At 45.1% G+C, this 144,179-nt stretch overlaps 4 protein-coding genes across 8 annotated transcripts; 1 reads left to right on the forward strand and 3 right to left on the reverse strand.

Moving 5' to 3' along the window:
• Positions 1–1,233: 1,233 nt before the first annotated feature.
• Positions 1,234–52,565, reverse strand: LOC141087516 (uncharacterized). Of its 3 annotated transcripts, none has more exons than XM_073573066.1 (12): positions 52,409–52,565; positions 50,786–51,095; positions 38,915–39,162; positions 38,421–38,540; positions 34,896–35,015; positions 34,163–34,232; positions 33,672–33,816; positions 33,540–33,589; positions 23,611–23,745; positions 6,671–6,782; positions 1,601–1,667; positions 1,234–1,445 (listed from the first exon to the last, which is right to left on the reverse strand). In XM_073573066.1, exons 2-12 carry the CDS (start codon positions 51,085–51,087, stop codon positions 1,354–1,356), a joined length of 1,461 nt encoding a protein of 486 aa, XP_073429167.1. In that variant the 5' UTR covers positions 51,088–51,095; positions 52,409–52,565; the 3' UTR covers positions 1,234–1,353. The 3 variants fall into 3 exon arrangements, with proteins under 3 accessions (XP_073429167.1, XP_073429164.1, XP_073429163.1); XM_073573063.1 differs by lacking the exon at positions 52,409–52,565 and adding an exon at positions 52,226–52,371 and having other exon boundaries at positions 33,672–33,819; XM_073573062.1 differs by having other exon boundaries at positions 1,279–1,445; positions 33,672–33,819; positions 52,409–52,564.
• Positions 52,566–52,815: 250 nt separating this feature from the next.
• Positions 52,816–66,784, forward strand: DNAAF6 (dynein axonemal assembly factor 6). Of its 3 annotated transcripts, none has more exons than XM_073573068.1 (7): positions 52,816–52,840; positions 56,046–56,173; positions 60,127–60,199; positions 63,271–63,370; positions 63,443–63,539; positions 66,378–66,463; positions 66,548–66,784. In XM_073573068.1, the coding sequence occupies exons 2-7, from the start codon at positions 56,087–56,089 to the stop codon at positions 66,690–66,692; spliced, it is 588 nt and encodes a 195-aa protein (XP_073429169.1). In that variant the 5' UTR covers positions 52,816–52,840; positions 56,046–56,086; the 3' UTR covers positions 66,693–66,784. The 3 variants fall into 3 exon arrangements, with proteins under 3 accessions (XP_073429169.1, XP_073429168.1, XP_073429170.1); XM_073573067.1 differs by lacking the exon at positions 52,816–52,840 and adding an exon at positions 55,553–55,584; XM_073573069.1 differs by lacking the exon at positions 52,816–52,840 and adding an exon at positions 55,557–55,584 and having other exon boundaries at positions 66,563–66,784.
• Positions 66,785–69,751: 2,967 nt separating this feature from the next.
• On the reverse strand, positions 69,752–75,653 carry LOC141087518 (uncharacterized). Its single transcript, XM_073573070.1, has 5 exons — positions 75,049–75,653; positions 72,134–72,312; positions 71,835–72,061; positions 71,681–71,762; positions 69,752–71,602 (listed from the first exon to the last, which is right to left on the reverse strand). The coding sequence occupies exons 1-5, from the start codon at positions 75,368–75,370 to the stop codon at positions 71,390–71,392; spliced, it is 1,023 nt and encodes a 340-aa protein (XP_073429171.1). The 5' UTR covers positions 75,371–75,653; the 3' UTR covers positions 69,752–71,389.
• A 52,956-nt stretch (positions 75,654–128,609) lies between these two features.
• CNGA2 (cyclic nucleotide gated channel subunit alpha 2) lies at positions 128,610–141,991 on the reverse strand. Its single transcript, XM_073573182.1, has 7 exons — positions 141,843–141,991; positions 140,215–140,325; positions 139,717–139,896; positions 139,442–139,552; positions 134,890–134,996; positions 131,907–132,670; positions 128,610–129,294 (listed from the first exon to the last, which is right to left on the reverse strand). Exons 1-7 carry the CDS (start codon positions 141,953–141,955, stop codon positions 128,665–128,667), a joined length of 2,016 nt encoding a protein of 671 aa, XP_073429283.1. The 5' UTR covers positions 141,956–141,991; the 3' UTR covers positions 128,610–128,664.
• Positions 141,992–144,179: the final 2,188 nt, after the last annotated feature.

A 144,179-nucleotide genomic window follows, 5' to 3' on the forward strand; every position in this document is an offset into this window, starting at 1 on the left:
CGCACAGGAACATGTTTTTTCATAATTTTACACATTACTTTTTTTTGGCTTCCTCTCAGTATGGGATTTCAACTTGCATTTGCCCGATACCTTGTGATATTTTTGTATTGCAGGGTATTAAACTTGTCAGTTTATCATCGACAGGAGACCTGTTAGGACCTGCCATAGGCACTGTGGCTAATTGAGGCCATTACTTGGTTTGATGTAATCAGGGGAATAATCGGCATTGCGCAATTGTGATGTACCGATGGGGAGTTACCGCTGTCCCTATTCACACTGACATTGTAAGGGTAAACAGCCATGATTGATGCAGGCGCTGATCGCAGCTGTTGCCGCAGGGGGTCATCTATGATACAAAGTTGACGCCCCCTAATAATTTTGCTGGCTCTGCTTGTGAGTTTACAATCATGGCGCTGTGCATATAGAGCAGTTAGCGGGAACACATTGCCTGCTATGCTATATGTGTACAGCGGATGTCAGGAAGGAATTAAGGCACAAAACAAAATTCTGCCATGTAAAACTACTTGTCAACAAAAACTAGAAGATAAACAGGGAAAACCATATGCTTTAAAGTGGCAAAAAGAATTTATTACCTGTGCACAAGACATGATAAATCTGCTCCCTGCGCGTTATACCTTCACAGATCCCGATAATGGGAAGGTCAGTGGTGGGCATCTGTGACCACCATTCCTAAAGACAGCAGAGGTAGCACGGTCTTCCCCATTTCTCAACAGGTCGTCTTCACATCTGATTTTTTTTTTTTTTTACATATTAAAATATAGTAATCATCCTACGTAGTATGGCCTACGGCTACATCCAGAATTGTTTACCAGCACAAACTGATCAGTAAAACATGCAGATTTTGCTATGTATTTTGTATAGAAAATTTGCAACAAGTCAGAAACTCTGCAGCAGCGTGCCGTGGTCTCCCCACTAGGTGTGAATTAGGTTTTATTTTTTGGGTTAGCTTTAAGAAGTTTTTTTCTGAGTCTTAAGATTCTCAGTGTAAATTCCATCACACCTGAACATGGCCAGTTCTGAACATTGTAATCTGAAGTTATGCGACAAACAGTTTTCCATATCATGGACACATTAATGCCGGTTTGTCACTGACAAACATGATATTGAAGGGCCGTCACCCATCGAAGCAGAATTTAGACATTTCAGCAGATTAATTTGGATGTTATGAAATAGAGAATAAAAGAACAGCACAAGATTCACCGAGCCGGAGGATTAGAACAAGAATAACAGTTTGTATTATATATTTATAAACAATAATACGGGAAAAAAAAACATCAAAATTTTATTTAAAGAAAGCAGAAAATGTAACCAGCAAGTAAACTACACAACAACTTAGTCAAAGGTGATGGAGAATCCTCGCTCCTGCTCCTTCCTCCGAATCTCACATTCTTTTGCCACTTGCTCCACTTTCCTTTGAAGAAGCGCTACAAGAAAGAAAGGAGAATTAAATCACAGCAATGTTCAGTGCCATCTTATTTTTTAGTCAAAACTGATTGGGCCAATTAAAAAAAGCAGGCATCCAAATAATAGTGTGAATCGGGTCTAATTTAAGGTAAGTGAACAATTCTTCTAGACTCACCTGAATTCTGGTCGATCCACTGCAATGAATCCACATGGGCGTTCAGGATTTTACAGATCTGCTGCAGCTGCAAAATACATAGAGTGGCGAGAGGTTCATGGTAGAGATTTCTCATTTTATTGGGGGGAATTCTCTTCCATTTACTTGGCAATTTTTCACTCCAGGCTTTACCTATACAGTGGCTTGCGAAACTATTCACCCCCTTGGCTTTTTACCTATTGTAAGAATTATCTAAGCATACATTAAATTTATGGGATCAAATAACTAAAAAATTGGCATGTGCATGTATTCACCCCTTTTGCCATGAAGCCCCTAAACACTTCTGGTGCAAGCAATTCCCTTCATAAGTCCCATACTGGACGTCCCCCTGTGTGCAATCTAAGTGTCACATGTCTGTCAGTATATACACAACTTTTTCTGAAAGGCCACAGAGGCTGCAATGCCATTAACAAGAGGTACCAACAGGTACTACTAACCAATCACCACCATAAAGAACAAGGAGATCAGCAAACACCATGAAGACCAAGGATGTCTCCAAACACCACCATGAAGACCAAGGAGATCTCCAAACAACACCATGAAGACCAAGGAGATCTCCAAACACCATCATGAAGACCAAAGAGATCTCCAAACACCATCATGAAGATCAAGGAGATCTCCAAACACCATCATGAAGACCAAGGAGATCTCCAAACACCATCATGAAGACCAAGGAGATCTCCAAACACCACCATGAAGACCAAGGAGATCTCCAAACACCATCATGAAGACCAAGGAGATCTCCAAACACCACCATGAAGACCAAAGAGATCTCCAAACAAGTCAGTGACAAAATAGTTGAGAAGTACAGGGTTGGGTTATAAAAAAAAAATATTCCAACGGTCTGATGATTCCCTGGAGCACCATCAAATCCATTATCATCAAATGAAAACATGGTACCACAACAAAACTGCCAAGAGAGGGCACCCACCAACACTCTCAGCCCAGGCAAAGAGGGAATTAATAAGAGGCAGCACAGAAACCAAAGGTAACCCTGAAAGAGCTGCAGAGTTTTTTACATGGACTTATGCAAATCATAAAAAAAAAAAAACCTGAAAATCCAGGCTGTCTCATAGCAAAACACAAAAAAACGTTTGCAAACCACTGTATATGCAGTACATTAGAACACACATAGAATGACAGTGAATCGGTCCACAGTGTATATGGCGTCCTATGTGGAGGAGATTCAGAATAACTTGTATTTTATTTATTGCAATCCCTGGTGTCTGTATGTATAGAAGTCCAGTGGGCAGTGCTACTGGAGAGACACCTGTGCAGGCAGTCATACAGGGAAGAATGTCACTGAGTAGGACCGCCCATTGGACTCATCTGCATACAAATAATTACTGATTTTAACCCCTTTCCTACAATGGACGTAATATACCGTCCATGTGACCCTGGACCTAATTCCCATGGACGGAATATTACGCCATAGCGATCAGCGGCGCCCACGTGGTGAGCGCCGCAGATCGCGGCCGGGTGTCAGCTGATTATCACAGCTGACACCCGACACAATGTGTCAGGGGCGGTCACAGACCGCCCCCGACAAGTTAACCCCTTGCACACCGCGATCAAACACGATCGCGGTGTACCGGGGGTTAAAGGGAAGCATCGGCAGGGAGGGGGCTCCCTCCGTGCTTCCGAGTCCCCCACAGCAGCGCAATGTGCAGCACTGCTGCGGGGTGCTCCATCCCTGCAGGTCCCCGGATCCAAGATGGTGACGGGGGCCTGCAGGGAGCTGGCTTCCTCAGTGCCTGCAAAGCGTAGGCACAAGGAAGCCTTGTGCAGTGCCTGTGACAGATCGCTGATCTGTCACAGTGATCTGTGATGTGACAGATCAGCGATCTGTCACATGACAGTTATGTCCCCCCGGGACAATGTAAAAGTTAAAAAAAAAAAAAAAAAAGCAAAAATAATTTAAAAAAAAAATCGCCAAATAAAAAAAAAAAAAATATTCCTTAATAAAGTCATGTTTTGGAAACAAAAAAAAATAAATAAAAGTACACACATTTGGTATCGCCGCGTCCGTAACGACCCGCCCTATAAAACTGTCCCATTAGTTAACCCCTTTAGCGAACCCCTTAAAAAATAAAAAACGAAGCAAAAAATAATCATACTGCCGAACAAAAAGTGCAATAACGTGCGATCAAAAAGACGCATATAAATATGCATGGTAACGCTGAAAATGTCATCTTGTCCCGCAAAAAACGAGCTGCCATACAGCATCACCAGAGAAAAAATAAAAAAGTTATAGCTCGCAGAATAAAGCGATGCAAAAATAATTATTTTTTATATAAAATTGTTGTCATTGCATAAAAGCGCCAAAACATAAAAAAAGACCCAAATGAGGTATCGCTGTAACCGTACTGACCCGAACAATAAAAGCTCTTTATCAATTTTACCGCAGGCGGAACGGTGTAAACGCACCCCCCAAAAGAAATTCATGAAACGCTGGTTTATGTTCATTCTGCATCCCAAAAATCGGAATAAAAAAGCGATCAAAAGATGTCACGTGCCCGAAAATGATACCAATAAAAACGTCAACTCGTCCCGCAAAAAATAAGACCTCACATGACTCGGTGGGTCAAAATATGGAAAAATTATAGCTCTCAAAATGTGGTGATGCAAAAACTATTTTTACAATAAAAAGTGTCTTTTAGCGTGTGACAGCAGCCAAACATAAAAACCGCCATAAATAGTAAATCAAACCCCCCGTTATCACCCCCTTAGTTAGGGAAAAATAATAAAATTAAAAGAAAATGCATTTATTTCCATTTTCCCATTAGGGTTAGGGCTAGAGTTAGTGCTGATATTAGAATTAGGGGTGTGTTGGGTTTAGGGTTGGAGTTATAATTGGGGGGTTTCCACTGTTTGGGCACATCAGGTGCTCTCCAAACGCAACATGGCGTCTGATCTCAATTCCAGCCAATTCTGCGTTGAAAAAGTCAAATGGTGCTTCTTCCCTTCCAAGCTCTGCCATGCGCCCAAACAGTGGTTCCCCCCCACATATCAGGTATCAGCCTACTCAGGACAAATTGCAAAACAAGTTTTGGGGTCCAATTTCTCCTGTTACCCTTAGGAAAATAAAAAAATGGGGGCAAAAATATCATTTTTGTGGAAAAAAAATGATTTTTTATTTTCACGCTCGGGCGTTATAAATTTCTGTGAAGCACTTGGGGGTTCAAAGTGCTCAACACACATCTAGATAAGTTCCGTGGGGGGTCTAGTTTCCAAAATGGGGTCACTTGTGGGGGGGTTTCCACTGTTTAGGTAAATCAGGGGCTCTCCAAAAGCAACATGACACCCGCAGACCATTCCATCGTGTTTGATCGTGGTGTGCAAGGGGTTAACGTGTCGGGGGCGGTCCGTGACCGCCCCTGACACATTGTGCCGGGTGTCAGCTGTGATAATCAGCTGACACCCGGCCGCGATCAGCGGCGCTCACCATGTGGGCGCCGCTGATCGTTGTGACGTACTATCCCGTCCCTGGGAATTAAGTCCCAAGGCACATGGACGGGATAGTACGTCACATGACAGAAAGGGGTTAAAAAAAGTTTAAAAATATTAAAAAAATATATGAAAGCTCAAATCACCCCCCTTTCACTCCATTCAAAATAAAACAATAAAAAAAGGCAAGCATACACACATGTGGTATTGCCGCGTTCAGAATCACCCAATCTATCAATATAAAAAAAGAATTGACCCGATCGGTAAACGGTGTAGCGAGAAAAAAAGTCAAATCGCCAGAATTACGCTTTTTTTTTGTCACCGCAACACTGTATTAAAATGCAATAATGGGCGATCAAAAGATTGTATCTCTCACCAAAATGGTATCATTATAAACGGCAGCTCAGCGCGCAAAAAATAAGCCCTCACCCAACCTGAGATCACGAAAAAAAGAGACGCTACGGGTATCGGACAATGGTGCAATTTTGTTTTGTTTTTCAACCAACTTTGGAATTTTTCTTCACTACTTAAATAAAAGAGAACCTAGACATGTTTGAGATCTATGAACTTGTAATGACCCGGAGAATCATAATGGCAGGTCAGTTTTAGCATTTACATGAACATGATGGAAAAAAAAACAAAAACAAAATACAACTGTGGGATTGCACTTTTTTTGCAATTTCACTGCACTTGGAATTTTTTTCCCGTTTTCAAGAACACGACATGCTAAAACCAATGGTGTTGTTCATAAGTACAACAAAAAAACAAACCGTCACATGGCCACATTGACTGAAAAATAAAAAAAGGTATGGCTCTGGGAAGAAGGGGAGCAAAAAATGAAAATGCAAAACCAAAAATACCTCTGGTTGTTAAGGAGTTAAAGGGGTACTCTCATATCAGACAATTGTGGCATCTTCACAGGGTATGCCACAATCTTCTCAATGATGGGGATTCCACCTCTGGGCGGGCCCAGCACCTTGATAATGCCACTGTCAGCAGAGAGGTGGACGTGCGCAGCTCTCTCCTAGGATATCTATTAGTCCTGACAGTAGCAGAGCAGGTTTGCTTAGCTTTTTTTAAAATCTCCTATAGAAGTAACCTGAAAGACCCCAGGATGCTGGAGGTGGGACATCACAACTTATTAGTAATGTCTTTGGAGTTAAGCCCTCGTTACACATAGCGATATCGCTAGCAATATCGCTGTAACGTCACCGATTTTGTGACGTAGCAGCGATATTGCTAGCGATATCGCTATGTGTGATACTTACCTCCGACCAGCTCCCCCGCTGGTTATCGCTGATCGCGCGAGAACATCCTGGACCGTTTCTCGTTGTCAGCTTCCTGCTGGGCTTTCTGTGGCGCCGACGAGCGACACGTGGACGCGGGCAGGAGGACGTCAGGATCGCCCCGTCTGACAGGCAAGTCATGACCGCCGACCGCTGCTATGTCGCTGGTGAGATCTGCCTGTGTGGCAGCTCACTAGCGACCACTTAGCGATGCACCAGCGATCCATATCGTTGTCGGGATCGCTGGTGCATCGCTAAGTGTAACGGTACCCTAAGACTCCTGTATGTGGCTCCTCACCGGGGTGCTGGTGTCTCCAGGACCTGCCGTGGTGTTCAGATGATCTATCACGTCCTTCAGATCCTGGGCCATGCGCTTCAGTTGGGCGTCAATGTTCTCTGCTAGTTTGTATCTGTTGGAAAAAAAATTAAAAAATTAGGAGAATAATTCCCATGGTATGCTAGAATAAAACTCATTTTATTAACAAATTCACAACCAAAAATGTAAACTTTTCTAATGACATCCCAATAATTCATGTTTTTTAGTCATTTTTTTCTCTTTATGACAAGTAAAGATTTAAGAACTTGGAGTAGTGGCGTTTCTTTTTTGTTTTCCTCTTTGCTATCCAAGAGAGAAACTGATTTTTCTGTGGGTGTTGTAGAAAAACCTTGTGGAACACCTAAATCAAAGAAACATCTGATAACCTGCTCTTTTAGTCACCTGACCTGTGATTAGTAGTCTGACTTCTGGAATGAAGCAGTGATCACTTCCAGAGTCAGTGTAGACTTCTGCAGTGACTAGAGCCAGATTCGTGGGATCACTTGAAGGCAAGTCTGCAACGGTTTTCCCGTTTTTTTTTTACTTTGATGGTATTCACACCTTTAAAGAGGAATTTCAGTCTTCCTACTTCCTGACTGCTTGAGGTGCTGATGTTCCTCCTTGAGCGACCGTTCTAGACATTCACTGTATAGAGAAAACCCTTGAATTTGAACGAGCACACGGCTCAGGAAAGCGAGAAACGTTTTTAGAACTGCTGTGGAAACAGATGGTGCAATGCTGGTCGCCGGGGGGGGAGTGGTTTGGGGGGTGAGTGGATGGTGATTATGCAGGACTGATAAGAGCCAAGGGTTTGTGATTATGCAGGACTGATATGAGCCCTGAGAAGAGAGGGAGGGAGCTAAGCAGCTAACTGCTGTATAAAAATCAATCAGCTGGTGAGAGGTGCTTGGGATGAGTAGAGTTGACTCCTCCTGAAATGTAACTACGGCCAAGCTCCATGGAAACAAGCTGTACACTATAAAAGATAAAAGCTCCCACTGCAGGAGAATAACAGATAGAAAAGGACAGTCAAATGCAAGCTTGCTTTTTTTCATGGTGTGCTGTTTAATAACATGAGAATTTCCCTGTTAAAATAAAACTAATTTTATATATATGTAAATGCAAGTACTGTGGCGAACCTACATCCTACCTACAATGCTGGGACAAAGCTCTCAGAAAGCATCTGGAACACAATCTTTCACTGTAGGAAAAAACGAACATTTGCTGCTGGATGTGTGAAGAAATCCAATAGATAAAGGAGATGAGATACGTGCAGTTTATTTCTACGCGGTTCTGAATTGGACAGACTCCTTCAGGACAAAAACCACAATGACTTTCTTTTCCTGCTCATTGTGGCTTTTGTCCTGAAGGAGTCTGTCCGACTGGGAAACACGTTGAAATAAAATGCATGTATTTTATCTTCTTTATCGATTGGATTTCTTAATACATCCAGCAGCACATGACAATGGTCCCAATACAAGTAGAAGGCCTCTCTCATTCTGGTCCCAGTGCACGAATGCTGAGTAATGTGTCTTGTGACAGGAAGCCGATCAATTCAGGTAGATCGGGCCAAGACATGTTTAGCTGATTTTTTTTTTTTTTTTAACCCCTTTATCCCCCAGGGTGGTTTGAACATTCATGACTGGGCCAATTTTTACAATTCTGACCACTGTCACTTTATGAGGTAATAACTCTGGAACCATCCAATGGATCCCGGTGATTCTGAAAATGTTTTTTTTCTTGACAGATGGTACTTCATGATAGTGGTACAATTTGTTCAACATAACTGCGTTTATTTCTTAAAAAAAAAAAAAAAAAACACGGAAGTTTGGCAAAAATGTTGAAAATTTCACAATATTACAACTTTGAAATTCCATGCCCTTAAATCACAATCATATAGCACAAAACAGTAAATTAACATTTTCCCACATGTCTAATTTACCATGATAGTGGTAACATTTCTATGATATGACTTGCATTTGTGAAAAAAACAAATTTGGTGAAAATTTGTCACACAATACTTAATAAGTAACATTTTCCACATGTCTACTTTACATCAGCACAATTTTGGAACTAACTTTTTTTTGTTAGGAAGTTATAAGGGTGAAAAGTTGACCAGCGATTTCTCATTTTTTTCAACAAAATTTACAATACCATTTTTTTAGGGACCACCTCACATTTGCAGTCACTCTGAGGGGCCTATGGCAGAAAATACCCAAAGTGACACCATTCTAAAAACTGCTCCCCTCAAGATGCTCAAAACCACATTTAAGATGTTTATTAACCCTTTAGCTGCTTCACAGGAATTTTTGGAATGTGGGTGGGACATTTAATTTTTTCACAAAAAAAATTACTTCAGATCCATTTTTTTTAATTTTCACAAGGGTAACAGGAAAAAACAGACCCCAAAATTTGTTGTGTAATTTCTCCTGAGCATGCAGATACCCCATATCCTGGCAAAGCTCATAAGTGAAGGAGCGCAATTTTAGTTTTTTAATGCAAAATTTGATGGAACAATTGGTGGACGCCATGTCGCGTTTGAAGAGCCTCTGATGTCCCTAAACAGTTAAAATCCCACACAATTGACACCATTTGGAATCTAGACCCCTCAAGGAACATAGATGTGTGGTGAGCATATTGAACCTTCAGGTGCTTCACAAAAGTTTATAACGTTGAGCTGTACAAATAAAAAATCTAAATTTTCCACCCAACTTTTTTTTTTTACTACAATATATTGCCTTTTCAAAAGGAGAACAGCAGAAAACGTTCCATACAATTTGTTGTGCAATTTCTCCTGAGTATGCTGATACCCAATATGAGGGAGAAAACTACTGTTTGGGCGCACAGCAGAACTGGGAAAGGAAGGACCGCAATTTGACTTTTAGAATGTAAAATTTCCTGGAATCATTAGCAGATGTCATGTCCCATTTGGAGAGCCCCTGATATGCTTAAACAGTGGAAACCCCCCACAAGTGACCCCATTTTGGAAACTAGACTCCTCAAGGAATGTATTTAGATGCATGGTGAGAACTTTGAACACCCAGGTGCTTCAACGAAGTTTATAACGTTGAGCCGTGACAAAAAAAAGACAAAAAAAAAATCAAATTTTCCATTTTCATAAGGGTAACAGCAGAAATTACACCATACAGTTAGTTGTGCAATTTCTCCTGAGTACGTCGATACCCCATGTGTGGTGGAATACTACTTTTAATGCACAGTGCAAAGCTCAGAAGGGAAGAGGTGCCATATTGGAGTTCAGATTTTGCTGGAATGGTTTGAGGGTGCTATGTCACATTGCCAGAGAAGAATGGAGTTATCAAAAACCTGGTTTGTCCTGATGAAGAGGTCCTGCGTGACCTCAAAACACGTTGAATTTTAAACCTGTTCAAATAAATGTCTTAAATTTAAGGATTATTCCATTTCAGCAGCACATAAGTGATGACATAAGATGATGACATAAGGGTCATGGGATGCATTAGAAGAGGTCTGGGGACACGAGATGAAAACATAATTCTCCCTCTGTACAAATCACTCGTCAGACCACACTTGGAGTATTGTGTGCAATTTTGGACGCCGGTGCTCAAGAAAGACATTACTGAACTTGGGTTCAAAGGCGGGCTACTAAAATGATAAATGGAGTTGGTTCACTACAATACCCAGAAAGGTTATCAAAATTAGGTCTATTTACTCTAGAAAAGTGAAGACTTAGGGGAGACCTAATATATATGTACAAGTATATCAGAGGGCAATACAGAGATCTCTCCAATGAACTGTTTGTACCAAGGACTGTGACAAGAACAAGGGGGCATTCTCTGCGTTTGGAAGAAAGACAATTTCTGCACCGGCATAGAAGAGGGTTCTTCACTGTAAGAGCAGTGAGGCTCTGGAATTCTCTTCCTGAGGAAGTGGTGATGGCCAACTCACTGAATGAATGTAAGAAAGGAATGGATGCTTTTCTTGTGAGTAACAGTATAGAAGGTTACGAATAACAGAATATTATAGGTAGATGGTTGACCCAGCTTAGGGGAAGGAATTTTTTTCCCTATGGAGAAAATTGGCTTCTACTCTGTGGGTTTTTTGCCTTCCCCAGGATCAACAATGCAGAACAGCTGCACTAAAAATAGGCTGAACTAGATGGACATAAGGTCTTCCTTCAGCCTTCAAAACTATGTTACTATGTTACTTCCGTTCGTTTCCTTTGTATCTGTAGTCGTCCTCTCGACCGGTATCTGTGCAGTAGCTGTTACATGCGGTTTGTGTGTTGCCATTCAGCAACGTGAGTTTCTCCCCTTTTCCTGACATCCCTTTGTCATTGGATAAGACCCTATTGCGCTTTTTTCTTCCAAGACTCTTTTTCATATTATGTCATATTGGCAGAGCGCCTGAGGTGCCAAAACAGAAACCCCCTATATGTGAATTTATTTTACAAACCAGACTCCCCAATGAATTCATGAAGTGGTGCAGTGATCATATTACCAACACATGTGCCTCACAGAATTTTATACCACTGAGCGGTGAAGAAAGAATAAACTACATTTTTAACACTAAAACGTTTTAGCCCCAAGTTTTTAATTTTTCTAAGGTTTAATAGGAATTTTTTTTTCCAACAAACTGAGTGTGCCAATACCCTACATGTAATTGGGGAATATTTTTCAGGCATAGTACAAAGCTCAGAAGGCAATTTACTGTTTTGGTTTGCAGACACCATGACCCACTGGGAGAGCCCCTGAGGTGCCAGAACAGCAGAACCCCCATAAGTGACCCCATTTTACAAATTACACCTCAATGAATTCCATCTGGGGGTGCAGTGATCATATTGACACCACAGGTGTCACAGAATTTTATACCATTGGGCAGTGACGAAAAAATAACTACATTTTTACCACCTAACTTTTGTTTTAGCCCCAGATTTAACATTTTCACACAAGAAGTGGGTAAAAATAGAACCAACATTTGTCCCACAATTTCTACTGAATGTGGCTATATCCCATATGTGGTTGTACAGTACTACTTAGCCATACGGACTGACTCGGGAGTAACGGCGCACTATTTGCCTTCTGGAGCGCAGATTTTCCTAGAACAGTTTGCGTACTACTCCATATACAGACACCCTAATTGTTAGAAGAGCGGAATGCCCCCTTCAAGTGACCCCATTTTGGAAACTATTCCCCTTGGGGGTTTTATCTACAGGTGTAGTGACGATTTTGAGTCCATGGGTATTTTCCAAAAACAAGCACCAAGGAATGTTGCCAAGTGAAAATTACAAACTGCCTTCGCAATCACCAGTACGCTGCAGTCACCAATACGTTGAAGACACGCACCTAAAAAATTAGTCGAGCTCTCATGACTTCAGAAATGCCAAACATGGACGCTATATGTGGTTTAGGTACACTGTGGGGCTCAGAAGGGAAAGAGGTATTTGGATTGGAAGTGGAGAATTTGCTGAATTTCTTTTGAGGGGCGAGAAGCCATTTTGCTTTTCCAGAACCTTTGTGCCACCATTAACGTGGAAGCCCCTATATTTCCGTTAACAAATGACAGATCTGAGTGGGGGCTTGCTTTTTTGTGGATTGAGTTGAAGCTTTTATTGGGAACATTTTATATAACGTTTGGGATTACATTTATCCGGCGTTCTATGCTGAGCACGTACTTTGGGGTTTCCATCTAAATCTCTGAGTGACGTGATTCAGATGAAACCCCAGGGGATCCATTCACTGTAATGAGACAGCAGAGTTACTCTGAACTCCGTCTACCCTCTGTTCAGCGGTGTCCTTTTCAGAAGTGCACAAAACTGTGGCTGACGGCACTTTTGTTCAATCGTTTTTATTGAATTTTCAAACATAACAACCAGACATTTTACAAGAAACTTAAGAATCCCGGCCACACAGGGCCCTGAAAACTGGACTCTTATGCAATACTAAAAAGACTGACACCGCCGAATCACAGGTCAAACGGCGTCCACAGTGCCTCCATCTGCCTCATTATAGGGAATCTTCCTCCGGGGATTCAGTCTGATTCACATATTTCAGAGATTTACACGGAAACCCCCGGTGTAAGCGCTCAGCACAGGATAAATGTGTACCGCTTTTACACGAAAACTTTTATAGAAAAAATTATTTTTGTATTGCTTTATTCTGAGAGCTATAACTTATTTTTCCGCTGATGAAGCTGTATAGCAGCTTGTTTTTTGCGGGACAAGATGACGTTTTCAGCGGTACCAAGTTTATTTATCTGTCTTTTTGATCTCGTTTTATTCCACTTTTTGTTCGGCGGTATGATGATAAAAAAACAAGGCAAAAAACAATGCTTTTTTTAATCGTGTTCACTATGGGGTTATCTAGTGGGACAGTTTTATAGGTCGGGTAGTTGCGGACGCGGCGATACCAAAAATATATGTAGTTTTATTGTTTATATTTTTTTTTCATACAAATACTTATTTATAGATTATCTTATTTTTTTTAAATAATTTTTTGCTTTGAACTTTTTTTTTTACTTTGTCCCAATATGGGACAATCTTTTCTTGTAGACTGATCACTTGTACAGCATGGGGATGCAGCACTGCACTGACACAGAAACTTGCTCAAGATGCACTGGGCATGATCAGCAAGTTTTCTAGCGCTGGTGACCCGGATGTCGTTATGAGGACATCGGGTCACCATGGCAACGATCAGGACTGTCAGCCCTCTGCTGGCTCCCGGAATGCTCCAATCACTTCCGATCGCAGCATTTAGGGGGTTTAAGTGCTGTAAGCGGTGTGTGATCCCTGCTGGCACTTAGTGTCAGTTGTCAGCCCTTGCGCGCAGGCGATTGCGATGTCATAATAATACGTCCCTGGTCAGATAGGCCTAGGGCACAGGGACGTATTATCATGACAAATGTCAGAAGGGAGTTAAAAGGCGACCTGACACTTACTTAAAAAAAAAAATTAAATTCCTTTTAAAATCCATGAGCTCCCAATTACATCGCTTGTATCTGTTTTGCACTACATTGCTCAATTGCAGAGATATTCATACTTGTTTCTCCTGGAGCAGTAATAATAATAACTTTTATATATATAGCGCTAACATATTCCGCAGCACTTTACAATTAAGCGGGGACATGTACAGACAAATTCAATACAAGTTAAGACAATTTAAACAGTGACATTAGGAGTGAGGTCCTTGCTCACAAGCTTACAATCTACAAGGAAATGGGGGGGGGGCACAATAGGTGAAAAGTGCTTGTTATTTCAGGTCTGACAATTATAATACCATATATACTCGTGTATGAGCCCCCCCCCCTAATTTTGCCACAAAAAAACTGGGAAAACTTATTGACTCGTGTATAAGCCTAGGGTGGAAAATACAGCAGCTACTAGTAAATTTCAAAATTAAAAATAGATACCAATAAAAGTAAAATTAATTGAGACATCAGTAGGTTAAATGTTTTTGAATATTCATATTGAATCAGGAGCCCCATATAATGCTCCATACAAAATACACCCTTTATAATGCTGCACAAAGGTTAATAATGGCCCCATAAGATGCTCCATAAAGGTTATGGCCCCATATGCTGCCCCATAGAATATGCCCCCATATACAGCCCCATAGAATATGCCCCCATATGCTGCCCCATAGACTATGCCCCCCATATGCTGCTCCATAGAATATGCCCCCCATATGCTGCTCCATAGAATATGCCCCCATATGCTGCCCCATAGAATATGCCCCCATATGCTGCCCCATAGACTATGCCCCCATATGCTGCCCCATAGATTATGCCCCCATATGCTGCCCCATAGATTATGCCCCCATATGCTGCTCCATGGAATATGCCCCCATATGCTGCCCCATAGACTATGCCCCCATATGCTGTCCCATAGACTATGCCCCCATATGCTGTCCCATAGACTATGCCCCCATATGCTGTCCCATAGACTATGCCCCCATATGCTGTCCCATAGACTATGCCCCCATATGCTGTCCCATAGACTATGCCCCCATATGCTGCCCCATAGACTATGCCCCCATATGCTGCCCCATAGACTATGCCCCCATATGCTGTCCCATAGACTATGCCCCCATATGCTGCCCCATAGACTATGCCCCCATATGCTGCCCCATAGACTATGCCCCCATATGCTGTCCCATAGACTATGCCCCCATATGCTGCCCCATAGACTATGCCACCATATGCTGCCCCATAGACTATGCCCCCATATGCTGTCCCATAGACTATGCCCCCATATGCTGTCCCATAGACTATTGCCCCCATATGCTGCCCCATAGACTATTGCCCCCATATGCTGCCCATAGACTATTGCCCCCATATGCTGCCCCATAGACTATTGCCCCCATATGCTGCCCCATAGACTATTGCCCCCATATGCTGCTACATGGAATATGCCCCCATATGCTGCTCCATGGAATATGCCCCCATATGCTGCTCCATGGAATATGCCCCCATATGCTGCTCCATGGAATATGCCCCCATATGCTGCTCCATGGAATATGCCCCCATATGCTGCTCCATGGAATATGCCCCCATATGCTGCTCCATGGAATATGCCCCCATATGCTGCTCCATGGAATATGCCCCCATATGCTGCTCCATGGAATATGCCCCCATATGCTGCTCCATGGAATATGCCCCCATATGCTGTTCCATGGAATATGCCCCCATATGCTGCTCCATGGAATATGCCCCCATATGCTGCTCCATGGAATATGCCCCCATATGCTGCTCCATGGAATATGCCCCCATATGCTGCTCCATAGATTATGCCCCCCATATGCTGCTCCACAGAATATGCCCCCATATGCTGCTCCATAGACTATGCCCCCATATGCTGCCCCATAGACTATTGCCCCCATATGCTGCCCCATAGACTATTGCCCCCATATGCTGCCCCATAGACTATGCCCCCATAAGCTGCTCCATGGATTATGCCCCCATATGCTGCTCAATGGAATATGCCCCCATATGCTGCTCAATGGAATATGCCCCCATATGCTGCTCCACGGAATATGCCCCCATATGCTGCTCCATAGAATATGCCCCCATATGCTGCTCCACAGAATATGCCCCCATATGCTGCTCCACAGAATATGCCCCCATATGCTGCTCCATAGAATATGCACCCATATGCTGCTCCATACATTATGCCCCCATATGCTGCTGCTGGAAAAAAAAATGCCATACTCACCTCTCCTCCTCAGGACCCGGCACCTGTGATATTCACCTGTCCAGGGTCCATCGCTGCTCACCACTGTCTGCGTGTCCTCTGTCAGTGGCTGTTCAGCCAGCAGAGGGCGCGGCGCGCACTAACCACGTCATCACGCCCCCTGCTGGCTAAACATCACGGACACAGGAAGCAGCAGATGGCGGTGAGCAGCGTTGGAACGAGGACAGGTGAATATCGCTATACTCTCCCGTCCTAGAACGTCTCTGCAGCCTGGCTTCTCCACTGTCTCACTTCCTGCCTTCAGAGTTCATGTGATACCGCTCATTACCACTCATGAATATGCGCATATTCATGAGTTTAATGAATGGTACCACATGACTGCTGGAGACAGTGGAGAAGCGAGGGGGCTGCAGAGAGTGCTAGGACGGGTGAGTATGATATGTGACACCCCCACCCCCCGCTTGCTGACCCCCAGGTATATGACTCGTGTATAAGCCGAGAGGGGGGGACTTTCAGTCCAAAAAAATGGGCTGAAAATCTCAGCTTATACACGAGTATACAGTATATAGTAAATAGGGATTTTCATATAAAGCATGATCCGGTCATCAGCCCGTGTGTTTAAGTGCAATAGTCAAGTATCAAGTGCCGTTATCATGTGCATGGAGGGTGTGGAGACAGATGAATAGTAGGGTGCAGATTCAGAATAATATTTGGAAGGAGGGAACAGGGCAAAGTTAGTTTACTGAGTAGTTGATGTGGTAGGCTTGCTTGAAGAGATGGGTTTTGAAAGCGAGCTTGAATAGGTCGGGGCTAGGTATCAGTCTGATCGTCTGGGGAAGTGCATTCCAGAGAGCTGGCGCAGCACGAGAGAAGTCTTGGAGACGGAGGTGCGAGGTTCGGATTACAGGGGATGTTAGTCTTAGGTCATTTGTAGAACTGAGGGCACGTGTAGGGCGATAGACTGAAATGAGAGAGGAGATGTAAGGCGGTGCAGAACTGTGGAGAGCTTTGTGGGTGAGAGAGATGAGTTTATACTGGACCCTGTAGCGAATAGGCAGCCAGTGTAATGACTGGCACAAGATGGAGGCATCGGTGAAGCGGCTGGACAGAATTATGACCCTGGCTGCCGCATTCAAGATGGATTGGAGAAGAGAAAGTTTGCCAAGAGGGAGACCGATCAGAAGAGAGTTGCAGTAGTCCAGACGAGAATGAATAAGAGCGACAAAAAGTCTTAGCAGTTTCAAAGGTGAGAAAAAGTCGGATTCTGGAGATGTTTTTAAGATGCAGGTGACAAGAGCGAGTGAGTGATTGGATATAGGGAGTAAAAGAAAGTTCGGTGTCGAATATGACCCCAAGACAGCGGGCATGCTTCTTGGGAGTTATGGTTGAACCCTCCAGGGTTATTTCGATGTTAGGTAGCGTGAGATTAGTAGAGGGGAGAAACACAAGTAGTTCACTTTTGGAGAGATTTAGTTTCAGATAGAGGAAGGACATGATGTTGGAGACAGCAGACTGACAATCCTTGGTATTTTGAATTAGGGTAGGGGTGATATCAGGGGAAGAAGTGTATAATTGGGTGTCATCAGCATAGAGATGATACTGGAACCCAAATCTGCTGATTGTTTGTCCAATAGGTTCAGTGTATAGAGAGAAGAGGAGGGGGCCTAGGACTGAGCCCTGCGGGACCCCGATAGTAAGGAGATGAGGAGAGGAAGAGGAGCCGGCAAAAGTTACAGTGAAGGAGCGGTCAGAGAGGTAGGAGGAGAACCAGGAGAGGGCTGTGTCCTTGAAGCCTATAGAGCAGAGCATAGTGAGGAGGAGCTGGTGATCCACAGTGTCAAATGCTGCAGAGAGATGCAGGAGAATCAGCAAGGAGCAATGACCTTTCGATTTAGCTGTTATTAGATCATTAGAGACTTTAGTGAGGGCAGTTTCAGTGGAGTGTAAATAGCGGAAACAAGATTGTAAGGGGTCGAAAAGAGAGTTATCCGAGAGATAGCGGATTAGACGAGAGTGCACCAAGTGTACCAGGAGTTTAGAGATGAAGGAAAAGTTAGAGACAGGTCTGTAGTTAGTGCAGTTCTGGTCCAGGGATGGCTTTTTAAGTAAAGGGGTTATGATGGCATGTTTAAATGAGGAGGGAAATATACATGAAGAAAGAGAGGTTAAATATTTTAGTCAGGTGAGTGATGACCACTGGTGAGAGAGACTGCAGGAGATGTGAAGGAATGGGGTCACTGTTGCAGGTTGTAGGCCGAGCAGAAGCGGGGAGCTTGGAGACGGCTTCTTCTGAAACAGGCTCAAAGATGTCTAGTGAGCTTGAGGTGTGGCAGGGAAGGGGATCCAGGCACTGAGGAGATTGGGCTGAGATATCCTGATGGATGTGGTTGATTTTTTCTAGGAAATAAGTGGCCAGATCCTCACCGCTGAGGTTGGTGATGGGGGCCTGTACTTTAGGTTTCAGGAGGGAGTTTAATGTTTCAAAAAGTCGTTTTGGGTTGTTGGATAGTGAGGTGATGAGGGTGGTGAAGTAAGATTGTTTGGCCAGATAAAGGGCAGAGTTATAGGTTTTGAGCATGAACTTATAGTGGATGAAGTCTTCTGCATAAAAGAGATTTTCTCCACTGCCGCTCTGCACACCTTGAGCAGCGCTGAAGAAAGCGTGTTTGCATTGTGTGCCAGGGCTGCAGTTGTCTGTCGGGTCTTTCTGCGTGTAGGAGGTGCTGCTTCATCGAGGGCATTCTTCAGTGTATTATTGAAGTGTGACAATGCTGAATCTGGACAGGAGAGGGAGGAGATGTGTGGAGATTGTCCATAAGCTGCTGGGTATTAATGGTACGTGTATTCAGATAAGTGTGGTAAGTGGAGGTGTTCCGGGTGAGGAGACAATTCTTGACAGAGAAGGAAAGAAGGTTGTGGCTTGAGAGCGGGAGAGGGGAGTTAGTAAAGTCGTGCAGCGAGCCGGGACGGGAGAAAACTAGGTCCAGAGTATTCCCGTCCTCATGTGTAGGAGAATTAGTAAACTGTGAGAGGCCGAATGAAGAAGTTAAAGAAGATGAGAGGCAGATTGGGAGAGGGGATCATTGATGGGGATGTTAAAGTCTCCCATGATGAGGGTGGGGATGTCACAGGATAGAAAGTGAGTAAGCCAGGTGGCGAAGTGGTCTAGAAACTGGCGGGAGGAGCCTGGAGGGCGATAAACAACCGCCACTCGTAAGGAGAAGGGCTTAAAGAGTCTGACGGCTTGGACTTCAAAGGAAGGAAATGTAAGTGAGGGAACCGGGGGGATGACCTGGAAAGCACAATGTGATGAAAGGCGCAAACCAACACCTCCACCCTTACTGTTCTCAGGTCCGGCGGTATGTGAAAATTTCAGCCCTCCAAACGAGAGAGCGGCAGCAGCGGTGGTGTCTGAATGCTGGATCCAGGTTTCAGTAATAGCCAGAAGGTTAAGGGAATTAGAGAGGAAAAAATCATGAATTTAAGTTAGGTTGTTACACATAGACTGTGCATTCCAGAGAGCACATTGGAAAGCAATAGTAGAAGGCATGCACTGAAGGTTAATATGATTAGCAGGGTTTCTATATGCAGCTGGAGGAGAGTAATGCATGCTGGTGAAGGGAGGCCCAGGGTTGGGGGAGATGTCACCTGCAACTAGTAAAAGGAGAAAAAAAAACAGAAAGAGCAGGTGGTGGGATGATTTGTATGAACGTTTTGAGTGCTGCATGGAGGTATTGGATGGTTTGGAGTGGGTAAGACATGTCAGAGCCTCAGAGTTATACATGGGAGAAGGGAGGGGTGGATATGGAGAGAGTGCACAGAATGTGTTAAAGGGCAGGCAAATTGTGAGAAAGCAGAAGTAAAAACAATTAAGCAGCAGATTGATATGATCAATGCATAATATAGTATGACTGACCAAGAAACATGTTTGTATTAAAAACTTATGCACCTTACCTGTCCCTTGCCCTGTCCAACTGCCATTGTCTAACTGTCAAGCACTTTATCCTGTTGCACGCGTGACCCCGCAAATATATATGAAATGAAATGTCTGCTAGCATCAGGCACCAAATGGTCGCAATCAGCAATTAACCAATTAGCACAAGGCCAGAGCAGGCATTACTATGCAGGGTAAACAACCAATACTGAACGAGGCCATAAAACAGTGAAAGGGAAAAAAAAATTGCTTTCAACACTTTAAAGCAGAAACCAAAAAAAAAAAAACAAAAAACAGAAAGAACCACCACAGGAGTGATGGATTAAATACCACGAAAAAATCTTGCTACGCATGATTCAGTTCACACTTGTCAGACAGCACACAAGGATGATGGATTAAATACCATGAAAAAACCTTATGTGAAATCTCTGCTTGTAGTGTAACTGGGCATTTCTTCAGATGTTTCTGGGGAACATGTTCTTTAACCGTTCCCTTCCAAAACATTGCCAATCACAGAGCAGCAATTCCTACAATACAGCATAATAAAGGCATGCCCCTGATTTGTTTCATGGTACACAAGCTTATCCAGGCACAATGCGGGACAAAGACGCATTCTTTGGGGTTCTCTGCAAGAATCTAGCAGTCTCAGACACTCGTGAACTGATTGGCAGCATTTGGGAGGGAGAGGTGAAAGAGGACGACCCCAGAGAAGACTGTGGAGAAACGCCAAGCTGGACTGCAAGCAGAGATTTCACATAGTGCACTCCGAAAAAAAAGTGATTTTTATAAGGCATTCAACCCCTTTCTGACATATGACGTACTATCCCGTCCATGAGCCCTGGGCTTTTTTGCCCATGGACGGGATAGTATGTCATACGCGATCAGCCGCGCTCACCAAGTGCCTGGCAGTTACGGACCGCTCCTGGCACTTTAACCCCTGGAACACTGCAATCAAACATGATTGCAGCGTTCCGGGAGCAGGCAGAGGGGCTGTCAGCTGCATGGAGCTCCAAAGCTCAGAGACTTCCTGTCATGCGCAGTGCATATCAGGAAGTCCCTCAGGTTAAAGAGAAATCCCTGCAGCGCTGGCATCTTCTATAGCATGCAGATCTGCATGCTATAGAAGCGATCAGGCTGCACAAAATGAGTGTCCCACAGTGGGACAAAGTGTAAAAGAAAGAATTAAATAAAAAAATTTTAATTGTAAAAATATTTAAAAAAAAAAAAATTAATATTTATTTCATTTCATCAATAAATATTTAAATAAAAAAATCTAAACAATAAAAGTACACATATTTAGTATCGCCGTGTCCGTAACGACCCGACCTATAAAACTGTCCCACTAGTTAACCCCATTAGTGAACGCCATAAAAAAAACACAAAACAAAGCTTTATCATCATACCGCCAAACAAAAAGTGGAATACCACGCAATCAAAAAGATGGATATAAATAAATGTGATACTACTGAAAACGTCATCTTGTCCCGCAAAAAACAAGCCACCATACAGCTTCATCACCGGAAAAATAAAAAAGTTATAGCTCTCAGAATAAAGCGATGCAAAAATAATTATTTTTTATATAAAATAGTTTTTATTATATAAAAGCGCCAAAACATAAAAAAAATATAAATGAGCTATCGCTGTCATCGTACTGACCCGTCTTTTAGTGTGCGACAGCTGCCAAAAATGAAAACCCGCTATAAATAGTAACTCAAACCCTCCTTTACCACCCCCTTCGTTAGGGAAAAATAATAAAATAAAAAAATGTATTTATTTCCATTTCCTCATTAGGGTTGGGGTTGGGGCTAAAGTTATGGTTGGGATTAGGGGTGTGTTAGGGTTAGACTTGTGGTTAGGGTTATGGTTGGGACTAGGGTTAGGGGTGTGTTGGGGTTAGGGTTGGAGTTAGAATTGGGGGGTTTCCACTGTTTAGGCCCATCAGGGGCTCTCCAAACGCAACATGGCGTCTGATCTCAATTCCTGCCAATTATGCATTAAAAAGTCAAACGGCGCTCCTTCCCTTCCGAGCTCTGCCATGCACCCAAACAGTGGTTTACCCCCACATATAGGGTATTAGCGTACTCAGGACAAATTGCACAACAACTTTTGGGGTCCAGTTTCTCCGGTTACCTTTGGGAAAATAAAAAATTGGGGGTGAAAAGATCATTTTTGTGAAAAAAATATGATTTTTTACTTTTACAGCTCTACATTATAAACTTCTGTGAAGCAATTGGGGGTTCAAAGTGCTCACCACACATCAAGATAAGTTCCTTAGTCTGTCTACTTTTCCAAAATGGTGTCACTTGTGGGGGGTTTCCACTGCCTAGGCACATCAGGGGCTCTCCAAACACGACATGGCATCCAATCTCAATTCCAGCCAATTTTGCATTGAAAAGTCAAATGGCGCTCCTTCCCTTCCGAGCTCTGCCATGCGGCCAAACAGTGGTGTACCTGCATATATGGGGTATCAGCGTACTCAAATTGTACAACAACGTTTGGGGTCCAATTTCTCCTGTTACCCTTGGTAAAATAAAACAAATTGTATCGGAAATAAATTTTTTGTGAAAAAGTTAAATGTTCATTAAAAAAAAAAAAAAAAACATTCCAAAAATTCCTGTGAAGCACCTGAAGGGCTAATAAACTTTTTGAATGTGGTTTTGAGCACATTGAGGGGTGCAGTTTTTATAATGGTGTCACTTTTCGGTATTTTCTATCATATAGACCCCTCAAAGTGACTTGAAATGTGATGTGGTCCCTAACAAAAATGGTTTTGTAAATTTTGCTGTAAAAAATGAGAAATTGCTGGTCAACTTTTAACCCTTATAACTTCCTAAGAAAAAAAAAAATTTTGGTTCCAAAATTGTGCTGATGTAAAGTAGACATGTGGGAAATATTACTTATTAAAGGGAATATATCTAACTTGTTTTTATCATCTTTCAGGTTACATCGGGGGGGGGGGGGCGGCGGCTTATCTACAGAACTACAGAATGCTGTAGATAAGCCCCTGATGGCAGCTGATAGGGTTAAAATGGGGTGACAGATTCCCTTTAAGTATTGTGTAACATATCTCTGATTTAAGGGCATGAAAATTCAAAGTTGGAAAATTGCGAGATTTTCAACATGTTCGTCAAATTTCCGTTTTTTTCACAAACAAACGCAAGTCATATCAAAGAAATTTTACCACTATCATGAAGTACAATATGTCACGAGAAAATAATGTCAGAATCACCAGGATCCCTGGAAGCATTCCAGAGTTATTACCTCACAGTGGTCAGAATTGTAAAAATTGGCCTGCTCATTTTTGGGGTAATGGACAGATCCTCTTTTTGAACAGAATATTATGAAAAAATAAATCACACATACACCTTCTAGCTCTACAGAACATGTATTATGGTGTGGAGTCTAGACTCTAGGGCAGTGTTCCCCAACTCCAGTCCTTCGGAGCCTCAAACAGGCCATGATCTCAGGATTTCCTTAGTGTGTAGGTACCGTGACTAAGGAAATCCTGAAAGCATGACCTGTTGGGAGGCTCTGGAGGACTGGGGTTGGGGAACATTCATCTAAGGGGTAAAGAGGTTTTTCAATTACATTATTGAAAATTGACCAAATAAATATTAGTAAGTCAGTTCATCAATAGTAAGACATGTTCCGTTTTTTACTATTTAGGAAAAGCTGGCATACTATATACAATGTGCATCTACATTTACTGTCACATTAAATTTAGCAACACCTGAAGTTTCTGATGTCAAAAATACCCATATCTCACTAAGTACAAAAAAAAAAAAAAAAAAAAAGTTTTGCCCACTACATAGTTCTGTTCCTTACGTCTTTTCTCTCTCCTCGTCTGCGTGTTGTAGATAGATCGTTCCGCTTTGCTCTTTGACCGATTCTTCCAGCGGGGTTAGAAGGTCCTCTAACTCTTTCTGCTGAGAAAGTATAAAGTCCAGCTCTTGGTCCAATCTAACAAAATAGAAAAAAAATAAAAAAACAAAATCTATAAATGTTTTTTATTTTGATGTTTGTGTATAAACATTGTACAAAATATTGGGAGAAAGGTAAAACAGGATTTTTGGGTGCTTACTGTAAAATCTGTTTCTCGGAGCCTTCATTGGGGGACACAGTAAGCATGGGTACATGCTTTGATCTTCTTCAACAGCCTGGGAAGAAGGGGAAGGGGAGGAAACAGGTAGGGAAGCATGAGTTGCGACCAGGGAATGGCCAGAGCATTGGCGCCGACAGTAAGAGGGTCGTGGGACCTGGAGTCGAACCGTGGAACCTTCCTGTTCAGTCGGGACGCCATGAGGTACACATCCGGAGTTCCCCATCAAAGGCAAATCTGACGGAAGACCTCCTGATGCAGTGACCACTCTCCTGCGGCGAGACCCTCGCGGCTGAGAAAATCGGCGGCCCAGTTGTCCACGCCGGGTATATGCACTGCGGATATTGCCAAAACCGTGACCTCTGCCGAGATGATGATCTTGGATACCTCGGCCATTGACAGGGAACTCCGGGACCCTCCCTGGTGATTGACATATGCCACTGCTGTGGCATTGTCCGTTTTAATTCTGACTAGCAGACCCCTGAGAAGCCTTTCCCAGTGACGGAGGGACAGAAGGATGGCCCTAATCTTGAGGATGTTGATCAATAGAGAGGACTCGTTCGCCGACCAACGCCCATGGAACATCAGATGGCGAAAACCGCCCCCCAGCCGAGAAGGCAGGCATCCATCGTCACCACCTGCCAATGGACGGGAAGGAAGGATCGGCCCTGGAGGATGAGGGGGGATGACAGCCACCAGTTGAGAGACTGCTTGACTCAGGAAGAGAAGAAGGGGACGATCCAGCGACAGGACAGACATGACACACTGTGAAAGGATGGCCTGCTGAAGTGGTCCCGGATGGAATTGCGCAGAAGGTATTGCTTCCGACGATGCCACCATTCTGCCCAGGACCTTCATTGCTAAATGGAAGGAAGCCGAGGGCATTGCAGAGAGCGAACTCCCTGCTGGAGGATTGCTCTCTTCTCTTTGGGGAGAAATACCATCGCATGGCGGGTGTCTAACAGCATGCCTAAGAAGATAAAGCGCAGTCGGAACAAGGAAGGACTTTGTTCTGTTGACTAGCCACCCGAACCGGGACAGGGAATCGAGGACGATGGTCAGACTTTCCTGGGCCTGAGAGAGAGATGGAGTCTTGATGAGGATGTCGTCGAGGTACGGGATAAGCACTAGGCCCCTGATCCTCAAAATTGCCATCAATGCTGCCATGATTTTTGTGAAAACCCTGGGGGCGGTCGCGAGACCTAACGGCAGGGCAACAAACTGGAAATGGTTCTGCTGTACTGCGAAACGCAGGAACCTCTGATGAGCTGGGAAAAATCGAAACATGAAGGTAGGCATCTTGGATGTCTATGGAGCACAGGAATTCCTGCGCCTCCATGGAAGCAATTACTGAGCGGAGGGACTCTATCCTGAAATGTCGCAGGCGGACCCTTCTGTTCAGTAACTTCAAATCCAGAATGGGCCGAACCGCACCGCCCTTCTTTGGCACTACAAACAGGTTTGAATAGAAACCTGTGAAGCGTTCTAGTTCTGGGACGGGAACGATAACCCCCGAACTGAGAAGGGAGGCGATGCACGCAAAGAAACCCAGAATTAGAGCAGGATCTCCTGGAGGACGGGATTCAAAGAACCAATCTTGGGGCCGCAAAGCGAACTCTATTTTGTATCCTGAGGATACCACCTCCCTGACCCATACGTCCTCCACCGAGGCGAGCGAAACGTCCCTGAAAAACAGGAGACGGCCGCCTAGCCTAGGAGATACACTGGGTTCTTGACACGAGTCATGCCGAAGAAGATCTGCCAGGTCTGGGCCTGGTGAACCTAACGTGGAAGCTTTGAGGACGCCAGGAAGGAGTGGGCTTGAAGGAAGACCTTTTCTTGATCTGACGAGTCTGCAGCCTGTGCTGGCCAGAAGAATCTTCCGTCGCCGCGAAAATGCGAAAGGGCCGAAAGGAGCGGAACTGCCGCTTCAGGGAAGGCCGGCGAGGTTTGGACTGGGGAAGGAGGGAACTTGGGCCCCCCCGTGGCCTCTTTAATAATCTGGTCCAGCATGGAGCCAAACAGGCGGGCCCCCTGTAAAGGGAGGCTGGTAAGCGACTTCTTTGCCGACAAGTCCACCTGCCAGGCTTTGAGCCAAAATATTCAGCCGGATGGCCACTATATTGCTGGACGCCTGAGCTGCGCAGGACGCGGCATCCAGGGAGGCAGATACCAAATATTTTCCTGCATAGGAAATCTGGTCTGCAAGGTCAGCTAGCTACCCCGGACGAGCTCCCGCAAGAATGTCCTTACGAAGCTGTTTGGCCCATCAGGCCTTTGAGACCCAGGTAGAGGCAAAGGCCGGGCATCATGTAGAATCAGCCGCTTCAAAGGCTGACTTTGCCAGCGATTCTAGAATACTATCGATCGAATACCTGAGGGGATGCTGCATTAGAAAGTGGGAGGACAGTGTTGGAGGACAGTCTGGAGACTGGCGGGTCCATAGACGGGGAACCAGTCCTGTTAGCGGTTAGCTCAGGGGAGAAGGGATATAGGATGCCGAGGCGCTTCCCTCTCTGAAAACGTCTGGTAGGGTTCTCCCTTTCCCTGGCGAGTACCTTCATAAATTCACTGTGTGTGGCGAAGATCTTGGAAGGTGGTTTTGACTGTCTAAACGAAACCGCCTGATCTGCGGGTTCGGTAGAGGTATCCGTGATGCCTAAGGTCTGGTTGACCTCAACAATAAGGCTTTGGGCCATATCTCATGTTAGAGGCCTGTTCTGAATCCAGGTCCGAATCATCCTCTGAAAGCGCGTCCGAAGATGCCACGTCTGACTCGGGAGAGGAGGATCTGGAAGAGGGATCTCGCCGTGAAAGACCGGAAGGCGAGATGGAGCGGGAAGAGGACCTAGATCAGTGTTCCTGTCTGGGTCTCTTGTGACCTGGGTTGGAAGGGCCGGACGGAGAATCCTGTGACCCACTGGCAACTGCGGGAGCCAGAAGGGGCAATCTGTCAAGCACAGACACCAGGGTCTGCAACACCCTGGTGAGGTCAGTCACAGACTGCGACAGAGAAAAAGCCCACCCTGGGATAGGGGGTCTCGGTCTCGCCTGGGGTAGAAAGGGAGTCCTGGGCAGTGGGGCTGCTGCAGCCCTGACAGAGGGGAGAGGACTGACGTGAAGGGAGTTTGCATTTGCACGAAAAGCACGCAAAGTGTTTGGCCAGAGTAGAGGAAGAAGAGGAAGCAGGACGACGAGAACGCTCTCCTTTGTGATTAGGCATGATGAGCAGACCCACTAACTGATGCCAGAAGGTTAGGGGACAGGAAAGATGCAGAGGGGAGCGTTAGTCTGCAGAGCAGAGCTACTCATAGTATCCTGTAGTCTGCTCCCAGGCTGTAGCTACAATTAGTATACGGAGCGCAGGACCAGGCAGGCGAAACGCAGGAACTTCTGAAGAAAACGCGCCATCCGAGTACACCAGCCATGGTTCCTGTGTCCTGGCCAGCACCTGGGAGGGGGAGGAAGAGAGAGAAAGTACCTCACCATCCGTGAAGATTGGACGTCCAAAAATCCAGCGTTGCGGGACGTCCGCGTCTCCTCAAACCGGCAGGCTCAGGTGGGCGAGTCGGTAGGGGGACGGAGGCAGCATCGGGTCCGGATCACCTTAACACGCTTCTGTGTTAGGGGTTGGGGTCCTGCCGACTAGACGTATGAGGATACGGAGTGGCAGTACACGACGTACTCATAGTCTCTGTGTGGGAGTACAGTAGTGACTATTCACACTGTATCCCTCTGGAAGCCTGAAAAGAAACGACGCACATTAGGTAGATATGGGTCTCAAGAAAGACCCATATCCACCTCCTACTGACACTAAGCTAAAACTGATAAAATTAGTGCCAGTCGTGGGGTGTATACTGCAGAGGAGGAGCTAACTTTTTTATGTGAATAGTGTCAACCTCCTAATGGCAGCAGCATATACCCATGGTTCCTGTGTCCCCCAATGAAGCAATAGAGAGAACCATGTTGCAATCCATTGAGTGTCTATAGGACCACTGGAGTGGTCTCAGTGCTAAGACACACAGCAATTAGCAAATTATCAACTATCCTATGAATAAAGTAACAATCTTAATACAAGCCCCTTATTGGTAACTTAGTTGAATACTGGAAGATACCAGCCACTTTCACACAACAGTACAGGCACAAGTTAGTTTTGGGCCACTAGACTCGGGGTCAGGCTGGGCCTTATGATCACTATATGGACACAGTTTAATTTTTTTTTTTTTTTTTTAAAGGAGCACAAATCTGTGGCAATTCACAGACAATAAACATCCGCATCGCAGCACATAACACACTGTATTTAAAAAGAAGTTATTATAAAGAAAAATCATTTGCACAAAATGTACAATATTCTGATGAGGTTATTTTGATGCTAGCTGATGTTAATGCGACTAACAGAGCAGTTTTTAATGATATGTACTTTAAAGAAGCAGACTCTAAAGGTTCAAATGGAGGAGCCGTCAGGGCATCGAGGACCAGGTTCAGGTCCCAAAGAGGTAAACGAGCAATGTGTACAGGGTCGCTACGCTCACATGCTGAAATAAACCGTGAAACCCATCAATCTCCAGCAATATTATGACCATATAGGGCTCCCAAAGCTGATATCTGAACCTTTAATGCGCTAACTGAAAGGCCCAGCTCCCGACCCCTCTGCAGACATTCAAGGATTGCAGAAATTAGTAATTCATTAGAGAAGGGGCCAGTATGGAAATCAAGGAATTTTCTCCACACCCTACTGTATATCTTTGTTGTAGATTCCCTCCTACTTTGCAAAAAGGTGTTAATCAAGTTGTCAGAAAATCCCCTTAGCTTCAATAACTGCCTCAAGTTCCACGCCATCAAGTGGAGACCCTGAGAATGACAGAATGGACCATGAGAGAGCGGATCTGAAGGGAGGATCCAGGGGTCGGATATGGACATGGCTGAGCCATGAAAACCAAGGTCTCTTGGGCAAAAAAGGAGCGATGAGGATAACCCTCACTCCTTCCTCCCTGATGACCAATGGAAGCACAATCATTGGGGAAACGCATAGGCCAGACCGAACTGTCAAAGCAATGGGAGGGAGTCTACCATCTCCGGCTGGTCCGCCCTGTTCAGGGAGGCAAACCTTTTGAGTTGTCTGTTGGCTCTGGTAGCGAACAGGTTTATCTCTGGAAGCCCCCACAAGTCCACTATTTTCTTGAAGATTCGGTGACTGAGAACCCATTCTCCTTGATGTAAAGTATGGAGACTGAGAAAGTCTGCTTTGAGATTGTCCACTCCCCTGATGTGAAGAACTGATGGGGACAGATGGGTTTCGGCCAGCTTGAGGATTTCCTCCGCAGTAGACATCATAGTCCTTGAACGAGTTCCGCCTTGCCGATTTATATATGCGACTGACGTGGTATGGTCAAGAAAGAATCCTCACATGAGAACCCCGCAGCTGTGGGAGAAAGTGATGTATCACATGACTGATTGCCTTTAACTTCCTTAAATTTGAGGAGTCATCAACTTCTTCTATGGACCACTGCCCCTGGGCCAAGTTAACACCCAGATGAGCCCCCCATCCATCAGGACTAGCATCAGTAGTAACTACCCTAAAAGGTCTCACTAGTCACTACCCATGGAACCCCTCTAAAAAGATGATCCCGATCTAACCACCAGGACAGGGAGTTAATTACTTCCAACGAGAGTCATTCTGTCACTGAGGTGACCTTGCAGTCGCTCATTCGCCCAGAGGATTTCTTGAGGCAGATGCCTAGTGTGAAAATGGACCCATTGAACAGCTGGAATGCAGGACGTAAAGGACCCCAGGAGAGACATAACTCTCATATGTCCCCGAGGGAAGCTAACAATTGCCTTCCTAACTTTATCCATTATAACTAGCATTTTTACCTCCGGGAGGAGACACCTTTTGACTTACTGAATCTAGGTGTAGACCCAGGAAGGACTAAAGAGTTACTGGGACCAGTCTGGATTTGTCCAGGTTGATTACCCAATGACTGTAAGGAGGGAATTGCATCAGCAAGGCGACCCCTACACTGGGAGGCAGACTTCCCTACTATCAAGAAATCATCCAAGTATGGAATAATCAGTGTGTCCTTCAGACGCACCTAAGCCATCACCTCCAATATCAACTTTGTGAAGATACGAGGAGTCACTGAGACCAAATGGCATTGCTGCAAATTAGAAATGTCAGACACCACCTCCCATGATGACCGCCAGTCTGAGGTACTGTTGGAATTCAACATGTATGGCCAGATGATAGTAGGCATCCTTCAGGTCCAGGACAGTCATGAAGCATCTGGTAAATAAAAGTTTAATAGTCGATCGTATGGACTCCATTATGAAGGTGTGAAATCGAAGGAAGCTATTCAATCTCTTTAAATTAATGATGGTTCTATAAGAACCATCTAGTTTGGAGACCAGGAACAAAAGGGAATAAAACCCACTTCTTTCCTGGTCCCCCGGGACCTCTACCAGAACATGCTTGGATAATACACTCAAAACTTCCGACTCAAGAGTCTCCTGGTTTGTAGGGGATTTGAGAGGTTAATATAAAGGAATTTGGGGGAATTTGATGAAATTCCAGCATCAGACCCGATGATACTAGGCTTAGAGTCCAGGGATTAGATGTAATCTCTCCCCATTTATGACAAAAGAATCTTAACCTGCCACCCACAGGAGGGTCAGGGTTAAGCGAAGTTAATGTTAGGAACGGTGGAACGCACTAAATAAATAATAAAGTGCGTTCGCAGCTTGGGGTCCACCGTGCAGAAGGTGTTAACACTGCTGCTAATTAATGGCAGACGCGCTATATGGCGGTATAATGCGCACGGGTTCAACGTCACCCGATGTGCGCAGAGCGGGCTCTGTTATCTCACAGAGGCGCTGTAACATAAACACCGAGCCTGTAAGACTCACAGGTCTCAGCGAAATTGCACCCACGGTATCTGGTCACAAGACACGGGTCCAAGACAGGGGACGGTGTCCGTCTAGGCCTACCGTGCGAGCGGCGTCGCTACTACAGATGCTGGTAAGTGTTGCTGAATGCAAAGCGGTGGCAGACACAGCCGCTATGTGATAGTGCCGTGAGAGACGTGACACCACCGGACGCTAGTGTAGAGGTGCGGTGTGCACAGTGGCCTATGGATTGCCACTGACTGGCGCTGACTCTTTCTATAGTTCCCTATCCACATGCGTAATATCAGAAGTAGGGGAATCTTAATAAGTCAGTCACCAGAATCATACATCCATCACCATTCACACATCTACCAAGAAGAGTCTATAGCCGTGCGCTTCCGGGACCTTCCAGATCTCTGAGATGGACCAATCAGATCAGGAGAAGGACCTGAGCACGTGACTCCCGACCTCCAATGGGAGATCGTCTCGTGAGCATGCTCAGTGGAGCGGCAGAGGAACTTCACCTCAGGAATGACTTGCTGCAGAGCAGCATGTGAGGCTCTGGATTCCTGTTGTGTAGCTGCAGGAATCCGACACCCAACAGTTTCTGCTCTTGGAAAAAGATCCACTAAATAGGGCACCTTTTTGCTTGGTCTCCCTAGTCTCCCACTGATCCTGGTTTTTATAGGACCTCCTTTTAGCGAATGGCTGTTTCTTGAAGGCCCTCCTGTAGGATGGAACAAATTGGTAGGGAACCCCTTTCTTTCTGTCTCCCGCCTTAGTAAGGATCTCTGAGTACCTTGCCAAACAGGTACTCACCCTGGGAAGGAATTGCGCACAACTTAAGACTTTGATTGTGCATCACCTTTCCGGCCCTTCAGCCATAACGTACGGTGAGCAGAATTTGCAAGACCAGCTGACCTAGCCACCAGGCGTAGGGAGTCCGCAGAGGCATCCGCTAGATATGCAGTAGCTCCCCTGATCAATGGGATAGAAGACAATTTCTCTTTAGAAACTCCCTTCCTGATCTGCTCTTCTAAGTGATCAATCCAGACCAACATTGATCTTGCTGTACACGTGCCAGATATAGTCGGTCTAATGGCCCCAGTACAGGACTCCCATGATCTTTTAAGGAGCGTTTCTGCTTTGCGGTCTAGAGGGTCAAATAGAAACCCAGAGTCTTCTACGGGTAGGGCAGACTGTTTCTAAGTTGAACCCACAGCAATGTCCACTTTGGGAACTTTGGACAATGTTGCCAAATCTTCATCAAAGGGAAACCTCCTTTTGGAAGCTGAAGGGAGGAACCCTCGCTGTCCCTGCTTCACCCACTCCTTCCTGACCAATGTTTCACCGCTGTGATCACTGGAAATGTCCGCCTCTTTTTTGCAAGAGGCCCGCAGACATGATCTCCTGCGTAGTTCTAGCCACCTTTGCATCAGCAATCCCCATGGTACTTCCAACCGATTTTACCAGGTTATCAATGTTCTCTATGGGGAAACAGGATCATACTTCCTCATCAGATGATGTTGAATGAGAAGAACCAGTGGATCTAACCAAGTCACTATCAGAAGAGGGGCTAGAGACAGGGGTAACACTCCTTGCACTGGTCCTATGCTTCTTAAGTTTGCCCGAAAGTTCTAGGGACTGGAATTCCTCCCTAATCATTGCCCATATATCAGTGGACCTGATGGACGATTCCTCCTTTAGAGTCTTGGCTGATACATTTTTGACACAGTCTCTTAACGGTGTCAGGAAAAGGCTGCGAGCACAAGGCACATTCTCTGTGTTAAGTCTTTCTAGCTTTTTTTAGCCTCAAAAAGGGGTATACAGAAAGTAGGGGTAATCAGCTTAGTAGGCAGAGCCATGTAACACTCACCCAGTGAAGCTTGTCAATGTGGCACCGGCTCTGGAGATGGAGGCACAGCATGAGTTGTAGCCTGCACAGAATTCTTGCTTCGCACACTCTTCAGTGGAGTCACCATCCTGGGAGCGCCCACTGCTGCTCTTGGACTTGCTGTGAATCTGCACTTCCACCACCTATGGGTGCACCTCGGAATCTGCTGGAGAGGACATCTTTGGGGCACACCAGCAGCAGGACGCAGCTGGATTTTATACATACCGACGTTCATCCACCTCTCCATGCTTGAGACATCTCCCGGGCCCCCTGTAAGTGAATCCTAGGCACTTCCGGGTCAGGAGCGCTAACTGGCCATTGCGCATACGCGGGGCCTGAAACCCAAAAGCACGGCCCAATGGAGGAGCCGGGCGGCCGATGCCCACACCCCGCTCCCCCAGGATGAGTGCCGGCTATTCCAGACCGCACCACTCTCCCCACGTGAGCCAGGGCTGCCCCCCTCCTGGACCCTGGCCTCATGCCTTCCACCACCAGACATGGGGGGGGGGGGGGGGGGGGGGGGAGAGTCTAACAGGCAGGGCTCACCCGATGCTGCTTCTGGAGCCGCAGACTCTGCCGTTCCCACAGGTGGCTGCAAAAAAAAAAAGGCCCAGGTAACTTTTTCTTCTGCTGGTTCCAGTAGAAACAGGAAACCAACTGAGGAGGTGAGGGGGACTGCCCTTTTTTATCTGCAGGTTTCCTGTTCCTAATGGCAGATCTCCTCTCTCAGTGGGTGCTGTTGTGGCGAAAAGAAAAAGTAAAATATTCTGCATGCACACAAGAGCATGTTGTGGGTTCTCGAGTCTGCAGCACAGAGTACGGTGACCCGTACAGGACACGCAAAGCGAGTAGTTACTAGGTCTAGTTTCGCTGTCTTACCTTTTCTGGTCCAGCTTCACCTTCTCCATCTCCAGGTGTAATGCGGTGATCTGACAACATAAGGCAGTGAGATATTAGATGGCTACAGAGGCAATTGCCGCCCACCGTGGCCCCGGAGTATTTCTCGCTCACCTTTTCCCCATTGCTGATCAGTGTTCGGTCCCAGGCATTGACTTGCGTAGCCTGCTGTAAAAAATGTTTTTCTTGATCTTCAAGCTCCAAACTCCATTTGTTGATCAGGTTTTCTAGTTGGGCATAGGTCATAACAGCTGGGGCACTACTGTAAGGTAAAAGCATTAAATTAGGGGCATGACCACAGTCCTGATACATTATGTAACAAATAGAAAGCGGCAACAATGGAGGGAAATAAAGACTGAAAATGTAAATCAATCGCCAGATTCCACAATAGAAACTGCAGACAATATAAGAGAGACCTAATGAAGCTGGTGTTCTTACTTTGATAATCCATGTTTGCAATATATTGTGCCATGGACCTTGAGTAGAGTAAGCAAATAAATCAGCAACCAAGAAAAACTAATCAAATAAGAGTCTCAGTATTAAAATACTCTCCATATAAAGGAGCCGGCGGGCCTGTTGAGGAGTCTGTGTCGCGTTGCACTTACCTTACAGGTGCGGAGCCAGCAGTAATACTTTGCACTGCTCCTGTAGTCTGTGGTTTAGTAGCCAAGGTGGCTGCAAGAGAGAACAGATAGTCTCTGAATGGACATTGATAAAAGTAATGATTAAGTCCAACATCTAAAGGCATCGACCGTTTAGTCGTTCAACCCTGTCAGGTTTATAAACTTTGAGAGCCGCTAGTTTCTCAGACTAATGAAAGAGGAAATCTCAGAGTTTGGCCATGGCAGAAAATCGTCTCGGATCTCAAACTGTTCATGTAGCAGAGCAATGAACTCAGGAGGTCACTAGTGATTATGAAGACCACTAATTTATAAATCTGCACAAAGTGCAGCATCCCCAGGTGGCAGGGCTGTGGAGTCGGTGTCATGGAAATTGAGGAGTTATAGTCAGAGTCTGAGGTTTGGCTTACCGACTCCACAGCCCTGGTATGAGGGAGTCGGAGTAGTGGAGTCAGAGTCATGGAAATTGAGGAGTCGGAGGTTTGGCTTACCGACTCCACAGCCCTGCCTGGCGGTGACTGGGGGTCGGCACGGAGAAGGCTGCAGATGTTCTTCAGCCGCCACTGTCCCATCAGAAAGGACAATGCCCCGTGACCCTCAGGGGACAGATTTGTTGCTGGTCCAGAAGGTAATGTTTTTGCCTCTGTGATGCACATTTGGGACAGTGGCCAATGCTGTTGTTTATGCAGACATGTCCACATTAATAAAACAGTCATACCTGCAGCTGGCGTCGTGGTTGTTATTGAGAAGAGAGATGCCGCTGACGTGGTAAGACTGGAGCCAAGTGTCAGTGTGCTGGGGGGTGCAGATGACGTTGTAGTCCCTAAAACTGCTGCTACTACGGAAATGGTGAAAAAGAAATAACCTGCAGTCAATTTACTGTAAATTCTTTCTGCAAATATACACACTTCAGAAAATGACACCAAGAAGGACGAGAATGCAGGAGGATTGTCTACAAGGTGGATACATTGTGCCAATTGTTGGTACATTTGAAGCCAGCAGTCATTTAGTAACCAGCTAGCAAGGCAGACATGTACCGATCCATCAGTAATAAATCCATCAGTGCACATAGGCTGCAGTCACGCTGTCCGGTGTAAACAGGATAACGCGCAACCGAAAAACCAGGATCATTGTGACGACCAGTAGACAAGCGTTTTGCTGGTTCCAGGTGATCGTCAGTCTGTTTACAGTGCACAATTAACCATCACTACTAGGAATGCTTGCTTCGGATATCTGATCCATGAACATAGATTTTAAGGCTATGTTCACATGTTTGTTTACTCAGTTTCATTATATGCAAATGAAAAGCTGCATTTTACAGAACCAGCAAAAGCTATGAGATTTCAGAAATCTCATGCATGCGCTTGTTTTTAGTTTCCTGACTGAATTGAAAACTGTAAATTGTCAACTATTTCAGTGCTTTTGCAGCGTTTTTTTTCACCCATAGAAAACAAATGCAAATATGCAGCAAAAAACATTGGCATCTGATTTTGCAGCGTTTTTAGTGAAGAGCAAGATGTGAAATCCATTTATTTTTGTGATTTTCCCAAGTTTAAAGGGGTTGTCCAAGAACTGCCATATACTCCCCTTCAGTGCCGACACTCACATCGCCATCCCTGCCTTTAGGCGCATTGATCATCAACAGGAAGTCAGGGCTGCAGCTGCTCTCATTTCCTCTTCCTTCCACTTCCTTCTTCGCAGGGTTCACGTGAGCCTCAGGAACGTGAGTGTCGACATTGCTGAGTAGTGCCGGAATGGGGAGTATAGTATTTTAATGGGGCCAAATATGAGGAATAAGAAGGGGTTGTCCAAGTAGTGGAAAACCCTTTTAAACCACAATGTCTTTCTATCCTCACAGGAGCATGGATGTTAGTACAAGGATAGTTTAATTAAATTGTGATAAGAATAAAAGTAGACATCGCTCGACCAGCTCCCTTCCCTACTAATGTGCAAAGTAAACATCACCCGACCAACTCCCTTCCCTACCAATGTGCAAAGTAAACATCACCAGACCAGCTCCCTTCCCTACTAATGTGCAAAGTAAACATCACCCGACCAACTCCCTTCCCTACCAATGTGCAAAGTAAACATCGCCAGACCAACTACCTTCCCTACCAATGTGCAAAGAAAACATTGCCCGATCAACTCAATGCCCCACCTATTCATCTCTCCCCCTCTGCTGTTTTTACATTTGCAATGGTGTATTTTTTTTTTATCAACTGATATAACCTTCCTTCACAGCTGCATTTCATCCACAATTCCAAATGTGCTCGGATAAGGTGTTATCTGAGCATGCGCGAGTGCTAATAGTGTCTTCGGCATGCTCTAATACTATGTTCAAGTCCCCGTGACTGATTGACTCATTGCTGTTCTGTGAATTATAGCCATCCGTAATACCTGAAATGGAGTGTACAGTGTTTGCTGTGTTACAGCAGACCTTCACTTCTAGCTAAAATCTGTGTATCTGGATAATAGGCATTCCCATCCTCCCCCACTGGGCGATAATGCAGAACACTGCAGGCCTTCCATATGTGCTCCTACACTACAGATATGCTGCGCTCCTACACGATGGATACGACTGATGTCTACAAGAGATGCCTGGAGAAACAACATGGTGCTGGACATCTGGAGTAAGGGCGAGGATGCATATACCCAGCCATGGGCGAGTCATCCGATAACGGACCCCACACGAACACAGATTCTCCCACTTATTGACATATAGCTGTAAAGATCGTGGCCTCTGCTGTGTGGATCAGAGTCTCCTAAACCTAATGGGGAGCTGTAAACAGGTCAAATCAGAGATATATGAAACGTCATTGTTTCATTTGTATTTCAGTCATTTTTAACCCCTTCCCGATATGGCCAATTTTAATTTTTTCCTCCTCTTTTCCCAGAGCCATAACTTTTTCCATATAGCCATATGAGGCTTGCTTTTTGTGGGGCAAGTTGAACTTTTAAATGACAGTATTCACTTTACCCCATAGTGTACTGGAAAACAGGGAAAAAATTCCAAATGTGATAAAATTGTAAAAAAAACAGATTTCCGACTTTATTGGGAATGGTTTATACGGCATCCATTGTGTGGTAAAAATGACCCTGGCAATAGAATTATCCTTAGCAGTACAATTACGCCGATACCAAACTTGTCCACATTTTTAATTTTTTTTTTTCCACCACCCAAATAATAAGTAATCAAAAATTTAAAAAAACAACCCTTTTTTGAGATTCTTCCCATTTTCTGAGATTCACCGCTTTTACTTTTAGGTCAATAGAGCACAAGTGACAGCTTATTTTTTTGCAGGGCGCAATGACATTTTTATGGATACTATTTTGGGATAGATGTGACATTTTGATCACTTCTTACAGCATTGTTGTGATATTACATAGACCAAAAAAGCCTGGAATTTTGATGTTTGTAATTTTTTTTCTGTTTACTAGTTGAGTTAATTAATTTTTGATATAGCAGATTCTTCTGAATACGGCGATGCCACATATGCATTTTTTTAATGGTCTTTATTTTTAACATGTGGAAATGGAGGCGAGTTGAATGGGTTTTTTAAAACTTTTTTCAGTTTTTACTGTATTTATTAGTCCCTTGAAGGCGATCGTCTGATACTATATCACAGTATTACTGAATATAGTAAAAACCACAGGTCACAGCTCTGGTTTCAAGGGAGCTCTACAATGAAAAGCATGGAGGTCTTAAGAAGACCCTTGACTCTCATAGCAACCCATCGGCGACCAGTGGTCCTGTCACGGACGTGTCAGAGGTTGCAGAGAATGAGGACAATGCGCGGTTAATGACGGTCACAGTTTGACAATGGCATTTAATAAGTTAACAGTCGTGGACGGCGCTCAGCTCCACCAGTGGCTTTTCGTGGCAGTCCCTGGCTGTAAAAAACTGCCATTACCTGCTGGGTACGGCCCACCCATACTCCCGCTACCGACTTGTGCTGTACACGTTCAGCGGATGTTGGCAAGTGACTAGATATATTAAACGTTACTGGGGGGGGGGGGATATTTAAAAAAATAAATAAATAATAATAATGGATGCAACACAAATGCAAAATGGATGCAACATGAGAAAAATGCACCGTTTCACACGAATGTAAAACCTGACAGATGGATTACTGCAGTCTTGACATTTTTTGGGGACAAATTGCAGTTTTTTGCAGAAGCAATAGAGGTTTTCGGCTTCCCAAGTAAACGTACAGGTGGTCCCCATATTAATAACATAACTAACCTTGTGCGGGTTCGGACGGCTTTACAAACAGGTTTGGAACTGGCTGCACTGGAGCAGTCTGCGTTGGGGCAGTAGCAGGAGTTGAGATATTTGATGCAACAGACGTTCCCATACAAAAAGCTAAATGACAGAGGAGAGAGAGCGAGAGAGAGAATGCCGTGACTCAGAACAGGGGACAAACTATCTGCTACCAATATACAGTATATGCAATAGGAAATAAAATCAGTTCTCTTCTATAAAAGCCAAAAGCTCATAACACTTCCCAACACTTGCATTAACCATTGCTTCCCTTTGTTTCCTGCTCAAGGTTGGAAAGTTCCTGTGAATGCTTTCATTGCTTAGCACTTTGATGGAGCTCAATATAAAACCACCCAAAAGGGCCGACAGCATATTACATCCAGCGGGAATTGTCCTGCTGACTCCCAGTAATAGGATTGGTGTTTGAGAAAACTTTTGGGCAACCGTAACAAATAAAGACCCCATTTGGGCCATACCTGGGGTCTGCACTGCATTGCTGGCTGCAAGGGTAGGAGCCGGTGCTGTTGCTGTAACAGAAGGTCCAGTTGTCGACACAGCACCAGTGAAACTGAAGCCGCCGCCACCGCCAGCACTGGGAGCTGCTGGGACGGGTTGAGGAATTGCAGTCCCAAAAGTGAAGCCAGATGTCTGAGTGGTCCCGCTGGCCGGTGCTCCGGCTACTCCCTGCGTCGCTCCTCCCAGCCCCAGCTTAGGTGCAGGGTTTCTGAAATAAAAGACAAGTGGTTTATTAACAAGTACAATTATATCATCTTGACGGTACAAGTCGTAGAAAAACTATAAAAACGGTGTCACATGTAAATTAGCCAACAAGTGCATTTATAGTGTGAACACGCACCGAATACATCTCAATTTCACAGCACTGGTATATTGTTTTTATCATTTAAATTAAATTTTATATATATAAAAAAGTAACAGTGTAAATAAATAATAGCAATTTGGTATCTTATTTACACCGATACCCAAATCAGTACCAATAAATACAGCAACTCGGCCTCGGAAAAAAAATAAGTCCACCCACAGCTCCTTAAACAGAAAACCAGAAAGATGCACAAAAATATTTGCTTGCTGCAAAGTATTTTTATTGTGTAAACGTAGTAAAACTATATGAAATAGGCATCTTATTAATCGTACCGGCCACAGAATACAGTCTGTCACTTACAGTGGGTATGGAAAGTATTCAAACCCCTTTAAATGTTTCACTTTATTTCATTGCAGCCATTTGGTAAATTCAAAAAAGCTCATTTTGTTCTCATTAATGTACACTCTGCACAAAAACTTGACTGAAAAAAAACCCAGAAATGTAGAAATTTTGCAAATTCATTAGAAAAAAAAACCTGAAATATCACATGGTCATAAGTATTCAGACCCTTTGCTCAGACACTCATATTTAAGTCACATGCTGTCCATTTCCTTGTGTTCCTCCTTGAGATGGTTCTATTCCTTCATTGGAGTTCAGCTGTGTTTTGTTAAACTGATACGACTTGATTTGTAAACGCACACACCTGTCTATATAAGAGCTCACAGTGCATGTCAGACCAAATGAGAATCTTTAGGTCAAAGGAACTGGCCAAGGAGCTCAGAGACAATTGTGGCAAGGCACACATCTGGCCAAGGTTACAATAGAATTTCGGCAGTACTCAAGGTTCCTAAGAGCACAGTGGCCTCCATAATCCTTAAATAGAAGATGTTTGGGACCACCAGAAGTCTTCCTAGACCTGGCCATCCAGCCAAACTGAGCAATCGTGGGAGAAGAGCCTTGGTCAGAGAGGTAAAGAACCCCAAGATCACTGTAGCTGAGCTCCACAGATGCAGTAGAGAGATGGGAGAAAGTGCCACAAAGTCAACTATCACTGCAGCCCTCCACCAATCGAGCCTTTATGGCAGAGTGGTCCGACGGAAGCCTCTCGTCAGTTGCAGACATATGAAGGCCCACATAGTTTGCGAAAAAACACATGAAGGACTCCCAGACTGAGAAATAAGATTCTCCGGTCTTATGAGATGAAGATAGAACTTTTGGGTGATAATTCTAAGCGGTATGTGTGAGAAAACCAGGCACTGCTCATCATCTGCTCAATACAAACCCAACAGTGAAACATGGTGGTGGAAGCATCATGCTATGGGGGTGTTTTTCAGCTGCAGGGACAGGACGACTGGTTGCAATTGAAGGAAGCATGAATGCGGCCAAGTACAGAGATATCCTGGATGAAAACCTCTTCCAGAAAGACAATGACCCAAAGCACACAGCTAAAATAACAAAGGAGTGGCTTCAGAACAACTCTGTGACCATTCTTGACTGGCCCAGCCATAGCCCTGACCTAAACCCAACTAAGCATCTCTGGAGAGACCCGAAAATGGCTGTCCACCAATGCTCACCATCCAACCTGACGGAATTGGAGAGGATCTGCAAGGAAGAATGGCAGAGGGTCCCCAAATCCAGGTGTGAAAAACTTGTTGCATCATTCCCAAGAAGACTCCTCACTGTACTAGCTCAAAAGGGTGCTTCTACTCAATACTGAGCAAAGGGTCTGAATACTTATGACCATGTGATATTTCAGTTTTTCTTTTTTAATAAATTTGCAAAAAAATTCTACATTTGTTTTTTTTTCATTCAAGATGAGGTGCAGTGTGCACATTAGTGAGAAACAAAATGATTTTTTTTGAATTTACCAAATGGCTGCAATGAAACAAACAGTGAAAAATTTAAAGGGGTCCGAATACTTTCTGTACCCACTGTATGCCATGTGTCATGTTGCTGTAACAAACACCAACCAGGGGAAAAAATCTGCCAATGATTAGTCACCATTTTCACATCAAAGTGCCTTAAAGAAATTAAAGGGAATCAGTCACCATGTTTTTGCTATTCTGTCTGAGGGCAGCATGATGTAGGGGCAGAGACCCCGCTTCGAGCTATGTGTCACTTACTGGGCTGCTTGCTGTAGTTTTGATAAAATCACTATTTTCTCTGCTGCAGATCTAGCACTACTCTAAATGCTGAGCCCGATATAACCCCACCCACCTCACTGACTGGCTGCCTTCTGTATACACAGTGCATAGGCATAAAGCTGTTGGTGGTGTGGGAGGTGTTCTGCATAGCTCATGAATATGGATAACTACATGGCAGCAGGTTTACTAGTCCTCTAGTGATAAAATAAGTTTTAACAGCAGATGATCAAAATGACACTAAGCAGCTCAGTAAGTGACATTGTTGGAATCACCCCTGATTGGCAGCTTCCTGTGTACACTGGCAGCAAGCTGCCAATCAGTGGTGGGGTTAGACGGATTAGCTTGACTGCATGAACGAGAGACCTAGTCTGGCAATGATAATCTTCTGCTTATAAAACACTATATTGAAACTACAAGATACAGTAATAAGTGACATCCCTGGAATCAGACTCTCTGCTCTCACATTAACCCCTTAATGACCAGGGGTATTTTTGGTTTTACATTTTCATTTTTCCCTCCCCTTCTTTCCAGAGCCATAACTTTTTTATTGTTCCGTTTATATGGCCATGTGAGGGCTTATTTTTTGCGGGACGAGTTGTACTTTTAAATGACATCATTGGTTTTACCATATCGTGTACTCGAAAACGGGAAAAAAATTCCAAGTGCGGTGAAATTGCAAAAAAAGTGCAATCCCACACTTGTTTTTTGCTTGGCTTTTTTGTTAGGTTCACTAGATGCTAAATCTCACCTGCCATTATGATTCTCCAGGTCATTACGAGTTCATAGACACCAAAAATGTCTATGTCCTCTTTTATCTAAGTGGTGAAAAAAAATTCCAAAGTTTGCTAAAAAAAAAAAAAAAATGTGCGCAATTTTCCGAGACCCGTAGCGTCTCCATTTTTCATGATCTGGGGTCGGGTGAGGGCTTATTTTTTCCGTGCCGGACTGACGTTTTTAATGATACCACTTTTGTGCAGATACGTTCTTTTTATCGCCCGTTATTGCATTTTAATGCAATGTCTTGGTGACCAAAAAAACGTAATTCTGGCGTTTTTAATTTTTTTCTCGCTACGCCGTTTAGCGATCGGGTTAATGCTTTTTTTTTATTGATAGATCGGGCGATTCTGAACGCGGCGATACCTAATATGTGTATGTGGGATTTTTTTTTTACTGTTTTATTTTGATTGGGGCGATCTGAACTTTTAGGTTTTTTTTTTTTTTTTTTTTTTTTTTTTTACTTTTGGCATGCTTCAATAGCCTCCATAGGAGGCTAGAAGCTTGCGCAACCCGATCGGCTCTGCTACATATGGGCGATGAGCAGATCGCCCATATGTGGCAGATTTACTGCTGTGCTTTCAGCGCCAACCACCGGGTGGCGCTGAAAGCCATATGCCTGGAACAACCATAGATGTCTCATAGAGACCTCTGGTTGTCCAGGCAACATGACGCCGACCCCCGATCACGTGACGGGGGTCGGCGGTGACGTCATTTCCAGCCCGGCGGCCGGAAATGCTATTTAAATGCACGCTGTCAGCTTTGACAGCGGCATCTAACTAGTTAATAGGCGCGGGCGGACGGCGATTCCGCTCGCACCTATTGTGGGCACATGTCAGCTGTTCATAACAGCTGACATGTCCCGGCTTTGATGCGGGCTCAGCGCCAGAGCCCTCATCAAAGCAGGGGAAATGTCTGATGACGGACTGTGTCCGTCATTGGACATTAAGGGGTTAAATAGCAAAAACCTGATGACAGATTACCTTTAACTTGCACTGCCTGTCTCACATAGTGTGCAAGGTGCAAGCAATTTTTTGCTCATTTTACATCCAATACCCTTTTGCGGGTGTTGGCTTTTTGGTCGTGTACCTACATAGCATTGCATATGCCATTTTTGGGAAGGAAGTTACATTTTAAGTTTTACTTTAAGATTCAGACATTTATCTGTGCATGTCTGTTTTTCCCACGCCTGTTTTACTAGCCCAATTTGACAACGATACGCTGGCCCTATACTACAGCCTGCTGTGACATTTTGCTTTCTGCACATGTAACTACCTAGTTTTTCTATTTACGTCCTTTTTGGTAAGGATTGAATAATTGGGGTTGAAGATCAGATCACAACTGGCCTCATTGATCTCCAACAAGCTCATCAGTTTGGAGGAAGTCGAGGCATTATGGGATATTTTGCACATCACTCATCCGTTACAGCAGGATGATGTTACCTCTGCCAGCGACATCATCATTTTCATTCGGCATTCTGCAAAGGATGGTGTGTTTAAACCTAGATTGCACACTAAAGGCAACCTCAGGTGTATTCAAGTAGAATAATAAAAGACAAGGGGTCAAGCACAAAAAATGCAGATATGGATCATATACAAAAGGAATTGTGCAAACGAGACCATAGGTAAAGATAAAATCCAAAAGTTTATTGGATAGCAAAAAATATATAGATTGACCAGCTGAAACAATGCAGTGGTACAAAACACATAGTTTGCATGGGATGCAATGGATCACAATGAAACCTCCAAAACTACATTCAGCACAAAGGACAATGAAAAGGATAAATCAGCTTAAATGTGCCAGTATGTTAGTTTAGAGAAATAAATAGTAAATAGCACCAGAAAGCCGGAGGATAAGATGCAGCTCCTAGTCCATACATGTACCAAGAAAATAGATAAAGTAAAGTGCAAGTGTAGATGGAGGCAGATGAGGTTATTGAAAGAAATAATTACCCAAGCATAAGTGTGTGACCGGGTCCCCTATGCACGTTTTGGCACTTGCCTTCTTCTGGGGGAGAGACTCAATGTACTGTCATCTTCCTACACTTGTCGTTACCTCCTCTCTATGTGTGTGCCACAGGTGGAGTATCCGACCTGGAAGAGGAATCTAGGTTGTGAACCTCGGATCAACTGGCCTTGTATGGACTGTCATCTTGTCATGGTTTAGTAAGGGTTCAGGGTAGGTGGTGGAGGAGTGTGCCCGACCCTGTCCTGTTCTTGCTGCACGCCAACCATTGTCTGTCTGCTTGGTATTTGATCCTGGACCCGGCTTTCCTATCTCCATGTGGTGCCTCAGCTTCTCCCTGCAGGGTAAGAAGCTGTATAATATTCTACCGCCCAGTGTGCTTGTCCCCCAGGTTGTCAGGCAGTTCCCCGGTCCCAAACTATAAGCCTGACATTATAAGTGACCCTTACCGTTCCACCCCCCTGCCCCTGAAGGGTGTGTGTGTGTGTGTGTGTGTGTGTGTGTGTGTGTGTGTGTGTGTGTGTGTGTGTGTGTGTATATAAGCACTAACTGACCAGGTGAAACAGTTATCGCAGATGTTCCAGAAATTAAATGTGGAGCAGCGCTCTATGGCCCATACCCAACAACAGCTGGTAAATACTGTTCAGGGGGCTCTCGGTCCCGAGACTAGGGACGTGTCACTTTCTTCCCCGGAGTCTCCGGTTAAGCTGCCGGACTCTTTATCTGGAGACAAAAAGGAGTACAGGGCATTCAGGGAAGGATGCAAACTGTTCTTTTCCCTGAGACCCCGTTCTTCTGGGGGAGAATTTCAGAGGGTGGGGGTGATTATTTCCCTACTTCGGGGTGCTCCACAAGCCTGGGCATTCTCCCTAGCCCCCACTGCCCCAGAACGTATGACTGTGGAAGCGTTTTTTGAGGCCTTGGGCCGCATTTATGACGAACCAGACAGGGTTCGCTTGGCTGAAGACATGGTTATGAGCACACGTCAGGGTCGGCACTCAGCGGAATGGTTCTGCTCCGAGTTCCGACGATGGTCATCAAAAGTCTCCTGGGATGATGCCGCTCTCCGGGGACTATTTCATCAAGGCTTGTCAGAACGCCTTTAGGATACGTTGGCCCTGCATCCACCCCCTGACACTCTGGAGGATGCCATGACTCAAGCCGTGCAGATGGATCGCCGGCTGAGAGCCAGAGGGGTTATGCATTCTGAAACGTCCTTGTTCTCTGGCAGCAAGGAGGTGGAAGCTAGTCCAGTGCCCATGGAAGTTGGCGCCACCTCGATCAGAGAGAAAGAGAGGAAGCGCTGCCGAGTAAAGCAACTCTGCTTCTACTGTGGGGAATCAGGACACTGGAGGAGAGACTGTCCATCATGTCCAGCATCTTCCAAGCCGACGGGAAACTACTAGGACTGGGTAGTGACCGAGGAGGCTGCCCAGACCTCCAGGTACTTTTTTCCTCATGCCCTAAATTTCTGCTTAAAGTCGAACTGGTAGTAGACAACTGTCATTGTGTTTCTACAGCCTTGGTGGACTGTGGTTCATCACTTAACCTGGTCAGTTCCATTACCATCTCCAGGGTCAAGATAGGGACAGTCAGGTTGGAGACCCCTCTGAAAATCGTGGCTATTGACTCTTCCCCTCTCACCCGTTCGGGGATTCGTTACGTTACTAACAGTTTTGTTTTGCATGTTGGTTCCTCATATGTTGAGATGAAATGTTATGTCATGGACAATCTGCCCGAAGGGCTGGTATTGGGCATGCCGTGGCTTCAACGGCACAACCCAGTTATTGATTGGGAGAAAAGAGAAATTGTTAAGTGGGGCCCTAAATGTATTGGCTGTTCCTATAAACCTGTGTTCTGTGTTACACAGTTACACCCGCTACATCTGTCTATGAGTCTTCTGTTGGTCTGGAGGGTATTCCGGAGTACCTTAAGGACTTTGAGGACGTGTTCTCCGAAAGCAAGGCTGAGGCACTACCCCCACATAGGCCATTTGACTGCACTATTGACTTAATCCCTGGGGCCAAATTGCCTAAAGCCCGTTTATTTAATTTGTCAGGGCCTGAGCGCCTGGCGATGAAGGAATACATAACTGAAAGTCTCCGTAAAGGACACATAAGACCTTCAGTTTCCCCGGTAGCTGCGGGATTTTTCTTTGTTAAAAAGAAAGATGGTGGCCTGCGTCCCTGCCTCGACTTCCAAGAACTGAACAAAATTACTGTCAGGAACACATATCCCTTACCTCTGATTCCAGATTTGTGTAACCAACTCTCGGGGGCAAAATGGTTCTCCAAATTGGACCTTAGGGGGGCTTATAATTTGATAAGAATTAAAGAAGGGGATGAATGGAAGACTGCTTTTCTGACGTGAGGGGTTGTTTGAAAACTTAGTGATGCCATTTGGCCTCACTAATGCACCAGCGGTCTTTCAAAACTTCATTAATGTGGTGTTCGCGGACCTCATCGGCCGCTTTGTTGTCATTTACTTAGATGATATTCTGATTTACTCAACTGACAAAGAGTCTCATTTGTTGCATGTAAAAACCGTACTTCAAAGACTCAGGGAGAATCAGCTATTTGTTAAACCCGAAAAATGTACATTTTTCATCCAGGAACTAACATTTTTGGGGCTCATAATCTCGCCACAGGGGTTTCGGATGGATCCCAAGAAGGTGCAAGCCATTGTGGAGTGGGTCCAGCCTCAGGACCTGAAAGGACTCCAGAGCTTCTTGGGATTCGCGAACTATTATCGTAGATTCATCAAGGGCTTTTCACAGATTGTGAAACCTCTCACTGATCTCACATTTTGATATCAAAAATTGGTCTCTCCCGACGAAACAATCCTTTTTGGTGTTGAAGAATTGTTTTATGTCTGCTCCAATACTAGTGCAACCTGACCCATCCTTGCCATTCATTGTGGAGGTCGATGCCTCTGAGGTGGGGGTGGGAGCCGTATTGTCTCAGGGGCCAGCTTCTCTGACTAACCTTAGACCTTGTGCTTATTTTTCCAAAAAGTTTTCTCCAGCAGAGAGAAACTACAATGTTGGAAATAGAGAGCTTCTGGCAATTAAACTGGCGTTTGAAGAATGGAGACATTTTTTGGAGGGGGCAGAACATCCGATTACGGTCATCATGGATAACAAAAATCTAGAATACATCAAAACTGCTAAGAGATTAACTCCCAGACAGGCCCGTTGGTCACTTTTTTTCTCCAGATTTCAATTCTCTATTACGTTTCAGCCAGGGTCTAAAAATGTGAAAGCAGATGCATTATCACGCAGTTTTGAACCATTGTCTGCCCTAGATCCGCCGTCATCCATTCTTCAACCCGGGGTGGTTATAGCGGAACTGTCATCGGAACTGGAGCGGGAGATTGTGGGGGCTCAACCTTTAGCTCCAAGGTCCAAACCCGCTGATAAATTGTTTGTCCTACAACACTTGCGTTTTGATCCCCTGCGAGAATTCCACGACTCTAAATTGGGTGCTCACCCTGGGATTACAGCCACATGTGAGGCAATAAAAAGTTTTTTGGAGGCCATTAATGCCTGCAGAGATTAAGAAGCATGTCACTGCATGTGGGGTTTGCGCACGTTCTAAAAGCTCTCATTGCTGGCCGGCGAATTGGTACCCTTACCAATTCCAAGAAGACCTTGGACTTAATCACTAACCTTCCTCCATCCCGGGGTAATACGGTAATTTGGGTAATTGTGGATAGGTTTTCCAAGTTGGCACATTTTGTACCCATGACTAAGTTACCGTCAGCAGAGGTTCTTTCGCCACACTTCCCTTCTCATATTGTTCGCCTCCATGGTGTACCTACTAACATTGTTTCCGATAGAGGGACAATTTGTAGCTAAGTTTTGGCAGGCTTTTTGCAGGAAGTTGGGGATCTCTCTGTCTTTCTCCTCAGCTTACCACCCTGAGAGCAACGGACCATCGGAACGTACCAATCAGTCGCTGGAACAGATCCTCCGATGCTTCACTTCCACGTTACAGGACGACTGGTGCGATGCCTTGCCGTTGGCGGAATTCGCCTTCAATAATCTAATAAATCAATCCACTGGTAGGTCACAGTTTTTTTATTATGGATTAAACCCCCACTTTGGGGAATTCTCACGCCTGGATTCAAACTGTCCTGGGGCTGAGGACTCTATCAGCAGGATAAGTGAGTTATGGGCCAAGGTTCGTGCGAACATTTCCAAAGCACAAGGGAAATATAAACATTTTGCAGACAATAAGAGAGATCCGGGTCAGACACTACAGTGTGGGGACAAGGTATGGCTTTCTACGCGAAACAAACTTAAAGTTACCATCCGCCAAGTTGGGGCCCAAGTTCATTGGCCCTTATGTGATAACAGAGGTGATCAACCCAGTGGCATATCGCTTACTCCTCCCTTCATCCTTGAAACTGCACAATGTGTTCCATAGGTCCTTACTCAAACCTGTAGGCTGGGTGGTAGAGGAACATGGTTCTCTACCAACTCCAGTGTTGGTGGACGGTCATATAGAGTTTGAAGTGCAAAACATTGTACAGTCCCGATGGGTTCGCGGTTCCTTGCAATATCTTGAACATTGGAAGGGGTACGGTCCGGAGGATCAGTCGTGGGTACCAGCCAGATTGATGCATGCGGATTGCCTGGTTAGGGCATACCACGTTCGATATCTGGAGACCTGGGGGTCCGGAGGCCCCCCGTTGAAGGGGGTGTACTGTCATGGTTTAGTAAGGGTTCAGGGTAGGTGGTGGAGGAGTTAATAGGGAGAGGCTCTCTGTGGATCTGGGGAGGGTTCTTATAGCACCAGGGGAGAGCCGTTCCCTGTCGCTTATACTCCTATCTGAGTGTGCTCGACCCTGTCCTGTTCGTGCTGCACGCCAACCATTGTCTGTCTGCTTGGTATTTGATCCTGTTTTGGTTACGGTTTACGTCTCTGGTATTGCTGATTTGGTACTTCTTTTGCCCGTGCTGTTTATGACCCTTGGCTACGTCTGACCTCCCTCCTGTATACCCCTCCTGTACTGCTCGTTCCGTGTTTGACCCTTGGCTACGTCTGACTCATCTGCTGGGTATTCCCCCAGCATCTTGCCGTCCACCCGTGTATTACACTACTGTCTGCCAGAGTTATCTGAGCCGCTCCTGTGTTTCTGTTTACGGCAGCGCTGTCTGAGCTGCGGTAGCCCCGCCTCTCCCTATGACGTGCGATCACGTGACCGCAGGTCCTGCGGGCACTGAGCGCTTCCCTATCGCTCTGCCCTCCCCGCAGGTCCTGGACCCGGCTTTCCTATCTCGTGGTGCCTCAGCTTCTCCCTGCAGGGTAAGAAGCTGTATAATATTCTACCACCCAGTGTGCTTGTCCCCCGGGTTGTCAGGCAGTTCCCCGGTCCCAAACTATAAGCTTGACACATCTCCTCCTCTCTGTGTACCACAAGTGGGGTAGCGACCCTGGAAGATCTGAAGCAACATCTCCCATTATCCCGGTGAGTCAGCGGAAGGGTGAGATTCTGTAATGTGCCCCATCTTGGGGAACTTTGCCGAGACTGTTCTACGTGTTATCTGCCTGTTTGTGGTTCAATAAACATTGCCACACTGTTATATTCTCAATCTGTGCTGTCTGAGTAGGGTTACGTACACTTTAAAGAGAGAGCGGGCGTTAGGCGGGATGATCCCTGGTCCATGCGGTTTCGGCTGGAGGATCGGGGGCCAGTCGACCCGTGTCTCCACACCACTTCAGTTTAAAAAAAAAAAAAAATTCATTCTGGTACATCTGCATGTGTAAAATATTTTTTAACTCGCTTATATAGCACCATTAGTTTCACAGCACTTTACAGAGATTATCATCCCTGTCCCCATTGGGGCTCACCATCTAGATTCCCTAGTATGTCTTTGGAGTGTGGGAGGAAACCGGAGTACCCGGAGGAAACCCATGCAAACACAGGAAGAACATACAAACTCCTGGAGATGATCTCTTTGGTGGCTTTTGAACCCAGGACCCCACGCTGCAAAGCAACAGTGCTAACCACTGAGCCAACCTACAGTGCAAACTACTGAGCCATAGTACTGTGTTAACTACTAAGCCACCATGCTGTAAATAAGTAAATCAACAAGAGTGGTGTGGGGGTGAAGCTGTCCATGAGTGGCACCGGACTAAGGTCTCTCTGTAGTCTCTGGCCGGGGTTTTAAAGATATGATTTTTATGGGGGTACTAGCGTCTCTCCATGTGTAAACACGTGCTGACAAATTCACTTTTGACTCATTATCACGTCAACTAAAAAGAGGCTATACCAGGGTGTCCAGCACCAGAAAGAGCAAGTTGTGAAACACTTCCTCTCTCCAAGAATCAGCCCCAGGTGAACACTGCTGGAGTTTATGCTGCTTCCTAGAAAGGTTGCTGCACCCGACAGATGCCATTGGTGTGTATGGAGCATTTAAATGGTCGTATACAGGGAAGGGGATGCCTATGGGGCTATAATGGTAGCTGGAGGCCTACCGGAGGCCCCACATCTGCCATAAGTATATGTCAGTAGACGTCATGGGAAATGTGTATAATCCACAGGTAATTCTATAATGTTGCTGTATATTGTTCAAGTGATGAGGTCTCCACTCTGATGTGAACACGTTACATGAAATTATAGAGAAATGTTTGTCTTACCCTATGGTCAAACCTCCAGCAGGTGTAGTCGATGGTGTCTGGACACCAAAAGAGAATCCAGCTGTTGGCGCAGTTGAAGGAGCTGGTGTGGAGAAAGAAAAGGGAGCGCTGGTCTGATTTGTCGTCGCTACCGTAGAAGCCGGAGTTTGCGTGGGTGTGCCGAAAGAAAAGCCTGTAGATGGTGCAGTTGGCGCCGCAGCGCCGCCGAATGAAAAGCCGCCAGCTCCTGTCGATGCAGTCGTTTTCGGAGTGCCAAATGTGAAGCCGCCAGATGAACTTGTCCCAAAGTTAAAGCTGCTCATTTTTGATCCTGACGAGGAGAAGACAAACGTTACAGTAGAGGTTATTCTCATTTCTGCATCTAAAAAGGCAATTTACAGGATAAAACTATACGACGGAGACACGAGTGGCAGCAATCACACCGAGAACAGGTCTGTGCCCCTGCACCCTATGTGGAAGAAACGTCAACATGGCAAAAGTGCGGCTTATATTCAGAGCGCTGTCACTGCGGCTCGTATCGCTGGAGCCGCCTCACGCTAGCACTAGAAAGACCAGGCCTCATTTAGCATTGGTCTGTATCCCCCCTAACTATTTATATGTGCAGCAAAACCTTTACATGGCGGGTCCGCTCTCCGCTACTGAGGAACCAGTGATTGAATTGATATGTAAATGGATAGGATAGATCTGAAACCTCTGTCACTCCGGCTCTATTCCTCACCTGATTGTGCCTTCAGTAATCGGTATAATGTCATGAGGCAAACTGCAGCCAACATGTCAGAGAAGTTAAATGGGGATTTTTGGAAAACCCTTCTTACAAAGTTGCGTTTAAAAAAAAAAAAAAAAAAACACCTGTCCTCACCCTTCCCAGGTCCAGTGATGGGTTTCTGCAGCTGCTCCTGGTGTCTGCAGCGCTGACGTCACATCGATATCACTGCAGCCAATCAAGGAGTTGTGTCATCAGCTCAGGCTCACTGATCGGCTGCAGCCCATGACATGGCGGAGAGTCCGCGTCCAGATCAGACTTCCACTAACATCTTATATGTAACGATGGATGCATCCTTCTGCCCGAGCCGGGATGGGCGGCACACGCGCAGTGTGGGGTCAGCGGGTGCACAAACCGCACTACAGCGCCATGTTATTGAAGACAACAAAGCAAATTCACAGTGTCTTCAACAAAATGGCGCCGATATCACAGCATTCTACAGCACGTCACCGTGCGCCCAGCGCTTTATCACAGGATGCACACACGCTGACTCCTGCGCCATGTTATTGAAGAACTGTACTACAACATCAGCACAGCAGTGCTCACGCGGCGGCCGTCGCCATTGTCCCTATGGTCGGCGATATCCATTTTGTTGAAGACACTCCATAAACTGTGCCAATATAACTGCTCACGGCCCGGCGTAGACGGGGCAATACCTAGTTATGTATGATACATACACAAACGCCACGTAAGAGACCAGAATTTCAGAATGTGTGTGTGCACTGAGGCATCAGCATGGTGGCGGAGGACGGGCAGGTGGGAAGGGTCTGTACTGCGGCACCTCACACATGGCGCCTTGGGTGCTCTGCCAATACCCGTACACCGGCCAGAGGGAGGCGGAGCCCCGGCCCACAGCTTACCTGCACACGGCAGAGGACCCGCCAGCGACTGAACTGTCACACGGCTCCCGGCGCCACACACTCGCGGCGCGCTGACGTCACGCACGTAAACACACCACGTGATCCCGTGAGGCCCTTTATCGACTACACTGAGGTGTCTGGTGAGCGCCTGTAAGACGTGTGACTGGGGAGCCGTTACCGCAAACGTTCGTACTCCAGTCTGTATGCTCCAGGGGAAGCTGCAGCTCTGCGGAACTCACACTTCACAGCTTCTTCCTCTAAGAACATAAAGGCATATGCCGGGGTCGTCCTCGGTACCGGAGCGGAAGCTGACTGTTACCATAGTAACCATGTTGCTGTGGGAACCGCTCCGGAGACACCGGCGGGACTCACGGTATCTGTGGTAAATGCGCACCGTGTGACTGGAGGCAGACGACTAGAGACACGTAATAGGTGCAGAAAGCTGCAGCGGTGTCGTTTATTAACCACTTCGTGGCTGGGCACATGTGGGATTGTTCCTGCGCGTGTAACATTTGTAAATAATGTTCCTCTCCGGGATATTCCGGGGCTTCGTCCTGAGTGATGTCCCTGATGTCTTGCTGTGGGCGGTCGGGGGTCACAGTGTTATTCTACAGCTCATCACCGAGCGCCCAACGCTTCATACAGTCTTTATATATGGGGGCAGGGGGATATATTCAGTTCACTCTGTGCCCCCATATAGTGTTATTACATCTTTAGGGGGCGCTGTAACATATGAATACATGTTCCCATTGCTGATTTCCTCTGTAGCTGGGCCGGTACACCAGCCCCAGTTACAGAAGACTGGCCTCCTGGCTGCACAGCAGATCCTGCTCCCTATACACAGCGACCATTGGGTCCGGAGGAGGAAGCACTGTCAGTGTGTGCTGGCTCAGCTCTGGGTATGCAGCCTTCTGGGGGGCAGAAGCAGTATGAAACCTTCTCTGCCTTCTGTTTGGGGATCTAGCCAGCAGAGCAGTGCAGCTGACACACAGTGCGGTCTATCAGAGGTGGCCGGTCTCCTGGGCAAGGAGAGCAGTGCAGCTGACACACAGTGCGGTCTATCAGAGGTGGCCGGTCTCCTGGGCAAGGAGCCCAGTGCAGCTGACACACAGTGCGGTCTATCAGAGGTGGCCGGTCTCCTGGGCAAGGAGCGCAGTGCAGCTGACACACAGTGCGGTCTATCAGAGGTGGCCGGTCTCCTGGGCAAGGAGCCCAGTGCAGCTGACACACAGTGCGGTCTATCAGAGGTGGCCGGTCTCCTGGGCAAGGAGCGCAGTGCAGCTGACACACAGTGCGGTCTATCAGAGGTGGCCGGTCTCCTGGGCAAGGAGCGCAGTACAGCTGACACACAGTGCGGTCTATCAGAGGTGGCCGGTCTCCTGGGCAAGGAGCGCAGTGCAGCTGACACACAGTGCGGTCTATCAGAGGTGGCCGGTCTCCTGGGCAAGGAGCGCAGTGCAGCTGACACACAATGCGGTCTATCAGAGGTGGCCGGTCTCCTGGGCAAGGAGCGCAGTGCAGCTGACACACAGTGCGGTCTATCAGAGGTGGCCGGTCTCCTGGGCAAGGAGCGCAGTACAGCTGACACACAGTGCGGTCTATCAGAGGTGGCCGGTCTCCTGGGCAAGGAGCGCAGTGCAGCTGACACACAGTGCGGTCTATCAGAGGTGGCCGGTCTCCTGGGCAAGGAGCGCAGTACAGCTGACACACAGTGCGGTCTATCAGAGGTGGCCGGTCTCCTGGGCAAGGAGCGCAGTGCAGCTGACACACAGTGCGGTCTATCAGAGGTGGCCGGTCTCCTGGGCAAGGAGCGCAGTGCAGCTGACACACAGTGCGGTCTATCAGAGGTGGCCGGTCTCCTGGGCAAGGAGAGCAGTGCAGCTGACACACAGTGCGGTCTATCAGAGGTGGCCGGTCTCCTGGGCAAGGAGAGCAGTGGAGCTGACACACAGTGCGGCCTATCAGAGGTAGCCAGTCTCCTGGGCAAGGAGTGCAGTGCAGCTGGATCTGCTCTTGCATTGCTCCCACGATGCTGAGGCTAAGCTACCTGTGCTTGTTCCATTGCAGAACATACCGTTCAGGCCAACGGCACCCCCTATGGACTGAAAGGTCACGAGACACCCCCTTTAAATCAGCCACTTCTATCGTGTATTTGTAGGACATCATAGGAAGCCTTTTCTCCACTTTCCCCAGGGAATATGAAGCGCCTGTCTGCATCCTGCATAAAGATGAAACCATGCTATAGAAATCTGACCCTCTAGTGTGGGGGATTGGGGTGTCTGTCCCTGTGGGGTGCACTTACATAGAGATGGGCAGTCGCTTGATCTCATAGTGTCACTAATTGGATGTAGGACAGACACTGTGCACCACATCTGTGTGACCAGCAGCCTAGAAAGGAAAGGCCGGGGTGTGAGTGATTGTTCATCAGTGTATTATGCCTTTGGGCTATGTGCACACGGTGCGGATTCTGCTGCGGATCCGCAGCGGTTTTGGCCCTGCGGCTCTGCAGCAGATTTAGGTGCGTTGTACAGTACCATTGTTTTAAATGGTAAACTGGAAAACGCTGTCCACATGCTGCAGATTTGCTGCGGGTTACAATCCGCAGCATGTCAATTCTTTTGTGCAGAACCGCTGCGGTTTCACACCTATCCATTATGAGGTGTAAAACCGCAGATAAACCACAGGACTTTAGTTCTGCGGATTTAACTACAAAATCTGCAGATCCAAAAAACTCTGTGTGCACTTACCCTTACCATGGCGGCTGCTGCATCCCGCACTGCACTCGTATCGTCACCAGACGTTGGGAAATACGGCTGTGTTCTTTCTGTGATGCTTTTTTTTTTATTTAATGCACGTTTTAGTAAGTTAGGCCTCATTCAGATGCCGGTTTTTTTACCACGTGCTAGAAAAATGGGCAGATTTTTTGCATAAGACTTTAATCAGATTGAGATCCAAGTGTGAAGAAAAAAATACAGAAAGTTTCTCCAACTTCTATTCTGATTTTTCATGAAAGTCGGATGTGTGAAGAGAGTAGTTGTCAGTTTGGTAACGGGACGGCATTTCATTGAGCCACGCCAGCTGTTTGGGATGATTGTGGCCAATCACCGGATTGGACAGGTCTGGTATAAAGGGCAGAGGTCACCACTGATTGTGCTGTGTGCCCCTGGGAAGCAGTGGTGAGTAAAGTGGCTTGGGTGGGAAGGATTGCGTTAAGCTTGGTTATTCAGGGCTTTCATATAATGTTAGTGATCTAGGCTTTTCTCTTGTAATATTTGTGTTGTTTTTGCTGACTTGCATGAGGCTGGTGATTCTGGAAGGGTCATTTTCATCAAACTTGCTAGAGGCCATCCCGTGGGCTTGCGCCCCCCAAACTGTCCTAGTATATGTGCGGGGCATGTGCCATGTGTTTTGTGCCCCTAAATGTTTAATATATTAGTATTACCCATGGAAGCACTGTGCGCTCGCTGCTTGTGGCCTTTATTAGGTGTATGACTTGGCTTATGCTCTTATAGTTGGGGGCAGTAATAAACCCCCAACAGACTCGTGGATGATGGGCGCCACTAGAGAAGAGATGGCTATAACTGCAAATGAGCGCTAAATACAACCTTTTTTTTTTTTTTTTTTCTCTTTTCTCCAGATCATCCTTTTATTATTTTATCCGTCTAGCTTATTTTAGTTATGGATCATCGTCATGTTGACTTCACCTCCCCGTTATCCATTGAGGCTTTGTGTGACTTGCTTAACAACTCTGAAGATGACACTGAAGTAAGTATGAAGAGTGTTTGTTTTTATAAAAAAAAAAAACGTAAAAATGGAGATTCTGTATAAAACCAGTATTTGGGGGGGGGGGAAATGTACCGGTGCCATTAATGGTTTTTGGAAAAGAAATGACAACTTCTCCTATACTTTCAATGTTAGACATGTGGAGCACATGGACTGTAACAATACCAGCCTTGTGCTGTATGTTTTTCAGCCTTGTGTTGGTCCTTGTCATTCATGGTGCCGGGAAAGACTTGTGAGCAGCACCGTAGGTTATAATGGGCACGTGTGAGATGAAACACTGACGTGTGAAGGGGCCCACAGATGTAAGGGGTTCTGTGATCTGGATGGAAGCAGTGAGAAGAGCTGTAGATGAGCTACTATTTGCATACAGCCGCTGACCTCTAGTTCTCAGCAGCTTCCAATGCACTGCTCCATTCACTATGCATCCTGCCGACACTACTGATCACTGGGGAATCTGGGCATTCAGCTGCCACCAGTCCAGTGTTCATCACCAATTCTCAGGATGTTAGTTATATGCTTAAAGAAACTTTACCTTCTCAAAATATATCTAATTTTTTTTTTTTTTTTGGTGTACAAAGTCCCATTGGGGCATACTTCTCAGCAGGGCTGTGGAGTCGGTAAGCCACAGTTGCGACTCCGACTCCTGGATTTTATCAGGCTCCGACTCCTTCATAAATGGCCAATTCATAACAAATTTACTGTTGTAAAATATTAAACATCGTGCTTATTCAGTTTCTCACCATCATATAAGTAATCAGACCACTTAGAGCAAAAACTACATTTATTAGAATATAGCAAATAACTTTTATAAACTTTTCTAAACTGTAAGTAAATATGCAATAAACACTTTTATGCAGTTAATAAGAAGAAATCTATAAATTTGTCCTCAGAAAAAGTATTGCCTCTGTCAGATCCTCCTTCATGGATGCCCTCAAATCTGATCTAATTATTTTGAGAGCAGAGAACAACCTCTCTACACTAACTTGTGTTTGTGGCAAAGCAGTAACCACTCGGGCAACATCTCTGACAATGTCAGGATACAGAGGAATCGCTTGTTGCACTGTTTTTTTTGATGAACGGTCAAATTTCTCAATTTCTTTTAGTGCACATGAAAAATTCTGCTGAAATGTACTGGCTGTGTTCCTTGATGGGGATGACTCTTCTATGCGGGAACGCTTTGCACGGTCCTTGTGATCCAAATATTTTTCAAAATTAAACTCTTCATCAGTTGATGATGAGGGTGAAGATGTGGCAGGACGACCAAATTCTTCTTGTTCCTCCTGACTGTTCTGCAACCCTTTCATCCTTACTGCTATTTCAAACAGAGCTTCTTTTCCTTTACTTAGCTGTTGATCATCTAGAAGAATCCAATGCATTGGGTCTACATAAACAGCTGCCAAAAGAATGTTATTTTGTAATAGTAGCTCCTCTCTCCGTTTCATTGATGTAGCAATGCCACTTGCAATTAACCCTCCTCTTTGGGACAGGCGAGACATCAGGTTCTTCCACTCCTTTAAGAAAATACCTGGAGTTAAGTCCTCTGCTTGTAATTTTTTAGTCACTGTAAATGGGTGCTCTAGCAATTTTTCCAGCTCAGTCACCTGATTCCACTGACTTTCATTTAGCGTCAGTTGAGGGTTAGCAATGTCTACAAAGGTTTTCAGTTCAACCAAGCGCTGAATCATTAAGTAAGTACTGCCCCATCGTGTGGCTTGATCAATAATTGCCCCTTTTCCAGCACGTCTCTTCAAAATTGAGTCAACTTTAGGGGTTCTGGCAACAGTAGCCAATTTTCTCACCTTGCCAATCAGTGCAGCAGCATGTCCTTCTTGCAGACTGTCTCTTATAGCCAGCTGTAGCGTATGCACAACACGGCGCATGTGATGAATGAAAGAACATATTGACACAGTTTCAACAAGATCATCTAAACTATCATGTTGCTGTTCATCTGAAGCAACTTCAGTTTGCTCCTCAGTTACAATACTGTGTTCCTCTATTTCAAACATTTCTGTGTCTGTGGACCCAGAATGTTCTTCTAGCTGCTGGTCACCATCATTACTCTCATTCATTAGCTTAATAGTACTTATCATATTTGAAGCATTGTCAGTTACGACAGAAAGAACTTGCTCTTTTTTAAGTTCATAGTCTTGCAGAACCTTTTCCACCAACACCTGGAGAAACTCACTGGTGTGATGAGCTTTGGTGTCTTTTACTGCCAATGTCTTGGTAACTATTTCATTTTTGTCACAAACAAATCGGACATTGATGGCAAAATAGTTCACTCTGTGACGTGTGCAGGCATCCATTTTAAGAAACAGAAAGCGTCCCTTGAGAGTTTTTTTAAGTTCTTCCTTTTGTTTAAAAGCTTCTTCGATTACTAATTTTCTAATACACTCTCTCTCTCTCTCTCCAGAGAAACACCAAGCTTGCGGGCCATTTCCCCATTCAGACACACAAAAGCTGGTCGTGAAAATAATGAAATAGGCACACTATCCTTTACAACAAGCTCTATGATCTGTTTTTTAAATGTATCTACTGTCATTGTCACAGTAACTTTGTCACTGACAAAATATCTTGCAACTGATGGCTGCAAAGTTGTCTGCTCCTTTGTTTGGCTGGAAGAGCTGGGCACTGGTTCATTGGTTTGGATGCAGTCTTTCTCATCCACTGCTTTCAGTACTTCTGGATGAAAGCGCTGTAAATGTCTCTTTAGATTAGAAGCTCTGGTAGGAGCATTTTTATCTTTGCCTGAATATGCACTCATCTTGGCTTCACAGCATTTGTTTTTGTCTGGATCATTTGTCATACACTGACAGACATAATGTTTTCTATCTTGAGTGATGGTGAAATGTTCAAATACAGCTGATTTAATGTGATGCTTCTTTGACATTCTCAGGTTTTTAATTCTGCATTCACAATCCAAATGACAATTGTTTTTCCTAAAAACAATTGTACAAAATTATTGCCAGGTCGTACAACTGATATAGTGGTCAGTAATACTGTTATTATTCCTCATGTACTCACAGATAACTGATGCAAAGTTTGTTGAAAGGATAATACTTCTTACAGTCTTCCTCTTCTGAGTAGCAGGCAGCTGTGAGATGCTTGGAAGACGCACACCTAGTATGATCTAGTCTAGAGGAGGAGCTTTACTACTAAGAATTTGCAACACATTTTCACTTTCAGTTACTTACATTGTAAGTAGGGGGGTTGGGGCAGCATGAGGTCAACCAAGTATAAGATTAGATAAGGGCAGTGGAGAACAGTGACACACAAGAAGTAAGAAATGTCTATCTCCAGCAGAACTGCTTATCACTGTTGTTCATAGTTTGATAGAACATATATATTTGAGTAACATTTATAAAATTCATATGAAAGTTCAATTATGAAATATTAATACCTTTTTTTTTAAAGCTGGAGTCAGTACATTTCTACCGACTCCGACTCCACAGCCCTGCTTCTCAGTTCTGTCTAAAACCACTTTCTGGCCCATGTAACTTGATAAGAGCCCCATCCATCACACTGGCGCTTGCTGCACACTATACTGGGCACTAGTGAGTTGTATAAAGAATCGACTTCCATTAACAGTTTGTCCATACTTTGACTCTTCCCTCAACCGACTTCACTGGAACAGCACACAGTAAAACTGCCGCCGGCCATTACGTCCAAACTCTTCCCCAATATAGTTGGAAGAACTCGTTAATGTTGTGTCTGACGGCCAAGAAGACTAATGGCTCTATAAATCACTGATCTAGATTTAGAACCAGATAAATAAACTATAGATATTAAAGGTATTTGTAGTTTTGTGGAATGTCTAAAAAAAAAAAAAAAGTGGACCCCAGCCAGTCATCCAAAGACCGATCGAGGAGCTAGAATAAATGGGCTTGGCTCCCTTGTATTCATGTCTGTCACATGTTTCTCTTTCTCCCAATCAGAGCCTTTCGGCATCCTGTGGGATGAATCCAGGGAACATTGGACCCGTAGAGCCAGGAAAAAAAGCTACTGCTTGTAAGTATTTGTGATCTAAGCTGCGTAGGGGGGCTAGCATCTGTATGACTTGCAACAGAAGTCCTTTACCCCCCCCCCCCCCCCCCAACAAAAAAAAGCGCCATACAAAAGAACTGACGTCGTTGTGTTCACGGCCATTGTTTGTCACTATGTTTAACCCCTTATGAGTTAGTAAATTGTGGTGGGTTTAACCCCTTAATGTCCAAGGACTGACATAGCCCATCTTGGCCGGATATCTGTTCCTGCACCAGGACGGGCTATGTCCATTGTGACTTTGAACTGTCACTGTAAACATGCAGTGGTAGTAAGTGCAGACAGTGGTCTGTGACAACTGAGGGGCACGGAAGGAGGTGCAGGGACGCATGCTGTCGGTCCCCGCACCCAGATCGTTGTGATCGGTCAATCTGACTGATCACAGCATGATCGCGCAGGAGATGCTGAAATATCAGCACCTCCTGCCCGATCAGTACAGCAGTTCGGCTCTGCCGGTGGCAAAGTGTGGGCACCGCCTCTGGATGTTAACCCCCCCCCTAAATCCTTAGAGGGAGCCTGTCACACCCCCCCCCCCCCCCAGGCATCTTGTAAAAGAGCCACCTTGTGCAGCACTAATGCTGCATTTTGTCAAGGTGGCTTTTTTTTTTTTTTTTTATTTTTTTTTTTTTTTTGCGTCCCTTCCACCGCAGAAATCGCTTTAAAATTTTGTCCGTCATACCTGTAGTTTGTCCAGGGGGCAGGTCTTTGTCCCCCCTTCCCCAGGCGCCTCACAGCCATCAGTCATGTCCTCCTTTCGAATTTGGTGCCACCTCCTCTGCGTTCTTTCCTCTTCCTGGTGCCTGCGCTGTAATATTTCTTGGGCATGTGCAGTTAGTGCTGCCCATCCTATGACATCACATGTCTTGCTTATCCCGCCCCGCAGTCTCTTCTGATTTATTCACACTGCGGGGCAGGGAATCTTGGGCATGTGCGTTAGTTCTCTGCGGCTTTCCCTCAAATCCCTCTGCCTCTTTCATACTGTGCAGCGTCATGGGAATTAGTGATGAGCTGACGATCCCAATGACTCTGCACAGTAGGAAAGAAGTGGAGGGATTTGAGGGAGAGCCGCAGAGAACTAACGCACATGCCCAAGATTCCTATCCCCGCAGTGTGAATAAATCAGAAGAGACTGCTCACAGCATGGTGTCAGAAACTTTCAGTATACATATAGTGCATTGCACTATACATGCAGTCAAAATAAAGTGCCTAATTGAAAGCGCACATATCTGATATCACCGTGTCAAGAACAACCCGATCTTGAAACGTCACACTAGTTAACCCCTTGAGTGAATGCTGTTAAAAAAATAAAATAAATGGCAAACTATACTCAATCCTTTCTTGTACCACTGGGGGAAAAAGTGGAATAAAATGCGATCAAAAAGTCTACTGTAAATAAAAATGGTACAGATGAAAAGTCATTTTGTCCAGCAAAAAAACAAGCCGCCATACAGCTCCGTCAGAATAAAGCGATGGAAAAAAAAAAAAAAAACTTCTGTAAAGTTTGTGGCAGCAGCCAAAATGTAAAAAAAATGAATAAATCTGTAATTGCACTGACCTTAAGGAATAAAGTTCTCTAATCATGAGGAACAATAAAAAAAAAAAAAAAAAAAAAAAGCTCAGCTGTTCATTCTGCCTTCTGAAGATCCCAGTAAGGGTATGTGCAGAATCTGCATCTACTGGCATAATCCACAGGTCAAAATTCTTTTTTTTTTTTTTTTTTTTTTTTTCGGATCTGGCATGCGTTCTTACACCCACTCCATGCGGAGCCGCAAAAAGAACTGACATGCTGCTTAAAATAAACCACTGCAGATTTTTCCTCTCCATTGATTTACATTGTACTGTAAGTCACTTGCGGTTCTGCAGTGTTTCTGTACAGAAGATCCGCAGTAAATCTGCAACGTGTGCACATAGCTTAAGGCTCGGCACATGATTATCCTACTCTGCGCTGAGCGCTTACATCGAGGTTTCCGTGTAAATCTCTGAAATAATCGATTCAGATGGAAGCCTGACTGGATCTATGCCTCTTGATGACCCCCTGTGGTGCCTTAATCCCCAGGGCACCTTTGTCAGGTCTGGGAGGCCTGAAAGCCACCCCAGCCTGTCTGGCTGCCCATGGACATATGGAGGACAGAAGCTGCTGAAGTCAAACCCTGTGTGGCGATGATCGTGTGAAGACGGCACGTCACAAGGGGAAGCATATGGACCCATCTTATCATCTGCTGGATTTTTGGACTCTTCTCCTTGGACATTCATCCTGTTACTGAACTGCATTCTTGTTCTGGACTATTGTATCCTCAGTGTGGTGGATTGTTTATGGACCTTTTAGTTTTGCCTATAATAAAGGTCTTGGGATTGTTCACACTTCCCTTGCTCTGAGTGGTATCGGAGAAGGACCCTGTGACAAACGCTGTGCTGGATGTTCTGTACCCCCCCCCATTTACTTAACTGTTTGCTGACCCCAGACATCCAGGGTTCACTCATCTCTAGCTGTGATGAGAGCTGCTGTTCTGGAAGCTGGAGGAGAGGCTATGCTTACACAAACTGGATGGCTTCTTCTCTGCTAAGTGCAGATGTTCTGTATTTTATAGAAGCTAAAACACAAATTGGTTTGAGTTGATATATCTGGTTAAAGGGAATCTGTCACCCCATTGTTGGCCTGTGAGATGCAGCCACCGCCATAGGGGGGGCTTATCTACAGCATTCTGTAATGCTGTAGACAAGCCCCCAATGTAATCTGAAAGATGAGAAAAACAAATTGGATTATACTCACCCAGGAGTCCGGTCTGGTGCCTCCCATCTCCTAGCGATGTCCTCCTTTCTTCCACAGCTCCTGTGCAGGCATACTTACTCTGCCCTGTTGAGGGCAGAGAGTACTGCAGTGCGCCAGGAAAGGTCAGAGGTCTGGTACCTGCACACTGCAGTACTCTGTAATGTTGCATAAACGCAACATGTGAACATGGCCTTACTAAGGATTGGTTTTTTTTCAAGGTGAAACTTTTGCCTATCCTCTTACCCTGACTTCTGTTCCTCTCTTATAGCATTTCAAAAAGACAAAAGCACTAAGGCGATATGGAGTGTCTCTGAAGTTCCTGATGGGTCTGAATTTGATGACTCTTTGGACCCGCGAAAACAGCCAAAGTACAGTGAGATCTCATATCTGAATAGATCAGGTTATGATTACACAGATACAGAACGCTAATTCTCTTTCAGATACGAGATGCATTTTAAGCAGAGAGTTGGAACTGAAGATCTCTTTACGGGCTTGAGTCGAAAGAACCCGTCCACAGCCTGCTGCGAGGATCTAGTGGTAAGCGGCTGCTAACAATGTGCTCGGATGTGAGTAGTGACTGTCATTTGCTTAAACATTTCAGGAAAAATACAAGTGTGCAGTAGTTCTGATTTTCCCCTTAAGTGAATGGTTTTCACACAACTATACTCCCCACGCAAACACGGAGAATGTACAAACTCCTTGCAGATGTTGTCCTTGGTGGGATTTGAACCCAGGATTCTATAAAGTAAGCAAATGCTAGCAATAATGAGATGAAAAGTGATTGCTACACTTTTAAATCTAAAATGGTTGGATTCCCCAAGTTTACAAATGCCTCACTGCTGCATTGTCATGAATTTGTAGCCAGTGAGGACTCGGGCACAGCGTCCCACCAGTCTGACGCCATTTTTGCCTCACTTCCTCTTGGGGCTTCTGGAAGACACAAGGTGAAACAGCATAAGATTGGTGGGATGCTGTGCCTGGGTCCTCATCAGCTGCACGTTTACTTATTCACCAGGTTAATTCCTAGCTCTGCAGGGTTTGGTTAGTGCACCTGGCTCACCTGCATATAACCAGGTGTTCATCTGAGTCAGTCTACTGGTGAAGCGGACCAGACTGGATGTGTCTTTAAGTTGGAGAAACAAGTATCAGTGGCTGCTATGGACGTTACCCTTTTTTTGGGTTTTTTTTTTTCTGTTTTTTTTTTTTTATTTGCTTTACCAAACCGGGGCCAGCTTGGCGGTGTCTGAAGTAATCGGGATCTATACTGTATTTAGTTAGCACCTAGGCAAGGCCAGGATTTGTCTGTGTCTTGGTACTGTCAAAAGCAATACACTGCAGTGCTTGTGTGAATGATGCCTAACAAAGTAAGTGAATCCTAGTTCCTACACCAGTGTTCCCCCCCCCCCCCCCCCCAAACTCCAGTCCTCAAGAGTCACCAACAGGTCATGTTTTCAGGATTTGCCTTAAAATTGCACAGGTGAGATGTGCTCACCTGTACAGGCAATAAGTCCACCACCTTGGCCACACTAAGGAAATTCTTAAAACCTGACATTTTGGTGGCTCTTGAGGACTGGAGTTGGGGTACACGGCCCTACGCTATTCCTATGGATTCATGACTGCAGCTGAGTGTTATTTAGGAACTTGGGGCTAAAATGGTTTGATCTCCAAGGGTAGCCATGGGTGTTCCTCTCTATTGCCTTTTACTCTAGACTACTGTGTTTAGCCCTTACAGTATTTCTGATTTGTCCAGGCTTGAGTGTTCTTTAGTGTCACTTTATATGCAAATTGCCTCTTCAGAGAGGAAGAAGACTTTAACTCTATAGCACCACCTATTTTAAGCAGCGATCATACAAGTCGTTATCAACCCTTAAACAAGTCTTGCAATATTACTAGGGTTAAAAGCCAAATAAAAATCTCAATTTCCAGACATGGTGTTTCAGGGTGCTGCCTCCTCATCAGTGTAGAATGTGAAACTTGATTTGGCTAGGTGAATGGCCCCTGTCCAGAGCCCTGTGGGGTAACGTTTCTCCTTGTGGAGAGTTACCTACCAGCTCTGGCAGGTCAAGGTAAGGAGGCTTATTCACCATGTAAAGTTCCTCTGTGAAATTGAATATGCAAATTGCCTCTTCAGAGAGGAAGAGGACTTGCACTTTATAGCACCACCTGTTAGAAGCATTTTATAAATGGCTGCATTGGTGTCCTGGGATCCCACTATTCCCATGCTGTGGGTATTGAAGTGAAGTGTTTTGCATTTAATTTGAATTTTTCTGGACTACTATGATTTTGCAGTGTAAGTAATTTACACTGTAAGGCTGTGTGCCCATGATGCGAAAAAATTTTTTTTTTTTTTTTTTTTTTTTTTTCCGCGATTTTCGGTGCGAAAACGTTTAAAAATCGTGTACAGAACGCCCGCCCCCCCCCCCCCCCCATGCATTCCGCACATGCTGTGCTAATGCTGCGCTTTTTTCCACGGCGGAATCGCATCGTGGAAAAAATCGCAGCACGATCTTTCCTTTGTGCAGAATCGCAGAATTGCCGCGATTCCGCACCCATAGGAATGCATGAGAATCGCTTACTTCCCGCATGTGGCTATGACCACCATGCGGGAAGTTAAGCGTCTCATGTGCGGTTGGTACCCACGGTGTGGAGGAGAGGAGACTGTCCTCCATGCCCTGGGTACCATACCCCTGTAAAAAAAAACTAATAAAAAATCGGGATATATTTACCTTCCGACGTCCCGGGCCTCAGCGTTCCCAGTAATGCCTTTCGGCAATGACCTTTTGACGTAGTCCCGCGAGATCGCTATTGTAACGAGACCAACGTCATCACATGTCTCGCAAGGCATCGCTGGGAACGCTGAGGCCCGGGATGGCAGCGCGGGATGCCGGAAGGTAAATATACCCCGTGTATGTGGGGTGTTCTTCTCCTCCTCCCCCCCCCCCCCCCACATCATCCAATCTTTTACTATTGATGCTGCATAGGCAGCCTCAATAGTAAAAAGCTGCTCACACTTGTCAAACACTATGTTTGACGAGTGTGACCAACCTGTCAATCACTTTCCAAGCTATGCTTCAAATTGCTTGGAAAGTGCTTGAGAGAATCGCGGTGAAATCATGCAGAAAAAAACACGCAATTTCTGGGAGGGAGTCCGGTTTTCACTGTGCGTTTTAAAACGCTACGTTGGCACATAGCCTAAGTCTGTATTTAATGTTACCACAAACCTATTCTGCAGCAATGTGCATTGTACCACTGTCAAGCAAAAAAAATATCCTGTATAATTGAGTTGCCAAACAGTTGTGGAAGAAGTAAAACATACTGTTGTGGTGACCATAAATGTGTTCATTATTAACCCTCAGATGTCATCTCTTATGATAGGTTAAAATCCATCTCCCCAACACAAGAGCCTCTGACATGTCACTTGACATAACAAGAAAGTTCCTAGACCTCCGTACTCCCAAATAGTAAGTAATGAAAGGCCACAAGGTACCGACCCACATCATGTTGACAACTAACTGGTATCATTAGAAAAATCCTTTCTCTAACAGTGTTTCTTTCCTCAGTAAACTTGGACTACACCTTCCCCATCCAGTCAATGAAAAAACTGGGAAAGCACAGTTTAAAGTGGATACACAAACTCTGGAGGTGACCCTCACTATGGTCAGAGACTTGGACTTTGTCAATTTTTCATAACCCTCGAATCCAGTGTTAAGAATTCACTTTGTCATTTTGTTTTACTTCTGTTTCATATTTATTAAAATAAAATCACTTTGATTAATAACTAACGTAAGTTTCCTGTAATACAAACTGCATGCTACTGCCAGAATGTCAAATACTGACTGTCTTATGACTGCCCCCCTTTTTCTTCACTATGTAATCACAAGAAGCAATGGTAACTTGAACCTCTGGGGGACCCCTCACTGCTCATGGCCTGTACATGTGTGGTCTGCACATGTTGTAGCGCTCAGGAACTGAGCCTGGCTTACACTCAGCAGAGGCTGGCAGTGCTACACAGCTGGCATCTAACAGCAGCAACTGGAGTTAGCGTATGCACAAACTCATCACCTTTCCCACATCGGCTAGTAACGAGCTGAATGCTTTGGATGTTTCTGACGTGTCAATGTTTGAGGTGTAGCCAGCAACACTGGTCTAATAGTCAGATCACAGCCCCTTCCCTCAATCTAACTCTTTACCATGAAACCCCAGAATTATAGAGGACAAAGGGAATTCTCAAACTGCAATGTCAGCTTATTACATTGCCAGATCAAACCAACATTTTCCAGAGCTCTGACCTATGCAAATGATCTTTCTGAAGGATGTCTGTTAAACAGACTGGTTATGTAAGGCCTCTTTCACACTTCAGTTTTTTGCCATCAGTCAAAATCCGCCAAAAATTTGAAAATGGCGGATCCGCAAAAATGGAAACAAAACGGATGCAAACTGATGGAACGGATCCGTTTTGTTGAGGATCCGCCATACCGATTTTACTGCGGATCCTCGACAAAACGGATCCGTTCCATCAGTTTGCATCCGTTTTTGTCATCCGTTGGATCCGTTTTTTTGCGGATCCGTTTTTCCACTCCTCCAAAATGGGATGCTCCCAAATATGATTCGCTCTTGGAAAATGCTCTCAAATGTGATTGGATGCTGGAAACTAGGGAGAAATATATCTAGGGTGTTGTGATACAATTTCTTTGAAAGGTTTTAGAGCTAGTGGCAGCGATGGAAGGAGTTAGTGCGAGTCTGGAAGGAGTTATTGCGAGTATTGACAGCTTCTGTGTGGAATTGGATCTTCACTTGAATCGGTTGGCAATTATTGCTATCGAGAGGGAGAAAAGACTGCGAATCCTGCGTATGAGGAGACGGCGCCAGTGGATTCATCCCATTAATGCGCAGAGGTTCACCCGTGGCGTTTTTTCCACACTGTACCTGGAATTGAGGGAGAATCCGGACAAGTTCTTCAACTACGTGCGCATGCGGATGGAATTCTTTGAGATATTGGTGGATCGTGTTGGAGAACAAATCCGGAGAAGGGACACCTACATGCGGTTTTCTATATCACCGGCGGAGCGTTTGATGGTGACCCTTCGGTAAGTTATCTACCTTTTAAAATGTTTCAGATTCTGCAGGCTTTTATTGTTATGTTATGGCTTGTAGTTTGTATTAATTTTACTTTTTTTCCCTTTTTTTAAGATTCCTGGCAACTGGAGAATCCTTCACCTCCCTCCATTTCCAGTTCCGGATTGGGATTTCCACTATTGCTGGAATTGTACAACAGACCTGCCGGGCATTATGGGATTCTCTACAGGAGGAATACATCCCAGAGCCAACACAGGAGAGGTGGCTGGAGATTGCAGAGAAGTTTCAAGATATCTGCCAGTTTCCAAACTGCATCGGTGCCGTGGATGGCAAGCATATCAGGATTGTGAAACCCATGGGATCTGGTTCACAGTTTTACAACTATAAAAAATACTTTTCCATTGTGCTAATGGCCATTTCGGATGCAAACTGCAAATTCATTGCCGTGGACATTGGTGCATACGGTCGTTCTAACGACTCACAGGTATTCAAGAGTTCCACCATGGGCCGTCGCTTGTATGGAGACAATTTTAACTTCCCACCTCCAAGACCACTCCCTGGAACAACAGGCCCACCAATGCCTTTTGTGTGCGTTGGCGACGATGCTTTTCAACTTTCAAAACACCTACTGAAGCCATATGGTAGTCGTGGATTAACACACCAGAAAAGAATCTATAACTATCGGTTAACCAGAGCGCGCAGAGTGGTGGAGTGCGCGTTTGGAATTTTAACTGCAAAATGGAGAGTCCTGTTAACGGCCATGAAAATGAAAACAGAGACTGTGGATGAGGTGGTAAAGGCCTGTGTAATCCTGCACAATTTTGTCCTTTCAAAGGAACCAGTTTCCATCGATGACAATGTGTATGAAACCACCTTGTGGGATTATGAGCAGCAAACTTTTCGGAGTACTGGTTCAGTGGCAAGAATTAGGGATACCTTTGCAGATTATTTTGTTACACCAGAGGGACAAGTGGACTGGCAATATCACATGATATAATTTTCTTCTTACCAATTGTGAGTAATTTTTTTTTTTTTTTTTTTTATCTGAAATTTTACCAAGTGTTTGCTTTGCACAAGCATTGTGTTTTACCATGTGATTTGGTTAATTTTACACTTTGCAGTGTTAACAATTGTTGGGTACCAAGCGTAAAGTTATCCAAGTGTTGTGTACCAAGCGTAAAGTTACCAAGTGTTGTGTACCAAGCGTTTTACACTTTGAAATGTTCACAAGTGTTGGTTATCAAATGTTGTGCTACCAAGTGTTTTTTTTGTACCTTGTACACCACCGGTGTACTGTGAAATATTACCCAGGGTTGTGTGTTGTGTTAACAAGTGTTGTGTTTACCTTTTACACCACTGGTGTAATTTGAATAAAGAAGCAAAAAATAAACATCACAATAAAGTTTTTTGAAAAAAAACAGTTTATTTCTGACAATTTGTATTAACTGTATTTTTTTTTTTAATTTTTTTTCTTAACTTTTTTTGTAACTTTTTTTGGTATTACCTTTTTGGTAACTTTTTTTTGGTATAATATTACCTTTTTTAATTTTTTTTGGTATATTACTTTTTTAATTTTTTTTTGGTAAATTACAAACTATGATACTGTTGGGTGGAGATAGTATTGGAGGGGGGGGTTAACAGGGTTGACCACATCGAGGGCGGTAGGGGACTGGGGAGGGAGTTGGTGAGGACCAGAAGTGGAAGGGGGGTTTAACACATGTGGTTGGGACGGGAGTGGATGGACAGACGAGGTTTGTGGGTACATTGAAGGTGTATGTGGGGGTGGGTATGGCGAGGGCATTGGGGTATAATGCAATGGGGAAGGTAGGTACTGGGAAGAATGGAATGGGGAACTAGAGAAAGGAGAGGGAGTGGTAGGAGGAGGGACGGCTGTGTGATTGATGGTGGTGGAAGGATGGACGGGGGGGAGGATGGACTGTGGAAGGATAGACAGGGGGAGGATGGACTGTGGAAGGATAGACAGGGGGAGGATGGACTGTGGAAGGATAGACAGGGGGAGGAAGAGATGCTTCAGCAAGCACTTCCACTAGAGCATTCTGACAGGCTTGCATCACACGCATCTGCTGGTGAGTACTTAAACCTTCCATTTGCCGGACAACAGAATGAAAAAAGGTATGTCTCGGTGTCTGGTTTGATTCTAAACTCATCTGTTCCATGTATCTTCTGAGTTCCATGATACTTTGATTGATCATGGTCAACCCAGAAGATAACCGTTGTCCATAAGTGTGGAAACCGTGTTGAACAGTTGAGTTTAGACTCAAACAGTCAGACAAGGTCATCCTTTCCTGACTCCTCAGACGCTGCCGGCCAGAACCAAAAGTTGGTCGAGATGTTGCGGCAGTGTCTGAGGGGTGGGGAACAGGGAACAAGTCGTCACCAGCAGCTTCATGTGATGAAGTCTGCCCTGCTGCTCCAGTGCTGGTGGAGGGGATAGAGGGATCAGACAAGAGGGTAGGTACAGAGGGGTCGGATACCTCGATGTGGTCACCGGGGGCGGTCTCACTAGGGATCACTCCAGAGGGACGCAACTGTGATGCAGACTCCTGAGTGCTGCAGATGGTGCTAAAAAAAAAAAAAGAAGAAAAAAATGTATATTAAAAATATTGATATTTAATTTAAGTCTGCTGAAAAAAAAATTGGTTAAACATTTCTACTACAGGAATTGTTTGGGGAATATTTACCTTCTGCACGCCATTGTAGATCGCAGGAACGCCAGGGCTTGGTAGTTTTTGTACTGGGGTCCCCGGCGTCCTCCCGACGATCCACTCGGGGTCTGAATCTCTTTGTTGTAGTCCCTCTTGAAGCGATCCCGGAGCGACCGCCACCGTGTGATAACCCTGTCACCTGTGAAGCAAAAAAAAAAAAAAAGTTTAGTATTCAACACTTCACATGCTGGAAATATAAAGTTACTGAAGTTGTAATACTTACGCACAAAATCCCTGGCCCTCGCATTGAGTTCCTCCCAGTTGTCAATAACTGAAGAACAGACTTCATCCCAGAGCCGTCGTGTGGTTGGTTGGTCGGCATGAAGACGGTTTGCCATGTTCCACAGCGGCTCCCGGATTTCCACCTCATGGATGAGGTCATCACTATCAATAATGACACCCTCCTCCTGATGTCTGCGGGGAGCACGCTGTGAAACCTGTGAAGATAAAAAACAAAACAAAAAGCAAAAAATTACATTATATTCAAACACATGATGTTCATTTAAACAATTATCAAAATAGGGTTACTTACCGTTTGCCGACCACCAGAGGCATCACCTTGACGACCCTGGGATGTCCTGGGAGTCACTCTAGTGCGGGCACCGGATTCTGAAGACTGTGGGAAAAAAAAAAAAAAATGTTTGGATGGATGCAATTATGGTGTGCACTGTGATGAATGTTTGTGTTGGGTGTAGCATTATGTATCTGTGTATGTGCTAAACTTACAATCTGCGCACCCCCTCCGTGTGTCTCTCCACCCTGCACGTCTCCTCCTGGAAGCTCCTCTGAATCAGCTTCCTGTTAAAACATAATAGGATAGTGTTTTTAACCACAAAAAAATTATTTTAAATAAAAAATAAACAAAATTTTTTTTACCTCAGCTCGCTGATGATGTGAGGGGGAGCTTTCAGGAGAAGACATTACGGCTTGGGGCAGCTGTGTTGCTTCCTGAACTGATCTGCAAGTATAAACACACTTGTTAAGCTACTATACAAAGTATCATAATAAGCTTTCAGGCTTTTATACTTACAGGGAAAATGTTTGGCTGGCAGTATCTGCTTCGGCCTGGCTGGCAGTCTCTGTTGCGGTCTGGCTGGGCCTCTCTGCTGCAGCCTGGCTGGCAGTCTCTGTTGCGGTCTGGCTGGGCCTCTCTGCTGCAGCCTGGCTGGCAGTCTCTGTTGCGGTCTGGCTGGGCCTCTCTGCTGCAGCCTGGCTGGCTCTCTCTGCTGCTACCCTGCTGGTAGTGCTTGAAGTGATCTGCAAGTATAAAGAGACTTGTTAAGCTACTATACAAAGGATCATAATAAGCTTTCAGGTCTTTATACTTACAGGGAAACTAATGGTTGCCTGTACGCCGCGGTGTGGCTGTTCCTCTCTGCTGCGGTCAGGGTTGTTTCTGCTGCGGTCTGACCGGTCATGTCTGCTGCGTTGATCCCTGCTGCGGTCTGAATCTCTGCTACGGTTGGGCTGGCCGTGTCTGCCGGTATGGTGGCGCTTCATTGTGTGAACTGAAAGAAAATGATATGAAAGTTTTAAAAAAAAAAACAAAAACAAAAAAAAAACCACATTTTGTATGTGTAATTCCCTGAAACTAATTATACGCAATTTTAAGTGTTTGCATGTCTACATTCCCTTATCTCAGAGTGTAACCAGTGATTGAAGGTGTCTAATATTTTGTGTAAACCTACTTTCTTTGTGTTTTGTAACTGAGTGTAACCAGTAATTGAAGGTGTGTAATTGCTGTGTATACCAGTTTGCATTCCCTGAAACTCTCACCGAGAGTGTAACCAGTGATTAAAGGTCTCACCGTGTAACCAGTGATTGAAGGCGTGTAGTGTGTAATTGGTGTGTATACCAGTGTTTGCATTCCCTGAAACTCTCAACAGAGTATGTAACCAGTGATTGAAGGTGTTTAATTTCTGTGTATACCCACTGTGTTTGCATGGTTTTGAATTCCCTGAAACTCAGTTGTGTATACCCATTTTTTCATGGTATGTTGCAATCTCACTTTTAACCACACTTGTATACCAGAACACTTCAATTACCTTTATGGTAACTTAATTTTACCTTTTTTAAAATGATACAAAGTAGATTTTTTCAAAACAATTTATTTTTTTTTTTTTTTTTATTATTTTTTTTTTTTCCAAAAAATAGGAGCTACTCTGCTCTTTATTTTAAATACCACAATACATGAAAAATAAAAAAACGCAAACACGCATAACACACAGCCAGGCTACACACTCCAGGTGTCTTGCAGGTGGAAGATTTGCAGCGGAGTTTGAAATTCTATCAGTCAGGCTGGTGTTTGATGTCTGGTTCGGTTTCTTCAGTGTGGCTGTTGCCAGATGTCTGGGCACAAACCACATACAATACCATTTAGGCCGGTTTCACATTTGCACTTTATAGCGCAGCGATGGCCTGCACACGTCCGCCACAAATCCCCACCTACTACTGCACATGAATGCTTGCGATCTGCGCACCCTATCTTTATCATAGGGTGCACAGATGGTGCGCTGGCAGGATTTTACAGTGTGCTGCGCACTTTTGAAGGTGTGCCGTGCGCGCCAAAATGCAACATGCTGCGTTTGGCGCGCAAGGGCACACCTTCAAAAGTGCGCAGCACATGGTAAAATCCTGCCAGCGCACCATCTACGCACCCTATGATAAAGATAGGGTGCGCAGATCGCAAGCATTCATGTGCGCTAGTAGGCGGGGATTAGTGGCGGACGTGTGCAGGAAATAGCTGCGCTATAAAGTGCAAATGTGAAACCGGCCTAAATGGTATTGTATGTGGTGTTATTGGGCACAGACATCTACATTAAAACACCAGCCTGACTGATACAGTCAGGCTGGTGTTTGATGTAGATGTCTGTGCCCAATAACACCACATACAATACCATTTAGGCCGGTTTCACATTTGCACTTTATAGCGCAGCTATTTCCTGCACACGTCCGCCACTAATCCCCACCTACTAGCGCACATGAACGCTTGCAATCTGCGCACCCCATACTAAAGATAGGGTGTGCAGATCGCAAGCGTCCATGTGTGCTAGTAGGCAGTGATGACCAGATGGGACGGGGATTAGTGGTGGACGTGTGCAGGTTATCCCTGCGCTATAAAGTGCAAATATGAAACCAGCCTTTACACCACACAATCACAGCAAGAAATACAATATTAAAGTTGTATGAAAATAACATGCAGTACACATGCAACAGAAAAAAAAAAAAAAAATGCAACACACACACACACACACACGCTCCAGGGGTCTTGCAGGTGGTAGACTTGCAGCTGTGCAGACAGGTTTTATAGCTCTAGTTGAATCTTCTGTCAGGCAGGCTGGAGTCTGATATCTTGCTTGGAGTATTCAATGTTGCTGGTGCCGGATTGTCTGGGCCCAATTACACCACATACAATACACCACTCAATCGCAGCAATCACAGCATAAAAAATACAATATAATTACAGTTGTATGAAAATAAAAAGCAGTACACATGCAACAGAAAAAAAAAAAAAAAAATGGAACGAAAAAAAAAAAAAAAAAAATGCACACACAGGCCACACACATACACACACACGCTCCAGGGGTCTTGCAGGTGGTAGACAGGTTTTATAGCTCTAGTTGAATCTTCTGTCAGGCAGGCTGGAGTCTGATATCTTGCTTGGAGTATTCAGTGTTGCTGGTGCCGGATTGTCTGGGCCCAATTACACCACATACAATACACCACTCAATCGCAGCAATCACAGCATAAAAAATACAATATAATTACAGTTGTATGAAAATAAAAAGCAGTACACATGCAACAGAAAAAAAAAAAAAAAAATGGAACGAAAAAAAAAAAAAAAAAAATGCACACACAGGCCACACACATACACACACACGCTCCAGGGGTCTTGCAGGTGGTAGACTTGCAGATGGGCAGACAGGTTTTATAGCTCTAGTTGAATCTTCTGTCAGGCAGGCTGGAGTCGGATATCTTGCTTGGAGTATTCAGTGTTGCTGGTGCCGGATTGTCTGGGCCCAATTACACCACATACCATACACCACTCAATCGCAGCAATCACAGCATAAAAAATACAATATAATTACAGTTGTATGAAAATAAAATGCAGTACACAAGCAACAGAAAAAAAAAAATATAAAAAAAAAAAAACAGACATGCAACACTCACAGACCACACACACACACACACACACACGCTACACACTTGCAGGCCATACACAGAAATGTCATAGGTATACTCACACTTGGTAAAGCTGGTACTGGCAGGCCTCTTGATAGCTGTGGCTGCAGGCTTGGTGGGTGTCTGGCAGGCTGGGTGGTCTGGCAGGCTTGGTGGCTGTCTTGCAGGCTTGGTGGCTGTCTTGCAGGCTTGGTGGTGGTCTGGCTGGCTTGCTGTCTGGCTGCTACTGCATGTCTGGGCCCAATTAGCCCATCTTATATAGTTTTGGGACTGTCTGGAAAAGTATCTTTTTTTCTGGGCATGCGCAGTGCGATTTTGCGGATCCTGCCGGCGGATTCCGCAAAATGGCGGATCTCGGCGGATCCGCCGCCCATAGGGCCCCATTCTACCGCATGGCTGATGACGGCGGATCCGCCGTCATCCGCCATTTTGACGGCGAAAAAAAACGTTACATTCTCCGTCCCCCTCAGACAGAATCCGCAAAGAATTTTGCGGATCCGCCGAATATCGGACGCAACGGACGACCATCCGTCAAAATCCGCCACTAATGTATCCCAATGGGGAAATTGGCGGATCCGCAACAAGAAAAAGCGGATCCGCCAATTTCAAATTTTGGCGGATTGTGACTGATGGCAAAAAACTGAAGTGTGAAAGAGGCCTAAGTAAAAGGGTGTGAGACGGTCAAGCAAGTGTCCGCACGTAATCTAGTGGTTATGATGTAACTATACAGCTTGTGCATGGAGATGTCGAATAATACATGAGACTGGCAGCGGGATGTAAACTAGAATCTGTTCTGTAGTCTCACGAAAGATTTTCACACTTGGCTGTCGTGTGACTCAATCAAACTTAGATTTCTGCTCTGAAAGACAAGGATTATGAAGAAAAAAGTTGGAGGTAAGAGTGTGGGCCATTAGTGGGTAGAGTTAACTGGAAAGGTCTGATTTGAGCGCAGGGAGTCAGAACCAAGCTGGATGCACTTTATCCTTCATTCACATCATGGTAGACGTGTACTCTGCTCAGCTGGTGCACAGGTTAGTCTAAAATGTGTGAAATGACTCGCAGTAAGTGCTTATGCCATTTAAGCTGCTGCTATTCAATGGGATGATGCCTTGACATTCCCAGCATTGGATGTTTAGAACAGGGATGCACACTGTGTGCCTCACTGCTGTCTTGGGGATAACCACTCTTAAGATTGCCTGTCTTCAAGTGTGTTTTGATACTCCAGCATGTGCGTGTCCCTTTACAGAAGCAGCTGGCTAAACTTGTACTGTGTATCTAACAGTGGCAGCCCAGAAGTCAGCACTACTTCTAATGCTAAGAATACAGCCATCATATTGAAGATGGTTCACCAAGAAGACATTAATGTGTTGGTCACTTCCATGATGTCCAACTCTCTTGTGTTTGTGGCAGGGTAACACTCAAGGTTGCTTCCTCTGTCCCCTCCTGCCATCAGACAACAGAAGGTATCGTTATCCTCTTCATCTCATAACTGTAGGACATCTATTACCTCGTCCTCCATTTGTTCCTTGGCTCCTGCACCTTCACACAGCAAGTTTTTCCTTTCCCCATGACAGCACTGTATGAGAGATGGCATCTGCCCCCAGGAACAGGAAACCTGCAGCAGAGAGAAAAGAAGGGGGTGGCACCTCTCTCCTCAGTTTTGGTTTCCTGTTCCTGCGGCATGCTGAATACCTCCAGGGGGATCCCCCTCTAAGTCAAGTCCGGAGACTAAGGTCCGTGGTTTGGGGGCAGCTGGGCGCCCGGCGTCCTGGGAGCTGCCATGTGCTGCGCCTCAAAATTCCTCCCCCTGCTGGACTCCCTGGCAGCTGCTCCTGTCAGGAGGCTGGGCTGGGCAGGAGCGTGTCCATCACAACGCTGGCACCAAGTGAATGGGACGGCTTCTGGTCACACTGGAAATGATGTCACACGCCGGGAGAGACTGTGTGCTGGACACTTAGGGGAGGGAGTTGCTCCAGGGGTGCGCACACAGCTCCTACCAGATAAGATAAAAAAAAAAAAAAAAGTGAGCAGTGGACAACAGCGGCAGCGGTTTCTCAAGAATGCATGGCGTACCCGGCAGCGGAACCGCTCATACAGGATGAAGTGAACCCACAGGCTACTGTGGTACCCAGGGCTCTGGTGGGTAAGTGCCTTTGCAAGGCAAAACATGTCGGTAATAATGGCTTCTGTCATGTTTTTTTGTTTAGGGGAAAAAGTCCATGTCAAAACAGGGAATGTGAACTGTGTAGGAAAATCCTCCCTAGAACATATGACAAACGAATCTGTCGTTCGTGTAGTAACAAAACGGTGGCCGAGGAGTCAGTCTTTACTCCAAAGCATAAAATCTATTTTCCAGGACGTCCCCCTGACAGCACCATGGAGGATGTACTCCTCCTCCTTACAGGGACAAGAAAGCACACAAGAGGTTAAAAGGCCCCATCCCACCCCCTTTCCCTCAGTGTCTTTCCTGTCCCTGCATGGAGGGACATACGAAAGGAAGATCAGGAAGCTTACCAGAGGTAACAGGGAGATCGGGCGGCCAGTCCAATTCTCTTCCCCCCCCCCCCCCCCCCCCCCCCCGTCAAGACGCCCAGGGCCGACACTTCCCGGTGGGGAGTCCCTCTGCCCCAAAGCCAGGAGCAGGACTTCGCTCCTGGAGGAAGCCGCTCCTCCCGGTGGGAGGCTCCAGGCCGGGTCACCGCAGGCAGTGGGCGATGCTGGCGTTACAGATCCCAGGCCGCGCAGCAGTGGCAGCTAGAAGCCGGGTCCCCACAGTCAGTGGGGCAGGTGCCGGCTTTACAGAACGGCCTCGGGGCGTTAGGAACAGGGCAGGAAGCGGATGTGGTCGGCGCTATCGCGGGAGGACCCGCAGTGCGGGGGTGACGTCACGCGCCAACTTTGAATCAGCACGCTAGCAGCTCACTGCCCGCCAGCAGCAGATTTGGTGGTAATGGACCCAGAGGAGTAAGTGCGCCTGGCGCAATCCACCCCCCACACCGCTTTCCCCACAGCCCAGGACGTCTGATCCGACTATCCCTGTTCTGTATCATACAGGAGAAGGGAACCCCAGCCCCTCCGACAGAGTCTAAAGATCCAGCCAAAGCCACATCTAAATCTGTCAGATGCCCGGTATGCAGGGTAAAGCTGATGAAATCAGCCACCACTTTCCTTTCAGACACGTCAGCTGAATCAGTAAGATTTGCAGCCAGGAACAGCTCCCTTTCCAACGCAGCTCGGCGAGTGGTGTGGCTGATGTCCTGGTCGGGGGATAATGCTTTGAAGGCGAAGCTTTGCTCCATCCCCTTTTCAGGCTCAAGGGTGTTCGGACCAGCTCTAGATAGCATCTTAGAGCAGGTGTCCGATAAAAATAGAGGGTTTCCAGAAGAAAAACCTAAGCGTCCCCAGTTCTTTCAGAGGGGGTCCTTTTTCAGGAGACAGACTGACTTTAGAAGCCAGGGTAGATCCAACAGGAGCTCCTATAGAAGCGTTCAGAGCCAAGGGTGGAGAAACAAAGCCCCTCTTTTTGCATCAACCTCCAGGTCTAAAGTAGAAGGCAATGACGCCATAGGTGTCGGGGGAAGACTGCGACACTTTGCAAAAAGATGGAGCCAGGTAACTCACAACCAGTGGGTCCTCAGAACCATTGCAGAAGGTTACAGCATAGAATGTTGCTCCCCTCCCCCTGACAGATACATTGCCCCCACCTTAGACCCAGAAGACTCTGCCATGTGGGTGGACCTACAGAACATGCTCAGGTTAGAGGTCATAGTGCCAGTTCCGCAGTCAGAGACGGGGAGGGGTCACTACTCCTCCCTGTTCTCCATTGCAAAGCCATCTGGCGAGGCCAGAACTATTATAAACTTAAAACCTCTAAATACCTGGGTGATATACAAGAGGTTTCAGATGGAATCAATACGGTCGGCAATTCCTCTCATAGGCAGGAATGCCGTCATGTGTACCCTCGACCTGAAGAGTGCGTACTATCAGGTCCCCATCCATCCCTCATCTCAGAGCTTGCTAAGATTCGCAATCAGACTACCGTCCCAGACCTCCCAGTTCCAGTGCCTTCCATTCGGGCTGGCTTCGGCCCCCCCGAATATTTACAAAGCTGGTAGCGGAGGTGGTAGCCTACCTGAGAAATCAGGGGGTCATTATAATACCATACCTAGACGACTTTCTCCTAGTTGCAAGGTCAGAAGAAAGGTTCATTCAGGACAGGAGCCGAACGATCAGAACATTGGAGTACCTCGGCTGGCTGATCAACGAACAGAAGTCAGACCTAAAGCCAGAATGCAGGAAAATCTTCCTAGGAGTCCTGCTAGATTCAAAAAGCAGAATATCCCTGCTACCAGGAAAAAAAGCAGCGGATCATCCAGGACAGAGCCAAGAGCCTCCTGAAGCATTGCTCCTCCGTAAGAGAGGCAATGGAGGTCCTGGGCCTGATGACGGCTTGCATTCCGTGCGTCAGATGGGCTCAGTTCCATTCGAGGCCCCTGCAAAAGGAAATCCTCGCAAAATGGGACAGGCATCAGGTTTATCTCGACAGGCTCATGTTGTTCAGTGTTATGATTCGGTAAAAAGATCTATACAGTGGTGGATACAGCCCAGAAACTTACAGGTGGGCGTGCTATGGACAACCTCGCCGTACGTAGTAATCACCACAGACGCCAGTACGTGGGGATGGGGAGCCCACGTAGAAGGGAAAATCTTCCAGGGAAGATGGCAAGTCAGCATCAGAGACAGATCCTCCAACTTAGGGAACTCTATGCGGTCTGGGAAGCCCTGCCTCAGAACCGGTCGATAGTGAGAAATCGACACGTTCGAATATTGTCCGACAACATAACGGCAGTCTCATTCCTGAAGCACTAGGGAGGCCCGAGGCATCAACCGCTCCAGGCACTAGCAGAACGAATATTCTCTTGGGCAGAGGAAGTTGTCCTCTCGGTAACGGCAATTCACCTGGAGGGTTCTCAGAACGTGGTAGCAGACAGCAGGTCAGCCCGACAGAATGGGAACTGAACGAAGAGATCTTTCATCACCTGTGTCAGCATTGGGGAACCCCCAGTATAGACCTATTCGCGAACCGAAAAAACTCAAAGGTCTTCAGATTCTACTCCCTGAACACGGCGGACCACCCGGACGGAGTGGATGCCCTGAGCCAGGCCTGGAAGGAACCCCTCTCGTACGCATTCCCACCACTGGCGCTTATACCGGCGGTACTCAGGAAGATCCGCGAGGACGATAATGATAGTGCCATACTGGCCAAGGAGAAGTTGGTTTCCCATGCTAGGGGCCCTGGCAGTAGGAAACCCAGTCGAGCTACCCCTGAAGGGAGACGTCATCCACCAGGGCCCGATCCGCCACCCAGATCCAGCAAAACTCCACCTCTCGGCATGGATTCTGAAAGGGGCATCTTAAAAGCAAAGGGCTTATCTGATCAGGTCATATCTACTCTACTAGCCAGCAGGAAACCGGTGACATCCGCAATCTACCGGAAGATATGGAAGAGATTCTGCCTGGAAGGTGGCAGGTCCGATCTCCTGGCAGGTACCCCCGACCTCCCTAGTGTCCTAGACTTTCTACAGTCGGGGTATAAGGGCCTTAAACCTAGCACGTTAAAGGTCCAGATTTCGGCCTTGAGCTCCTTCTTCGACTACCCTTTAGCTTTCCATCCTTGGGTAGTAAGATTCATAAGGGAGACGCAGCGTCTTCGCCCCACAATTAGGCAGCTCACCCCGCCTTGGGACCTCGGCCTGGTACTCAGATCCTTATGTAGGGACCCCTACATTCCTAGTGAAAGGATGACCATTTCAACTCTCACTCGGAAGACAGCTTTCCTGGTAGCCATTACCACGGCCAAAAGGATAGGGGAGATCCAGGCCCTGTCCACCAAAGATCCATATCTCCAGATCAGAGAAGATCATATAATCTTAAGACTAGATCCGGCGTTTATCCCCAAGGTAGCCTCTTATCAGAATATAAATCAGGAGATAGTGTTACCATCCTTCTGCAGAAATCCCCGCAATGAAAAAGAACAGCGTCTCCACTCTCTAGACGTAAGACAGGCAGTTATAAGCTATCTAGAGGCCACCAATGACTGGCGTATTGATCCAAACCTGTTCATCCTCTTTGGGGGTAAAAATAAGGGGAAAAAAGCCTCTAAGGCGTCCATCGCAAGATGGATCACCTCCGGTAATTTCAGACGCCTACCAGTCGGAAGGCGCCAGCCCGCCAGATACCTTAAGGGCCCACTCTACCAGGGCGGTTTCGGCCTCCTGGGCCGAGCGCGCAGGCGCCTCAGTCGAACAAATTTGAGAGCAGCAACCTGGGCCAGCCTTAATACATTTTGCAAACGCTACAAGCTTGATGTGCTATCAGGCCAACATACTGCATTTGGGAGAAAAGTTCTCCAGGCAGTGATCCCACCCTGAGGAGGTGCTTTGGTACTCTCCTTGGTGCTGTCAGGGGGACGTCCTGGAAAATAGGTACTAGACCTACCGGTAATGATGTTTCCAGGAGTCCATCCTGACAGCACGGGTAGTTCCCTCCCTGTTCTGTTATGTCATATGATGTAATATGATGGTATCATTAAAAGAGTTATTGCATTATCCACGCTGTGGTACTTGTTAAATCACTGAGGGAAAGGGGGTGGGACGGGGCCTTTTAACCTCTCGTGTGCTTTCCTGTCCCTGTAAGGAGGAGGAGGACGTCCTCCATGGTGCTGTCAGGATGGACTCCTGGAAACATCATTACCGGTAGGTCTAATACCTATTATTCGAGATGAAGTAAGGGAACAGATGAAGCGGCATACTGCACTCAATTCCAGGAAACCCACTCCTCCCCCCTCCTCCTACAGATATCCCAAGCCCTGATGTAGACTTGGAGGAAGAGCCAGGAGAATTAGCCGCCTCGAATGACTCAGACCTGGACTCCTCGGACGAGGAATATGGCCACCCTTGTTTTTTATCCAAGGATATTGGAAAATTACTTTAGCTTGTCAGGTCTACTATGGGGGTCGAAACGCCCAGGGAGCAGCGAACGATTCAGGATTCCATGTTTAGTAACCTGGAGGGTAAAAATCGTAGCGTTTTTCCCTTTCATGATAATCTGCTGAATTTGATTAAAAGGGAGTGGAAAAATCCAAACAAAAAGATGTCCATCCCGCAGACATTGAAACGCAAATACCCATTTGATGAGATCTGTGGAAAAATGGGAAAAGGTTCCTAGACTGGATGCTGCTATTACCAGTACCTCTAGAGGAATAGCTCTTCCATTTGAGGACATGGGTGCCATAAAAGATCCCCTCAACAAGAAAGCTGATGCCTTTCTAGAATCAGCTTGGGGAGGCATCAGCATGGTCATTCAAACCTGGGGTAGCCACCACTTGTACAGCTCGTGCTATGGTCAAGTGGTTAGAGGAGTTGAGTGACCAAATAGAAAAAAAACAAATGCTCGAGAGGCTACTGGAGACAATACCTTCCTTTCAAACAGCGGCAGGTTTCCCAGGGGATGCCGCAGTTGACTCCGTCCGATGTGCCCACCCGTGCATGCGCCCTATCCAATTCAGGTCGCAGAGCACTGTAGTTGAAAGACTTTCAATCGAAAGTTAAGCTCTGTGCAGTCCCTTGTGAAGGACAATATCTCTCGGTCGTCCTTTCGAGGGTCAGGGAATAGAGGAGGCCAGGGCCGCTCAGACGACAGGTCCATGCGAGGCAAACCCAGGACACAGGAAAGATAAAGGATTCCTCTTCAGTAAGCCTCCCCCTAAATCAGATTCCAAGCACCAATGACGCCAGAATTCCAGTGGTGGGGGGGTGACTTCTATATTTATTTATTTTTTTTTGTCCACCTGTGGTCAGCATTACCAGCCTCACAGTGGATAACTAACCTGTTTATCTGAAGGCCTGCGACTAAATTTCTTCAGCCCCCCCGCCACAGCAAGTGATAGTGACTCATGTGGCCAAGAAAAATCAAGCCACACTAGAAAAAGTTCATCTCATACAGAAGGACATGCATCAGAAGAAAAAGAAGTGTGCAATATGGACGCGATCAACCCCAAAATCAAAGAAATTCAATATACGATAATATATACCAATATATGAAAATGATCAATTTTTATTTATTTTCAGCACACAAAAGAGAAACACAGTGACAACAAGAAAAAAGATTAAAAACAATTAAAAGGCCAAGACAAATAGGCCATGAATGACACTCCAAGAAGAGGTTCTAAAGGAAGAACCTGGTAATTACCCCCTCCAAAATGCTGGGCTGGGCAAAGCCATGCAATATGATGATGCAAAAATTGCAGATACACACATAAAGTAGAGCCTGCATAAATCATGTGTTAAATGCAGTAATATATCAAAGCAAGGTATGAACAATAATATACAGGACAAAACAGTATGTAAACCATGTAGACTAATCAAAATGGACCTAAGAGCAAATAAACATGGATACATGTACCCCCATAATTGTGACAAAGTTACCACAGTATAATAATGTATAACCTAATGCATGGTTTGCAGTTCCCAAAAAGGAAAAGGGGGGTCCATGGAATATATCAAGGTAGAGCATAAATAATATTGCACAGAAAAAACTGCACACAAACCAATCGGAAATGCCTAATTGTAGATAGCCATAGATGCAGAACCCCTTATTCGGGACAATAATTGGCACAATAAAATGGCATGTAGCCCAATAGAAGGTCTGCAATTTGCTAGATAAGTTCATAGAATAAGGTGACTCAAAAAGAATCTCCTAAATTTTTCCAGTAGCATGATGGATATGTTTTTTGCTGGCATTTGCTTTACAGGCATGCCTCCTGTTAGGAGGATTACCTACCCCCTTTTACATGGGTTCTAGTGAATCAGGTGCATTTATATTCTCTTTTTGTTTGCATGCTACTGGATTTATTTAGGAGATTCTTTTTGAGTCACCTTATTCTATGAACTTATCTAGCAAATTGCAGACCTAGTATTGGGCTACAAGGGGCTACAAGGGCAACATCCCTGATGGCAGACGCCAAAGAACTGTTCATATGGGCAGAAAGCAATCTTGTCCCTGTCAAGCACACACTTGAAAGGGGTGGACAATCTTGTGGCATATTTCTTAAGCCGTCACATCAGGGAGAATGGTCCCTGAATCCGGAAATATTTGGGAAAATTTGTGCCATCTGGGGCACACCAGAAGTGGATCTGTTTGCCACAAAAGAAAACTGGAAGGTAAACAGGTTCTACTCCCTAAACCCAAGAGAACACCTGGAAGGAGTGGATGCACTACTGCACCGCTGGAAGTTTTGTCTAGCTTATGCGTTTCCCCCGGTTCTGTTGATCCCGATGGTCCTGAAGAAAATTTGGGAGGACAAGACACGAATAATCCTTGTTGCACCCTTTTGGTCAAAAAGGGCATGGTTCACATGGCTCATACGCATGTCTAGCTCAGACGCATGTCTATCTCAGACCCATGGATCCTTCCGGATATCCCAAATCTCCTACACCAGGGTCCAGTAGTGCATCCTCAGGTGCACAGACTCCATCTCACTGCTTGGAACTTGAGAGGGGACTCCTACTAGCGAAAGGATTCTCAGGCCCTTTAGTGACCACTTTGCTCGCTAGCAGGAAAAAGATCACATCGATATATACCAAAAAATCTGGGAAAGATTCCTGAAATTTTCGGGACTGCAGCTGACCGATACAATCCAAGAAGTCCCAATAAATGAAGTTCTAGAGGTCCTCCAAAGGGGACTGGAGAGAGGATTATCGACTAGCACCCTAAAAGTGCAAGTGTCTGCCCTGGGTACGCTTGACCAAAAACTCGCTGATCACCCTTGGGTCTATAGGCTCATTCGAGCCTCCTTTACAGAAAGACCCTCGAAATCACTACCTAAGATAGCTCCCTGGGATCTAAATTTACTTTTAAATGCCCTAATTTCTCCTCCTTTCGAGCCTTTTACTTCCATTTCAATAAAGGCCTTGACACTGAAGACAGTTCTCCTGGTTGTCCTGACCTCAGCTTGACGTATCTGTGAGCTGCAAGCTATCTCAGTAAACTCCCCCATATACTACCTTTTTGGATGACAGAGTATTTATAAAGACTGACCCGGCCTTCCTTCTGAAGGTCAATTCAAAATTTCACAGGGACCAGGAAATAATTTTGCCCTCGTTTTGTGCTAACCCAAAATCCCAGGGAAAGCAAACCTTACATTGTCTAGATGTCAGACGTCGCCTACTCCACTATATAGAAGTCTCCTTCCAGGGGACAAACAGGGGAAAAAGGCCTAAAAATTGACTATGGCATGGTGGCTTCATATGGCTATTTCACTTTCATACTCTTCTTCTGGACGAGCTCCTCCACTGGGTGTAAAGGCTCACTCTACATGGGCCATTGCCACATCCTGGTCTGAAAGGGCGAATGCGTCTGTAGAACAGATTTGCAGAGCAGCGGTATGGTCTTCACCCTCCACTTTCTTCTGTCATTATAGGCTAGATCTAGGACTGTCAAATCTTGCCTTTGGGAGAAAGGTGTTATCTGCTGTTGTCCCACCTTAGGAGTCTCTATTTCTTCCTCTCATGTACAGTGCTGCTGTCATGGGGAAGGGAAAAAATGATAATTACTTACCGGTAATTTGATTTTCCAGATCCATGACAGCACGGCATTAATTCCCACCCTATCTTGGTGATGGTTGTGTGATGCACAAAAAAAAAGGATAAGAGTGACTTTGTCAAAGTGAATGTAATATTCACATGTGAACTAATATGGCGGTTACCTTGCATACTCTGAAACAAACTGAGGAGAGAGGTGCCGCCCCCTTTTATCTCTGCTGCAGGTTTCCTGTTCCTGGGGGCGGATGCCATCTCTCATGTACGGTGCTGTCATGGATCAGGAAAATCAAATTAACGGTAAGTAATTATCATTTTTCTGCAGCAGTGCATCCAGGCCGGGATAGTGGCGGAAAATTGTTGTATCACCGGGTTGAGGATGTGAGCCATGCAAGGCACGTGAGAGGTTGCCCCAGCGTAGGGCCGCCACCAGGTTTGCGCACAGCCTTCCCTTGCACTAGGTTCAGTAGACAGCCATTGCTCTAACACAACCTGAATAGCTGTGCACAAATCTTGAGCAGTATGATGGCGATCTCCAAGGCATATTAATTTGAACACTGCCTGATTGCCGTGAGACATGGCTGCACAGTATGGAGAAGGGGGATTCTATCTGTACTATTGGAGCGCATGTCTGAGTAAGTGAGAGGTTGAAGCCACATATGGAGGCCCTAGTGCAGGTGGAGGAACTGTTATACAGAGGTTTGTCCAGCAAACCTTGGGGATTCAAAGACTTGTGGAGCAGCCCCTTGACCGTCTGCCACCAGTGCCCAGTCAGTGAGATGTAACTCCCCTGCCCATGTTTGTTCGTCCAGGTGTCATTGGTGAAATGCACCCTGACAGAAATTGATTTTTTTTTTTCAGGGAACGGGTGATGTCTGCGACATGCTGGTGTAGCGTAGACAAAGCTTTCTTAGAGAAGTAATGTAAACTAGGCAACTGGTATTGGGGAACTATGACGGCAAAAAGTTGTGGCTGAGGATGCAGTGCTTGTCGTGGTTCACCACAGTCAGTTGGGCGTTTTGGAAATTTTTTATGCAGAGGGAAACAAGGGTGATTGGGGTGCCACCTCTGAGGATTGTACTGTGTGTGATGTTAAGGTGGAAGAAGAGGAGGAGAGGCCACTTGATGCAGCACTTGCCATCCATTGGAGCGCATTCTCTTTCTGAGCCACATTTACAAGGCGTACTGTTATGATTGAGTCACCGAAGAGGAAAAAGCAAAACACAAGCTCAGCCCAGAAAAACAGAGGATGGAAACTAGCGGATTGCAGACCCCCCTAATCCTATCACACCACTAGCAGTAGCCGTGGAGTGTTCCTACGGTGATCCTAGACACCTCGTCACAGCCGGAGATCTACATAAGCCTAAAGAGAGAAAAGGGAAAAACTGACTGCCCCAGAGCAGACCCCAAGCAATAGGCAGCCCCAACATATAATGACGGTGAAGCAAGATGAAAACACTTAACACAGATAGAAAGATAGGTTGAGCAAACGATGGGGCCCAAGCTAACTAAAAAGGACAGGATAGAAAAGCTGCTGTCTGCAATCCGAGAAAACCCTGCTAAAAAATATTACCATCACAACTGAAGCAAAAAGGACCCTGAAGTCACTAGACTTCAAACCCTATTTCAGCACTCAGAATATTCTGGAAGCAGAGCAAAAGAGAACACTGATCAAGGAAAAAGAATCCATCACACCCCCGGCCGGGGATGGCTGAACTCCAAAAAGCAAGGTAAACAAAACCAAAACTAATAAGTTCAATAGCAGAGCAAAAACTTATCTTTGGAAGCAGGAATCAGACTGGTCTCCAAGAATCCAGCAGAGAAATCACCAGCAACTCAGAAGGGCGTCGGCTGCCTTATATCCAGTCAGAAGTTCCCGTTACCCAGTCACCATCCACCTGATCAGGTGTTTGGTAATCAGCCTCACTACCTTCTTTCACCAGAAGAGGGAGATCCTCGGACACAAAAGATGAATGAACAGATGAGCTCACAACAGCGTACTGCTGTGCGGCTGCCAAAGAAAGGGAATTGAGTAGCCCGGCCAGTAACAGATGTTGTCAGTGGTCTTTGGATAGGACATGGCTATGTTTTTTCCGTTGAGCTTTCATTAACGCCTAACCCACGTACACGTCAATCACCAAGCCTACTCCTTATTCTACCACAACCTCGCTTATTCCCACTCATGTAAGTAGCCTTCCCCTTTTGTTACCCTGCTGTTTCACAAACTTAAGCCCACAGCGGTCAGTCTCCTGTCATTCATCAACAACTGTTATATCTATCCATTCTTAAGTGGAAATCTGTCTTTCTGATTTGTCATTGCAACACAGTTTTATCACAAACCATTTGGAGAAGCAAATGGGGCTTCCGGAGACTGCCACACAGTTTTTGCACAAACTAGTTAGATGCTGGAGGATCGTTTTTTTTTGTTTTATTTTTTTACACAGGACAGAATCCTATATAGCTAACTGACAAGTTCACTTGCTGGTGCAACCCCTCTATACTGTGACACTGAGAAAATGGTGTCAACAAAGCAAGATGTCTGTTTTTTACATGGCCAGGGATGTGACTTCGGCAGCCAATCACAGAAGACCTTATGTCATGTTTTTGTGGATGGTTTCTGCGCCCTGTTTGGCTGCCGGAATCAACACACACAAAGATAAGGGGGGGGGGGAAGAGCACGCAGCTCCTCTAATCTCTGCTCACTCCCCTCATCAAACACTTCTTCGTGTCTCCCCCCCCCCGCTCATCATACATCACCACTATCCTAGTCAAAGTAATAAAAGCATTTAGTGGAAACGTGATGATTTCACGAACTGTAACCAAAATTTGCTAACTGAGTAAAAATGCTTTTGAAAAAGAACAGGAATTAGAATGTGCTACATTTGTGCCAAATTTTAAATTGGTGACCGTTTACCAAACAAGTTCGCCCATCTCTAGTGCTGAGGCACTGAATTGAAGAGGGTGGGAGATGCTTGGGAAATATCTTGGAGATGGTATGGTGAGGAGGGAAGCAAATCTTTAGAGGACCGTAGATTACGTGTGAGGATGTATTGTGAGTTTAGTTTGGAGATGTAAACCAAATATGTTCTGCAATTGGATATGATTTTAAAGGTTTTCCTGTGCTTTGATAATCTTATAAATGTGCCCCTGCTGTACTGTGTAATGGCCGTGTCTGACCATACAGGGACATGGTCTGGTCATATCACAGCTCCTGGGCAGGGGGGAAGCAAAAGAGTATACCGACAGGACAGTATGGGAACACAGATGCTGCTTTCTGTGAGGCAAAACGCTGGTTTTAAACAGGCAGTGAAATGTTTTACCTCACAGAATCTGCTGTGATCCCCCTGTTGTCCTGTCTGCTTACTCTCTTATAATATTTCTCCATCATAGTAAACACAGCAAAAAATATGAAAAGCGTTTGCTATTTTTGTTCATCCCACCACAAAAAATGAAAAAAAGTGATAAAAAACATGTCGAAAAATGGAATGTTTTGAAAGTACAGCTCATTATGCAAAAAACAAACCTTTCTACAACTCTGTAATCAAAATCAAAGAAACTTAAGAAACATTAAGTATCACCTTAATCGTTTACACCTACACTATAAAAATATATATTTGTCCTGCACAGTGAATGATTTAACAGAAATGTGAAAAACCACGACAGAATTTCAATTTTGTTCTTCATACCACTTCTCAAAAAAATTACCAAAAAGACATTTTTTATGACATAGTAGGATATTGAGTTTGGGTGTAATATATAAGCTGCAGATGAACACCTGATGAAGGTACGTACTAAAACGTGCGCCGGGGTCAGCACCGCGCGCTCCGCTGGATCCTATACAGGTACAACTACAGGTTTTTCAATATATCATGTTGTTCTATCCCAAAAGCTAGTATAGCACCATAAGTCACATGGGCTTATATATTTCTATACACTGTCTGGGCAATATGTGTGTGAGGGGGTTTGTGCAATTATTTACTTTACTCATCATTGTTGTTACATCCTCCCACTAAAATATATATTTACATCATGTTTTTCTGGCACATGTGCATGTTATAGATTACCCGGCCTGAGTATAGTTTCTGGGTGTTCTAAGGATTATTGTACCATTTGAGCTATTTCTACTCTGGGTTGTTGGTCTGATAACAATGCTGCTATGTTGTATATATTTTATCATTGTCATTATTTTACTGTGTGTGGGCCCTCTCCACCATGTACCCACTTGTATTTACAATAAAGGTATTTTATTTACATTATTTTATGTCTAGATCACTTTTTGGCTTTTCTTTCATTGGTTTGGTTCTTCTCCAATTGGTCTAGGCAATTGATCAGCAGGCACACAATTTAATATGAGCACTTATTGTCTATCACTATATGGGTTATGTTTCCCAGAAACCATATATATGTATGTATCTTATGTGCTCATCTTTTACCTCATTTGTGTAATTAGCTCAGTTCACAGCTTGAAGCAGGCAAAATGTAGCAGATTCCCGTTGCCAGTCTCCGTCGGCAAAGACAAGCTGGATTGCCAACCATCTAGAAATACCAGTAGAGTCAGTAAAAATAGGACACTTTTTTGCCTTGTCCTTAATTTTTTTTTTTTTTTTATTATTATTTTTTATTTAAGGCCTTCATGATTTCATTTTGAAGAAGAAACTTCTTCGAATTATTTTGACTGTAATTATTATTCATAGTTCACAGTGAATGCAGCTGACATCATCATATCAGAATTACGGTCTGTAGGCATGGATCACTTCTAATCATGATTTATTAAGGTTGTCTAATCTGTCTGTAAAAAATAGTCCGTGATTTTTTTCATAAGCTGTCCAGATAAAAATAAGTCAAGTTGACAATTCTGTACACTGCTCCCGACAGCCATTCAGCAGCTTCTGCTGATGTCACATTGATAAATTAGCAGCTCCTCTTCCACTCTACTCTGTTTATATGGTGTAACTGCTCACGTCATACTGATTGACAGCCAGCTCCTTGCTGCCTAACTGCGGGGAGCCAACGGTCAATCAGCATGACGGCAATCCTATCCTGTCGACAGAGGAGTTTCTGACAGGTGGTGTGCATCTTCATGCTCCTGGACAGAAATCCTACTCCATTTAGGGACTGGAGTGAGATTTTTAGCGAAAGGAATTTCACAACTGATCATGAATTAGTGTGAAAATGCCAAAGATCACCAAATTTTTGTGGAAATCCGCGTTACTCAAGAACTTTGCGACTTTTCAACCTGTTTAGTCCAAAATTCAGGCACTAATGTAATTAAAAAGTAAACCACAATCATTTTGTGTAGGTTCCCTATAGAATGAAAATGTCCAGTTACACTGACAGAAACCTGTCCTAAAATGTTTGGTTGTTTGTTTGTGAGCATGTGCAGTAGGAAGCTCCACTGACTGACCTGGCGATACCTACACTGTTTCCAAATTATTATGTAAATGCTACAACCCCTGGCGAAAATTATGGAATCACTGGCCTTGGAAGATGTTTATTCAGTTGTTTAATTTTGCAGAAAAAAAGCAGATCACAGACATGGCACAAAATTAAAGGCAATTCGAATGGCAACTTTCTGGCTTTAAGAAACACTAAAAGAAATCAAGAACAATAAAATGTGGTAGTCAGTAATGGTTACTTTTTTAAACCAAGCATAGAGAAAAAATAATGGAATCACTCAATTCTGAGGAAAAAATTATGGAATCACCCCGTAAATTTTCATTCCCAAAAGTAACACCTGCATCAAATTAGATCTGCTCGTTAGTCTGCATCTAAAAAGGAGTGATCACACCTTGGAGAGCTGTTGCACCAAGTGGACTGACATGAATCATGGCTCCAACATGACAGATGTCAATTGAAACAAAGGAGAGGATTATCAATCTCTTAAAATAGGGTAAATCATTACGCAATATTGCAAAAGATGTTGGTTGTTCACAGTCAGCTGTGTCTAAAATCTAGACCAAATACAAACAATATGGGAAGGTTGTTAAAGGCAAACATACTGGTAGACCAAGGAAGACATCTAAGCGTCAAGACCGGAAACTTAAAGCAATGTGTCTCCAAAACAGGAAATGCACAACAAAACAAATGAGGAACGAATGGGAGGAAACTGGAGTCAACGTCTGTGACTGAACTGTAAGAAACCACCTAAAGGAAATGTGATTTACATACAGAAAAGCTAAATGAAAGCCATCATTAACACCTAAACAGAAAAAAACAATGTTACAATGGGCTAAGGAAAAGCAATCCTGGACTGTGGATCACTGGATGAAAGTCATATTCAGTGATGAAGCGCGAATCTGCATTGGGCAAGGTGATGATGCTGGAACTTTTGTTTGGTGCCGTTCCAATGAGATTTATAAAGATGACTGCCTAAAGAGAACATGCAAATTTCCACAGTCATTGATGATATGGGGCTGCATGTCAGGTAAAGGCACAGGGGGATGGCCGTCATTACATCTTCAATAAATGCACAAGTTTATGTTGATATTTTGGACACTTTTATTATCCAATCAATTGAAAGGATGTTTGGGAATGACGAAATCATTTTTCAAGATGATAATGCATCCTGCCATAGAGCAAAAACTGTGAAAACATTCCTTGAAAAAAAGACACATAAGGTCAATGTCATGGCCTGCAAATAGTCCGGATCTCACTCCAATTGAAAATCTTTGGTGGAAGTTGAAGAAAATGGTCCATGACAATGTCCAACCTGCAAAGCTGATTTGGCAACAGCAATCAGAGAAAGTTGGAGCCAGATTGATGAAGAGTACTGTGTGACACTCATTAAGTCCATGCCTCAGAGACTGCAAGCCGTTGTAAAAGCCAGAGGTGGTGCAACAAAATACTAGTGATGTGTTGGAGTGTTTTTTTGCTGGTTTATTTTTCATAATTCCATAATTATTTCCTCAGAACTGAGTGATTCCATAATTTTTCCCTATGCTTGGTTTAAAAAAGTAACCATTACTGACTACCACAATTTTTGTTCTTGATTTCTTTTAGTGTTTCTTAAAGCCAGAAAGTTGCCATTTGAAATGACTTTAGTTTTGTGCCATGTCTGTGATCTGCTTTTTTTTTTTTTCTACAAAATTAAACTGAATGAACATCTTCCAAGGCCGGTGATTCCATAATTTTTGCCAGGGGTTGTATTTTTCTCTGATTGTCCTAAATGGCGGATGCAGATGAGTCAGTATAATGCTCAACTCATCACCAGTCATTAGAGGGTAAATCACACTTTAGTAGACAAACCTCCCATTGCTAAGGATTTAAAAAAAAAAAAAAACTAGAAAAAAGCAAATTTCTGCAATTTATTCTGCACAACAGAGTTTCCAAATCTTTTATAGGTTGTAAAGAACTGAAAATGGTCAATTATGGAATCTGCAGCATTAAGAGGTCAGATTTACTTAAATCAAAAGCTTTTTCAATCAAAAACCTCTTAAGCTGAGTTACATAACATTGGAGCCTTCTTTGATATCACCTTCGCAACTCTTGCATTGTACTTGTGAGTTTTTGGATGGTTTCTACCTGAATTTCTTTTCAGGATGTCAGAGTAGCCTCCCAGAGCTGCTGATTTGATGTGATTGGTCCCCCACTCTCATAGATCTTATGCTTATGGATTATCCTAAGTTTCCCAGTAGGATTGTGGCCAGGGGAGGATGGTGGTAGCACCATGAGTTTCTCTCCTTTTATGCCCATAGCAGCCAAGGACTCAGAGGTTTCTTTGCATGATGAGATAGGGCATTGTCAGCATGAAGATGATTTTTCTACAGATGGCACAGTTCTTTTTGTACCATGGACGAAAGTGTTCAGTAACAAACTCTATATACTTTGTCAAGGTCATTTTCTCACACGTAGGGACCATAAAGGAGGCTACCAGCTCTCTCCCCTTGAGAAAACATGACTCCGCCACCTCATTTCTGATGTCACTGCGTTGTTGGGACATGGTGACCATCCACCAACTATCCACTACTCCATCCATCTAGACCATCCAGGGTTGCACAGCAGCATCAGTAAACAAGACTGGTTTACAATCAGTCTTCATATGTGTCTGGGCCACTGCACCCATCCCTGCTTGTGAGCACTGTTTAGGAGTGGCTGAATAGAAGTTTTATGCACAGTCATGAGCCCCTCCAGCAGCTTCCAAATCTGTTTGCTGCTTTGTAATGGTATTTTAGCAGCTGCTTTCTTAATCCAATCAATTTGTCTGGCAGAAACCTTCCTCATTATGCCTTTATCTGCACGTCTGTGCTCTGCATCTGGCACAAATCTCTTCACAGTACAATAATCACACTTAATTTTTTGTGAATTATATAATGTTTTCATACCTTGTCCAAAGCATTGCACTATTTGATGCTTTTCAGAAGCAGAGAGATCCTTTTCTTTCCAATTTTGCTTGATATTTGTGGCCTCTTAATAATGCGGAACATCCTTTAAGTACTTTTCCTTTAATTGACCACCTGGCAAACTAATTATCACAGGTGTATAAGATTGGTTTCGGTGATCCAAAAACCCTGAGACACAAACCAACCATGAGTTTGTGAAAAATAAAAAAATACAGTACATTTATGACACTTAAATGCAATTTGAATGTGGACAGCAGTGTGAGCAGCCTTTTCTTACCTCAGCACTCCTGGTATTTCTAGTTTTAGATCAGACGGGTGGACAGCAGTGTGAGTAGCCTCTTCTTACCTCAGTACGCCTGATATTTCTGTGGGGCACCTGAGGGTCCAGTCACCACAGAGGTACTGCACCTCATCCAGAGGTGTGGTATCCCACTCTCAGGTAAGGAGGGAGCACCACCTGGGACTCCTAACACTCGCTCCCAACACACACTAGTTCAGTCAGGGCATCTGGGTGTACCCTTTGGGAGGATGGCCTCATCCCAGGCTGGCTAGGAAAGGGTGTTGGGGAGTAAGTGGGGAAAGGTAGAGAAGAGGGAGGAGTTAAGGAGATGGGGCGATAAGGAGTGTAGCCAATCAGAAAGTGAGTGGGAGGAGCTAGTCTTGAGGTAAATAGATCTTTCCAGAAAGTTGACAGTTGGTGACGGGACAGCGAAGGAGTAAGAGGAGTCAAAGCCAGAGTGAAAGAAATAAAACAGAAGGAGTCCTGAGGGGACAGGAAGTGCAGGCTGCTGGCTTAGGGGCGATGTTATGAAGGTGCTAGGCAAGAGGAAAAGGAAAGATTAGCGCAGAGACATGGCCTAGAGAGGAGACATAAAGAGAAGTCCTGAAATGGTGTCTCCAATTTACCTGTGAGTGGGCTGGACCCCTCCCCCGGAGGACACAGTGCCAAGCGGGTCATCGTGTGCACAAGAATTGTGAGTAAAAACCCAGAAACTGCATCCAACTGTTTCCTTCGTGTTATTAACATCTCGCCTGCTTTACACCACATTCACCATCACCGGCTCAACTGCCCTGGCACACAGCTCTGCCTGTGGAGAGCTTCACCATCTCTGCTGCCCTAACACCGTCCCAGTGGATCTGCATTGCAGCGTCGGCTACCCGTTGCCGAATACCAAAGGTGGCGTCACGATTCCCCTTTTCCCTATGATTACCCTACCATCCCCCCCTCCCTTCCCCTGATTGAACTTCCATCTTCATTGGACACCCAGGGCTATGGATCGGGTCACTATCACCACCGTGACACACTTCCCCTTTAAAAGAGCCTGACTGGCCCGCTACCGAGTAACCCTCGGCCCTGCAGGGTGCTCCATTTCCAGTTTTAGATCAGAAGAGTGGACAGCAGTGTGAGCAGCCTCTTCTTACCTGAGTACCCCTGCTATTTCCTGTCTTAGATCAGATGGATGGACAGCAGTGTGCGCAGTCTCTTCTTACCTCAGCACTCCTGCTATTTCCAGTTTTAGATCAGAATGTTCACAGATATAAAGTATATAGTGTGTAGCTATTGGCTTATAGAGTGCAACTGTGTAGCAGCAAGTAAAAACCTGATACACAGTGGGGAGTATTTTCAAATGAATTGTTTAATGGCTGCATCATTGTCTAGATCAGGCCTGCAATGACATTTTCTGCAGCTTCCAGAAAGATTCCCAGAGACCGTGATTTTCCGTCTGCTTTAATCCACGAGTTGCACTGCGAGCATACACATGCAGCATGCACTACAGAACATTGCATGCATATGTATTGAAGGATTACATCCTCACACTTGCAAGAGTCAGCATTAGGATATGCTCTGTGGTTGGAGTTAACATGCGATGCACTCCCATCCAACAAATTACAAGAGCAGCAGCACCCACACCGTCCCCAGTGATGTCTGTCTATGCCCCCAGTCCTCCCCAGTGATGTCTATACCCCCAGCCCTTCCCAGTGATGTCTATGCCCCCCAGCCCACCCTAGTGATATATTTGCCCTCAAGCCCACCCCAGTGATGTATTCGCACCCCTGCCTCCTTAGTGATGTTTATGCCCCTAACCCACCCCAATGATGTCTATACCCCAGACGTCCCCAATGATGTCTATGCCCCCAGTCCTCCCCAGTGATTTCTATGCCCCCAGCCCTCCCCAGTGATGTATATGATTCCCAGTCCTCCCCAATAATTTATATGACCCCAGCCCTCCCCAGTTATGTATATGCCGCGCAGCCCACCTTGGTGATATATATGACCCCAGTGTCTCCTGTGATGTACACTGCTCAAAAAAATTACATGAATGCTAAAATCCCTCATCCTAGATGTCACTGAATTAAATATTCCAGTTGAAAATCTTTATTCATTACATAGTGGAATGTGTTGAGAACAATAAAACATAAAAATTATCAATATAAATCAAAATCCCATGGAGGTCTGGATTTGGAGTGATACTCAAAATCAAAGTGGAAAATCAAATTACAGGCTGATCCAACTACAGTGGAAATGCCTCAAGACAAGGAAATGATGCTCAGTAGTGTGTATGGCCTCCACGTGCATGCTCCTGATGAGGCAGCATATGTACTCCTGAGAGAAATTCCCTCAAACCTGGACTAAAGCATCAGTCAACTCTTGGACAGTCTGAGGTGCAACGTGGCATTGGTGGATGGAACAAGGCATGGTGTCCCAGATGTGCTCAATTGGATTAAGGTCTGGGAAATGGGCAGGTCAGTCTATAGCATCAATGCCTTCATCATGCAGGAACTGCTGACACACTTCAGCCACATGAGGCCTAACATTGCCATGCATCACAAGGAACCCAGGGCCCACTGCACCTGCATATGGTCTCACAATGGGTCTGAGGATATCATCCTGGTACCTAATGTCAGTGAGGGTTCCTCTGTCTAGCACATAGAGAGCTGTGTGGCCCTCCAAAGAAATGCCTCCCCACACCATTTCTGACACACTGCCAAACCGTTCATGCTGGAGGATGTTGCGGGCAGTAGAACGTTCTCCACAGCATCTCCAAACTCGGTCACGTCTGTCACATGTTCTCAGTGCCAACCTGCTCTTATCCGTGAAGAGCACAGGTCACCAATGTCGAATGTACTAATCTTGATGTTCCCTGACAAATGCCAATCGCCTTGCACAGTGTTTGGACCCTCATGGAGTCTGTTTCTAACAGTTTGAGCAAACACATGGATAATAGTGTCCTGCTGGAGGTCATTTTGCAGGACTGACATTGCTCCTCCTGTTCCTTTTTGCACAAAAGAGGATGTAGCGGGCCTGCTGCTGGGCTGTTGCCTTCCTACACCTCCCTTCACATCTCCTGGTGTACTGGCCTGCTATTTTCTCCATCTCCATGCTCTGTAGACTGTGCTGAAGAACACAGCTACCCTTCTTGCCACAGCTCACATTGATGGGCCATCCTGCATGAGCTGCTCTACCTGAGCAACTTCTGTGGGTTGTAGACACCGTCTCATGCTACTGTACCATACCTCTAGAGGTGAGAGCAATGACAAAATGCAAAAGTGACCAAAATAGTCAAAAAGGATAAGAACAGAGAAATGGTCTGTGGTCCCCTCCTGCAGAACCACTCTTTTATATGAGTTGTCTTGCTAATTGCCGATCATTCCTACACGTTGTCTTTTCCATTTGCACAACAGCAGAGGAAATTGATTCACAATCGGTGTTGCTTCATAACTGGACAGGTTGATTTCACAGAAGTGTGATTGACTTAGACTTACATTATGTTGTTTAACTGTACCCTTTATTTTTTGAGCAGTGTATATGCCCTCCGAGTCTCCTGTGATGTATGTACAGCAGTCCCATTGTCTCCAATGTGATATACAGCTCTGGAAAAATTAAGAGACCACTTTCAAATGTTCAGTTTGTCTGATTTTTCTCATTATAGGTATAATTTTGAGTAAAATGTAAATTGTTCTTTAAGTCTACAAACTTCTGACAACTTGTCCCCGAATTTCCAAGCACTAAATGTTTTATTTTTTTCTGAAAGGGAGAAATGGTCAAAATTAAAAAAAACAGTGCTTTCAGACCTCAAATAATGCAAAGAAAATAAGTTCATAATAATTTAAAAACAACAACACTAATATTTAACTCAGGAAGAGTTCTGAAATCAATATTTTGTGGAATAACCATGATTTTTAATTCCAGCTTTCATGCATCTTGGCATGCTTTCCACCAGTCTTTCACACTGCTTCTGGCACAAAATGTAAGTAGTTCTTCTTTGTTTGATGGCTTGTGACTATCCATCATCCTCTTGATTACATTCCAGAGGTTTTCAATGGGGTTCAGGTCTGGAGAATGGGCTGCCCCTAACAGGGTTTTGATGTGGTGGTCTCTTAATTTTTGCCAGAGCTGTATATACAGCAGTCCCAGTGTCTCCTATAATGTATATACAGCAGTCCCAGAATATCCTATGTGATGTATATACAGCAGTCCCAGTGATTTTTATGCTTTACAAAACTTATAACAAAGAGTTGACTGCGCTCCAGACTGATGCAAACCTGGAAGAACAGTTGTCAGAAGTAACATGATCAATATCACCTAACATTACAGTCGCACCAAAGAGAAGCACCTCCAGCCACTACATTAGGGGTGAGCTAAATAATTTTTTGACCACAAATAGGGAAATTTTCTTGTGCAGCTCCAGAATGATGTTAGTTGTTTCCAAATGGCCCTTGGTATAAAAACGGTTATCCACCCCTGGTGTAGATAACCATCAGTTCTACTTGTAAGTTTCTGTAGCCATTAATAATCAATGTTAGTTGCCAGATGTTATTTCAAGTTACGAAGCCTATGTTTACCAGTAAAAACATGTGTCAGTTTAAAGGGATTGCCTAAAGTTCTAAAATGGGTAAAATTGCAAACTGCTTTTAAAAACAAGCAATTTTGCAATTTATCTCCTCTTAGAAGTCCTGTCTGTTCTCAAGAACAGCGGGATTTTTAGTTTTATAGTGTAGAGCTCATTGGCCGGCAGTGTCGGAGTGATTAGTTATCTAGGAGAATAGCACAAACTGCTTGTAGACTGTATGCTTTACAGTCTGCCTGCAATGCCCTGAAGCTTGCCAGTTCACTAGATCCATCCAGCTTCATTCCCCCTATGCTGCAGAGGTAAAACTGCCGCTTCTAGCAGCAATGGAAAGCGTTCAATTCAGACTAGCGCCACTACCATGCCACTAGAACGAACTGTCAATCTCCAGGATCAGGAAGCCGGGAGAAATAGGAGCAGTGCACTCCTAAAATGAACTTTAAAGGGCCTGTCACACTAAGTGATATCGCTAGCGATATCACTATAATGTCACTGGCTTTTGTGACGTAGCAACGATATTGCTAGTGATATCGCTATGTCTGATACTTACCTCCGACCGCTCCCCCGCTGGTTATCGCTGATTGCGCGAGAACGTCCTGGACTGTTTCTCGTTGTCAGTTTCCTGCTGGGCTTCCTGTGGCGCCGACGAGCAACGCGTGGACGCGGGCGGGAGGACGTCAGGATCGCCTTGTCTGACAGGTAAGTAATGACCCCTGACCGCTGCGATGTTGCTGGTGAGATCTGCCTGTGTGGCAGCTCACTAGCGACCACTTAGCAATGCACCAGCGATCCTGACCGTGTCATATCGTTGTCGGGATCGCTGGTGCATCGCTAAGTGTGACAGTACCTTTACTGTAAGCACACATGTTTTGTTATGCACATGTCTATTTCTTTTGTATGTATTGGATCAACAGTCAACACAAAAAAAAAAACATAATGGCCATGGTCATAATGGCCGACCATAACCAGTGATATCATATTAGCTGAGCGTCAACAGTGATATCATAAAGGCCATGCATCACCAGTGATGTCATAGTGGCCAAGCTTTATCAGTGATATCATAATGGCCAAGCATCACCAGTGATTTCATCATGGCAGAGCATCACGAGTGATATAACGGCCGAGCATCACCAATGATGTCATAGTGGCAGAGCATCAGCAGTGATATCATCATGGCTGAGCGTCACCAGTGATATCATAATAGCCGCGTATCATCAGTGATATGTCATCATGGCCGAGCATCACCAGAGATGTCATAATTGCCGACCATCACCATTGATGTCATAGTGACGAAGCATCACCAGTGAAATCATAATGGCTGACCATCACCAGTGATGTCATAGTTGCCAATTATCACAAGTGATTTCAAAATGGCCGAGCATCACCAGTGATGTAATAGTGGCCAAGCATCACCAGAGATGTCATAATGGCCGAGCATCACAAGTGATGTCATATTGGCCGAGCATCACCAGTGATATCATAAAGTCATGCATCACCAGCGAAGTCATAGTGGCCGAGCATCACCATTGGTTTCATAATGGCCGAGCATCACCAGTGATGTCGTAGTTGGCCGAGCATTCCCAGAGATGTCTTAATGGCCAAGCATCACCAGTGATGTCATAGCGTCCAAGCATCACAAGTGGTGTCATAGTGGCCGAGCAACACCAGTGATATCATAAAGGCTGAGCATCACTAGTGATAGCATAATGGCCGAGCATCACCAGTGAAATCATAATGGCTGAGCATCACCAGTGAAATCATAATGGCTGAGCATCATCAGTGATGTCATAGTGGCCGAGCATTACCAGTCATGTCATACTGGCCAAGCATCATCAGTGATTTCATCATAGCCGAGCATCAGCAGAGATGTCCTATTGGCCGAGCTTCACCAGTGATTTCATAATGCCCGAGCATCACCACTGATGTCATAGTGTCCAAGCATCAATAGAGATGTCCTAATGGCCGAGCATCACCAGTGATGTCATATTGGCCGAGCATCACCAATGATGTCATAATGGCCAAGCATCACCACTGATATCATAATGGCCGAGAATCAGCAGTGATTTCATAATGGCCGAGCATCACCTGAAATCTCATAATTGCCGAACATCACCAGTGATATCATGGTGGCCAAGCATCACCAGTGATATCAAAATAGCCGAGCATCACCAGTGATGTCTTAGTGGCCGAGAATCAACAGTGATTTCATAATGGCCGAGCATCACCAGTGATGTCATAGTGGCAAAGCATCAATAAAGATGTCATAATGGACGAGCATCACCAATGATGTCATATTGGCCGAGCATCACCAATGATATCATAATGGCCGATCATCAACAGTGATATCATAAAGGCCAAGCATCACCGGTGATGTCATTGTGGCTGAGCATCACCAGTGATGCCATATTGGCAAAGCATCACCAGTGATATCTTCATGGTCGAGCATCACTGTAATGTTTAAGTAAGGTACGTCTGTAAGATACGATTTTCTAGAATCTCCCATTGCTAATCTGCTGAAGAGAAAATCAGCCTGTCATAGCTGCAGCAGCCCCCCATACCCCCTTCCCCCCTCCTTAACAGCTCTGTGTCCACATTGGGAATAGGAAACTTCCTCTGCAAGCATTTGTCCCCCACAGCTATCTGCCTGCGTGCAGCTCTGTGAAATCTGAGATCACAGTAGGATTCGCCCTTCCTTCCCCCCTCCCTGCACAGCCAGGAAGAAGATTTCCTCTTTGTTTAAACCATGTGGGGCAAGCATATGAATGAGAGATATTAAAATAAGCCTAGTGTGGGCTCTGGTCGCGACAGAAAAATGAAACGGACATTTCTGTGATCTGCACGGACCCGGCTTCGCTACGGCAGCTCTTGCGAAGTTCTAACACCTCCAGAAACTAAGATATGGATTACTCCCAAATGGCGTAACAGAGCTACTGCATGTTTGGGTTTTAATTAATGGATTTGATAAACTGGGAAAAATGACACCATCTGCGTGTTTATACGAGCTTTCCTCTACGACATATAGTTAGTATAAGTTTTTAGTTAAATTGCAACTTCAAGAGGAGGGAGCTGAACCTCCCCAGCCTGCCCTTTTGTGATGTCACACAGCAGAGGCCATAAGGCATGCCAAGGTACAAACCACTCAGTTCTGCCAGAGACTTCATGCCAAGAGGCTCACCAGATGAACGGGGATGTGTGGCTGGCGGCCCCTCCCCCCTCCCCACATGGTCGGCCTAAAACCATCTAAGCACATGTGAGTGTTAATTTCTGTTTTTTAATCCTTGTTATTTTATATTTGCATTGTACATACCTACTGTCTCAACTTTGTAACATCTTTTTATCTTTGTAATCAACGCCCCATTTGGGGAATAAATCATAAAATTATCAGTCTGCCTTCATGCTCTAAGAAACGAACTTATGCACCTTTTCTTGAATATAATTGCTACTAATTTGGGGGTTTTCTACAGACTCATTAACTCATTGATTAAGTGAATCGTAGCTGGTGGCAGCGAAATGTGATTTGGGCCCAGGGTATTGCTGGCTGTGACGGAAAGGGAGTTGATAAACTAATTGGGTCGCTGCGGCCAGGGCATTGATAATTCCCTCACTGCAGCGTGCCGGGTGGCCAGACCTCATTGAAGCAGCCAGCCTGTGACCAATTATCCCAGGTGTAGTATCCTGACTGATCTGAGGATAAGGGGGGTGCCGGAGAGCTGCGAGTTCCAAAGTGGAACTGAGAAAGTGGGATATACATAAATCCCCGCAGTTCTTGGAAGGTTTTTGCAGTGGTGGGGCATCCAAAATACCCCCCCCGCGATAAATTGTTAGGGCAAGACTAGCTTGCTATATATTTGTCCGCAGTGTGTCGGCAGTGCGTCGCATTCCCCCGTCCATGACATACCCATGTCAGCGGTGGGATCGTGACATATTGATGGCAGTGGTGGGATAATCATAGAGCATTAGAGATCTGGTTTGAGCAATCATTCCTCTCACTAAAAACCTGCACGGTTTCTGCGGGGCCCTGCATCATAGGTTTTGGAGAACAGACTCCGTGTTTATTAGTCCTGAGACATTTTTGTGCACTTGAAAGTATCCCCTCCCTTCTTTTGTTTTTCTTTTCTATCTTTTATTTCGCAACCATGGCTTTGCGGGGAGAATCCTATTATAAGCAGCTTAATAGGGACACCCTGAGGGCCCTGTGCACGACAAATCAGATCGACGCCGCCGACAAAACCAGAGCCCAGTTGATCGCAAATTTGGTGGAATGGGAGGCGAGCCTGGACCCGGTGGATGCAGGAGGCAACCCCAGTGCCAATGGTGCGGCCGCAGAGGTCCAGATGGTGCAGGTCGGCCGGACCGGCAGCCAGGAAGTCTTGGACCGCTATCTGCAAATGGCTCTACAGCAGCTCCCTGCCGAAGACCATGATGGACATCTTCAGCTGATCCAGCAAGCTCAAGGGAGAGCCCATGAACTGCAGCTGGCCTGGCTGAGGGGAATGCCCTCCGCAGCCCGGAGCAGAGAGCCCAGCAGCGCCCAGAGTCCGAGACCCCGGCCAGAGCATTTTCCCGTGATGGAAAAGGACGGGGACTTGGACATGTTTCTGTGAGCCTTTGAGAAAGCCTGTAGACAGTACCAGCTGCCTAGAGGACATTGGGCCAGGTACTTGACCCCAGGGCTAGAAGGCAAAGCTCTGGAGGCGTTTTCTTCTCTCCCACCAGAACACGACGACAACTATGAAGCCATCAAGCAGGCCCTGATCGCCAAATACCAGCTGACACCTGAGGTGTACCGAAAGAAGTTCCGGAACCTCCAACGTGGCCCACATGATAGCTATAGCGATGTGGTGCAAGGACTCAGGACCCACTTTGACCAGTGGATCCATGGACTGTCTGTTGATTCCTTTGAGCTGCTAAAGGACCTGATGATCAAAGACCAGTTCCTGCATCTCTGCCCAGCTGAAGTCCGACAGTTCTTCCTGAACTGAGAACCAACGAATGCGGACAAAGCCGCGCAGATCGCTGACAACTGTGAGGCCAACTGGAAGCCAGAGATGCGGAGGCCAGTCACCACCAGCTGAAGAGGGAGAAAGCCTGCAACCAACCCCAGTGCCCCAGCTTGCCGTCCCTTCGGAGGCCCTGTCCCTGTTGCCAAAACCTGGCTTACTACTTACAGTCGCAAGTGTTACAACTGCGATCGGACTGGTCACCTCAGTGTCACCTGTCCGGAAAGGCCGAAGAACCCCCAGCCAAGGCCTCTGGGCCCAACGCCTCTGTTCTTTTGGTGGGAGGTGTGGTTGGGAGGATGGATGACAACGTTCAACATATCCAGGTAGGCGCCCATTTTGCTAGAGGCCTCAAGGACACCGGGGCTGAACGAACCCTTATCCGTCCTGAACTGGTGCCCCTGAAGAGTTTGTTGAGGGGAAAACCCTGACTATCACCGGGATCGGGGGTACCGGCTGTCCTTTGCCAGTGGCCTGGGTATTCCTTGATTGGGGTGCTGGGAGCGGGGTGAGGGAAGTGGAAGTGTGTGAAAACCTGCCCGCTGATGTTTTATTGGGGACTGACTTGGGGAGGATGGTTGCATACTATGTCCCTGACACCACTCCCAATCTGATAATAAGGGTAAGGTTAACCCTGATGATGATGATGATGATGGGAAACTGAATGTGTTACCTGCTAATGCCTTGATGAGTAATGCAACTAATAACCATTCTTTCCCCAGGAATGATGCTGATGGTGATGATACAGTACCAAAGAAATCTGATAACCATTCTTTTCCTAGGAATGATGATGATGATGATGATGTATCTGTGCCGACTGAACCTATTAACCATTTCACTAAAACGGTAGATGTGTCCACGGGTACCGAAGTGCTCTGCGGAGTGAGACGGCTGAGGAACCCCTGACAGGAGCAAGCAACGGTGCTCAAGGATATGGGGGGGTGCATGGGAACCATGAGAAAGGTAATGCCATGCAACTGACCAGTGCCACCGAGGAAGGTAACTGGCCCATACGTAAGTAGCACTGCTCCTGAAGTGTTGGGCGTGGATGGGGAAGTAGAGCCCATAGCAGCGCCGACTGGTGGGCCTGTAGAAATCCCCAGGGAGACAGCATACATAGCAGCTGTCACACGCAGTCAGAGTGCCCAAATCGCAGGTAGCGCCCTGCCTTCTGGACCTTCTTCTGCTACACGAGACTGAACCAGAGGTGAACCCAGAGCCAGTTCCAGAGGGTCCCAGTGAGGAAGGGACCCTGATTTGTATAGAAGTCCAGCTCACCCACGTCTGACCTCACCGCACCTCAGACTCGGATCCGGCCCTGCCCTGGCCGCACAGCAATAATGAAAGAAGAAGCGATCCAGCTGAGTGCTCTGGTGATTTATTGAATGCTGTTCAAACAACAGAACGTTGTTTACGCGTTTCTGGCTAGACGCCCTTAATCATAACCAGGGACCCTGATGTCACTTCTGGCAGCCTCCAGCAAGGAGTTCCAGGCCGCTCTGCACTCAGATGCGAGCCTGGAGAAATTGAGAGACCTCGCCAAGACGTCCATCTCCGAGTCTGATAAGGAGAGGGTGTTCTGGGAACAAGGAAGGTTGCACCGATAGACAGTACCCGAAGAATCCCAAACGGAGTGGTTGAGCCCACCTCCGAGTCTGATAAGGAGAGGGTGTTCTGGGAACAAGGAAGATTGCACCGGTAGACACTACCCGAAGAATCCCAAACGGAGTGGTTGAGGGAACGACAGCTGGTCGTCCCCTATCAGTTCAGAACTGAGTTGCTGCGGATTGCCCATGAGATTCCACTCGCTGGACACTTGGGGATCAACAAAACCAAGGCACGGCTGTCTCAACACTTCTATTGGCCCAAGATGGGGACAGATGTAGCACAACACTGCCGCTCCTGTAACACCTGTCAAAAGGTGGGTAAGGCGGGGCCTGCTCTTAAGGCTCCCCTTATCCCTTTGCCAGTGATAGAGGAGTCTTTCCAGAGAATCGCGGTGGACATTGTAGGCCCGCTGGCCGTCCCCAGCAGCTCTGGAAAGCAATACATTCTCACTGTGGTAGACTACGCTACCCGGTACCCAAAGGCAGTAGCTCTGTCTTCACCCAGGGCGGATAAGGTGGCTGATGCACTGGTGACCATCTTTTCAAGGGTAGGATTTCCCAGGGAGATGCTTACCGATCAAGGGACCCAATTCATGTCTCGCCTAATGGAGGCTCTCTGTAAGAAAATGCAGGTGCAGCACCCGGTATCGAGTGCGTATCACCCACAGACCAATGGTTTGTGTGAACGCTTCAACGGTATCCTCAAACAGATGCTCTGCATGCTGGTTGAGACCCAAGGGCGCGACTGGGAGTGGTACCTCCCACACCTGCTGTTCGCTTACATAGAAGTTCCGCAGGCCTCGACCGGGTTCTCCCCCTTCGAGCTCCTGTATGGCTGGCAAGTCCAGGGACCCCTTGGGTTGATAAGAGATTCCTGGGAAGATGAGCCAAACCCCACAGAAGTGTCCATCGAGGATTATGTCATGCGCTTCCGTGACAAGATGCAGACCTTGACACAATTGGTGCATGACAACATGGCGCAGCCTCAGGCTGACCAGCACTGGTACAACCAGAACGCCCGAGAGCAGACCTACCAGGTGGGTCAAAAGGTGTGGGTGCTGGTCCCCGAACCAGCGGATAAGCTTCAGGCAGCCTGGGAAGGCCTATACGTCGTCCACCAACAGCTCAATCCGGTCACCTACGTGGTCACGCTTGACCATGCTCGGGGTAGGCGCAAGGCCTTTCACGTCAATATGCTGAAGGCGCACTTTGAACGTGAATCCTGCATCCTACCGGTCTGCAACCTGCCCGAGGATGGGGAAGAAGATCCCCTACTGGACATGCTAGCCCAAGCCAAGGCCAATGGGTCCATTGAGGACATGGAGATAAGTGATATGTTAACCGTACCCCAGCGGTCGCAGTTGTTGGCCACCCTGGAACCCTTCCGGGTCGTGTTCACCAACCGACCTGGGAGGACGGAGTTAGCAGTTCATGAGATGGACACCGCGAATCACGCCCCACTACGGCGAACACCTTATTGTATCTCTGAGGCGGTGCAACAGGTCATGCGCCAAGAGATCAATGAGATGTTACAGCTGGGGGTGGTTCGACGGTCAAAAAGCGCGTGGGCCTCGCCAGTAGTTCTCGTGCCTAAAAAGGATTGGACCATCTGGTTCTGCGTGGACTACAAGGGGCTCAACGCCATCACAACCTCTGATGCACACCCGATGCAGCGCATCGAGGATCTGCTTGAGCGGTTGGCAAAAGCAAAATACATATCCATCATGGATTTGAGTCGGGGATATTGGCAGATTCCCCTGAGCCCTGAGGTGCAGGAGAAATCCACCTTTATCACCCCCTTTGGACAGTACGAGTCCACAGTCATGCCCCCTTCGGCATGAAAAATGCCCCTGCCACTTTCCAGTGGATGGTCAACCACCTGCTCCGGGGACTGGAGGAGTATGCGGTGGCGTACTTGGACGACATTGCCATCTTCAGTTCCACCTGGGAGGAACACCTTCAGCATCTCCAGGAGGTGCTCAAGCGTTTTCACCAGGCAGGCCTGACTATCAAGTCGGGAAAGTGCAAAATGGGCATGAGCGAGGTCCACTACCTGGGGCAATGGGTAGACGGGGGTTCCATGAGTTCAGAGCCGGAAAAGGTGGATGCAATCGTGTCCTGGCCCACCCCCAGGACCAAGAAACAGGTGAAGTCCTTCTTGGGCACTGCAGGGTACTATAGGCGGTTCGTACAGGACTATAGCACCATTGTAAAACCCTTGACTGACCTCACCAAGCAGAGGCTACCCCAAAAAGTCAACTGGACAGATGGCTGCGAGGTAGCCTTCCTAGCTTTGAAAACAGCCCTGTGCAACTCTCCAGTATTGAAAGCAGTCGACAGCAGTCGCCCGTTCCTGGTACAGACTGGCGCCAGAGAGTTTGGCCTCGGTGCTGTGCTCAGCCAGGTCGACTCGGGGAACCAGAAGCACCCCGTGTTGTACCTGAGCTGCAAGCTTCTGCCGAGTGAAGTGGCATACTCCACCATTGAGAAGGAGTGCCCGGCCATGGTGTGGGCACTGCAACGTTTGCAGCCCTACCTGTACGGGCGCACCTTCACGGTTGTAACCAACCACAACCCTCTGAGCTGGCTGCATACAGTGTCCATAACCAATGGAAGGTTGCTCCGCTGGAGCCTTGCCCTTCAACGGTATGACTTTACCGTACAACACAAAAAGGGCAGCGAACATGGTAATACCGATGGGTTGTCCTGCCGGGGCGAACCCGCTGAGGTGCGCATGGCAGATTACCGCCAGGTTATCAGGTTATGCCTCCGTAGCACACTCTAAAATGGGGAGGTGTAATATTTAAGTTAGGTATGTCTGTAGGATATGATTTTCTAGAATCTCCCATTGCTACTCTGCTGATGAGAAAATCAGCCTGTCATAGCTGCAACAGCCCCCCATCCCCCCTTCCCCCTCCTTAACAGCTCTGTGTCTGCATTGAGAATACGACACTTCCTCTGCAAGCATTTGTCCCCCACAGCTTTCTGCCTGCGTGCAGCTCTGTGAAATCTGAGATCACAGTAGGATTCTCCCTTCCTTCCCCCCTCCCTGCACAGCCGGGAAGAAGATTTTGTCTTTGTTTAAACCATGCGGGGCAAGCATATGAATGAGAGATAGTAAAACAAGCCTAGTGTGGGCTCTGGTCGCAACAGAAAAATGAAATGGACATTTCTGTGATTTGCACGGACCCGACTTCGCTACGGTTGCTCTTGCGAAGTTCTAACACCTCCAGAAACTGAGATATGGATTACTGCCAAATGGTGTAACAGAGCTACTACATGTTTGGGTTTTAATTATTGGATTTGATAAACTGGGAAAAATTATACCATCTGCATGTTTATACGCACTTTCTTCGATGAGATATAGTTAGTATAAGTTTTTAGTTAAATTGCAACTTCAAGAGGAGGGAGCTGAACCTCCCCAGCCGGCCCCTTTTGTGATGTCACACAGCAGAGGCCATAAGGCATGCCAAGGTACAAACCACTCAGTTCTGCCAGAGACTTCTTGCCAAGAAGTTCACTAGATGAACGGGGATGTGTGGCTGGCTGCCCCTCCCCCCTCCCCACATGGTCGGCCTAAAACCATCTAAGCACATGTGAGTGTTAATTTCTGTTTTTTAATCCTTGTTATTTTATATTTGCATTGTACATACCTACTGTCTCAACTTTGGAACATCTATTTATCTTTGTAATCACTGCCCCATTTGGGAAATAAATAATAAAATTATCAGTCTGCCTTCATGCTCTAATAAACGAACTTATGCGCCTTTTCTTGAAGATAATTGCTATTAATTTTGGGGTTTGCTACGGACCCTCTTAATTATCGTAGCTGGTGGCAGCAAAATGTGATTTGGGCCCCGGGTATTGCTGGCTGTGACGGAAAGGAAGTTGATAAGTTAATTGGGTGGCTGCGGCCAGAGAATTGATAATTCTCTCACTGCAACATGCCGAGAGGCCAGACCTCATTGAAGCAGCTGGTCGGTGAACAATTATCCCAGGTGTAGTTCCCTGACTGACCTGAGGATAAGGGGGGCACCGGAGAGCTGCGAGTTCCAAAGTGGAACTGAGAAAGTGGGGTATACATAAATCCCCACAGTTCTTGGAAGGTTGTTAGCAGTGGTGGGGCATCCAAAATAACCCCCCTGTGATAAATTGTTAGGGCAAGACTAGCTTGCTATATTTTTGTCACATGGTGCCAGTGGTGGGATAACGAAGATAAGCCCCCACTGTGCCTGTGATAGCCGTGTGTCGGCAGTGCATCGCATTCCCCAGTCCGTGACATACCCGTATCAGCGGTGGGATCGTGACAATCACCAATGATGTCATAGTGGCAGAGCAGTGATATCATAATATCCGGGGTCACCAGTGATATGTCATCATGGACGAACATCACCAGTGATGTCATAATGGCCTAGAATCACCAGTAATATAATGGTCAAGCATCATAAGTGATTTCATCATGGCCGATTATCACCAGAGAGGTCATAATTGCCGAGCATCACCAGTGAAGTACTAGTGGCTAAGCTTTACCAGTGATATCATAATGGCCGAGTATCACAAGTAATTTCATCATGGCCGATCATAACCAGTCATATCATTTTAACGGAGCATCACAAGTGATGTCATCGTTGCCGAGCATCATCAGAGATGTCATAATGGCAGAGCATCACATCTGATATCTTAATGGCCAAGCATCAGTAGTGATATCACAATGGCTGAGCATCTCCAGTGATATCATCATGTTTGAGCATAACCAGTGGTTTCATAATGGCCAAGAATCAATAGTGATATCATAAAATTCCAAGCATCACCAGTAGTGTTGAGCATTCCGATACTGCAAATATCGGGTATCGGCCGATATTCTCTGTATCGGAATTCCGATACCGAGTACCGATATTTTTTCAATATCGGATACCGGTATCGGAAGTCCCCATAATGCAATGAGCCACTGTTGTGGCTGTGATTGGCTGCTGAAATGATGTCATCATGATGAGCGGTCTGTGCGCATCATGATGCGCCGTCTGTGCCGGCTGCGGGGGGTCTGTGCCGGCTGCGGATGGTCTGTACGGGCCTCTCAGGGGTCTGCACAGGCCTGTCGGGGGCCTGTGCCGGCTGCCGGTGGTCTGTACGGGCCTCTCGGGGGTCTGTACAGGCCTGATGGGGGCCTGTGCCGGCTGCCGGTGGTCTGTACGGACCTCTCGGGGGCCTGTGCCGGCTGTCGGTGGTCTGTGCCGGCTGTCGGGGGCCTGTGCCGGCTGCCGGTGGTCTGTGCGGGCCTGCCGGGGGTCTTGTGTGTGTGCAGGCATCGTCCAATGGAACTACAAGTCCCATTGGGCAATGCCTGCTACAATGACAGTGATTGACACATTAGCCAATGATGGGACAGTAGTAGTCCCATCATCCGGCTAATGTGTTGAATGTAAAAAAAAAAACCATACCACATACATACATACATACTACATATATACTACATTCATACCACATACATACATACTACATACTACATACATGCTACATATATGCTACATTCATACAACATACATATATACTACTTACTACATACATGCTACATATATACTACATTCATACAACATACATACATACTACATACATGCTACATATATACTACATTCATACATCATACATATATACTACATACATACTACATATATACTACATTCATACAACATACATACTACATACATGCTACATATATACTACATTCATACAACATACATACATACATACTACATATATACTACATTCATACAACATACATACATGCTACATATATACTACATTCATACAACATACATACATACTACATACATGCTACATATATACTACATTCATACAACATACATACATACTACATATATAGTACATTCATACAACATACATACATACTACATACATGCTACATATATACTACATTCATACAACATACATACATACTACATACATACTACATATATGCTACATTCATACAACATACATACTACATACATGCTACACATATACTACATTCATACAACATACATACATACTACATACATACTACATATATACTACATTCATACAACATACATACATACTACATACACACTACATATATACTACATTCATACAACATACATATATATTACATACATGCTTCATATATACTACATTCATACAACATACATACATACATACTACATACATGCTACATATATACTACATTCATACAACATACATATATACTACATACATACTACATATATACTACATTCCTACAACATACATACATACTACATACATGCTACATATATACTACATTCATACAACATACATGCATACTACATACTACATACATGCTACACATATACTACATTCATACAACATACATACATACTACATACATGCTACATATATACTACATTCATAAAACATACATACTACATACAGTACATGCTACATATATACTACATTCATACAACAGACATATATACTACATACATACTACATATATACTACGTTCATACAACATACATACTACATACTACATACATGCTTCATATATACTACATTCATACAACATACATACATAGTACATACTACATACATACAGCATGCTACAGACATACAACATACATACATACTACATACTGCATACATACTACATACATACTGCATACAATACATTCAAACATTCATACAATACATACATAGACATACAGTACATATAACACAGAGTAAATACTCACCATCACTTGTCACTTTGATCCCCGAAGCCAGTGTCAGCTATAAAAAATTAGAAAATAACAAACAAGCGATATACTCCCTGATCCGCAGAAATCCACAAGGGTCCCATGCCGATTTCCTGTGGAGAACAGCAGCATCAGCTGATGCGACCGCTCTCTAGGGGCTTCAATAATCCAATGACGGGAGGTAGGTATCCTTCCGCACTGTATTCCTCCGCCACTGTAAAAAAAAATAGTCCCTAGTCTCACTTTATGGCAAAAGCTGCGTGGGAACTTTCTCACACAGCAATGCCAAAAGTGAGACTAGGGACTATTTTTTTACAGTGGCGGAGGAATACAGTGCGTAAGGATACCTACCTCCTGTCATTGGATTATTGAAGCCCCTAGAGAGCAGTCGCATCAGCTGATGCTGCTGTTCTCCACAGGAAATCGGCATGGGACCCTCGTGGATTTCTGCGGATCAGGAAGTATATCGGTTGTTTGTTATTTTCTTTTTTTTATAGATTACACTGGCTTCGGGGATCACAGTGACAAGTGATGGTGAGTATGTACTCTGTTATATGTACTCTATGTCTATGTATGTATTGTATGAATGTATTGTATGTAGTATGCATGTATGCAGTATGTAGTTTGTATGTATGTACAGTTGTGGCCAAAAGTATTGACACCCCTGCAATTTTGTCAGATAATACTCAGTTTCTTCCTGAAAATTATTGCAAACACAAATTCTTTGGTATTATTATCTTCATTTAATTTGTCTTAAATGAAAAAACACAAAAAGAATTGTCCTAAAGCCAAATTGGATATAATTCCACACCAAACATAAAAAAGAGGGTGGACAAAAATATTGGCACTGTCCGAAAAATCATGTGATGCTTCTCTAATTTGTGTAATTAACAGCACCTGTAACTTACCTGTGGCACCTAACAGGTGTTGGCAATAACTAAATCACACTTGCAGCCAGTTGACATGGATTAAAGTTGACTCAACCTCTGTCCTGTGTCCTTGTGTGTACCACATTGAGCATGGAGAAAAGAAAGAAGACCAAAGAACTGTCTGAGGACTTGAGAAACCAAATTGTGAGGAAGCATGAGCAATCTCAAGGCTACAAGCCCATCTCAAAAGACCTGAATGTTCTTGTGTCTACCGTGCGCTTTGTCATCAAGAAGTTTAAAGCCCATGGCACTGTGGCTAACCTCCCTAGATGTGGACAGAAAAGAAAAATTGACAAGAGATTTCAACGCAAGATTGTGCGGATGTTGGATAAAGAACCTAGACTAACATCGAAACAAGTTCAAGCTGCCCTGCAGTCCGAGGGTACAACAGTGTCAACCCGTACTATCCGTCGGCGTCTGAATGAAAAGGGACTGTATGGTAGGAGACCCAGGAAGACCCCACTTCTTAGCCCGAGACATAAAAAAGCCAGGCTGGAGTTTGCCAAAACTTAACTGAAAAAGCTTAAAACGTTTTGGAAGAATGTTCTCTGGTCAGATGAGAAAAAAGTAGAGTTTTTTGGGCAAAGGCATCAACATAGAGTTTACAGGAGAAAAAAAGAGGCATTCAAAGAAAAAAACACGGTCCCTGCAGTCAAACATGGCGGAGGTTCCCTGATGTTTTGGGGTTGCTTTGCTGCCTCTGGCACTGGACTGCTTGACCGTGTGCATGGCATTATGAAGTCTGAAGACAACCAACAAATTTTGCAGCATAATGTAGGGCCCAGTGTGAGAAAGATGGGTCTCCCTCAGAGGTCAGGGGTCTTCCAGCAGGACAATGACCCAAAACACACTTCAAAAAGCACAAGAAAATGGTTTGAGAGAAAGCACTGAAGACTTCTAAGGTGGCCAGCAATGAGTCCAGACCTGAATCCCATAGAACACCTGTGGAGAGATCTAAAAATGGCAGGGGGACCTGGAGCAGTTTGCCAAAGAAGAATGGTCTAAAATTCCAGCAGAGTATTGTAAGAAACTCATTGATGGTTACCGGAAGCGGTTGGTCGCAGTTATTTTGGCTAAAGGTTGTGCAAACAAGTATTAGGCCGAGGGTGCCAATACTTTTATCTGGCCCATTTTTGGAGTTTTGTGTGAAATGATCAATGTTTTGCTTTTTGCTTCATTCTCTTTTGTGTTTTTTTATTTAAGACAAATTAAATGAAGATAATAATACCAAAGATTTTGTGTTTGCAATCATTTTCAGGAAGAAACTGAGTATTATCTGACAAAATTGCAGGGGTGTCAATACTTTTGGCCACAACTGTATGTTGTATGTCTGTAGCATGTTGTATGTATGTAGTATGTATGTAGTATGTACTATGAATGTATGTTGTATGAATGTAGTATACATGAAGCATGTATGTAGTATGTATGTATGTTGTATGAATGTAGTATATATGTAGCATGTATGTAGTATATATGTATGTTGTATGAATGTAGTATATATATATATAGCATGTATGTAGTATGTATGTTGTATGAATGTAGTATATATGTAGTATGTATGTAGTATATATGTATGTTGTATGAATGTAGTATATATGTAGCATGTATTTAGTATATATGAATGTTGTATGAATGTAGTATGTATGTATGTTGTATGAATGTAGTATATATGTAGCATATATGTAGCATGTATGTAGCATATATGTATGTTGTATGAATGTAGTATATATGTAGTAAGTATGTAGTATATATGTATGTTGTATGAATGTAGTATATATGTAGTAAGTATGTAGTATATATGTATGTTGTATGAATGTAGTATATATGTAGCATGTATGTAGTATATATGTATGTTGTATGAATGTAGTATGTATGTAGTATGTATGTATGTATGTTGTATGAATGTAGTATATATGTAGCATATATGTAGCATGTATGTAGTATATATGTATGTTGTATGAATGTAGTATATATGTAGTATGTATGTAGTATATATGTATGTTGTATGAATGTAGTATATATGTAGTATGTATGTAGTATGTTTTTTTTTTTTTTACATTCAACACATTAGCCGAATGATGGGACTACTACTGTCCCATCATTGCCTAATGTGTCAATCACTGTCATTGTAGCAGGCATCGCCCGATGGGACTTGTAGTCCCATCGGACGATGCCTGCACACACACAAGACCCCCGGCAGGCCCACACAGGCCACCGGCAGCCGGCACAGGCCACCGGCAGCCGGCACAGACCACCGACAGCCGGCACAGGCCCCCGAGAGGCCCGTACAGACCACCGGCAGCCGGCACAGGCCCCCGGCAGCCGGCACTGGCCCCGGACAGGCCTGTACAGACCCCCGAGAGGCCCGTACAGACCACCGGCAGCCGGCACAGGCCACCGAGAGGCCCGTACAGACCACCGGCAGCTGGCACAAGCCCCCGACAATCGGCACAGACCCCCGAGAGGCCCGTACAGACCACCGGCAGCTGGCACAGGCCCCCAACAGTCGGCACAAACCCCCGAGTGGCCCGCACAGACCCCGCCCGCACACACAGACACGCACAGTGTCCGCCCACGCACCGCCCACACTCTTCCCCCCTCCCGAACAGGATGTACAAGGCAAGAAAGGGTTTTTTTAATTCCGATATTTCTGTCCCATTGACTTGAATGGGACTTCCGGTATCGGAATTGGCGATACCGATACTTTTTGGGGTATCAGGCCGATCCAATCGGATCCGATATTTCTGAATATCGGATGGTATCGCTCAACACTAATCACCAGTGATGTCATACTGGCTGAGCATCACCAGTGATGTTATAGTGGCCGAGCATCACCAGTGATTTCATAGTGGCTGAACATCACCAGTGATATCATAATGGCCTAGCATCACCAGTGATTTCATAATGGCCAAGCATCATCAGTGATATCATAATAGCCGAGGATCACCAGTGAAATGTCATTATTACCGAGCATCACCAGTAATGTCATAGTGGCTGAGCATCCCCAGAGATGTCATAATGGCTGAGCATAACCAGTGATATAACAATGGCCGAGCATCACCAGTGATATCATAATGGCCGAACATCACCACTAATTTCTTAATGGCTTATCATCACCACTGATATCATCATGGCTGAGCATTGATACTGATATAATAATGGCTGAGCATCACCAGTGATGTCATAGTGGTTGAGCATCACCAGTGATATCATTATGGCCGAGCATCACCAGTGATTTCATAATGGCTAAGCATCACCAGTGATATCATCATGGCCAAGCATCACCAGTAATATAAAGGCCGAGCATCACCAGTGATTTCATCATGGCAGAGCATCATGATTGATATCATAATAGCCAAGCATCACCAATGATGTTATACTGGCTGACCATGAAGGTGCGCCCGTACAGGTAGGGCTGCAAATGTTGCAAACTTCACTCGGCAAAAGTTTCCGGCTCAGGTACAACACGGGGTGCTCCTGGTTCCCCAAGTCGACCTGGCTGAGCACAGCACCGAGGCCAAACTCGCTGGCGTTGGTCTGTACCAGAAACGGGCGACTGCTGTCGACTGTTTTCAACACTGGAGAGTTGCACAGGGCTGTTTTCAAAGCTTGGAAGGCTGCCACGCAGCCGGCCATCCAGTTAGCTGTTTGGGGTAGCCTCTGATGATGAGGTTGGTCAAGGGTTTTGCAAGGGCGCTATAGTCCTGTACGAACCGCCTATAGTACCCTGCAGTGCCCAAGAAGGACTTCACCTGTTTCTTGGTCCTGGGGGTGAGCCAGGACACGATTGCGTCCACTTTCTCTGGCTCTGGACTCATGGAACCCCCCATCTACCCGGTGCCCCAGGTAGTGGACCTCGCTCATGCCTATCTGGCACTTTCCCGGCTTGATGGTCAGGCTTGCCTGGTGAAAACACTTGAAAACCTCCTGGAGATGCTGAAGGTGTTTCTCCCAGGTGGAACTGAAGACGGCAATGTCATCCAGGTACGCCACCGCGTACTCCTCCAGTCCCCGGAGCATGTGGTTGACCATCCACTGGAAAGTGGCAGGGGCATTTTTCATGCCGAAGGGCATGACTGTGGACTCGTACTGTCCAAAGGGGGTGATAAAGGTGGATGTCTCCTGCGCCTCAGGGCTCAGGGGAATCTGCCAATATCCCCGACTCAAATCCATGATGGATATGTATTTTGCTTTTGCCAACCGCTCAAGCAGATCCTCGATGTGCAGCATCGGGTGTGCATCAGAGGTTGTGATGGCATTGAGCCCCCTGTAGTCCATGCAGAATCACATGGTCTCATCCTTTTTGGGCAAGAGAACTACAGGCGAGGCCCACGTGCTTTTTGACCATCGAATCACCCCCAGCTGTAACATCTCATGGATCTCTTGGTGCATGACTTGTTGCACTGCCTCAGAGATCCGATAAGGTGCTCACCGTAGTGGGGCGTGATTCCCTGTGTCCACCTCATGAACCGCTAACTCCGTCCTCCCAGGTCGGTTGGTAACACGGCCCGGAAGGGTTCCAGGGTGGTCAACAACTGCGACCGCTGGGGTACGGTTAACAAATCACTTATCTTCATGTCCTCAATGGACCCATTGGCCTTGGCTTGGGCCAGCATGTCCAGGAGGGGATCTTCCTCCCCATCCTCGGGCAGGTTGCAGACCGGTAGGATGCAGGCTTCACGTTTGTGGTGCGCCTTCAGCATGTTGACGTGAAAGGCCTTGCGCCTACCTCGAGCATGGTCAAGCATGACCACATAGGTGACCCACCTGGTAGGTCCGCGTATGGGCCTTCTGGTCATACCCAGTGCTTCTGGTCAGCCTGAGCCTGCGTCAAGTTGTCATGCACCAACTGCATCAAGGTCTGCATCTTGTCACAGAAGCGCATGACATAATCCTGTGGGGTTTGGCTCTTCTTCCCAGGATTCTCTTATCAACCCAAGGGGTCCCTGGACTTGCCTGCCATACAGGAGCTCGAAGGGGGAGGTACCGCTCCCAGCCACACCCTTAGGTCTCAACCAGCATGCAGAGCATCTGTTTGAGGATACCGTTGAAGCGTTCACACAAACCATTGGTCTGTGGGTGATACGCACTCGATACCAGGTGCTTCACCTGCATTTTCTCACAGAGAGCCTCCATTAGACGAGACATGAATTGGGTCCCTTGATCGGTAAGCATCTCCCTGGGAAAATCTACCCTTGAAAAGATGGTCACCAGTGCTTCAGCCACCTTATCCGCCCTGGTTGACGACAGAGCTACTGTCTCTGGGTACTGGGTAGCGCAGTCTACCACAGAAAGAATGTATTGCTTTCCAGAGCTGCTGGGGACGGCCAGCGGGCCTACAATGTCCGCCCGCGATTCTCTGGAAAGGCTCCTCTATCACTGGCAAAATGCACTGGTGTTTTTAGAGATAGTTTTGCCCCCGGTGGTGGTTAGTGTAATTGCACGGGAATCACTCACAGGTGTGTTTACTTAATAAAGGTGTGTCAGTTGTGCTCACTCATGTTGGTGATATCGTTGGGCTTTTCCAACCATCCTGGGTGAAGGAGGGAGCTGAGGAGAGTCCAGGAGTGGCAGCTATGGTGTCAGCGAGGAGTTCGTGTAAAGCATGGTGGAGTGGCAGCTATGGTGTCAGTGAAGAATTCTTGCAAAGCTTGGTGGAGTGGCAGCTATGGTGTAGAGCTGCACTCAGTTACTGGACTCTGTTGCTGAAAGCTGCACTCAGGTGCTGAACTTCGTTGCTGGACAACTGCACTCAGGTGCTGGACTGTTGCTGGAAGCTGCACTCAGGTGCTGGACTCTGTTGCTCCAAGGCGGCACTCGGGTGCAAAGCTAAGTGATTGCCTGTTTGTCACTTTTCCTCATGTTGGTGTTAGTACAGCGGTGGGGCCAGTGCCTGCACCACCCAGCTCCCTAGTAAGGAATAGGTGTAGGGTATGCTAGGGTGACAGGTATCCTGATCGGCGACAGGTGAGGAGCCTGTATAGGGAACGTTAGGAGTGATAGGGACACTGACTCAGGGGAGTGCAGGAGGTCTCCACGTCCCCCGTTCCCTATTGCAGGGCCCACCTGTTATGAATGGGTCACCGAGGAGAAAAAAACAAAACAAGCTAAGTCACAGAAAACCAGAGAGGTTGGTAACTATGCAGATTGCAGATCCCTGATCCTAACCACACAACTAGCAGCCGCCGTGGAGCGTACCTACGATGATCCTAGACGCTTCGTCACAGCTGGAGAACTACATAAGCCTGAAGCAAGAAAAGGGGAAAACTAACTGCCCCAGAGCAGACCCCAAAGGAAAGACAGCCCCCACACATGTATTGATGTTGAAACAAGATGAAAGCACAAACACAGGCATGAAAATAGGCTGAGCAAACGATGGGGCCCAAACTAACTAGAAAGGGTAGTAAAGGAAAGACACTGTCTGCAATCTGCAAAAAACTACAAAAACAATGTCCAACACTTCTGATAGCAAACTTAACCCTGAAGTCACTAGACGTCTCCCACTATATCAGCACTCTGAAACATTCCGAGACAGAGCAAAAAGAGGCCAATCTAACAAGGGACAAAAAGCAAATTGGCAAATACAGGTAAATAAGAGTGGAAATTCAGCACAGCCCCAGACGGGGCTGGCTGACCACACAAAAATCTGAATAAACCAACAAAATCAAGTGTGAACATTAGCAGAAAAACTTAGCTTTAGATGACTGGAACAGAGATGAAAACCAAGACCTGACAAGCAAAAGGAATCACCAGCACCAGAATAGGGCATCGGCTGTCTTAAATCCAATCTGAGATTCCTGAGGTCCAATCGTCATCCTCATTATCAGGTGGCAGATCTCTACTGACTAAATCAGCCTCACTACCTCCTGTTACCACCAGAGGGAGCCTGGCAGGAGAACTCACGACTGGTGGACCAGAAAATTAACTCACAACACACACTGATCTCACTTTGTTCAGGCACTGGGTGACAGTGGGGGAGCTGCCTAGTCCAGAGCAGCAAAGTGCTTTAACCCCAGAAGCATTGAAGATCTTCCGGCAGTGGGAGCATCTGAAGGTGAAAAATGGACTGTTATACTGGAGGGTGCAACTCCGGGGAGAACTGGGAGCTTCCTGGCAGGTGGTGATCCCGGAAACAGTACTGTCTACGCTGGCTACCGAAGCTCATGAGAAAGGGGCTCATTTCGGCCTGGAGAAAACATTTCAGTGGCTCCAACAGTTTGTTTAAGATCCACGACTGAGAGCAGCGGTCGAGGAGGCTTGTAGGCTCTGTCGGGCCTGTGAGTTGGCCAAATCCCCAGAATAACGAGCCCCTGTGCAGACGATAATGACTTCGGCTCCTCTGGAACTGTTGACTGTTGATTATTTAATGATCGGGCCAGCCCATCAGGGATATGACCACTGCCTAGTAAAGGTAGACCATTTCACAAAGTTTGCGGTGGTGGTGCCCACCTGAGATCAGACAGTTGAGACTGCTGCGTATGCTATCTGCAAACATTTAATTCAGGTGTACGGGTGTCCACAGCTAATCCATTCAGATCAAGGAGCATGTTTCTTGGGCAAAGTGATGGATGAGTTGCAGCGGATCTACTGATTTGACAGGTCACATATGACACCATACCATCCTCAGGGAAACAGGGCCTGCAAACGATTCAACCGTACCCTGATTCAAATGCTGAGAACTCTGGAAGAAGATCGGAAAGCCAGGTGGCCAGAATACGTCTCTGAACTTGTGTGGACCTATAACAATCAAGTCCATCAAACCACCGAACTAACGCATCTTTGTTGTTTGGCCGAGCAGGGAAGGACATCACAGAGCTGGAACTGGATCCAGGGGAGGACTACCCATGGACGGGAGTGTCTACCTGGGTCAGAGAACATCATCACTGTCTGCAGACCTTGCATCGTCTAGTGCTGACTCGGCTCCGGGAGCTGGAGCACGTTGAGAAACTTCCTCTCCTGGGGACAGATCTTCAGGTGGGTGACCGAGTGTTGGTGCGGGACAAGCGTCCCTGTGACAAGCTGGAGAATCATTGGGAGAGTAGGTCATACAGAATGAAGCGTCGAGTTGGTGTGGGAGGGCCTGTGTATGAAGTTTTTCCAGAAGGAGAAGAGAATGTGTCCACCAGAGTGGTCCATAGGAATATGCTCCGGCCATGTCTCTCCGAAGATCCGAGACAAAGGGAAGAGCCTCCCAATGTTTCTGAAGAGGTGCCTCCTATGATTGTAGAGGAGGAAGAGGAGGAAGGTCTTGAACATCCATTTGGAAGTACTCCCGTGGATCTGGGCCCTGAGACTCCGAAAGACAACGCTACTGCAAATGAAGATTCAGTCTCCCCTCTACCAGAAAGCTCCACTATTCCTTCCAATCCACATCGCTCCGAGCGAACAATGGCCGGCCAGCCCCTATTCGGTGCAATCAAGACCAATTCATTTGGCGGCAACGCGCTGGACCTGTAAATAGACTCCCTAGCTGTGTTTCAAAAGTCTCGCCCGTGGAATGGCGAGTGAAAAGGGAGAGGGAGGTGTAAGGAGGTGAGACAAGACAGAGTCAGCGGTGTGCGGTGCCCTTTAAGGCTGGAACTATCGGGGCTGTCACCACTACTAGCGGGGGAGATTTCCTATGAGAGGAAGAGACCATCTGAACAGACAGCAGGGGGAGCGGGGTACTTAAGGGGGCCTATGTGCGGGAACAGGTCAGACTTGGTGGGAAAGCAACATGAGACGGTTGACTCCCTCTCCACAGCTCCTACTGACGACTCCTCAGTTCCCAGACCTCTACATGCTGACTCTGAGAATATGCTTTACGCTATTGAATTACCGTCTGTAACTGTACTGTTGACTGCCCCTGTTTTACCCAGGATACCGGAACAACAGCTTAAGGACTACTGTTTCCACGATCCAGCATACCAAAGACAAAGAGGACTGAATCCTTCGGCACTGTTGGGCGACAGTGTTATTCGTTTCTTCGTAACAGAGCCAGAGACTTTGTGCACCGTTTGAGACACCGCCGGAAGATATTCCAGCCTTCCCCCTGTCAGAGCTTCAACTGATAAGTGTTACGTTTATCTTGTATAATCTTTTGCCATTGCCTTTACCTCCCTGCGAGGAGTATTACTGTTATCGACTGTTTAGTAAATACTTGTTAACCCTTTCTCTGTCTCCAGTTACTCAATGCATCAGACGAACTGTTCCCCCTTTACATTAAGACTGACGGAGACCCCTGGGGCCACAAGACCACTGCAGCCCAGTGCTGAGACTGGCGGAGACCCCCAGAGCCACAAAACCACTGCAGCCCATTGCTAAGACCCTTCAGCCTATTGCTAAGACTGGCAGAGACCCCCGGAGCCACAAGACCACTGCAGCCTAGTGCTAAGACTGGCAGAGACCCCCGGAGCCACAAGACCCCTGCAGCCCAGTGCTAAGATTGGCAGAGACCCCCAGAGCCACAAGACCACTGCAGCCCAGTGCTGAGACTGGCAGAGGCCCCCGGAGAATCAGTGCTGGAGTCGCAGGGGATTTATCTTTTCATACTAATTATTTTTTACATTCTCAGAAAACCCCTGTAGTGTCTGTTCACAAGCACCATTTTTGCTGTGGATTGATCTACAGTGTTGGCAGGAAATATTCAGCGTTTTTTCAGCCTTTTCACTTGCATTTTTGTGTCCCATTCATGTGAATAGGGAAAAAAATGCTGCAGAAACGCTGAAAGACGACAGCAACAGATTTATTAAAAAAAAAGTGTCTCCTGGCCGGTGTTCGTGTCTGGCCGCTGCTCTGGGACAGTGCGGAATAGTATAGTAAACTGCACTATTCCATACAATAGGATATTAAGCCCTGTCCACACTGCGCTTCTGCAGTGCGTCCAGGGGTTTTGCCTGAAATCCTCTAAAATAGGATTCACGTAAATCCCCGAATGGGCCACCAACGGCACTGACACCAGCAGAGGTCAAATGAATTTGTTTTTTTTTCTGAAATATACTGATTTACTTTCTTAGGCCGAGTGCACACGATCAGGAATTGGCAGCGCTTTGAACACAGCACATGTACGCTGCCGGCTATTGAACGCAAGTGACTCCACATGTGAACACTGACCCTTGTGGATTCACTGCGTCCAATACATTGTACAGGTAATAATAATAATAATTTTAATTTTATAGCGCCAACATATTCCACAGCACTTTACATTATAGAGGAGACTTCTACAGACAATAGACATTACAGCATACCAATAAACACATAGATCAAAACAGATACCAAGAGGAATGAGGGCCCTGCTCGCAAGCTTACAGTCTATGAGGAAAAAGGGGAGACACGAAAGATGGGTGGTAACAATTGCTTTTATTGTTCGGACCAGCCATAGTGTAAGAATCGGGTGTTCCTGTGGCTGCATGAACCAGTTAAGTCTAGATATGTAACAGTACAGACACAGAGGGCTATTAAATGCATAAAGCATATGAGAACATGGTGCGAGGAACCTGGTTATGGTTATGTAGATAAATTCCCAATGGGGTATAATTTCCAAAATGGGGTCACTTGAGGGGGGATTCTGCTCTTCTACCAATTAGGGGCTCTGTATATGGAGTCCACAAACTGTTCTAGGAAAATCTGCGCTCCAGGAGACAAATAGTGCTCTGTCCCTCCTGAGTCTCTTTGAATGACTAAGTAGTACCATACAGCCACATATGGGGTATTACCACGTTTAGTAGAAATTGTTGGACAAATTTTGGTGCCATTTTTAACCACTCACTTGTGTGAAAATGTAAAATCCGGGGCTAAAGCATAATTTTGATGGTAAAAATGTACCGTATATACCCGAGTATAAGCCGACCCGAGTATATGCCGACCCCCCTAATTTTGCCACAAAAAACTGGGAAAACTTATTGACTCGAGTATAAGCCTAGGGTGGGAAATGCTATATAGATTATTCCCCCATATGCTGCCCCCATAAGAAGCTCCATAGATTATTCCCCCATATACTGCCCCCATAAGAAGCTCCATAGATTGTTCCCCCATATGCTGCCCCCATTAGCAGCTCCATATTGTTCCCCCATATGCTGCCCCCATTAGAAGCTCCATATTGTTCCCCCATATACTGCCCCCATTAGAAGCTCCATATTGTTCCCCCATATACTGCCCCCATTAGAAGCTCCATATTGTTCCCCCATATACTGCCCCCATTAGAAGCTCCATATTGTTCCCCCATATACTGCCCCCATTAGAAGCTCCATATTGTCCCCCCATATACTGCCCCCATTAGAAGCTCCATATTGTTCCCCCATATACTGCCCCCATTAGAAGCTCCTAAAGATTATTCCCCCATGTGCTGCTGCTGCTGCATGTAAAAATAAAAAAAATGACATACTCACCTCTCCGTCGCTGGGTGTCAGATACTCACCTGTCCTGCGTCCATGGCTGCTCACCGCTATCTGCAACGTCATCAGTCAGTGACGTTCAGACTGCAGGGGGCGCGGCGCGCACTAACCACGTCACCGCGCCCTCTGCTGTCTGAAGTCACTGACCGATGACAGACAGCAGTAAGCAGCATGGACGCAGGACAGGTGAGTATCGCTATACTTACCCGTCCTGACGCTGTGTCTTGAGCCCCCAGCTTCTCCGCGCTCTTTCTTCCTGCCTTCAGCGGTCATGGGGTGCCACTCATTAAAACTCATGAATATGCGCATATTCATGAGTTTTAATGAGCGGCACCACGTGACCGCTGAAGGCAGGAAGAGAGAGCACGGGGAGAAGCTGGGGGCTCAAGAGACAGCGTCAGGACGGGTAAGTATGACCTGACACCCCCGCCCCCCCTCCCCCTCTGACCCCCCGGTGTATATGACTCGAATATAAGCCGAGAGGGGGACTTTCAGCCCAAAAAAACGGGCTGAAAATCTCGGCTTATATTCGAGTATATACGGTAGTTAATTTTTCTTCACTGCCCAATGGTATAGATTTCTGTGACACACCTGTGGTGTCAATATGATCACTGCACCCATAGATGGATTAATTGGGGAGTGTAGTTTGTAAAATGAGTTCACATATGGGGAGTTTGTTCTATCACTTCAGGGGTTCTACCAATGTGACATGGCACCCTCAAACCATTCCCGCAAAATCTGAACTCCAATATGGCGCCTCTTCCCTTCACTGCCCAATGGCATAAAATTCTGTGACACATCCGTGGTGTCAATATGATCACTGCACCCCTAGATGAATTCGCTGAGAGGTGTAGTTTGCAAAATGGGGTCATTTATAGGTTTTCTGCTGTTCTGGCAACTCAGTGGTTCTCCCAGTGGGTCATGGAAGCCTCAAACTATTACAGTAAAATCTACTCTATAGTATGGCGCTCCTTCCCTTCTGAGCGATGCACTGTGTCTTAAAAATATTTCCTGAGTACATGTAGGGTATTGGCACACTCAGGAAAAAATGTATCTCAGTTTGTTGTAAAAAAAATTCCTATTATCCCTTAGAAAAATTAAAACTTGTGGCTAAAACAACATTTTAGTGATAAAAATGTAATTTATTCTTTCTTCACCACTCAATGGTATAAAACTCTGTGAGGCCCATGTGGTGTCAATATGATCACTGCACCCCTGGATGAATTCATTGGGGACTGTAGTTTGTAAAATGAGTTCACATATGGGGAGTTTCTGTTGTTCTGACACCTCAGGGGCTCTGCCAATGTGACATGGCACCCTCAAACCATTCCAGGAAAATCTGAACTCCAATATGGCGCCTCTTCAATTCAGAGCTTTGCACAGTGCCTCAAAAGTAGTATTCCTCCCCATATGGGGTATCAGTGTACCGAGGAGAAATTGCACAACAACTTAAATTTTCAACTTCTCCTGTTATCCTTGAGAAAATAAAAAAAAACTGGACCTACTATAATATTTTTGTGGGGAAAATGTGTTTATTTTTAAATTTCATGGCTCAACGTTATAAACTTCTGTGAAGCACCTGGGGATTCAAGGTGCTCACCACAAATCTAAATAGATTACTTGAAGGATTTAGTTTCCAAAATGGGGTCACTTGTGGGGGGTTTCCGTTGTTTAGGAACATCAGGGACTCTCCAAATGGGACATGGCGTCTGCTAATGATTCCAGCTAATTTTACTTTCAAGAAGTCAAATTTCGCTTCTTCCCTTCCAAGCCTTGCTGTTCACTTAAACAGTAGTTTTCTCCTATATATGAGGTATCGGCATACTGAGGAGAAATTTCACAACAAATTGTATGGTGCATTTTATCCTGTTGCCTTATGAAAATGCAACATTTGATTCTAAAATAATATTTTTGTGGGGAAAATGTGATTTGTTTTATTTTCACGGCTCAACGTTATAAACTTCTGTAAAGAACCTGGGGGTTCAAGGTGCTCACCACACATCTAAATATATTCCTTGAGGGGTCTAGTTTCCAAAATGGTGTCATTTGTGGGGGATTTTTACTGTTTAGGCACATTAGGGTCTCTCTAAATGCGACATGGTGTCACTAATTGTTCCATCAAATTTTGCATTCAAAAAGTCAAATGGCGCGCTTTCCTTTCAGAGCTCTGCCGTGCACCCAAACAGTGATTTTCCCCTACATATGGGGTTTCGGCATGCTCAGGAGAAATTGTACAAGAACTTTTGAGGTCACAAAAGTGAGGTAATTTTTTTGTGAAAAAAGTTAAATGTTCATTTTTTTCCCCAAAATTCCTGTAAAGCACATGAAGAGTTAAATACTTTGTGAATGTGATTTTGAGGAGCACCTGGGTGCAATTTTTGGAATGGTGTCACTTTTGGGTATTTTCTGTCAAATAGACACCTCAAAGTGACTTCAGATGTGACGTGATCCCTAAAAATGGTTTTGTAAATTTTGATGGCAAAAGGAGAAATGACTGGTCAACTTTTAACCCTTATAATTTACTAAAGAAAATAAATGTTGTTTCAAAAGTTGTGCTGATTTAAAATAAACATGTGGGAAATCTTATTTATTAACTATTTTGTGTGACACATCTCTCTGATTTAAGGGCATAAGAATTCAAAGTTTGAAAATTGCAACATTTTCCAAATTTTCACCAAATTTCCATTTTTTTCACAAATAACCGCAAGTCATATTAAAGAAATATTTCCACTATCATTCCACAGCAGTGCCATATTAGGCAGTTTCACTTGTCCTCTGCACTAAGGGACTAATGGGGTCGCTCTGAGGGTTTATATTGGTAAGCAACATTTATTCTTTATTTTTATTTTTTCTGTGTAGCCTTATTATTTTCCATTTTTTATTTTATTTTTTCTTTTCTCTTTTTTTCAATGTAATTACAGGTCTAGGTGCACGTTATACATGTGTTATATGATACCACTTTATTTTACAAGTTTCCATACCCCTCTTTTATTATCTCTTTGATATAGCAATATATACTATTCATCAGAAGTAGGTTCTGAGATATATTTGAATTCAGCTGTGAAAATCAATACCTATGTAATGGTTTATCCATTTTTTGTTTTTTCTCTAATCCATGCTCGTGTATCTATGTTTTTTTCTATGTGAATAAGCTGGTGATTCGTCTTACCATATTCTGTTCTCCTTATGTATGATTCATATTGGGGTACTCGTTACCCGCCTTAGCTGCTTTGTCTAATGAAACTTATTATGATTTTGATAAGGTGTGTGTAATCAGTGCTTTTATGTGAACTGATTATATATTCCATTTATTTTCTGTTTCACTGTTTGTGTCTAGTCTGAAGAAGGTCAAGGTAGTGACCGAAACGTTACAAGAATTTGTATAAACCGCTTGTACTACTTCACTGTGAATAAAGAATCATTGTTTTGCTGATACGGGAGTGCCAGATGTCTTTTTACATACTATCATAAAGTACAACTTGTCATGAAAAAAACAGTCCCACAATCAGTAGGTTCTGTTGAAAGGTTCCTGAGTTATGACCTCATAAAGTGACAGTGGTCAGAATTGTAAAAATTGGCCTGGTCATTAATGTGCAGCCACCTTGGTGGTAAAAGGGTTGAAAGGAGGTGTCCCAGCTTAGAAAGTTATCAACAATCAACAGAATAGGTGACAACTTTCTGATTGCTGGTGGACCCACAACATAGACCCACACTGATCCAAAAACCTCTTCTCAATGCAGTGATAGAGCCAACTAAACACTCAGGCATCTTCCACATGATCGGTTCCGTAAAGCACAATTCTTCAATAATTTGCTTCTTCTTTATAGCAAAGTTCTCTGACCGTGAAGTAAATAATCTATCAGCAATGAAATGTTTGTGCAAACAGAGTTTCCTCTTCATGTTCCTTATTGATGGGATAAGTTTGCTTGGTTGCTTAGCAAGTCCCCCAAGAGATAAAGCGCATGTAAGACAGCCATATGCTGAAACCATGAGGTTAATTAGAAATGTGTTTGATTCTCAAGTCTCTGCGGACACAATTATCTCTCTACTAGGGAGTGTGAGTTGTACCAAAAGCTTTAGAAGTGGAAAAAGTCAGAGATTTTAAGAAATTGAAAACGCAATGAAAAAATAGCAACTGAGTGGAATATTCTGATTAGAGGAGAAAAATCTCAGGGCAGCTAATGCAAAAAAGCCATTTTTATATAAAAAAGAAAACCTAATTGAAAATATGTTCTTAGAGTTCATTCTTCCCTTCCATTTCATCTGAGGAGATCTCACCACCTTGAAGGTCTTTTAATCTTCCCTCTACAAGGGAGACCCTTTGTTTGAGACTTTGTTGCGCATCACTGTATTCTCGAAGCAAGCGGGCAAATCGAGTGTGCAGCAGATCCAAATTGGACTCTAAGAGCTCTAATTTCTCTTCTGCAGATTTACCTCTCATTGCATTTTTCTCCTTTGTTTCATCGAGTAGACCCTCTTTTACAAGAATTTCTCTTCCTCTTTCCTCAAGAATATTCTTAGCTTCTGGATATTCTACCAAAGCCTCCATTAGATCATCCTTTGAAAGGCAGAAAAGGTCAGAGTAACCAAGGCTTCGAATGTTGGCTGTCCGTCGGTTGCCCATCTTGCTTCCCTCAATATTCAGAATACTAATTTCACCAAAACAACTCCCTGAAGTTAGAATGGCATATTGAGTAATTCCATCTTCTCCAACAACAGCAAGCTTTCCTTCCTTGATTATGTACATTTCCCGGCCAATATCTCCTTTCCGGCAGATGTAATCTCCTGGGCTGAAAACCTGAGGGCGCAGTTTGAGAACCAACTCAACTAGAAGTCCAGCCTCACAATTTTGAAAGATGCGTACCTAAAAAATAATCACAATGCATGGATCAGAGATGAGAAATTACTGGAGACGAGCAGATGAGTCAAAATTCAAATTCGCCTATTTACGCGTTTTTTCCTGGCAAATTCGAAATCCTCTGCAAATGTAAAGTTCTTTATTATACTCTGGGGTCTCGTAATAAACGTAATATGTAAAAATAAGCATAATCATAGCACTTATCTTCTACTTACCTCTCCGGCCGATCTTCTACTCACCGCCAGCCTTCCGGTCCTCACTGCATTTTCTGATGTCCCTCCACTCATGTTTTAAACTTTTGCCCTCTCATGCCACACTGGACTTCTGTGTGTCATGATGCCTTGGAAGATTCTGCATTGGTGCGCAGAAGGACAACAGCACAAGTTGTGATGCCATTTAACGGCCACATGCTGTGCATGCAGAACTCTTCTTCATGACACTGGGAAGTCCAGTGCAAGAGGATCAAAGATTCTAGTGCGAATAGCAGGGGATCAGAAGATGCAGTGAGTAGCAGAGGGGCTGGAGAGAAAACATTGTTTCTTTTTTTTCTAACCATTTGATGGCACATTTTGGTTCATAAAAATGGTGGCTATTGGACGCCACTTTGCTTAATCGGTGTGGAGCAAATTTCCAAAAAACTCTGCATTTTGGCGAATGCAGATCTTTGTTAATTTGAACAGAATTCAATTCAACTCCAATTTTTCGCTCATCTCTGGAACTCACACTGCTGATTTTGCAAGTTTTCCCACCTAGACAGTGCAATAGAAAAAAAAAATCCAGCGTGGAATGAAAAGGTAAAAAATGTGCTTTATTACTAGTTACTAAAAAGGAAAAACATTTTTCAAACAAGCATGCAGGCAGTTACAGCTCCATGTAGGACAAGTGAGGTAGAGCTACGCATTTCGACGTTAGTCTTTTTCGAGATCTGCCTGATCCGTGCGAGGAATTGGATTGGAACTTATCTACAGTCATTGGGGTAAGCTGACATTTTTTTGCCATATTTGCATAGAAAGAATGGAAAGGTCTGTAATTTTTATTTTAGGTAGACTTCACCTGTGAATGACAGAGTCTAAAAATAAAAAACAGAAAATCACATTGTATGATTTTTAAATAATTAACATACATATTATTGCATGAAGTACGTATTTGATCACCAGCCAACCAGCAAGAATTCTGGCTCTCACAGACCTGCCTCCTACTATGCACTCATTTCCTGTATAAAAGACATCTGTCCACACACTCAATCACACTCCAATCTCTCCACTATGGCCAAGACCAAAGAGCTGTCTAGGACACCAGGGACAAAATTGTAGACCTACACAAGTTTGGGATGGACTACAGGACAATAGGCAAGTAGGGGAGAAGGAAACAACTGTTGGAACAATTATTAAAATCTGGAAGAAACACAAGATGACTGTCAATCTTCCTCGGTCTGGGGCTCGAAGCAAAATCTCGCCTCGTGGGGTAAGGATGATTCTGAGAAAAGTCAGGAATCAGCCCAGAACTATATGGGGAAAACCTGGTCAATGACCTGAAGAGAGCTTGGACCACAGTCTCAAACATTATCGTTAGTAACACACTATGCCGTCATGGATTAAAATCCTGCCGGGCACGCAAGATCCCCCTACTCACACCAGCACATGTCCAGGCCCGTTAAAGTTCTCCAATGACCATCTGGATGATCCAGAGGATGCATGTGAGAAGGTCATGTGGTTAGATGAGACCAAAGTAGAACTTTTTAGTATCAACTCCACTCGCCGTGTTTGGAGAAAGAAGAAGGATGAGTACAACCCCAAGAACATTATTCCAACCGTGAAGCATGGTGGGGGAAACTGCATACTTTGGGGGTGCTTTTCTGCAAAGGAGACAGGACGACTGCACCGTATTGCAGGGAGGAAAGATGGAGTCATGTATCACAAGATTTTTACTGATAACTTCCTTCACTTGGTAAGAGCATTGAAGATGTGTCATGGTTGGGTCTTCCTTCATGACAATGACCCCAAACACCCAGCCAGGGCAACTAAGGAATGGCTTTGTAAGAAGCATTTCAAGCTTCTGGAGTAGGCTACCCAGTCTGCAGACCTGAACCCAATAGGAAATCTTTGGAGGGACCTGAAACTCAATGTTGCTCAGCGACAGTCCCGAAGCCTGAAAGATCTGGAGAAGATCTGTTTGAAGGAGAGGGACAAAATCCCTCCTGCAGTAGTGTGTGCAAACTTGGTCAAGAACTACGGGAAATATTTGACCTCTGTAATTACAAGCAAAGGTTTCTGTACCAAATATTAAGTTCTGTTTTTCTATTGTATCAAGTACTTATTTCATGCAATAAAATGCTAATTATGTAAAAATCATACAATGTGATTTTCTGGATTTTTTTAAGATTCCGAATCTCACAGGTGAAGTGTACATACGATAAAAATTAGAGACATTTCCATTCCTTGTAAGTGGAAAAACTTGCAAAATCAACAGTGTATCAAATACTTATTTTCTCCACTACTAATTAAATGGCAGTATTTGATGTTGTATATAAATAAAAAATATAAATAAATCCCTAAAATACAAAAAACATAAATGAACAAAAAACAAGTATAGAGCAGGAGATTTGAGCATCAACTTACCTTCTTAAGTGTGTCCAGATGAACATTTATGGCGATTTCTGCCCTCAATTTGTCAGGTAGATTTTTCAGCACTTCTCTTTCGTCCACTGTCTTTTTGTTAGTCCAAAGATAGTCAAACCACCGGATAACCTTGGCCTCCAAATCTTTGCTCACCTTTCTAAATTGCATATAGTGTTTGATAGCATCGATCTTAGACTGGAACTCTGCCCTGGTTGCATTCATGTTAGAGATCATAGAACCAACATTTCCTACAATGGTAGCAAAGATCAAAACGCCAACGAGGAAATCAAAGATGACAAAAAGGTACTCTGTGTCTGTGACTGGTGGAGGGGTTTCTCCAATTGTAGTGAGTGTTAAAGTAGACCAGTATAAGCAGTAGACATATTCACGGGTCAGGTAACCATACTCGGGATCAGTAACATTGGGATAGACCCACGTGTCCTCCCCAAAGCCAATAGCTTTAGATATAGCATAATAGATGCAAGCATTCCAATGAATGATGAGTAGAATGTACAGAACGAGGTTGAAGATCCGGAAGATGTTTGGGTAACTAGTTCGAGTCTCAGTCTGGTCAAAACATTCAAACATGCGTGGGAAATGTAGCAGCCGGTTAAAGCGAAGCTCTGGGCGGTGAATCCCTAGTCCAAGGTAGCCCAAGTCCGTGGGAAGTATGGAGATGATGTCTAGCTTAAACTGCAAGGTTCCAATGTAACTGTCACTGAGCATCTTGGGATCTCGAACAAGTAATCCTTGCTCTAAGAATCCTAAGAGGAGATAAAAAAAGAGGGCAGATCTGTATGGTTTATACATTTCTGAGTAGTTTCTATTTGGTTGTTGTAATAGTGATGTGCAAAATAATATCAGTGTGATTAACAACTGAGACAAAGCTGAATCCTGATAATCACATATATTTCCCTACACACAGGGGTATCAGTGCTTATGGGTCACCTCACAAACTTTCTGCGGCCTTTATACCCAACAAGAACAATCTCGCTCTCATCTGTCCATAAAATGTTGCGCTATACATAGGTGTCAATGTATTCTTTGGCAAACTGTAACCTTTCCAACATGTCTTTTTTTCAGCAAAGGTACTTTTCGAGGGTTTCTTGCAGATAATTTGGCTTCATGTAGGCGCCTTCTGATAGTTGCAGGACTTACAGGTAATTGAAGATCTTCTGTGATCTCCCTTGATCATTGGACGCTTCTTTGCCATTCTATCATCTATGTGGATGGTATTGTTTCTTTTCCTACTTTGTGTTTTGGGTTTTGTTTGCCATTTTAAAGCATTGAAAATCTTTTTGGCTGAGGAGCCAATAATTTTCGGCACTTCTTATGTTTTCCCCTCTACAATTAACTTCTTGATCAAAGTTCTTTCTCCTTCAGCACAATCTCAGGAACCACCGACTTTACTCACTGAACGAGAGCTAAAACCAGCAGGTACAACTTTTGCTGCCCTTTTCTTTACATAATGGCCATGATTGACACCTGTTTCTTTACAGAATGAATGACCTCATTAACTGAACTCTGCATGTCTATTAATTAACACACCCCTTTTCATTAACAGCCAGTTATACCCAATTAGCAGCGTGCATGTCATGACTGTTGATTCTGTTGGTAACCCATTACTCGCCTATACATAGTCATGCATTTTTTCCCATGTGTTATGATCTGTAAAGCCAAAAACAGTAATTGAACGCAATAATGATGTTAGACTGCTATTATTTTGCACATACCTGTATGTAAAAGTTAATGATAGAACATTTCAGGTGCCAAACAATGTCAAGTGAATATTTAGACCATGAAAAAAGTGTGAATACCAGGTGCAAATGAGTGTTCTGGACTCCTGTATCTTTTTTCTCCAGCTTCTCGCAGCATTGACAGTCTTCCCCTTCCATTATTTTCCTAGTTTGCCTTATTGCTGTCCCCTGATATGGTCCTGATATGATAAAGGGAACCTGTTGCCTCTAAAAATTATCTATACCTGCAGATATAGGGTTAATCTTAAGGTACACAGTGTTGTTATAACGCTGCCTGGCAGCCTTACCAAAAATGCTGTTACCGGTAGAATATGAACCTATTTCATCTCAGCTTTCAGTCATGGGAGCATGCACAGATCGGCTACAGTCACTGCTTACACGACTAATCTATATTCTATCAGCAGCGGCTGTAAGCACGCTCTGGAACTTTTGATTGACATCTGACTCTACAGAGTATCTGTGCAAAGCGATCTGTCAACGAAAGTGCAGGGGCGTGCTTAAATCCTCTGCTCATAGGTTTAGCAGAGCTATGAGCGGTGACTGTAGCCGCTCCATGCACACCCCTATGACTGAAAGCATGCAGGACGTGGTTAGATGCACCTGGATAGCCATGACTAGAATCAGGCCATGTGATCACTGGCCAGTCAGCTGGGGGAAGCTGACCAGAGTGGATTTGTATTGGAGCCAAAGAGAGACAAGCCAGCATCTTTGAGAAGAGTCCGTGTGCACTAAACTGCAAGTATCACTAGTTTCTATGGACAATACCTAGACAGAACTGGTACTATCTCAGCCAAGTCTGAGTAGTCATGGTCTGTATTATTTAGTTAGTGCCTGGAAACCGCTAGGGATTTTATATCTATGGTTTTGTTTTCACTTCTGTGCAACCAGTGGAAATGAATCATTATTCCATTTCTGATATCTAGAGAGTGAACCCCTACGACCTTTAGATTAACTCCATATCTTATATCTGCAAGTAGATAGAGTTTTCCATTGTTACTGGTTCCTTATGTATGAAATATCTCTCCATATATTTTGCATTCATCTTTTGGCAATCTTTTTGGAACATAAATATTTTGAGTCACATTCTCATTGGGACATCGCCTGTCCCATCGTTGTTTGACCCGCCACTCTGCTAAAGGGGAAAATATGAATGTGTTGAATTTGTTGTAAAACTAGTTATTGTACAAGCAAGTGAAAAATATAAAAAAAACAACAACATAGATTACCGGTACGAAAGCGAATAATAATGTCAATGATGTATATAGCGTCACAAACGTAGTCCAGCGTGAGCCACAGTATTATAAAGCTGGTCTGAAGGTCATTAAAGCATGCCCTAAAATAAAAAAAAAACAGGGATTATCCCAGAGGCTTTGGTTAAAATGTCAAAATGTTGGAAAATCAAGTTGTAATGTATCTTTAATTAAAATCAAACACTAAAATCTTGAGATTTTTAGAGAGTAGCCTGAGAGAAAAAGAAAAGAGAAGCCAGCGTTGCCAAGGTCAGAACGCATAACATAAAGTGCATTTGCACATAACATCTAACTGTATTCAAAATGAGATATTTAGCAAAAAAATTGATCAATTCAATTGAGCCACCCCGCCGCGCCAAGGCAATCTCATGTGGGGGGTCCTACTCTACGTTTTTAATAAACACTGTGCCATTACGGCCTCCTAGATACATTAAAAGCAAGACCACTTTAAATGCAATCGGTACCTGAGCATTTCTGGATCGCTCCCATGATGCCAGAAAAGGCAAGTGCGGATGAAGGCCAACCAGGTCTGAATACAGACGTGTCAGGTTTTAGCCTCCACACATTGCCTGACCAGCAAGCATAGATGAAGGGCAATGCAGGTTCAGATACAGGTGCACGCTGGCTTCTCTTTTCTTTTTTTGTACATTGGTATGTGGCTGACCACCACTGTTGCCGTGCGCGCTGGGTTATGTTCGCCATTTTTTCTGTGTTCACTGTGATGGATCTAGGCTGCTGTGCACACATACACAGCAGCCCCACCCTGCCCCAAGCTTTATTTAATTGTGCACCTGTATCTGAACCTGCATTGCCCTTCATCTATGCTTGCTGGTCAGGCAATGTGTGGAGGCTAAACCTGACATGTCTGCATTCAGACCTGGTTGGCCTTCATCCGCATTTGCCTTTTCTGGCATCATGGGAGCGATCCAGAAATGCTCAGGTACAGATTGCATTTAAAGTGGTCTTGCTTTTAATGTATCTAGGAGGCCGTAATGGCACAGTGTTTATTAAAAATGTAGAGTAGGACCCCCCACATGAGATTGCCTTGGCGCGGCGGGGTGGCTCAATTGAATTGATCAATTTTTTTGCTAAATATCTCATTTTGAATACAGTTAGATGTTATGTGCAAATGCACTTTATGTTATGCGTTCTGACCTTGGCAACGCTGGCTTCTCTTTTCTTTTTTTAGCCTGAGAGAAGGGCTGACTGTCACAGCTAAGTGTCATGCTCTTTCTGCATTGATCTCTCTTAGCGGATGTTATTTAGTTACCCCTTGTTTTTGGGAATGAGGAATAGTTTGATTCTAGCAGGGGTTAAGCAGAGGGTCCATTCCATTATACGACTGACAATTTCCATCAGTGGTAAATGTGTATGGTAGGAAAAAAAATGACTTGTGCCAAAATGACCATTATCACCGCCAAATTAGATATTATGTTCATATTTCTACATTAGTACATGTATTTAAAGGACATTTGTCAGTAGGCTATGTAATCTGTGAGCATCATAATGTAGTGTAAGAGACCCTGATTCCAGTGATGTGTCACTTACTGGACCGTGTTTTGCTGTTTCCCTACTATCAGTGTTTTATCAGCAGGAGATTATCACTACTGGGCAACTGTCCTTGTGCTTCCTACTCCAACCACAACCCCACCACTCATGTCACTATACAGTGTGCACAGGAAGCTGCCAATCAGAGGTGTGGGCAAGGTTATACAAAGCTCAGCATTCGAGCTCTGCAGCAGAGAAACTGTGATTCTATCACAACTGCTGCACCCAGTAAACTAAATGACACATCGCTGGAATCAGGGTCTCTGTCTCTACATCATGCTGCTGTCAGATTGCCTAACGAAGACCTGCTGACAGATCCCTTTTAAGAATACTTTAGTCATAGGTGGAAAATACCTGAATGTATTCTTCTTAAGGTCCCCTAGTTCATGTTGCCCTCTGTGAGAGCTGCACGATTTAGTGATGTGCTACATGCAAACACATACTGGTTTTGCTAAACTCACACTTTATTTGTTGCTTGTTGCAGTATCCTCAATATTTCTGTGCACTGAACCTAAAGTCTATCGAATATTTCAGCTGCATGCTGAAAAATTCATACAGGTAATTTAATAGAAGCAAGCGACTTCAATATTTTTGGTCAGTAAAGGATCATTGCAGGGGACCTCTATTTTATCCCAAATATTGTATTACAAGCTGAATCTTAATTTCAGTGCCCACTGCAGAATGAATGTTCTGTAGTAGGAAGAACAAGCCTTCCATAGTAGGCAGAACGAGGCCTTCCATAGTCTGAGCCTTTCATAGTAGGCAGAATGACTCTTCCATAGTAGGCAGGATGAGCCTTACATATTAGGCAGGATGAGCCTTCTATAGTAGGCAGAACGAGCCTTCCATAGTAGGCAGAACGAGCCTTCCATAGTAGGCAGAATGACTCTTTTATAGTAGGCAGAATGAGCCTTCTGTAGTAGGCAGGAAGAGCCTTCCATAGTAGGCAGAACGAGCCTTCCATAGTAGGCAGAACGAGCCTTCCATAGTAGGCAGAATGACTCTTCCATAGTAGGCAGGATGATCCTTACATATTAGACAGGATGAGCCTTACATATTAGGCAGGATGAGCCTTCTACAGTAGGCAGGATGAGCTTTCCATAGAAGGCAGAATGACTCTTCCATAGTAGGCAGGATGATCCTTACATATTAGACAGGATGAGCCTTCTTATAGTAGGCAGTATGACTCTTCCATAATAGGCAGAATGACTCTTCCATAGTAGGCAGAATGGCTCTTCCATAGTAGGCAGAATGGCTCTTCCATAGTAGGCAGAATGACTCTTCCATAGTAGGCAGAATGAGCCTTGCATAGTAGGCAGAATGAGACTTCCATAGTAGGCAGAATGAGCATTCTATGGTAGGCAGAATGAGCCTTTCATAGTAGGCAGAAGGATCCTTCTATAGTAGGCAGAATGAGTCTTCCATTGTAGGCATAATGAGCCTTCTATAGTAGGCAGAATGACTGTTCCATAATAGGCTTTTTCCTTGCAGTAGATCTCTGCTCTTCCCAAATATGTACAAATGCTTTAATAATTCATGTTTGCAGTGGTAATCCGGACAAAACAGCCCTTTTTCAAGAAACTTCAATGTTAATGAGAGCCTGCCACTTGCGCAAAAAAAAAAATGATTTAAATACCTTGCACATATCCCTGAGCTCCCCTGATTCTGACACTCTTTTCTGTTTTGTGCTGCATTACATCATTGCACATAATGCATACAATGGTATCTTTTGGAGTACAATATGTGAAATCTCTACTTGCCAACCAACTGGGCGTTTCTTCACAGTCTTCTCTGGGGGCGTGTGTTTTCTCCCCTCTCTCCCAGATGCTAGCAATTGTAAGGGCAGACAGAGACTGGTTTATGCCCCACCCCCCTTAAGCACATCCTGGTTTCAGCTGGTATACGTGTATGTATTTATATACTGTATATGTTGTTATGTATAAGACAATTGTACATGTGATTGTATGTAGGGAAAGTGTAGTAATGAAGTTAACCCACTAGAGCGGGACACATTAGCACACATAGAGTAGGTTAGGAAATAGTTAACATTGGAGGGGCCAATTGTGAGTAAGTCAGTGAGTTTTCCCCATTTTAGTCAGTAGGGCTGGAGAGCCCGGATAGGGCAGTTGGTAACGTAATGTTAAGCAAGTAACCCAGTCTTCCAGGGCCTGTGGGCCGAAGGTCACAGCAGTAAAGGAATGCAGGGCAGCTCCAATATGCGACAGCTAACTACGTGGGCAGATGCCCTTATGTCTGGGGTGAAACGGACAGGGGAACTCCTGAAGTTAGTGAGGCTGACCAGAAAGAACGCTGTGGAACCGGACGAGTCGGTACGACCTTGGGACATTCCGGAAGAAGTGAGGGAAAGCACAGGGAAAGAAAAGGATGTATTCTGTGATGAACCTTATCTTGCTTCTGTGAATGAGTTGGACGTACTGAAATTAGAACCTAGTAAAATCATTTATTTTAAGTTGAAACTGGACTCCGTCTGAAACCGTTATAAGGAAATCCTCAGCAGATCAGAGGGGACCCTAATGGATCCGAAAGTGGGAAGGAAGGTATGCTACAAAGGGGACATTGAGTGTATGTGGCGGGAGACTAGGGTGTGACAGAGCAACCACCATCAGCTGCGATTACCTCCCTGGTCCCCCCTACACAATCACAGCTCAGCAGCATCTAACACTGATAGATTGCTAGATCAGCAGCTGAGCTGTGATTGGCAGCATCTGTGAAGCAGGGGATAAAGTGCAAACCCCCAGAGAGGATGCTGAAAAAATGCCCAGTTGGACTACAAGCTGAGATTTCACATACAGCTCTCCAAAAGAAACAAATATGAATATCTATGCAATGCAGCGAAACAGCTCAATATTGAAAAGATCGTCAGAGTCAGGGGAGATTAGGGATTTTTTATAAGGTATTTAACTCAATTTTTTTGAGCAAGTGAAATGTCCTCTTTAAGGAGTTTCAAAAGCAGACTTACCTGACAACTAGTAAAAACCAGTTATAGAGCACAGGTAAAGAAATGACAAGGAGCCACCGATAGTACCATTTTCCAGAAGGGTCAACTACAAGCCTCTCCGATAGCTTCAACCTGGTCACACAAAGAAAAAGTAACTTGCCTTATGAAGGAAATTAAATTGATGACGTCTTACTTTTTATGAGATCATTGGCATAATCATATTGGAGAAAAGGACTTCAGATATTCAGATACTGGCGAGAACCACTAAACAGCAAGAAGTGATATTTGTAACTTACCGATGGCTCGTCTTGTTTTGAGCATTTGTGCCTGGATCCTTTTTCTCTTTACCGGCGTTACCTTCTGTGTTTTGCTGTTCAGGCCCTCGGAACCGGTCCAGAAAGGAATCAGGTCTCTGTTCTTGATCCCGCAGACTTTTATGGGCCCATTCTCGTAGGACCACAACTAAACGCACTATCCTGAGAACGATTAACAGAACTTTCAGTGGTTGTGGGAATCTCCCAACATGAAAACATGCAAAAATAATAAAAGGAGACCTGTGGACTCAAAGCTTCATATACTGTGAGAAAGAAAATATGTGCTGCTATGAAACTGAGCCAATATGAGAACTGATCAGGGAAAAGAAGGTGATTAGTCTGGATGCTTATCATTGACTGCTCATGATTGACACTGCAGTTTCCTAAGGAATGAATAATCGGAGAAATCATTGTGACCCCAGGACTTTTCCAATAACTGGTGAGGTTCTCTTGATGTTAGGCATAGTCTATCCTACGTACCTGGACAATGCACCTCTCCCTCTAAAAGACGCCCGTGACACAACATCACCGTTGTCTTGGGAAATAACTCTTTGCAGTTCTGAAGAAGTGTCATCACACACAGACAATGCCCTATTAGACAGAAATAAGAAAGGGAAGATTATGCATGCCTAGATGCAGAATATTTGGTAACGATTTCCATATGTGCTATTGCTTGTATTGTTACATGAATAACCTGTAATATGTACTAGCTGGAAATCATATAATAAGTAGGAATTGTAATCACCTCTCAAGTACCAACTGTGTCATCAACAGGGAGAGATAAACAATAGAAAAGGTGTAAAAACCAAACATTTATTACACCCCAGAGTAACCCTCCCTACGCGTTTCCTCCATGGTATCAAGGAAATGGGGATAACACGTATTGAGGCGAAAAATCTATCTAATCTCTCCCTGTATTAGTAATTTATTAAAATTGCTTCTTCTCCTAGATCGTTTAATCTTCTTGATCCCCATGAAATTCTTAGCTCAAGTGTTGCCATGATGTTCCTGGTTGATTTGCCTAGCAATAGATGTATCCAATTCATTTTTGGTATCTCCCAGATGTTCCCCCACGCTTCTCCTGAATTCTCTAATATTCTCCATATTCAATACCAGTCCCCTTGTCTCACTGGGAGCTATGTATCCACTTTTGGTGGGGACATGATGTGACTGTGTAAAACACCTTCCCCAATGGAACAATTCTTATGTAATGTGATCATGGGGTGTCCACATCTGTAAAATCACAAATGTCATGATCCATTTTGAGAACCTTTTGAGGATCTCCATAACTAGTGGTGCTTCGTTATCAACAGTAGAGATTAGGCGAGTATGTCTATCCTGTATCCCTGTTTTGTCACGAGGTGTTAGGAATCCATCTCTCTCTTCTGTTTAAGTGAATAATGGTACACTTCCCTCAATACCCAGTCTGGATGTCCCCTCATTAAGAACCTCTGTCTTAGCTTTCTGGATTTGTTTATTACGTCCCTTTGGTAAGAGCAATTTAATCTCAACTGCAAACATTGACCTTTTGGGATACCTCTTTTCTGGGAGTACGGATGGTGGCTGTCCAATCTAAAAAGCGCTTTTGTCGATATTGGCTTCCATTAAATGGTCGTATTTAGTGTTCCATTTTGAGAGTTCATGATCATTACGTCTGAAAAGGGAGTTTAGTTGTATCGATCTCGTGAGTGACTTGTAATCTAATAGAATTTTTATTGAGGAATCATACAAATAGCACAAATGCCTCACGTTGTCCCTGCCATGGAGTGAAAACCTTGTCTATGAATCTTACCCACAGATCAATGTGTGCGGTAAACTCAACAGTGCGTTCAGTGAAAACCTAATGTATCCTCCCACTAGCCCAAGGAACAGGTTGGCATGAGTCAAGACTGTCATGAGTCTCCTCAGATTTGTCTGGCCAATTATTTTTTTACCCTTGATGGAAAAATCCACCACAAGCTTAGGGGTACGGCCATGGGAAGCCCCTGTGTTCCTAGTTATGCCAACCTGTTCTGGTGGTGATGGCGGAGTTCCCCAAACCAGAGCTTAACATGTAAGACTGGTTTTATTCTCTTCAACAAAAAGCATGAAATCGCTTATTCGCTTACCTACTGCCACAATTGTCTGCCGTCTCCAATTCATTTTCACTGGGTGTTTTAATGGCTAAATGTGGGTGTAAATTGGGAGAGGAGTTCTTTTGCCCATTTGTCTGTCCAGTCATCCTCCATGGGAGCACTTGGAAACACAGCTTTTAAGACTACAGATGGTCAACTGTTTGAATAAGCAGATAATTACACCACATGAAATAGATATTCTAAGAATGGCCTCATATAGTAACACTGCACGGGTATCATGCCTAGGAATGCTCGTTTCAAGATAATAATGCAGTCTTTTCACCCGACGAATGAGCACAACGCTTGTTTGTTGGGTGAAAAAATCGTTTTGTTTGCATAAAATATCAACGCTCTCGGCAGCACATAAACAGGACCTGTGCAGCCAAGAACAAAGACCGTGTATGTGTAAGGGGGTGGCGTTGCTATGGACCATAGAGACAAGCTGCCATTTAAGAGACGGCACCCCCTTGGTTAGAGCAGTTGGACATTCTGCGCTTCCCTGCTGTAAAGACTGTTTGGTTTCGTCTGCCAGCACTAGAGAGGGGAGGGGCTGCTTTTCTGTGTGTGAGGAGAGACCCGAGATTTCTGCAGGAAGATGTGCCTGCCTGGAGCTGTGAGGAAAAGAACGTTTAGTCTGAGACTGTGACTTTGTAAACTATTCTGGGGATAAAAAGGTGGCTTTCCTGTGTTGCCGTGAGAAGCAACGAAGAAAAAGCAAGAAAGGAATCCAGAGGAGGGAATCCACTGTTTCTAGGATCATCACTGGACCTGCACACAAGGAAAAGATCACGTTGCACAGAGCTTCCAGGAAGACGTGTGCACCATCTTGCAAAGCTTCAGGGGCCCTGGGAATGGACTGAGATACCAACGCTACTGTGAGTATTAACCTCTTCTGTGCACACGCTAGGGTTTAGGATAGGCTGCAATAGATAGAGCACGCCAGCCATGTGGCCTGGTTAGAAAAGGACAGATAGGTTATAGTTAGTGTAGCATCATACATTACTTTACTGTGTTGTCTTGCCAGTTGGATAAATACACTGAGCTGTTATAGTTGGTGCTTCGTGCTGTTTGACGGCCCAGCTAAAGAATATTATCCTTGTAAATTATCTGTTTCCATAGCATTCCCCTGTTTCTGCATTTTCCTATACACTGCATTCCTTGTCTGTAAATAAATTAACCCTTTGTTGCTTGCACCTCATCTTGTGTTCCGTAGTCTCCCTGCATTGTGGTAGTCCCCCAGCCATCGCTTCATATGCTCACTGAAGGATCTACAGTATTACTAATTGAGGTGGAGTCAGCCTGTGTAAACAGACTATTAACTTCCAGCCGGCAAACACGCTACCAGATGGCATTGCGCAGTGTAAAAGGACCTCAACTATCAGAGTATCGTAGAGTATAGTCTTACAATTCTTGAAATTATGTATTTGGACTAGTTTTTCATTATCCATATACACAAATTAAGTCTAAAATATGAAGCTATACACATAAAGGGTACGCATCATTTTGGGTTGTTTTTAGCACTGCGCCTCCTTATATGTGCTGGTGTTTGAGCAAGACCCCTTCCTATTTCTCAAAATTAGCTCTGAAGGCTGAATCACTACAACACACAGATCAGTGTACAGCACAATAAAAAGTCTATGAACCCGCACACAAAGTGGTATTCGGATCCATAGACTTGCAGGACACGTCAGAGCTGGGTTCTCAGGAGCCAGACTCCACCGATCAGCAGCAACTCCAAAGGGGGCATAAGATACATAAAAGCAAAATGATACATTAAATTCCATAATAAATGGTAAAGCTCATAGAGTTTAAAAAAAATAGATAGAAAAATATATGATAGATAAATATAAGAAGAAAATAGTTTCACCCCATCTGTGTATCAAAGTTTAACTAGTGAGAAAATTTGGTGGGTGTAAAATTTATTGAAAAATTTGGTGGATTATAGAATGAAGAAACCTTATGAAACTATGAAAATCATCATGTAGAAATATATCAACATAGTCGCCAAGAGAAAAAAAATTCAATAAACAATGAAAGATTAATTTAACCATTTTATTTTTTACCCCGAGGCCTGTAACCATGATACTCGTGCCGCCACTAGATCTAAGTTAATATTTGGGTCCCTCCCCATCACTTATTGGCAGCTTTCTGCCTATGCACAGTGTACACAGAAAGCTGTCAATCAGTAGAGTAATACAGAGCTCAGCATTCACAGAACTGAAAGGCCTGCAGCAAATAAAACAGTTATGTTATGAAAACTGTAGCATGAAGGCCAGTTAGTGTCACAACACTGGAATCAAGGTCTCTGGCCCTACATCATGCTGCTCTCAG

Source organism: Dendrobates tinctorius, unplaced genomic scaffold (assembly GCF_039654945.1).
Source record: "Dendrobates tinctorius isolate UK_male_01 unplaced genomic scaffold, ASM3965494v1 ptg000034l, whole genome shotgun sequence".
NCBI classification, from domain to species: domain Eukaryota; kingdom Metazoa; phylum Chordata; class Amphibia; order Anura; family Dendrobatidae; genus Dendrobates; species Dendrobates tinctorius.

What these genes read in the sequence shown, in the direction of transcription:
- LOC141087516 (XM_073573063.1), bottom strand. Translation starts at nt 51,087, where the DNA reads ATGAGCAGCTTTAACTTTGGGACAAGTTCATCTGGCGGCTTCACATTT. An exon ending in CAATGCAGTGCAGACCCCAG is followed by an intron (nt 38,541 to 38,914) that starts GTATGGCCCAAA and finishes TCTGTCATTTAG; the next exon opens with CTTTTTGTATGGGAACGTCT. An exon ending in GTGGATCGACCAGAATTCAG is followed by an intron (nt 1,446 to 1,600) that starts GTGAGTCTAGAA and finishes TCTTTCTTGTAG; the next exon opens with CGCTTCTTCAAAGGAAAGTG.
- DNAAF6 (XM_073573068.1), top strand. Translation starts at nt 56,087, where the DNA reads ATGGATCATCGTCATGTTGACTTCACCTCCCCGTTATCCATTGAGGCT. An exon ending in GACCCGCGAAAACAGCCAAA is followed by an intron (nt 63,371 to 63,442) that starts GTACAGTGAGAT and finishes ATTCTCTTTCAG; the next exon opens with ATACGAGATGCATTTTAAGC. An exon ending in CCTGCTGCGAGGATCTAGTG is followed by an intron (nt 63,540 to 66,377) that starts GTAAGCGGCTGC and finishes CTCTTATGATAG; the next exon opens with GTTAAAATCCATCTCCCCAA.
- LOC141087518 (XM_073573070.1), bottom strand. Translation starts at nt 75,370, where the DNA reads ATGGGGCCCTATGGGCGGCGGATCCGCCGAGATCCGCCATTTTGCGGA. An exon ending in AGGCAACCATTAGTTTCCCT is followed by an intron (nt 72,062 to 72,133) that starts GTAAGTATAAAG and finishes TTATACTTGCAG; the next exon opens with ATCACTTCAAGCACTACCAG. An exon ending in CACATCATCAGCGAGCTGAG is followed by an intron (nt 71,603 to 71,680) that starts GTAAAAAAAATT and finishes ATGTTTTAACAG; the next exon opens with GAAGCTGATTCAGAGGAGCT.
- CNGA2 (XM_073573182.1), bottom strand. Translation starts at nt 141,955, where the DNA reads ATGACTGGACAGACAAATGGGCAAAAGAACTCCTCTCCCAATTTACAC. An exon ending in GGGAGAGGTGCATTGTCCAG is followed by an intron (nt 139,897 to 140,214) that starts GTACGTAGGATA and finishes AATCGTTCTCAG; the next exon opens with GATAGTGCGTTTAGTTGTGG. An exon ending in ATCTGGACACACTTAAGAAG is followed by an intron (nt 129,295 to 131,906) that starts GTAAGTTGATGC and finishes ATTATTTTTTAG; the next exon opens with GTACGCATCTTTCAAAATTG.